This window comes from Mus caroli, unplaced genomic scaffold (genome assembly GCF_978045245.1).
Source record: "Mus caroli unplaced genomic scaffold, Mus_caroli_1 scaffold_18, whole genome shotgun sequence".
NCBI classification, from domain to species: domain Eukaryota; kingdom Metazoa; phylum Chordata; class Mammalia; order Rodentia; family Muridae; genus Mus; species Mus caroli.
In genome coordinates, this window is record NW_028227273.1 from 49,170,740 (window position 1) to 49,304,642 (window position 133,903).

The following is a 133,903-nucleotide window of genomic DNA, read 5'->3' on the forward strand; positions in this document are numbered from 1 at the left end:
GTGCAGCCTCTTTCCCACTTGTTGCACCTTGTGTGTAACCGGCGTGTGACAAGCACACAGACACTCATTCTTTTTTTTTTTTTTTTTTGGTTTTTTGAAACAGGGTTTCTCTGTGTAGCCCTGGCTGTCCTGGCACTCACTTTGTAGATTAGGCTGGCCTCGAATTCAGAAATCCGCCTGCCTCTTCCTCCCAAGTGCTGGGATTAAAGGCGTGGGCCACCACGCCCAGCTCAGACGCTCATTCTTAATACCACGGCCTGATTAACTTAATGCTTGCATATGGAAGGCCGTGAGGGTTTCCAGAATGCCAAATATGGGCATTATTTTTTTTTAAATTGACCTTGAGGAAACAGAAGGTCCTCAAAGCAGCCTGCTCTTTCCTGCCCTCCCCCACCCTCATCCCCACCTCATTTCCTCGAGATTATGGGAAACCCAGGTCTGAAAGTACAAACCGGACCCTTTGTTAGTGGTGGTGTTAGGGTAAGTCTGAGGCCTGGGAGCCCTAACAGGCTGTCCTTAGTCACTGGTCTCCAAGAGGCCAAGTGTAAACATGATCGATTAACAATAAAAAGCTAAGTAAAGAAGGGTGTGTTCAATGTGTCCACATGTTGAAGGAGGGCAAAGAAACCCAGAGGACCAGTTAGCTCCCAAGTCCATGGTCATGGTTCCTGGCATGACTTTAAGTTTAAAACAGAAAGTGTTCTAGCTTGCTTTCTACTGCTATGATAAACACTATGACCAGAAACAATGTTTAGAGGAGTTTACATCATCTTACAGCTTCTAGTTTATCATGGAGGGAAATCAGGACAGGACCTGGAGGCAGAAATTGAAGCAGAGGCCATGGAGGAATATTGCCTAATGGCTCACTCTTTAGGTTGGACTCCAGCTACCTTTCTAGGATACTACTATTTATTATATATATATATATGAGTACTGTCCCTGTCTTCAGACACCCCAGAAGAGGGCATCAGATCCCATTACAGGTGGTTGTGAGCCACCATGTGGTTGCTGGGAATTGAACTCAGGACCTCTGGAAGAGTGACCAGTGCTCTTAACCTCTGAGCCATCTCTCCAGCCCACAGGCATTTTCTTAATTGAGGTTCTCTCTTCCCAGATATGTCTACATTTGTGACAAGTTATCAAAACCAAAGCCACACAGAAGGACAAGAGAATGCACACTTGAGCATCTCTGGCTAAGATCCACCCTAGACCTCTCATTGTCTGAGCTCCGTGCTGTCTTTCTGGTGATCTGAGGAGCTGTCAGAACTGTGTGGAATCTCTTGGGAGATGGGGCAGGGGTGCCTCTTGATAGCCTCAGTCTTTTGTCCCTCCTCGCCTGGTTGGGGGTCCGTTATCGCAATAGTTTGATAGTCAAAGGGAGGGTCTCTTTAGAAGATATTCTCTCCTACCAGGATGATTACACCACTGTGCGAGGCTCAGCCAGGAACTGGAAGAAACTGTTTTCTACCAGCATTTATTTTTTCCAATTTAATTTTTTCTTACTTATTCACTTTACATTCTGCTCACTGTTCCCCTCCTGGTCAGCCCCTCCCACAGTCCTTCCTCCATCCTCCCTCCCCCTTCTCCTCTGAGCTGGTGGAGGCCCTTGGGTAGCCCCTCACCCTGGTACTTCAAGTCTCTGTGAGGCTAGGAGCTTCTTTTCCCACTGAGGCCAGACAAACAGCCCAGCTAGTGGAACATATCCCACACACAAACAATAGCTTTTGGGATAACCCCGATTCCAGTTGTTCGGGACCCAATGAAGACCAAGCTGCACATCTGCTACATATATGCAGGGAGGCCTGGGTCCAGCCCGTACAGGTTCTTTGGTTGTTGGTTCAGTTCCTGAGAGCCTCAAGGGTCCAGATTAGTCGGCTCTGCTGGTCTTCCTATGGAGTTTCTATCCCCTTCAGGGCCCCACAATCCTTTCTCCTATTCTTCCATAAGAGTCCCCAAGCTCCATCCACTGTTTGGCTGTGGTGTCTCTGTCTGTCTGAGTCAGCTGCTGGGCGGAGCCTCTCAGAGGACAACATGCTCCTGGCAACAAGCATAACAGACTATCGTTAATAGTGTCAGGGACTGGTGCTTGCCCGTGGATGGGTCTTAAGGCAGTGTTCTTACCAGCAACGAAAATGCTAGAGGCAGGCTAAGGGGATCCAGTAGGGAAGGTTATTACAGAACAGATGAGAAGGGGGTGCACAGAGAAGTTAAGCCTAGGATGGGGTGGAGAGAGACAGAGGATGAAGATTAAACACATTCCTCGAACACAGTCACTGTCTTTCCTTGCCCCACCCCCCTGCTTGATTTCCTCATTGTTGCCAGACACAATAGCCTGTTTCCTCTCTGGGTCTCCCCAGCCCAGGGACTTGGAGCTACTCCATGGTTGCTCGAGACAGGAATTGGGAAGGAATATATATATATATATATATATATATATATATATATATATATATATTTATACATATAAGGAATATACATATATATGTATATATATAAGGAATATACATATATATGTATATATATATATGAACCCAGCTGTGAAAGCTGAGGCTGGAAAAGGCGAAGTGTGACTTACTGTGTTGTGTACGTGGTCGTGTGGGCGGGGACAGTGTCACAGCATTCATAGGTATTAAGCTTCAGGGCTCTTTGTAGTTTGGGGGTTCCCAGAGGGAGTTTTCCAAGCCTGCTCTTTGTCCGAGTTGACCTGTTACGATTATTAACTGGCACGGCAAAAATGAAGATATTCTAATAAAACACTCGTGTCTCTCAATTTAACAAACTTCTAAAGCAATGGAGACTACAGAAATGAAAGATTTCCCAGCAGCCTGTAAGCCGCCATGTCTAACTTGGATCTTTTTAATTGTCCCGCCCTTTTTTTTTTTTTTTCTTTTTCTTTTTGCCAGTGTCACCCAAACCAGGAGCTTCTCTCCGGAAGCCCTGCAAGCCGAGGCTGGAGGGACCTGATCGCAAATCTGGAGAGATAAGAAAACACACTGCATTGACCTCCTCGGTGCCACGTGGTTCCCAAAGCGTGACCAGAAACAATTTGGGAAACAAGCTTTGAGCCCAGCATTGAGGATCTTCTCAACTAGTCGAGCCCCCTAAACTTAGAAACTCGCTCATCGTGAACTACAGTTTTGTTTTGTTTTGTTTTTTCCTAGACAGGGTTTCTCTGTGTGGCTCTGGCTGTCCTGGAACTCGCTCTGTAGACCAGGCTGACTTGGAATTCACAGAGTTCACCTGTCTCTGCCTCATGACTCCTGGGATAAAAGACTAGCCCCACAACCACCAGGTTTACCCCAGTTTGTTGTTGTTGTTTGTTGTTATTGTTGCTGTTTATTTATTTATTTATTTATTTATTTATTTTGAGACAGGGTTTCTCTGTATAGCCCTGGCTGTCCTGGAACTCACTCTGTAGACCAGGCTGGCCTCAAACTCAGAAATCCGCCTGCCTCTGCCTCCCAAGTGCTGGGATTAAAGGTGTATACCACCATGCCCGGCTGTTTTTATTTTTTATAGGTTGGTGATGTTAATGTTTGAGAACCTTTTAAATTTTTTATTTTTATTTTATTACCCAGGCTGGTCTTGAACTCATGAAATTACCACATGACACCAGCAGCCCTTAAGCCTGATCCTCTGCCTTCAACTCTGGAATGCTGAGATTACAGCCATGCATTGCTACACTTGGTTCTAGCTTTCCTTTCCATAGCCAGAAATGCTTTATCTTGGATTATGGCATAATCTCCAGACCCAGCTTCAGGAATGTGAAACTTTAAAAAAAATTATTATTTTATAAACGTATATATGTACACTGTGTATCTTAATCATAAATATCTCTAACAATTCTCCCTTACTCTCCCAGACACCCCTCAACAATCCTCTTCCATCTTTTTTTTTTGTTTTTGTTTTTTTGTTTTTTTGCGTCATCTCTTGAGTTTGGATAGTGCTGCCTGCTGCAATGTTGACTGATCTCATCAGCTCGAACTGTGCAGGTCTTGTGCAATTGGTGAGTTTAGTTCAAAGCCATGTCGCGAGAGAAGACAGCATTGCACAACGCTCCTTCTCATCCTTTCCACCTCCTGCTCCGTGTGATGTTCTCTGAGTTCCAGGGAATAAATAGGGAGTTCCAGAGTAAATAGCTGATGAGTTAGGAGTCTCTGCTTTGGGCTAGAGAGATGGCTCAGGGGTTAAGAGCACTGGATGATCTTCCAGAGGTCATGAGTTCGATTCCCAGTAACCATCTGTAATGGGATTCGATGCCCTCTCTTCACATTAAATAAATAAATAAAGAGTCTCTGCTTTAACTGTTGTCCATTGAAGAAAGAAAGGTTCAGGTTGGAGAGGTGGCTCAGCAGTTAAGAGCAGTGGCTCTTCCTAGAGGTCCTGAGTTCAATTCCCAGCAGCCACATGGTGGCTTACAACTATCTGTAATGGGATCCGATGCCATCTTCTGGTGTGTCTGAAGACAGGGTACTCGTCTATGTGTATAAACACAAATATTTATAAGGTGGTTTGACAGTTGTAAGTTTCCCACGAAGGCCTATGACCTTCAGAGCTGTCCTACGACCTTCAGAGCTGTGGGCATTTGACCAAGTTTTCAGTACCAAGCATGAGTTTGCTCTGTTGGAAACTCAATCCTCAAATCCAAGGAGAAAGTGGTTGGTTGTTCCTGTAACATTCATACCAGTATTGCACCAATAGGCATACTCTGCCTGTCAGGCTAATATGCAGAGGGAGGGTCATCTCTGAATATGACTATATTACTTTCCTCCTGCAGCAGCCTGCAACGTCTTCCATTGCCGGGAAAGCTAACCAGCAAGGATAAACGGGAATGTGACGCTTTTAGGGGAAAATTTAATTGGGACTCCGGAGGCCAGATTCTGCTACTTCAAAACTTACCTCTTTGTCAGGGTGATTATTTCAACTGGCTATTTTGAGAAACTGTAGACACAGAAGTCTCTCTGTAAAGCTGCCCTTTTGTGAAGGAAAGGAAACGTTCACTTGTAAAGTCTCCTGTACCAGGAAGACAGCTATTCTAAAGTAACTTTTACCACAAAGGTTTCTTTCTTTTCTTGCAATGAGAGCAGTCCAGTGCAAGGTCGCAGCCCAACTCAGGAGACTTTTATCTACATAACAAGACGATCTATTCTCCATAACTTTTTTTGTGTCTCTCAGCCTCGCCTGGTTTGTCTCTGTTACCCCCAGGGAGCCTCATGCGGCTATTCTCAACTTGGAGTTACAGATGGTTATGAGCCATCGTGTGGTCTCAGGATGGTATACAGACATTAATGCTTGCTAACAACCTCACTTTTTTTTTTTAAACTCACATTAGTCCTTATAAAATTAAAATCTGTGTCACTTATTAATGTGTTTTTTGGGACAATTCAATTCATATACTGGTCAAACAACTGAGAAAGGACAGTGGACACAGCAATATTTTTTTCCTCCATGCAAAGCCTTAGACAGAATTTATTATTTTCTGAGACAACAGTTAAGAAACAGTAAGGAGGCCATTTGTGCCTGGAGAGTAAGGGAGGCAAAAAAAAGAGGCTAGGGGCTGGAGAGATGGCTCAGTGGTTCAGAGCCCTTAACTGTTCTTCCAGAGGAACCAGATTGGATTCCCAGCATCCACACGATGGTTCATAGCCGTCTGCAATTTCAGTTCCAGACTAATGCCCCCTTCTCACTTTGGCAAGTGCTGCATGAATGTAGTACATAAATATACATGCAGGGTTTGCTGATGAGATGGCTCAGCGGTTAAGAACACTGACTGTTCTTCTGAAGGTCCTGAGTTCAAATCCCAGCAACCACAGGGTGGCTCACAACCATCCATAATGAGATCTGACGCCTTCTTCTGGTGTGTCTGAGGACAGCTATAGTGTACTTACATATAATAATAATAAATAAATACATCTTAATATATATATATATACATACATGCAGATGAAATGCTCATATACATAAATTAAGAAGAAAGACACGGGGAGAGATGGCTCAGCAGTTAAGGGCACTGTCTGCTCTTCCAGAGAACCTGGGGCTCGTTCCCAGCACCCATGTGGTGGCTCACAGTTGTCCGTAAAATTCCAGTCCCAAGGGATCTGATGCCTTTTTATGGCCACTGTGGACATTCCTGTGGGTTACAAACACACTTGTAGACAAAACACCATATACATAAAATAATCATAACACTTTTTTTTTCCGAGACAGGGTTTCTCTGTGTAGCCCTGGCTGTCCTGGAACTCACTCTGTAGACCAGGCTGGCCTCGAACTCAGAAATTCGCCTGCCTCTGCCTCCCAAGTGCTGGGATTAAAGGCATGTGCCACCACGCCCAGCTTTAACACATATTTTAAGATGTTTTATATGTATAGCTGTTTGTTTACATGTATGTATGTGCACCCTGCACATATTTGGCGCCCATGAAAAACAGCGGGGAGCATCAGATTCCTTGATACAGCAGTTACAGATGATTGTGAATTATCATGTGTGTAGTGGGAACTGAACCCAGGTCCTCTGCAAGGGCATCCAGTGCTCTTAATCCGCCTAGCCCCCATAAGACATTTTTTTAAAGCAAAAGAAATTATGAGCATACTTTAAAAGTACATCAGATATTTATTAAAAAGGAATTAGAAGCTAAATCAGGAAGCCCAAGGAGGTTACATTACCCAGGGCCTTTGCAGGTGAGAAGGAGACCCTTTGTGTGTGTGTGTGTGTGTGTGTGTGTGTGTGTGTGTGTGTTTGTTTTTATGTTTTGGGCTGGGATCTGGGGGTAAAATCTGGGGTCTCAAACCTTGTAGGTTAGAGGCCTGTTCCTGAGCTACACATCCTGAAACTGTAGCCTTAACTGTTAGTTAAGTTGTTAAGATATGAGATTGGGGTGAGGAGTGGGCTGGAGAGATGGCTCAGTGGCTAAGAGCACTGGCTGCTCTTCCAGAGGTCTTGAGTTCAATTCCCAGCAACCACATGGTGGCTCACAACCATCTGTAATGGAATCTGAAGCCCTCTTCTGGTGTGCTTGAAGATAGCAGTAGTATACTTACATATATCAAATCAATCAATCAATCAATCAATTAATCAATCGGTATGTAAATAAATAAATATGAGACGGATAGTAGGAAGAGGAGGAGGGCAGATTCCAATTCATGTTTTCTAAAGGCTGTTCTAGGCATAAACAATAAAGAGGAACATGAGTCTGATGGCCTCCAGGAGCTCCTACATAGAGTAGTCCCAATAGCTCAGGGACGATGGCAGGCTAGATAAGCTGGTCAACAGCTAGGGTTCCTTGTCTGAAGGCATTAGAGGGGTTCTCTTAATGCTCTAGGCCCTAGAATCTAGGGACTTTCACTCTGGGAAAGGCAGTTCTTTGGCTTTGACATAGAAAAGAATTGTAGCCAGGCAGTGGTGGCGCATGCCTTGAATCCCAGCACTTGGGAGGCAGAGGCAGGAGGATTTCTGAGTCTAAGGCCAGCCTGGTCTACAGAGTGAGTTCCAGGACAGCCACCATGGCTACACAGAGAAACCCTGTCTTGGGGAAAAAAAAAAAAGATTTATATATTTACTTTATTTATATGAGTACACTGTCGCTGTCTTCAGACACACCAGAAGAGGGCATCAGATCCCATTATAGATGGTTGTGAGCCACCATGTGATTGCTGGGAATTGAACTCAGGACCTCTGGAAGAGCAGTCAGTGCTCTTAACCACTGAGCCATCTCTCTCCAGCTCCGTGATTTATTTTTTAAAGCTGGGTGTGTGGGGGCACATGCTTTTAGTCCCAGCATTTGGAAGGCTGGGGGCGGGAGGGGCGGGGGAGGGTGTGTGGATCCTTGTGGGATCTACACAGTAAGTTCCAGAACAGCTAGGGCTATATAGAATCATAGGTTTCTGTCTCAGATAATAAGTCTCTTGGCTGATATAATAAACCAAATTGAGCCAAATTTAAAAAGTATAAAAGCAGGTTTATTGGAGACAGCTCTCAAGTGGGTTTACGTCTCAGAGAATCAGAGGAGGCCAGAGAAATCTCCATGCAGACAGGGGTAAAGAGGCAGACACACAGACAGACAACATTGAGAGTACTAGGAGCGAGCTCTGGGCTGGCTGGGGACCCTCTTATCTGCAGCACCCACCTCGAGCACCTCTTGGAGGCAGATGATGATGTAAGCAGCTGCCAGGTCCCTGAGAACAGACCAGTAGCATCACCTGATACTAACATAGGTTTGTTTTTTTTCTCTTTGCAAATTGTATATGTGTGTCTGGGAGTACAGAGCCGGTGCAGGCCAGAAAGATGTTGGATCCCCGGAAGATGGAGGTACAGTGGTTGTGAGACGCCTGACATGGGCACTAGGAACCGTAGTCAGGAACTTCTGGATGTGAGGTTTCACTCTGGAGCCGTCCCACCATCCCCGAAAATTCCAACTGAAAGAAAAGCCATGTAGATTTACTGATGAGCAACACAGCACCAGGAAGCAAGGAATCTAGGAAAATATCCAAATCACTGGAAATATGCAAATTCCAGTTACAGAAGACTGGAAAACCTAGGGAAGGGTCAGCTCTGGGGTGCGGCCTGGCCGTTTATCCAGCATGATCCTGAGGGAGGTATCCTGATTCTTTACCTCAGGCCCCTCATCTTTTAAATAGCTGTCACTGTCGCTTCCCTGCAAGGTGAAGGTGAGAAATTGAGCAAGACCAAGAACTCAAGACTCACCTGTTTTTGCTAGGCATCCACACAGCGGGCGCGGCAGGCCCATGGTGCATGGGGGAGGGGAGTGAGGGGGGTGGGTAGGTTAGGTGGGACAAGCTTGTGGCTACTGAACCACATCTAAGCAAGTGAGAGAAGCATGCTCCCTGTAGATCTACATTCTTGCCTCTCCATGTTTCCATTTTTAATCTTTAATCTTTTCTTCCATCAGAGTCTTTGATACTGATGGGGACAGCTAATGACAGATAAGAAGGAACTATATTCCTACAGCTTTGAAGTTTGCAAAAAACACTTCATGGATACTCTATCAGTTCTCTAGAAGAACAGAACGGATGAAATGAGTAGATCAAAATTAAATAATTTAATTAAACCTACTAGGAGCTAGAGGGAAGGCCAATCCAGCAGAGATCTGAGCATCTGCCTTGGCCACACCCTTTTGATATGGAGAGTCTCCTGTGACAATTAAGGCAATCAGGGCAGTTCTGCAGGAGAGGCTCCCTATGTAGATGATTTTAATTTGTGGCAAGTTGAAATTGAAACCAACCATAATAGCCACCATCTGCACTGGACCCAGCCTGGAATTACAGCTGTTTTCTGAGGCAGGGGTGGGGATGTGGGAGTGTGGGGGATGAGATGATGAAAATCTTAAAGCAAAACACACTGTGTGGCAGAGGCAGAAGGATGTCTGTGAGTTCCAGGTCAGCCAGCGCTACACAGATAAACCCTGTACAAACAAACAAACAAGCAAACACTCCAAAAACCAAATAAAAAACCTAGGCCATACATCCAACCAGATATAGCTGGATATGTATACAAATATATGTGTATGTGTGTACAAATATATGCATACAAATATATGTATATACATGTATATACACATATGTACATGTGTATGTATATATACTTAAAATACATACATAGAAAACATGTGTATGTATATATGTATATATTATACATATATACATATATCCTTTAGAGTGAGGCAGGGAAATGACTGGAGAAGGTCTTGAACTGTATGCTCTTCTGTCCTTGAGTAGGCCTTGATGTATATCCAGCCCTATGTAACTGTGCTCAGTTAAAACAGAAACTGTGCCTCCCATCCTGTACCCTAAAAGGGCCCAGCAAAGACTCCTCAAGTCCTGGCTGGCTTGGCCACTGGGGTGATATAGGTAAGCTGAACACAGCTTAGCTTCATCTGAGGTCACACACACACACACACACACACACACACACACACACACACACACACACGCTGTCCTCTTCTCTGATTCCTCCACTACCAAAGGTAACACCTGAGGTGACTGGATCCCAGAAGAGTCCACATGCTTCAGGTCACAGGGCTAGAAAGTACAGCTCAACGCTGAGGTCTGCCACCATCCCACCCCACCCCACCCCATGGGGAATTCCTGCACATGGCCCCTCTTGTCTTCTCCTCCTAAGATGGCAAGAGGGAGCAGCTGGACAGAATATACCAGGTGCCAGAACACAGCTGTTCCCTCCTTGTCCGCCCCCCTCCACACCCAAGCAAGCTGAGCTGGGTGGAGGCTGAGGGGGGGGTGGGGCTCCCTTGTGATGTCCAGGGGTGCTGAATCCACCGCAGGCAAAAGCATCCTGAAATTGATTCTGAGCAGTTCTGACTGGTGAGAGCTGCCACTGACCGGTTAGAGCTGGTGAGCAGGAGGGCAAGGAGTTCAGGCTTCAGGTCAGAGTATGCAAAGGGAGGGAGGGATTAAAGGAAGTGGGTTCTGGAAAAGGCCCTAGCCTCAGTTCCCACCACCTTCCAGCCCTGGGCTCCCTTCCCATCTGTGCTAACAGTGAGTGAACTCCTTAGCCAGCTTTCATCCCAGAAGAAAGCTGCACTGTAAAACAGTTGAAAGGGAGGACTCCACACCTCCCACCGTGCTTTGCCAGGTGAGGTGGGTGCCTGAGATACAGTCTAGAACCCGGATTCCCTTTGCAGGTCCAGGTCCTGCCATGCCCGTTCCACTGCTCCCGATGGTGCTTCGATCGTTGCTGTCCCGCCTGCTGCTGCCTGTTGCCCGCCTGGCCCGGCAGCACCTCCTGCCCTTGCTGCGCCGGCTGGCCCGCCGACTGAGCTCCCAAGACATGAGAGAGGCTCTGCTGAGCTGTCTGCTCTTTGTCCTCAGCCAGCAACAGCCACCGGATTCTGGAGAGGCCTCCAGAGTGGACCGATCCCAGAGGAAGGAGAGATTGGGCCCCCAGAAGTGAGGCCATGGGTCCTGGAAACAGCAACGCCCATCAAAGTGCTTTTGGAGCCGGTTAGTCCAGGCGTCGGTCCGCACGCACGCACGGGCACGGACCGCAGACTGCCCAGTGGGTGAAGACAGTCCGGGCTGAGTGCAAGAGGGCTCTGACCTGAACAGTTCCCACTCCCCTAGCTCCTAGCAGGCTACAGATTGTGTTGATTGCCCCTTCCTCTCTGCAGCTTCCTCTGCCTTATCTCTGGCCTCCAGGGTGGGCCTGCAAATGCAGGTATCAAGGTCAGTTAAGAGATGATGTTTCACTTAGACGCCAGACAATTTAGCTAAGAGGTGGTATTTAAATCCAAACTGTCCTGTCTACCTTAAAATTATAAGACCTTGCTTCCCGTTAAAGACTGAATACTTTCAAAGCTTGGTACGCAGCAGGTAGTCAATAAACGAGGACAGTGTGTTGTTGTTATTGGTGGTGGTGCCTGTTGGTTTTTGAGACTGTTTTATGTATACCAGTCTGGCCTCAGACTCCTGAAATGATCTTGAACTAATTTCTGTCCTCTAAGACTTTACTTCCAAGGCACTGGCATTACAGACATACACCACATCCAAGCCTAGTTTGGGATTGAACCCAGAACTGTATGCACACTAGGCAAGCGCTCTCTCTACCGGTTGAGCTAATTCCAGGCTCTGTGTTGGATGACTGAGGTGTCTCAGAAAATCTCACCACCCCTACTCTCGCCTACCTCCGGGTTGGTTATCTGTGGGAAGCTGGAGAAGGGGCAGAGGTGAAGGCACTGACTGGTAAGACTTCCTTCGGATAACTTGTTCCATCTGTCTGTCCCTCGGTCCTCACAAGCTACAAGTTTGGAATTGCGTAACTTCATTTAGAATGTCCTACTGAGGCCCGCCCAGCAATGGCTTAGATCTCTGTTGCAGGAAGGCTAGCTGGCTGACAGAGCAGGAAAATGGATCCCCGGTGTGCTTTGGAGACATCTCAGCTAGATAGTGGGATAAAGAAGACTGGCCAGCAGGCAGTGGGCCGGGAAGTGGGGACATGTGTGACCTTTAGGGACATCTTTTTGTTTGCTTGTTTGTTTTTCGAGGCAGGGGTTGTTTTGTTTATTTATTTATTTATTTATTTATTTTTAAAGACAGGGTTTCTCTTTCTCTGTATATCCCTGGCTGTCCTGGAACTCACTCTGTAGACCAGGCTGGCCTCAAGCTCAGAAATCCTGCCTCCCTCTGCCTCCCAAGTGCTGGGATTAAAGGCATGCACCACCACCGCCTGGCACTTTTAGGGACATCTTACTACCCTTGAAGAAATAAATCACCTCAAAATTTCACTTCTAGGGGCTGGAGAGATGACTTGGCAGTTAAGAGCACTAGCTGTTCTTGGAGAGGACTTGAGTTCAATTTCCAGCATCCTCGTGGCGGCTCACAGCCCTCTATAAGCCCAGTTCCACACCTTCCTCTGGCCTCGAAGGCCTCCAGGCATGACCTGGTGCATAGACACACATTCAGGCAAAACACCCATACATATAAAATTTTTTTAATGTACTTTCTCACTCCCCAGATGAGTGAACACTTTTGTGTATGCATGCGTGGGCGGGCATCGTGTACTATGATTCTCTGAATAATTTGATTATGATTGTCACACAATAGTCCCTCCAGCAGTGACTTCTGCTGTAGATTAAAAGGGCATAGTAAGAAACACAGACCCCTACCAGGGGATCCTCAATCAAGTTGGGGATCCCACACAGGTTCCTACAGAAACTTGAGCCTGTGAAAGCGTGACATCTGAGCTGAGCCGCCCCTCCCCCTCCTAGGCCGGGCAGAACTTTTTCCTCCTCCCCGTGACCCAGCTATTCCTACAGAGTCCTCAGAAACTAGAGCATGTGCGACCTGTGCGGACAGGTGGATTAAAAGCAGTCCCACCTTTCCTAACACGTCCTCTTCTCAGCCCCACGGCCCCACCCACTGGACCTCCTTCGGCCACCGGGCGTCCCCAGATCTCCACCCCTCCAGCCGCGCGGGGCGGGGCAGGGCAGGCAGCAGCTGCGGAGCGTGAGGCCAGGGAGCTATCGTCGGTGGGGGCTACTCTCGCGCGCCCCGTGCCAGAGACTGGTCAGCTCTGGCCTTGGCAGCGACCCCCACCCCCCAGGTGAGGAGGTCGGGAGATGGATGGGGTCCCCACGATCTGGGAATTTTCATTCTGTCCAGCCTCCCCACCCCCACCCCCACCTCAGGTCCAGTCTCAGCAGGTGCAATGGGGCGGCCATGGGGACCAAACTGTTCTGATGGTGTCCAACAGGCCCTTTGAAAAGGAGGGTTTGGCTCCTGGAGTACAAATCTGTCACCTCATGAGGAAGGATGGATATATATGTAATTTTATTTATTTATTTATTTATTTATTTATTTATTTATTTTGGAGAGTTTGTAGGCCCACAGTTGGATGGTTGTTTAAACTCTGGGCCACTTAAAATTGTCCCCTGGGTCAGAGGAGACTTACCTGCCAACCAGCGGGTTAGGAGAGTCATCAGAGAAATTTGGCTAGAAGCCAGATTTAGACAAAATGAACCAAGTCAATTCTTCTTGGACCCTGACCTAGTATCCACCCTGTGTACACATCGGTCTTTATTTGAAAATTTGATACTGGGCACAGGGAAGACTCACTCAATTGGTTCAATCCTCTCAGAGCCTATGTATGTATGTATACATATTTTGTATATGTATGTATGTACATATATACATATTTTTCCCAATGCTGTGATGCCACTTATAATCCCAGCACTGGGAAGGCAAGGGAGAGGACAAATGGTTAGAAATTCTATGTTACAAAACAAGGTGGGCCAGGCCAGGTTAGTGGCACAGGCTTTGATTTTAGCCCTCCTAAAGCAGAGGCAGGCAGCTCTGTGTGAGCTACAGGCCAGTCTGGTCGGCCTAGAGAATTCCAGGTCAGGCAGAGTTACAGGGTGAGATCCTGTCTCAAAAAAAAAAAAAAAAAAACAAAACTCAGGGTGGTGGAGAATTGGCTCAGTGGTTAAGAGTGATTACTGTTTTTGAAGAGGACCTGGGTCGGGTGCCAGCACCCACAACAGCCTACGAGTCCAGTTCCAAAGGATCCAAAGTCCCCCAGGCCTCCATGTACACTTGCTCTGTGTGGTGTGAACACACAAATACATAATCTTGAAAAAAAAAATCAATGTGGACGGTCCCTAAGGACTGCAGCCAAAGGTAGTTCTCTGGCTACATACATACGCACACACACACACACGAGAGGGGGAGGAGGAAGAGGGAGACAGTTTGATCTTATATTAATACGGAATCTTTCCACTAACTTATTTTTTTAGCAATGGCATTAGAACTGAAGAACTAGCTCAATGGCTAGAGCACACCCCTAGCATGTTCTGTTCCAAGCCTTGAACTTGACCCCAGTGTCCTCAAACAAACAAGAGTAAAACGACGACAACAAAACCCACATTTCCTTAAAACTCTTCTTCATTGCTGGCTCTTTTTTGTGTCCCCTTAAATTCAGCACAGTGGGCAAGTGTTTCCCCGGGTTTCCCCTAGTTCCTTTTCTGCCACAAGGCCACAAAGATTTAATCACTCACAAGAGAGAACTTGAGACATAGCTTGTGACACACACACACACACACACACACATAGAGCCTGGAGCAAACACTCTTGCAGCCAACACAGATGGTCAGATGGCTGTTGCTAACAGCTGAGAGAACAGGGCCTGGAGAGAGAGAGAGAGAGAGAGAGAGAGAGAGAGAGAGAGAGAGAGAGAGTTAGTTGAGAGAGTTGAGTGTGGTGGCAAGCAAACCTACCTTCTAAAGGGTGAGGGGCAGAAATGATAGAGTTAGCCACAGTCCCAGCTGGGGAGGACAGGACATAAAGGTGAGCATGAGGTCAGGTGGACCAACCCTCCTGACCCAACCTTAGTGACAGGGAATGGGGAGCCATGATATGAGGAGGAAGGTAAAAAGAGAGGCCTGGTAGACCTGCCTAAGGATCTGCCAGGCCCAGGCTTGTGCGAGCTGGGTTCCCAGGGCTGTCCAGCAGAGGGCCCCGGCACCAGCAACTGCCTGAGGCTGCCTGGGGTGTGGGTGCTGGCTGGAGCCCATGCAAGGAGCTTGCCAGATGGGCTGTTCTCCAATAATAACAGGCCTGCCTGTGGCCATCTGCATAGACGGCCAGGTCCCAGTGGGCGTGAGGAAAGGAACCAGCCTTCCCCAGTCTGGCTGGGACCCTTACCACTTCTTCTGTTCACTTCCAGCTCGCTTTGCACATAAGGGCTCCCAGCCTGACCATGGCTAGTCGATCTCTCCCACAGCTGTGCCAGCTATGGTAACAGGGCCAGACCTGGGAAGGGAAAGAGGGGGTCAAGTAGCGGGGGCAACGGAAGAAAGGAGGCAAAGGCAGGGAGAGACAGACCAGACAAACAGGGCAGGGATCTGGCGTTGTGGACAGACATGAGGCTACTCTTAAGCCATGGGATAGTGCCCAGAAAAATACCACCCAAGCCCGACTTCCTGCCCTCTGTTTGCTTAGTGCTAGTGAGGAGATGTGTCATCTCTGTGGGAGCAGGAAGGCTGTATACGCCCCCACCAGAGCAGCTTGAGAGAACCCACTGCCCTACAGAGTCAGCTACCTCCTAAGGGCTCAGTCGTTCTCTGGGGAGACTGAGTGCGCCTTTTCCCTGCGATGTTAGCACTGGTAATTGTTAATTAGCTCCAATGGTTTCTCTGGAGCACAGGTTCCTTAGAGAGGTGGGGTGAGACAGGCAATCTGGATGGGATGTTCTTGCCTCAGGACCCTCCTGCAACTTCTGGGCTACATCAGTAGGGAGTGCTACTGTAGGGGGTCCCTCCTCCTTTGTACCCCAGCCCTGGAGGGGGGGCAGGGAGGGAAGGGGAGGGGTATGAATGGTAGGAGGCTCAGCAAGGCTTCTAGCCCCGAGGGTTATCTTGGGATGGGACAGTGAAATGCTGGCTAGGACAAAGATATGCAGGATGTGAGGCCTTTCTTCCTGGCTTCCCTTTCTCCGGTCTCCAGCTGTGTTTCAGTTTTCTTAGAGGCCTCAGGGCTGTCCCCTTATGCCTTCATAAAGGAGCCTTCAAGGCAACCTGGGGGTGGGGGGAGCGGATGCTGTTTGTGTGGTGTGCAGCGAGTCTGAGGGCAGGAGAGAGAAAACGAAACACCTCCAACGTCCGGGTTCCAGAACGATCAAATCTGAGGTATCCCAGAAAGTCTTCTTGAAGGGAAAAGGAGGAGTGGAAAGGAAAAAGGATGTATTAGAAGGGTGTGTGTGTGTGTGTGAGGGGGTTGCTAGCAGTAAAACGGTAGAGTGGGAATAATGGCGTGGGCGGGGTTCGGAGAGGGATAACGGAACACCTGAGGTGGAGCGTGGCTGTGGGGGCGTCTGGACCTGGGTGAGCAGAGGGCCTGTCTGTGCAAGAGTCCCGCCTTGGAATGTGTAGGAGTTAGGAGCGCAGGGCCAGAGCGGAAATTAGGGGTACCCAGTGGGGGGGCCCTGTCCCCTCCCAGGCTCGCGTGTCCGTGCGACAGTTGGGAAGGGTCCTAAGACGTGCTCCGCCATCGAAGCCAGCAGCCCTGGAGGCCCTAGGCGTAGGGTCCCTGTGACTGGGAGCCGGTGAACTGTTGAGGGGGCGGCGAGGAGCCCGGGGGCGGGGCTGTCGCCGGGAGGAGGTGGCTCCCACGGGCCCGGGGCGGGCCCAGCAGAGGGCGGGTTTGAAAGCGCTCGGGCGGGCGCGGGAAGCGCTGGCCAAGCGCGCAGATTTCGTCGCCGGAGGTGTCCTTCTCCAGCAGGTGCTCGTAGGGCCCGGGTGGGACATGCTGGGGACTCCGGGGTAGAGAGTGGAGTGTCCGGCTTGCCAGGAGGGAAAAGGAGGCCCGGCCTGCTAGCTCCGAGGCCGCGACAGGGACTTTGGGGTGCGGCCCCCACGCGGCGCGTGCGGAGCAGCGCCAGCACGTGGCGCGCATGGGCCTGGCTCTGGGTAGGGGGACTCTCCTTTTGTGGGGACCAGGGCGGAGCTGGGCCCAAGACAGCCTGGCTTCTGGGCCTGGAAGCGACTGTCGCTGTGTTGACTTCCGCAGAGGATCGGCGAGTGGGTAGTTCAATGCTACAGCTGTGTGAACTAGAGAGAGGGGTTGCGTTGCCTTCTGCCCCGAGGCAGGAGGATGGGGAATGCCGGAATACAAATGGACGTGAAGGGAGCTAGCTGGCCATTTACAGACTAAACTCCTGTTCCTGGCCTCCCTTTCCTGGGCGAGTCCTCATTTACTCTACGCGGAGAGTAAACGTGTGACAAGATAAAGGACTGACGCGCACTCCCAGGCTTCCTTTGGATAAAGGCTTACTCCACCCTTGCACCTTATACCCCATTCGGGTCCTCTTTCCAAGCCTGAGCCAGCCCCCTCTTCTCGATTAACCCTCCTCCGTTCTGTTCCTCTTGTCCTGCTTGTGTGAGCTTTGCATACAATAATATATGCGTGGTGGAATGGTTGTGAGGTGTCATGAATCTGAAACTAATGTTATGTGAGAGAATGACCTGAATCTCGCACTTGTTTTAACCCTTTAATTGGAGCACTGTTGCCTTCCTAGAAGCCTACATGAATAGCTGAGGAGCCTTGTCAATTTCGACTTCCCCACTTGAGAAGGAATCTAGAATGATCGGTACATTGAGTATTGATGCTGTCACCCCCATTCACCAGCTCTGCGGGGCTTTCTCAAGTGATGGAGCCTCTTTAAACCTCAATCGCCCTAACTGTTTAGTAGAAGCGGATGCCTGCTACCTTCGGGGCAGCTGGAAGAGGGGCATCCTCAGATTGCAAGCGAAGATTCTGATGTAGCAGAAACTAGGCTGAGAAACTGAGCTGCATGAGAGGACCCTTAGGACGCAGGAAGGCCTCAGATGGGCGATAGCTTTCAGGGCCTCTCCATCTCGGCAGGTCAAGGCATGGCTGAAATGATACCAGAGGCTCTGAACTGCTATCAGATCTCTACCGGGACAAAAGCAAAGAAAGCCCCTAAGCAGCAAATGGAATGTTTGGATGTGGGCGGGACCGGGACCCAAGGGCTGCCTGTGGCTTTAACTGGTGCCCAGAGGGAGGTGGGGTTTTCTGCAAGGGGAGAAGTGATGTGTGTGTGTGTGTGTGTGTGTGTGTGTGTGTGTGTATACTTGTCCAAGCCTAGGCCAGTTTTATGATGGAAGAGTTAGCCTCCCTCTGGCTTGGGGCTATATTCACTTTTGCTGGTGCATGGGAGAGGTGTGGGGTGCTCAGTGGAGAATTAGCTATGTTTTGATGGGGTCCCTTCCCTACTATCTAATGGAAACCTGAGTCCTCAGGCTACCCCCAGCCGCAGCAGAACCCTCTTGTCCTAGATAAATAGCAGTGCTACTGTTTGCTGCCGCTCTGTCCCCAGTGCCTAGGAGGACACCTGGCGGACCCACAGAGACCCTCAGCCAATAGTCCTTGAAACCAGCAGCAGGAGCCTTCTGCCTCCTTCTGGAGGTGTGTGGCTTTGCTGTCCAGGACTGAGGGATTCGGCCAGTCTGGGTTTCACCCACAGCAGAATAGAAAAGCGGCTACAGGGCCTCAGGGTGACCAGCTGTGACGCCTGTCTGGGTGGGCGGGGACTGAAGTTCTAGCTGCACCTGAGAGCTGACCTGGCTGCCACAGGCTTAGCTCCCCTGCTGAGCCGGCAGCTTCGGCTGCTGTCTTATCTCCCAGCTACAGGGTGGCCCTTTATCTCTCCCAGCTTCACTGGTACTTTTAGCTTCTGCAGCTTCTTAGCTTGTGAGACCCCCGCTGAATGGGGGCCCCCTGAGGCCTGAGGGATTCTCTCCTGATAAGCCTTGGCCAACTTTTCCACTCTGGACCCTCACCTAGGACCCAACCTCCTGCCTGAGCCTGAGCCAGGACCCCTTCCTGGGGAACGTCCAGGTACCTTTGGCTCTCACCGTCCTGCCAACATCGAGTCTATAAATTCGGTGAGTGACAAGACGGGGATCTGGAGCTGCTTGCCCTAGACAAAGAAATAGCAGTCTGGGGAGTGGGGTGTCCCTGTGGGGGGGTGTCCCTGTGTCCCTTGAATATGCTGCTTCCTTATGTCGAGGGTGTGGTTAGGAGCTCTGGGAGCAATGATGCTAGCTTTCCAAATTTCCCTTCAAAGCCACTGTCAGACACGGGAAGAGGATAGTTAGTGGCCTTGGACTGAGAAAGGAACTGGGGGGCGGGTGGGGGGAGGAACATTCTGGGACTGGAGGTCAAGGAAAGGAACTTGCTGTGGAGAAGGCTGTGTCCCTCCCACAGTTATGAAATATATTCCTGGAGAACTCAGGAAGCCCCTAGGCAGCGGCTGGAAAGCAGAGGCTGGCTCCAGCAGAGGCTGGCTCCAGCAGAGGCTGGCTCCAGCAGAGGCTGGCTCCAGCAGAGGCTGGCTCCAGCAGAGGCTGGCTCCAGCAGAGGCTGGCTCCAGCAGAGGCTGGCTCCAGCAGAGGCTGGCTCCAGCAGAGGCTGGCTCCAGCAGAGGCTGGCTCCAGCAGAGGCTGGCTCCAGCAGAGGCTGGAGGGAGTTCCGATTACTATAGGAAGCAGTCTGCGAAGGGAAGGCCCTCCCTGCCACAGTCTTGATTGGGTGATGGGGTGGGGGCACCCAGGAGGGGAGAGTGCAGGCTCATGGCAGGCCTCAGGAGACCTGAGTTCCTTACAGGGTCTGTTTGCTCTCTCACTCTTTCTCCCTTTTCCCCCTCTGCTCTGTCTCCTCCCCTTTGCCTGCTCTGTCCACTGTTGTCACTGTCCCTGACCCCTTTTCTCTTTTCTGTCTTCTTTGACTGTCTTTCCCTGTCTCTCAATCATCCGTCCTCCTCCTCCTCCTCCTCCTCGATTGCTCCCCACCCTTCGGTTTCCAAGCTTTTAAACTGCTTCTGCTGCTGGATAAAAATAGCGGTGGCAGCGGCCAGGCTGGCAGCCAGGTGCAGCCCAATCAGGCAGAGAGACGACAGGAAGGCCTTCCTGGGGCCAAAGGCCAGATGGGGCTGAGCTGAGTGGTCCTGTGTCTGCAGAGGCTTCCCTTGCCTACTCTGTGTCCAGCTCTACCCCCTCTCCCACCCCCCAAGAGTCTGAGAAAGGCCCAGGGTAGTGTGGAAGCAGAGCCAGACAGGGCTCGATATTCCTTTACCCCCAGCAAGAGCCAGAGGGAGGGAGCTGCCAGCCAGGCACAGCCGAGAACACTGGAGCCATGACAACCAGTCACCAGCCTCAGGACAGGTACTGGGTGGCCAAGGGGTGTGGCGTAGGGTGGTTGCAGGGAGGGGGGAGCCGGTCTGGAGATCTGGGGAGTGAGTCTCTAGGGTAAGGGTGGGAGGGAGGGAGGTGCGGTGTTTGGGACTTGAGAGAGGGGACCTCAGGACTAAATGTGTTCCCAGCCTGGTGCTTCTGAGTCAGGTCTGCATGGGGTAGGGTGGAGAATATGCATGCCCTGGCTGGGTGCTGGCTGGCATGCCCTCAGGGCTAGGTGGGCAGTAGGTCCCTATTGGAGTGTCTCAGTCTTTCCACTGTTATGCGCAGCTAGACAGCAGCTTCCAGCTCCTCCCACCATCACTGTGGGGAGACACTTGGCTGCTTCCCTCATTCCAGAACACATCTGGCAGGACTACCCCTGTCCCTGGGGGTCGCCCTGGGGCTTTGCCCTTGCATGACCTCAGCCCACGCTGCTCTCTGACCTGACCCTTCCAGCCTACTAGCTCGGGAGCTTGGGATCTTCCTCAAGCTAGTTAAGGTCCAGAATGTGTGCTAGGATGGAAAAGGAGCTCGAGTCGAGTCCTTCAGAGGGGCTGAGGCTTGTGGAAGTTCATGAAGCCATGATACACTCTTTCCAGATGGCCCCTCTGTCCTGTTGGGTCTCTGAACCTCTCACGGTTCCCCTGCCCACCATTTCCCTCTTGTGCTATGTAACTAGGCCCATTCTGACTGGAGAGTTAGCTGCATCTTTCTGGGACCATTTCTCCATTCTGTAAAGTCTGGTGAGAATACCAGCCTTCTGTGAGGGGAAGAATTGTCATTGTAGGTTCCAGCTTCCTGCCTCCTTTCCTTCCCAGGCTGCCTGGTGCCCTGGCCTCGCCTCTTCAACAGTCTACCCATTTCACTGCTGCCTGGCTCGGCAGCTCTTCTCTGACCTCCTGTCCTTGTATAACCTTCCCTCGGAATTTTACCTTCCATCTGAGCCTTTGAACCAAGCCTTGAGCATCTTGACCTCAGAGGGAATGGATGAGGGCTTTGAAGGCTGTGGTGCGGCCATGGCTTAGACTGCTCTTCTGGCTGTCCCATTTCAGGCTTGCAAGAGGCCTGTTCCACTGTGTTGGGTCTCTGCTACTATCTCTGTACAGCCTGTAGATGCCGGGTAAGGGGAAGGTATTTTACTAGGCAACTGTAATGGAAGGGACCAGGATCACTAAGCTTACAGACAAAGACTATCCGAAGTCATGCTCAGAACCAGATGGCAGCCATAAGTCCTAGTCTATCTGCCCTGCCGTAGGTAGTTTGGACTACAAAACTGGTTCTGTCTATCTAATAAGGGAAAAAAAAATCTATAGCTCTCTACTTCCTAGTCCCCACCCGCTACCCCCAGCCACGTGACCCACTGGGTCTAGAATTGCCTGGGTGTTGTTTTTTGACCTCAGAGTTCTTGAGGGAACTGGCGTTCCCACTTAGACAGCTTAACTACTTCCAGCTACTTCCAGCTGGTGTGGTGGGGCTGGGGCTTGTGCCCACTGCCCTTTACCCGCCCACTTTAACAGAGGTTCCAACACCAGCTCTGGAAGTGTGGGTCATCACACTGCTTCCCGGCTCACCCGGCCCCCTGAACCTTCTAGGACTTGGGAACAAAGGTTCTGTCTCCCGTGTCATTCAGAACTGCCACCAGCCCTTTTCCTTCAACCCATCTTACAGCCTGTCCTGTACCCAGGACCTACACATCCCTCACACCTCTGCAGGAGGGCGCCTACTTGTGGATACACACAGCTGGGACCACTGGGAAGACGGGAGGGAGGGAAGGTGGGCTGACCGATCACTTTGCGTTTTTCCTACGCAGGTATAAGGCAGTATGGCTTATCTTCTTTGTGCTGGGCCTGGGGACACTGCTCCCCTGGAATTTTTTTATGACAGCAACCAAGGTGAGGTTGGAGTGGGGGTCAGGTACTAGGCTCCAGAGGACATGTCCCTTAGGCTTTCAAGGCCTGGTTCTGTACCTCTGGGTACAGAGAGGGACAGAGGTTCCCAACACTCAACCTCTGCAAACCCCACAGTATTTCACAAACCGCCTGGACGTGTCCCAGAATGTGTCCTTGGACACTGATCAATCATGCGAAAGCACCAAGGCCTTGGCTGACCCCACAGCGGCCTTGCCAGCCCGGAGTTCTCTCAGTGCCATCTTCAACAATGTCATGACCCTGTGTGCCATGCTGCCCTTGCTGGTCTTCACCTGCCTCAACTCGTTTCTGCATCAGCGGTGAGCCTCCCCGTCCATGATTCCCAGCCAGCTCCTGCTTCCTCAGCCCCAGGCTGACCCTTCCTGACCCCCCCCCCCACTGCCACCCCCCTGCCTCTCCTAGGATCTCTCAGTCTGTTCGGATCTTGGGCAGCCTGGTGGCGATCCTGCTGGTATTCCTTGTCACTGCCGCCCTGGTGAAGGTGGAGATGGATGCTCTGTCCTTCTTTGTCATCACCATGATCAAGATTGTGCTCATCAATTGTAATCGGGGTGGGGGGGGGGACGGGATGGGCAGCCATGGGCCTGGGTTGAGATCAGGGTGGGGGTGGTTCAGGTTAAAGCTCCCTGGGAAGCCAGCCTCTGCTGACAAGCTGTCTTTGCTACTCCCCAGCATTTGGTGCCATTTTGCAAGCCAGCCTTTTCGGTCTGGCAGGCGTCCTGCCAGCCAACTACACAGCCCCCATCATGAGTGGCCAGGGCCTGGCTGGCTTCTTCACCTCTGTCGCCATGATCTGTGCCATTGCCAGTGAGTCCAACTGCGCGCACACTGCCCTGCTTTGCTAGTTGTGGGGAGGCAGGGTAGGGTGATTGGGAAGGGGGGAGCTAATCTAAGCTTGTGCACTGTCTGCGCCAGGTGGTTCTGAGCTGTCAGAAAGCGCCTTTGGCTACTTCATCACAGCCTGTGCAGTTGTCATTTTGGCCATCCTGTGTTACCTGGCTCTGCCTCGGACGGTGAGCAAATGGGGGGGAGCTGGGGAGGCCTCGGGGTTTCAAAGCAAGGGTGTCTTGAAACTAAAGGATGGCAAGCTCGGATGCCTGGAGCTGCCCTGACTCTACTTCTCCCATCTCCCTTGCTGAACAGGAATTCTATCGCCACTACCTGCAGCTCAACCTTGCGGGGCCTGCAGAGCAGGAGACCAAGTTGGATCTCATAAGTAAAGATCTTTTTTTTTTTGGTTTTTTGAGACAGGGTTTCTCTTTATAGCTCTGGTTGTCCTGAAGCTCACTTTGTAGACCAGGCTGGCCTCGAACTCAGAAATCCGCCTGCCTCTGCCTCCCGAGTGCTGGGATTAAAGGCGTGCGCCACCACGCCTATAAGTAAAGATCTTAATTACTAAAGGAAGTCTGGTAGGGTGGTAGGATGGGAGGGGGAGGGTTTCGGGCATGTTGTGTTAACTGGCAGCTGGGAGCCAAAGGAGGACACAGTGGCCATGAGTAGGTAGGGAGAGGGTAAAAGAGGGATGAACCGGGGAAGATAGCACAGACGCCTTGCAGGGGTCTTGGCGTGTTGCTCAGTTGGTAAGAGTGGGTGCACAAAGGCCTGAGTTTGATTCCTGCACTGGGCAAGGTGGTGCACATGTAACCTTAGCATTTGGGAAGGAGAGGCAGGAGGACTGTATTCAAGGTCATCCTTGGCTATACAGTGAGTTCAAGGCCAGCCTGACCTACATGACATCTTGATGAAGAAAGAAGGGAAACTTGGGTCACCCTGAATGTCTCGGGCATTCGGACAGAGGTCAGCGGCTTCAGAGGGAACAGAGAATAACAGGAGCCTCCCGGGGGAAGGGTCAGCCCCCGGGGGCTCGAGTCAAGGGTTATTAGGGTATAACTGTGGACTAGCCAGTTAAGGGAGGTGCCCACCTCCAGCTCATTCTACCTGTTGTTCTGTCCTCCCCAAAACTTAAAAACCCTTTACAACCTCTCACCCGACAGGAGAGGAGCCAAAAGGAAGAAGAGAGGAATTTGGGGTGCCAGGCCCCAACTCTCCACCCACCAACAGAAACCAGTCTATCAAAGCCATACTTAAGAGTGTACGTGGGCCCGGGGTGTCCTGCCTACCCTTCCTCACCCTTCTTTCTCCTTTTGCTGTTTCTACCTTATACCACTTCCCTTTCTGACCTAAGACTGGGCTTTCTCCTGTCTTCCTATGAATGCTGTGGGTGTGTGTGTCTGTCTGTCTGTCTTGAGATTTAAAAAAAAAGATTTATTTATTTATTTATTATACATAAGTACATTGTAGTTGTCTTCAGACACCACAGAAGAGGGCAACAGATCTCATTACGGATGGTTGTGAGCCACCAAGTAGTTGCTGGGAATTGAACTCAGGACCTTCAAAAGTGCAGTCAGTGCTTTTAACTGCTGAGCCATCTCTCCAGCCCCATCTGTGAGATTTATTTATTTGTTTGTTTGTTTGTTTATTGTTTTTTCAAGAACAGGGTTTTGATGTAGCCCTGGTTGTCTTGGAACTCACTCTGTAGACCAGGCTGGCCTTGAACTCAGAGATCAGCCTGCCTCTGCCTCCTGAGTGCTGGGATTAAAAAGGGGTATGGCACCAGTGTCTGGCTCTTTGGTCTTTTGTACACAGAGCCATGACAACCTAGGGCCCTGGATAAATCTCTTCTCTTCTCTTTCTCCAGATCTGTGTCCCGGCTCTGTCTGTCTGCTTCATCTTCACGGTCACCATTGGGTTGTTCCCTGCTGTGGCCGCTGAGGTGGAATCCAGCATCGCAGGCACAAGTCCCTGGAGTAAGTGTGTCCCTGTCCCCCCACGAACACCCCCCCCCCAGCCCCCGCACTTCCCTCCCAGGACGGATTCACCCAGAGTCTAAAGCGGAATCATGGGTGGGGTATGGGCAACCTCTGGGGCTCCCTCTGCCCAGCTGGATCTACACGGGCCTACTAGACACCCTGCCATTGGATGGAAACCTCTGAGGCAGAATGAAGAGGCCCAGACCCAGAGAGGGCCAGGTGCTAAGTCTTAACTCTCTTTCCTAGAAAGCTATTTCATTCCCGTGGCCTGTTTCTTGAATTTCAATGTCTTTGACTGGCTAGGCCGGAGCCTCACTGCTGTCTGCATGTGGGTGAGTACAGCATGGGCGGCAGGGCTGTGGGGTTCAGGTGTCCAGCTGAGGCCAAGAGGGACCCCAAGAAAGTATGGTGGCTGCAGTGTGGCTCTGTGACTAATAGAGGGCTTGCTAGCATGCATCTGGGTCCCATCTGTAAAACTGCAAGAAGGGAAAAAAATGGGGGGAGGGGGGGAAGCAGTGGCTCAACAGGTTAAGAGCACTGACTGCTCTTCCAGAGATCCTGAGTTCAATTCCCTGCAGCCACACGGTGGCTCACAACCATCCGTAATGGGATCCGATGCCCTCTTCTGGTGCATCTGAAGACAGCTACCGGTGTACTCATTTAAAAACAAAAAACCTGCAAGAAGGGAAAAATACCGTGTACTACTCATAACTTATGTGTACAAGTTCATTCGTTTGTTTATCTGTCTATAGAGGCAGGGTCTCTGTGTGTTGCTATCTGGGAATTTACTCTGTAGACCAGGCTGGCCTGGAACTCAGATCTCTTTACTCCCTGCTTCCCAAGTGCATGTGCCACCCTGACCCAGCTAAGACTTTCAAATTCTGTGTGTGTGTGTGTGTGTGTGTGTGTGTGTGTGTGTGTGAATGCAATGCCCACAGAGGCCAGAAGAGGGCACCAGATCCCCTGGAGCTGGAGTTAGAGGAGCTTGTGAGGACTGGAAACTAAACCCGGGTCTCCTACAAGAGCAGGACTCTTAACTATTGAGCCATCCCTGGCCCACGTGTACAGTTCTTTGGCGTGTAGCCCGGCAGAGGCGTGCGTGTCGTGGCTCCCACCTAGATGGAAAGATACATCTCGACATATCATAGGCACCACTGCACCCCTAGCAATCAGCACCCCCAAAGGCACCCAGGCCTAGAGGTTTTATCCAAGTCCCCAGGGGCCCCAGGAGACCGGGAGGACTGACACACGCGCTGAAGCCTTGCCTGTGCTCGCTCGCAGCCTGGCCAGGATAGCCGCTGGCTGCCAGTTCTGGTTGCCTCGAGGATTGTGTTTGTTCCCCTGCTGATGCTCTGCAACGTGAAGGCACGCCATTGTGGCGCGCAGCGGCAGCACTTCACCTTTAAGCATGACGCCTGGTTCATCGTCTTCATGGCCGCCTTTGCCTTCTCCAATGGCTACCTCGCCAGCCTCTGCATGTGCTTCGGGCCCAAGTGAGTCGGGGCATGAGGAGATTTGGTGACATCAGGCAGGACTTACAGGGAGATGGCAGTAGGAGAGTCCCTCCTCACCTCAAAGCTGCCCAGAGTTGGAGCTGCTGGGGGGTTTTGAGGGGCAGTGGCGGTGAGGGCTTGCTAATGTGCTCCTGCTGAGCTGTGTGCGAAGGGATCAAGACTGGGTGGAGGATGGTCCTTAGACACGGTCTCCCAAGAAGTGGGCGGGGATTGGGAGTGTTGGAAGGTATGCGGGGGCAGGGCTGGGCTCAGCTTGCCTAAGATTACCCTGCCTTTCCCTTTAGGAAAGTCAAACCAGCTGAGGCGGAGACAGCAGGAAACATCATGTCCTTCTTTCTGTGTCTGGGCCTGGCTCTGGGAGCTGTGTTGTCCTTCTTATTAAGGGCACTTGTGTGACCCTGTGGGGACAGAAGAACTACACTGCCTGCTTCCTGCTCACTTCCTTCCCTGCCAGGGACGAGCAGGGGTCGAGAGGGGCTGCTCTTCTAGCTGACTTCTGCTTTCCTCTGGACCTCGCTGTGCCCAGCTGTCCAGGAGCCAGCGATGGCCTGCGGGTGGACTTGGAATTCGGGGTCAGAATGGCAAGGGCTCAATGGCCTCTGACTGACAGCTCCGACTGATGCCCGCTTACTCCAAGCACAAGAGACTACAGGGCCAAGAAAGATCTGTCCGCCCTGCCTATCACAGGATGGGGCGGAGGCGGATGGCTGATTGGTGTCGTGTGACCTGATGTCCCTCCCCTCGCCTTTCTTCCTTCTGTGCCTGTTCCATGTCCCCAGCCCTTGTCATTTTACTGCCTTTTTTATACTGACAGAAACCAGGTGCCTTCAGAGGCCATCTGATTAAATAAACATTTTTTTTTCTCCATAGCTCTGTGCATCCTCCCAAGGTTTAACTAACTCCTTGGAGAGGAGAGAAGGCTGGCAGTCTGAATCTAGGTTTCTGCAATGACCCAAGGCTGGGCCTGGGTATAACGGGGAGGATGCAGTCCTTCAGTCTCAGAGGGGCTGCAGCGCCCCCTACTGGGAGCACAGGGAAGAGACAGGCCTGGAGCCAAGACGCCACCCAGACTGTGGCCCAGATTTAGAAAGATGTAGCCCGAGTGGTCTTCACATTCCATAAGTACCTGAAGGTGGCCTTGAACTGCTTCCTGTGTGCTGGTACTGCAGCTGTGTACCACCATGTCCTGGATCTAGGGATCAAGTCCAGGGCTTTGTGCATGTTAGGCAAGCGCTCTGCTAGCCGAGCTATGCCCCAGCCCCTCTTTCTCATTTCAAGGGCCTGGAAATGGAGGCAGCTTTGTCTTCCCCACTACCTTCCCCTCCCCCACCACACTGTCCTCAGCTCCTGGAATGAACTCTGCCAAACTGGCCAGCCCCACCCCCAGCTCCTGGCCAAACTCCCACATCCCTGGGCAGGAAAAGGCTGAGGCCTGGGCTCTCCCTTACCTTGGCTCCAGGCCCTGACACCAAAGCCCAGGCTGCCAGACTTCCTGGAGAACAACGGGCCTATGTGTCCTCATGTTGGCGTTGGACCTCCCAGTTCTTCAGCCATACTGTGGTCTGAGGAAGGGTGCATTGGTATGGGATGTGAGACTCCCTCGATGGAGGGGGCGCTACCGCTGGTGCTCCAGCTCAGGACTGACTGGAACGGAGAGGAACACTCTGGTCCTAAGTGCCCCTCGTCCCCAGCCCTGGGAGACAGAAGCTTTTGCCCCGCCCCCTCCCCCAAGGCTGTATGTTCTCTCATCCTCTACCAGCTGATGGCTACAGAGGTGGCCCTACTGTTGGGACTTCCTTTTTTCACAGAAATTTCATTTAAACTAGTGGTTCTCAAACTTCCTAGTGCTTCAACCCTTTTAACACAGTTCCTCATGGGGTGAGCCCCAACCATAAAATTATTTTCGTTGCTGTTTCATAACTGTAATTCTGCTACTGTTATGAGTCCTTCTATAAATATCTGTTTTCCAATGGCCTTGGGTGACCCCTGTGAAAGGGTCTTTAGACCCACCCCAAAGGGGTCACAATCCACAGGTGGAGAACTGATTTAAACAAAGGCTTCAGACTTTCATGAGTAGTAGTGGGTTTTTTTTTTTTCTTTTTTTTCTTTTTTTTTTATTGAGACAGAGTTTCTCTCTAACCTTGGCTGTCCTGGAACTCTATCCATCATGCTGGCCTTAAACTCAGAGATCCACCTGCCTCTGCTTCCTGAGTGCTGGGATTTAAAGGTGTATACAACCATAGCCTGGGTTGTTTTCAATTCTTTTTCTTCTTTTTTTTTTTTTTAAATTAATGTGCATTGGTGTTTTGCTTACATGTATTGTCTGTGTGAGAGCACCTGACCCTCTGGGACTGGAGTTAAAGACAGTTGTGAGCTGCCACTGGGAATTGAACCCAGGTTTCCTGGAAGAGCAGCCAATGCTCTTAACCACTGAGCCATCCCTCCCTCCATTCCCCAGTTGCTTGTTATCAATCCTTACTAAGGCCAAGCTTGGTGGTGGGTTGGGGGTTAAACGCATCACTGTACCAAGCACGGATGTCCGTGACTAGTTTGTCAAAACTGCATACATGCCTCAGCAGGTGGTAGCTCACACCTTTAATGCTGGCGCTTGGGAGGCAGAGGCAGGCAGATCTGTGAGTTCAAGGCTGTTCTGGTGGTCTACAGTTCAAGTTCCAGGGCAGCAGGGCTATACAGAGAAACCATGTTTCAAACAACCAAACCAATCAACCAACAAACACCCCCAGCATACATGTGTGCTGTTAGAAATGGCCTTCCTGCCAGGCGTGGTGGCACACGCCTTTAATCCCAGCACTCGGGAGGCAGAGGCAGGTGGATTTCTGAGTTCGAGGCCAGCCTGGTCTACAAAGTGAGTTCCAGGATAGCCAGGGCTATACAGAGAAACCCTGTCTCCAAAAACCAAAAAAAAAAAAAGAAAGAAAAAAGAAATGGCCTTCCTATGCTATCTGGTTCAAACTGCCTGTTCCCTAGCTAGGAGGCAAGCTAAAAAATACAAGTCTCTCCTGCTCGCCCTTGAATTCACTGACTTGACTTCCTCCTCGGACTGAAATTCACGAAAGGTTTAGCAGCTTTCTTTTTCAACACTGGTAGCCTCTGGGGAACCCGAATTTTTTTCCCCAAACTCTTTAACTTCCTACCTGCAGTCTGGCTCCTGGGTTCCCTCTAATCCACCCCGTGTGTGGCCACAAGGAACTGGTGAGAGTGTAATTACTCATTTTCCAAAGATTTATTTTATGTATGTGAGTACACTGTAGCTGTCCTCAGACACACCAGAAGAGGGCACCAGACCCCACTACAGATGCTTGTGAGCCACCTTGTGGTTGCTGGGAGTTGAACTCAGGACCTCTGGGAGAGCAGCCAGTGTTCTCACCACTGAGCCATCTCTCCAGCCCTCCCCTTGCCCCGCTCCCCACCCCCCCCCTTTTTTTTTGAGACAGTTTTTCTGTGTAGCCCTGACTGTCCTGGAACGTGCTCTCTAGAGATCCTCCTGCCTCTGCCTCCTGAGCACTAGGATGTGAGGTATGTGCCACTGCTGTCCTGCCTGTAACTCCTTTTTTACTGGTCTTAGCTTTTCAGAAGAGTGTTGAAGATTCAGCAACTGTGCAGCCTGGCTGGCATGGTACTCACTATGGCTACTCTCCCAAGGGCTAGGATTGAGGCATGGCGCCATCACAAGGGAATTTTTGTGCATTGGTTACAAGGGTGTCTCTCCCTTCCCCAAAGTTCCCTGATGTTTGACTCTCTACCATCGGCTTGTGAGTCTGTCCCCCTTCTGCGCCCTAGGCCGTTGGTGATATGACTTATCTCCTGTCACACGTTCTTTGAGCTGAAAGTTCTCCCTGGTTCCTGGGGGTGATCTGAAGATATTCATGAGCATGTGACAGTTTACCCCGTCTCATGTCCCACCCACCTATGTGGTGACATTCATTGCTTGAATGTCCTTGAATGTTAGTAGGCTCTCAACCCCGGCACTGACCTGAATGGGTGTCGGAGGGGGGCATTTATGATTCTGCCACTAGTGTTGAAGAAAATATCTGGAATATAATCGTTTTCTCCCAAAGTCGGTTTTTTTTTTTAGATTTATTTATTTATTATATGTAAGTACACTGTAGCTGTCTTCAGACACTCTAGAAGAAGGCACCAGATCTCGTTGCGGATGGTTGTGAGCCACCATGTGGTTGCTGGGATTTGAACTCTGGACCTTCCGAAGAGCAGTCGGGTGCTCTTACCCACTGAGCCATCTCACCAGCCCCCCGTTTTTTTTAAAAAAACAATTTTATGCACATTGGTGTTTTGCTTGCATATACATCTAGTTGCAGACAGTTGTGAACTACCATGTGGGTCCTGGGAATTGAACCCAGGTGCTCTGGAAGAGGAGCCAGTGCTCTTAACCACTGAGATCTCTCTTCAGCCTTCCCTACCCCAAACTCCTCTAATGCACACAGCCTTGTCCCTGAGTAACTACACTGATGGCTTCTGACCACAAGCGAGCTCTGTAGGCACCACCTTAAAGGTCAAGGACAGTCAGGACCCAGTGCAGGTCACTTCCTCCTCCTGGGAGGGAGGGAGGGAGGCTTGAGCAAGGGACTGCCAGGTATCCTTCCTGCCACAATGTTGTACATTACTTCCTGACGTCTCTGGTCTCTGTTCAAAGCAGTCTACTGAGCTGCCACGGATGTAAAAGTCCTTTACTGTGTCCCTTTACTGTGTGGGTCAATGTGGTGATGATTGCAGAGCACCCCCTTGTGGTCATAATCCACCACTGCAATTGAGCAGACCAGTGACTGCAAGGATGTCTGCTTTTTCCGGTGTTTACATGAGAAGGCTGGTAAATTCTACCTTTGTTTAAAAACCTCTAGGTATAGAAAGGAGGAGATGTGAAAACAGGGGTACAGGGAAGTGGAGAGACAGGAGAACCTCAATTCTCACCTAAAATAAATTGTTCGTAGAATTAAGTTGATAGCAACTGGGAATGGATGCGAGCAGAGAGCTGTACTGTCTGGCCGTGCAAACAGGAAAGCGTGACGGCAGGAGGTTGGCCAGAATGATGTCACAGCCAGACTGGCAGTCCATACAGGTCCCTGGGGACCATCGTGTTCCTAGGGTGGGAATGGCCAGAGTCCTCAACTCCTTAACCCATCGGTGACTGTGTTCTAGCCAGGCTCTGAGCCTTGCAGCCCACACTTACCCTGTTTGTTTTCAGGGTGTGCCCATTCAGCCCTCTACCCTTTCGGTAGTCCTGAGCACACGGCTTTCTGGGTCCTAGCTGTGGGAAAGTGCTAAGTGTGGATCAGCAGGGCCCGAGATAGCAGCACACTCTTCCTTGGCCTTTTCAGGGGCTGGGGCCACTTGGCTTGAATTCAGACCCACAGAGTCATCTGTCTTGGGCCCAGCTGTTCAAACCAGGAGAAGCCATTCTCTGTGGCTCCGGTTTCTCGCCAGGGAATGGGAACATCGGGCAGGCCCGGCTAAGGGAATTAAACCACGTGCCCAGAGTTGGTAAAGGGTAAGAAGATATTATTTATTTATTTATTTACTTATTTATTTATTGGTTTTTTGAGACAGGGTTTCTCTGTGTAGCCCTGGCTGTTCTGAAACTCACTCTGTAGACCAGGCTGGCCTCAAACTCAGAAATCCACCTGCCTCTGCCTCCCAAGTGCTGGGATTAAAGGCGTGCACCACCACTGACTGGCAAGAAGATACTCTTTTTTTTTTTTTTTTTTTTTTTGGTTTTTCGAGACAGGGTTTCTCTGTATAGCTCTGGCTGTCCTGGAACTCACTTTGTAGACCAGGCTGGCCTCGAACTCAGAAATCCGCCTGCCTCTGCCTCCCGAGTGCTGGGATTAAAGGCGTGCACCACCACGCCCGGCAAGAAGATACTCTTAATGCTGCTGTCCCGTAAGGTCCCCTGGTAATCAGGATGAGTCTCCCCATCCTGGGGTGGTCCACCTAAGCTACCTGCTCCCCTCCCCCACACCTCTGGATGCTGGGAGCTTGAGAACCAAGCCATACTTACCTAGTTACCTCTTCCAGTGTGGATTACTGCTTGGGTTCTTGCTGTCAGTCAGTCAGCTAGGAATCCCAAGACTTTGGAGATGGGATGCATGCTGGGTTTGGGGTAGGGGGCTGCTGGAGCTGAGCAAAGTATGTGATGTCACAGGTTCCCTGCCCCCCACCTCAGTGGGAGCACCTTCTCCACTTGCTTGTGAGGAAGTCAGACTGTGGAAGTCGTGCCCAGGTCACCTGACAGCAGGCACTCACAGTCTCTCATGTGTAAAGCAGGGAAGGTAACAGGTGGAGAGCCACAGAGATCGTGAATGACTCAGCTCTCCCATCGCTGCAGACTGGGACTCCTCGCTGCGTGCCCGGTTTACTCTGGAAAACAGAAAGGTTAAAGGATGAAAAAGGATTCTGTAGGCAGGCATGGCAATGCTGTGCATGCCTGTAATCCCAGGACTCAGGAAGCAGAGGCAGGGGGATTTCTGTGAGTTTGAGGCCAGCCTGGTCTAACAGAGTGAGCTCGAGGATAGCCAAGGAAGGCTACACTGTGAAACCCTGACTCAAAACAAAAACAAAACAAAACAAAACAACAAAGAGATTCTGTCAGTAAAGTACAGTGGAATGAAAGCGTGGGTCCTTGATGTGTATCTCTGCCACCCAGTCCCAGAGCTGAGGACACAGGCACAGAGCACAGCAAACAGCTCAGAGATCCAGTCAGCTGAGACCTGTGTGCAGAAAGGGAGTCGCCAGTGCCTGGGGCGGAGCAGGAGGCAGGCAGAACCTGGGACAGGTTGTGTGTATGGCGCCAGCCCACTCCTCCCATGACCAGTCAGGTCCAGAATAAATTCTGTTCAGGCTACACTTTAGTTTCCCTTGAAGGGGCTGGGAGCACTGGAGGTCAAGCCTGAGAGGACTGTGGTAGAAGAGAAGGCAGCACTGGTTAGTTACTTACACACCTTAGAGACACAGGTCTTCAGAACACAGAAAAATGGTCCTGAGTGTGTTAATGGGGCACCCTGATGAGGTCCTATTTACATTTTGAGAATAGGGTCAGTCACACATCCTGTCCCTTTTATAACCATTCTGCCCTTAGCGATTCTGTTCTTGTCCATAACTTTAGCTATCAGCTTGGTTAGGCCTGGGTCTTCAATCCAAATCCAGTCTGGATCGCCCCCTCCCATCCCTCTGCCTGCTGGATAGCTGTTTTTCTCTTGTTTTTATGATTTGCTTATTATGTATACAGTGTTCTGCCTGCATGTACACCTGCAAGTCAGAAGAGGGCGCCAGATCTCATTACAGTTGGTCATGAGCCATCATGTGGTTGTTGGGGATTGAACTCAGGACTTCTGGAAGAGCAGATAGTGCTCTTAACCTCTGAGCCAGCTCTCTAGCCCTGGACAGCTGTCCTCAATGCCCACAGCTGCCTAAAAGAGGTATCTGTCTCCTTCCAATCCAGGAATACCCAGTCCCACAGCCCACAAGGTTTCTCTATGTAGCTTAGTCTAGTTTCGAACTCACTACTGCTGCTTAGGATATCACCTCACAGTTGTAACTTAGGCCGGCCTCCAACTCACTATGTATCCCAGGCTGGTCTGCAATTGAGATCCTCATGCCTCCAGTTCCTGAGGGCCAGGATTACAAGCGCACACCAGGCCCAGCATTCAGACTGTACGCTCTGTCTGTCCTTAGGAAGGGCTCCTTCTCTCCTCCCCTACTGGCTGGCCTCCCTGCCTTCAGCCTTGATCTTCTCTAAGACTCCCCTGTGAAAGCTCCAAGCTGGGTTTGTGTGCTCACAATTTCTGTCTCCTCCCTCCCTCCCTTCCCTTCCTGCCTCTGGTTCCTCCTTGCCTGAGCCTGCTTTATCCTTCCTTCTCTCAGTCTCTAGCGTCCACTCCGGTCCTCACAACTCCACTGTAGCACTTTCCTTGACAGACTTAGTTCATTACCAGTCCTGAAGAATCACTGCCTCCCGTTGGCCAGTGTGAAACATCGCTGGCTCTGCTCTAGCAATGCCTAGCATCAGGGGCTGGCTCACAACCATCTGTAATGGGATGTGACGCCCTCTTCTGGCCTGCCGGTGTACATGCAGCTATTCATATACATAAGAAAAAAAAAACGAGGCAAGGCCTAGCTTCTAATTTGTGGTTGGTATGTTTTTTCTTTTTAGTGGTATTTGTGTACACATGTATGTGTTCATGATTGGGGGAGGGGACGCATACACTGCCAAAGGACAACCTAGGGTGGCATCCTCAGAAAAAGTGCTGGGATTATGAATTGATGAATTGGCCATCTATACTCAATCCTTTTTTTTCCTTTTATGAGACAGGATTTCTTTATATATCTCTGGTTGTCCGGGAACTCTGTGAGTTAGAACTCACAGAGATCTGACTGCCTCTGGCTCCCCAGAAAAGGGATTAAAGATGGCACAACCAACCGGCATGCTCAAAACGTTATGTGCTTCCTGGAGGCCTAAGGTCCTCATGTTTAACTAAGAAGACACCCACTCTGTACATTTTTGTCACACTGCCTTTTTGTTTCTGAGATAGTCTCCTGTAGCTCAAGTTGTCCTTGACTTCACTATGGAGCTGATGGTAACCTTGAACTTCTGACCCTTCTGCCTCCATCTTGTAAGTGCTGGGATTGCTGACTTGTGCAACCACACCAGCATGTTTGTGTGTATATATGTGTGTGTGTTGGGGGGGGTATGTGTGTATGTGTATATGTATATTTGTGTGTGTGTGCATATATATATATATATATATATATATATATATATATATACACATACATATATACACACATACATACAGGTATTTGTATATTGTATGTATGTGTGTATATATCTGTGTGTGTTGGGGGGGTATGTGTTTATGTGATATGTATATTTGTGTGTGTGTATATATATATATATACATACATACATATATACACAAATACATACAGGTATTTGTATATTGTATACATATATGCGCACACATACATATATACATATATGTATATATACACGTATATATTTGCACATATAAATATTAACATGTATATACATATAAACTATAGGGTCTTATGTAGCTAAGGTTGCTCCCAAACACATGTATAGCTGAGATAACCTTGAACTTCTTTCTTTTTTTTTCGAGACAGGGTTTCTTTTTTTTTTTTTGGTTTTTTCGAGACAGGGTTTCTCTGATAGCCCTGGCTGTCCTGGAACTCACTTTGTAGACCAGGCTGGCCTCGAACTCAGAAATCCGCCTGCCTCTGCCTCCCGAGTGCTGGGATTAAAGGCGTGCGCCACCACACCCGGGGAGACAGGGTTTTTCTGTGTAGCCCTGGCTGTCCTTGAACCTGAGTTCTGGAATCTGCCTGCCTTTGCCTCCCAAGTGCTGAGATTAAAGGCGTGTGCCACCACTGCCCAGCCTTTCATGGTATTTCAAGACAGTTATAGCCTTGGCAGTCCTGAAACTCATTCTGTAGACCACACTGGCCTCAAACTCTCAGAAATCCTCCTGTCTCTGCCTCCTGAGTGCTGGGATTATGAGTTTAAAGAAGCCGGGTGGTAGTGGCGCATGCCTTTAATCCCAGCACTTGGGAGGCAGAGACAGGCAGATTTCTGAGTACAAGGCCAGCCTGGAGCTGGCGTCAGTGGCAGTTATGAGCTACGAGATCTGGGTGGTGGAAGTCAAACTTGGGTCCTCTGAAGGGTAGTAATCACTCTCAACTGCTGAGCTGGGTCTCTAGCCCCTAAAATAATACAAGAAAAAGAAAAATAGCTGATCGCCTTAAATCCAGAATTTAGGAGGCAGAGGCAGGTGGATCGCCTTGAGTTTGAGGCCAGTTTGATCTACAGACCAGACAGGTATCATAGTAACACCCTGGGTTTTTCGAGACAGGGTTTCTCTGTGTAGCCCTGGCTGTCCTGGAACTTACTCTGTAGACCAGGCTGGCCTCGAACTCAGAAGTCCGCCTGCTTCTGCCTCCCAAGTGCTGGGATTAAAGGCGTGCACCACCGCTGCCTGGCCCCTGAGCCTTACTTGAGCATACTAAGTGCACAGAACCTTCAGCCCACTTGGTCCCTTAACAACCCAAAGATGAACCTGGGTGGCCTAAGGAAACAAGCTTAGAACCTGTGGAGTCAGGATAGTATACAGCTCTGCTCCCAGAAGATTTAAAAAAAAAAAAAAAAAAAAAAAAGCCAGGTGATTCCTAGTGACCTAGAAAGAAAGCCCTTCAGGAAGGGAGGAACATGGGCACAGAAAGCAGCCCTGCAGGCTGGGGCTGGGTTATAAAAGGCTGCGGGTGCCATGCTGAGTTCTATCCTGAAGAGTGGGGAAGGCCCCTAGAGACAGCCTTAAAACCCCCTAGGCCTCGAGGGGCCTGAGTCCCAGCAGCAGCTGCCACCACCATTGTTCCTAAGATAGGGTTTATACTTGATCAGGCAGAAGCTGTTGGAGAGTGGCCAGCTAACACAGCTCGTAACAGGTCACTACTTGCTGCTGCTGGGCCCCGTGCTTGGTTTTCTACGACCTGTAGGCAAATAATTCTCCTTACAATTGGTAGTGAATTAGGGGTAAAGTCAACTGTACTCCTACTCCTTCACTCTCCACACCTTGCTTTTCTCCTTTGCTTTTAACCATTTTTCCCCAGTGTTGCTTAGACTACTCTGCTTCATCGTCCAGAATGCTGGGACACACAAATGCCACCATTCCTGAGTTAAAGATAGTGGATTGATAAGGGAAAATATTACATTTGAATTTTAGCCCCTATAAAGTTTTGAATGTGCCTTGCCAGCCTGTCTGTGCGCCGTGTACACATAATATCTTTGGGGGCAGGAGAGGTCAATATTTCTCTAGAACTGGAGTTACAGGTAGTTGTGAGCCACACCCCGGCTCTGGGAATCTTACCCCCATCTTCTGCAGGAGCAAGTGTTCTCTTGTTTTGTTTTTTCGAGACAGGGTCTCTGTATAGCCCTGGCTGTCCTGGAACTCACTTTGTAGACCAGGCTGGCCTCAAACTCAGAAATCCATCTGCCTCTGCCTCCCAAGTGCTGGGATTAAAGGCATGCACCACCACGCTTTGCGAGGCAGAGTCTTTCTATGTAGTCCTCGATGTCCTGGAGCTTGCCATGTAAAGGAAGCTGGTCTCACACTCAGAGACCCACCCTCCTCTGCCTCCTGGGTGCCGGCATCAAAGGTGCGTGCAACCATCCCGAGCCTGTCTACAGGTGTCTTGCTTCCATGTGTGTGTGCCATGTGTGCTCCGGAAGGGCAGCCAGTGATTTTAGCCCCTGATTCATCTCTCTGGCCCCATCATCGTTGTTTTAAGTCAGGGTCTCACTCCATAGACAAGGTTAGTCTGCAGAACACTTGCATAGCCCAGGCTGCCCTGGAACTCATGGTAATCCTCTACCCCAAATTCCAAATGCTGGAAAAGTAAATATGAGTCACTAAACCCAGACTCGACTATAAATATTTGTAAATTTCCTGGGTAAGCTTGAGAAGATAAACTATCTAGCCATTGGGTTTACTAAATCAAGCCTGATAAGTGCCTTATTAAAAAAGGCAAACGCAAAGGTGGAGGGACGGCTCAAAAGTTAAGATCACATACTGCTCTTGCAGAGGAACCAGCCTTTATTTTTTTATTTTTTATTTTTGTGGTTTTTTGAGACAGGGTTTCTCTGTATAGCCCTGGCTGTCGTGGAACTCACTCTGTAGACCAGGCTGGCCTCGAACTCAGAAATCTGCCTGCCTCTGCCTCCCGAGTGCTGGGATTTAAGGCATGCGCCACCACGCCTGGCTTGGACTCAGCCTTTAGTTCCCAGCTCCCACATCCACCTGGAACTCCATATCTGACCTTTGGCATCACATGCACATACTCATACAGACACATACATATAATTGAGAATAAAATAAATACTACGGGGCTGGAGAGATGGCTCCGTGGTTAAGAACACTGGCTGCTCTTCCATTGGACCTGGGTTCAATTCCTGGCACTCGCGTGGGAGCTCGGAACCATTTGTAATTTACAGTTCCAGGGGATCTGAAGACCTTCATCTGACCTCTGTGGGTACCAGGTTAGCATACAGGGTGTACTTACATACATGCAGCCAAAATACTACACATAGTGTGTGTGTGTGTGTGTGTGTGTGTGTGTGTGCCTTTAAAATGCAACACAGCTGATATGGTGATATATGTATTGTGATCAGAAATAGGAGGATAAGAGGCAGGCGGATTTCTGAGTTCGAGGTTAGCCTGGTCTACAGAGTGAGTTCCAGGACACAGAGAAACCCTGTAAAAAAAAAAAAAAAAAACGATAAAAACTAGTATTCATTATTAAATGTTCGTGTGTGCGTATTTCCCGGAGCTGGAGTTACAGTGGCTGTGAGCTGGCAGTGGGTGCTGGGGTGGAACCTCAGCCCTCAAGAGCAGTTAGTGCTGGACCTTCTCTCTAACCCCCAGGTCTTTTACAAAAAGGAATCTTATCATCTTATCATTCGGTGTGATGGTGCACGCCTTCAATCCCAGCACTCCCAGGCAGTGACACACCTACTCCAACAAGGCCATACCTCCTAATAGTGCCACTTCCTGGGCCAAGTATATACAAACCATCACCCCTCCCCCCAAAAAAAGAGAACTTATCTTGTATGTGTGTGTGTGTGTGTGTGTGTGTGTGTAGATATGGGCACAAGGACACAATCAATGCACGTGAAGAAGTCCGAGAGCCGGGCGTGGTGGCGCATGCCTTTAATCCCAGCACTTGGGAGGCAGAGGCAGGCGGATTTCTGAGTTCGAGGCCAGCCTGGTCTACAGAGTGAGTTCCAGGACAGCCAGGACTACACAGAGAAACCCTGTCTCGAAAAACCAAAAAAAAAAAAAAAAAAAAAAAAAAAAAAAGAAGTCCGAGGACAACTTGAGGAGTCAGTTTGTCCCTTTCACCATGGGATCTGTCATCAAATTGAGGTCTGGGCTGTCCTGCTTGGAGGACCAGGGTAAATGCTTTTACCCATGGAGTGAGTCACCGTGCTCCCTAGCCCTCCTCCTCCTTGGTTGTTGAGATAGAGTCTGCTAGTATAACCCTTAGCTGGTCTGGTACCATGTACTTGGAATTTCAGGCATCCTCCTGTCTCAACCACTCTAATACTGACACAGACATGTGCCGCCACTGCAAGGTAAAAGGCATCTCTAGGTTGATATAAAATGATTTTTCCGCTTTATACAACAGGATCTCACTCCTAGCCCAAGCTGGCCTGTAACGCGTGCTCCTCTCGTCTCCCTGAGGTGGGATCGTAGCTTTGCTCCCCGCCCCCCATGCCCAGTGCCCGTTCCCCAACTGAGAACGTCCCAGGAAGCTGCTGAGGAGCCTTGGTGCTGTCATTGCTGGGGAACAGCCAAAGGGAAACTCGTGCAGAGGAGAGGTTCCTGGCCTGCTTCGGACTAGGGTTCCAGCAAGAGAGAGTACGCTCCTGTCCCCATTCCACTTTCCGAACAGGAATGACCCTGGGTTTAGTGACCCCATTATTCACAGAGCCCTTCATTTTCCTGTCCATGAAATGTACAGAGTAGCTTTCAACCTTTCAGAGGCCAAGGAGAGGTAGTCAGTGCTGTTTGTGAACTAGGGAATCCAGGTTTGTTGGGTCTTAGGGGAAACACTCTACCCTGGAGCTAAATGTCCAGTCCCGGGATCAGCTAAGCTCCTTTTACTGAGAGGGGTTGAGTGTTGAAGTTTCTGGTTTCAGTTTATGAACCAATGCAACACCCTAGGGCCTTCTGAGCAATCCTACCCAGTGTCTCCTCATATATTGAATTCTTTATGGGCTTCACACACACACACAATTAAGGAGAGGCTAACAGACAGTGCAGGATGGGACAGAGGCAAGGAGAAAGCCAGTACTGTTTAACAATGAATGCGCATTAGACAGACTGCAGGCAAGCACCGGGAACAAAGGTATGGGCGGTGGTGTGGGGACACCAGCCAGCATGAGCTAAGATAGCAGAGCACTGAGTGGCTATCCTCTCCAGGAGGGCTCATCAGTCCAACAAGTTTCCAGATGCGGCCTTGGAAAAAGGCAAGGCTAGATTGCCAGCTGAAGGACATGGCGGACCACCTTTAGAACAGAGGCACTGGCACAACTTGGTTCTGGCTCCTGGAACTGGGCCAATCTGTGACCAGCATCTTCTTGCGGATGCCTAGAACTCCGGCTTCTCTGAAAAGACTGGGACCTGTTCCTCTCTAGGTCCAAAGAGCTGCATGCAGTAGGGAAGAGGCTAGAGAAGCGAAACCAGCTTGAGAAACAGCTTGTGCTCGCATATGGAGGGCGCACGTCCCCGCGCGCTGTGTACGTGGGCGACCGGGGAGGCTGAGGGGTGGGGAGTGTTCTACCCAGTAGCGCTCGCTCGGTTCTCTGTTCACTAGGTGTCCGCAGTCACTCACCCCCACAGCCCCCGTGCCCAGTGACCAATCCAGGTCAGCTATCCCTCCCTCTGCGCTCCACACCCCCACTGTAATGTGGGCCTCTTAGGGCCACGCGTGGAGGGTCGTTCAACCCTCGCCCACGGTAGGCAGACTTGGGGAAAATTTCTTCCCAGGGTAAGATCAAGGTAGACAAAAAAAAAAAAAAAAAAAAACAAAAAACCACCCAGCCAAGCAGCGACGAAGAGAGCCCCCGCCGCAGCGGGGGAGGTGGAGCCTCGGGGGGGAGGGGTGGAGACCGCCGAGACAGGCCTAGAAACTGCTGGAAGAAATCGCAGCACCGCCGCTGCTGATCCTTCCGCCGCAGGCCGCCAAAGAGTCCCTGCCAGCCCAGGCCCGCGCCCCTCCCCTCGGGGAAGCGGCTCCCCGCCTGAAGCTGTGCTGTAACCGGGAGGGTGGGGATGGGGGAATCGGGGGCCTCCTTAAAAGTTGGACAAGGAATTTATCATCCTTTTCTCTTGATGTGCGACTTGTAGGGAACATTCTAGTAAGATCGGGTCTGGAAATGGCAGCAGAGTTGGCCACCTCCATTCTCTTTCAGACGTCCCCTGAGTTCTGGACTCTTGGGGGGTGGGGAGTGGAGGCGCCTACCTTGAGTTTTCTGAGGCAGTCCGTAGGGTATTAGCCCGCAGATACGTCCCTAATTGCATATGCATGCTCCCTGCTCATTTTGAGGGGGGACATGTCCTACTCCTGCAGAAATGGGGTGGTGCAAAACGATATTGAATTGGCCTTGACTCAGGGACCAGGCCCGCTCCTCCCCGCCCCCTCCACGATCTGGGACCATGACGTCAAGGTGGGCGGGCGGCGGCAGGTGCGTGGCCCACAGCCACTCCTTTAAGGCGGAGGGATCCAAGGGCGGGGCCCGGGCTGTGCTTCGCCTTATATAGGGCGGTCGGGGGCGTTCGGGAGCTCTCTTGAGTCACCCTCGCGCAGCCTAGGCTTGCCGTGCGAGTCGGACGTGGTCCGGGCCCACCACCCTGCTCTTTACTACTACTCGGCTTTCCCATCAAGGTAAGGCCGGGGCCTCTCGTCCCCGGCGGCTCCCCCGGGACGTCTACCCGTGGTCCCAGCCTCCATCTCCTCTGTCCCAAAGCCTCCTTCCTCGGCGGGGCGGCCTGTAGAGATAACGTGTCTAGAGGTTCGGGGTGGACCCCGGCGGACTTGCACCGCGAGGCTCCCCGGGGCGGGTGGATTTCCCCCGAGTGTGGGGTGGGGGTGCGGCCCGGCCAGGTGGTGGGCGGCCGCACGTGGTAGTCGCCGACCCGGGACGCTGCCATGTTTGCCCTCCACTTCCGGGCGCGGCTGCAGGGTCCGGTAGGGTCCGCGCGGTGGCGGGCTGCTCTGCGTGACTCAGCAAGGCCTGGGGAGGTTGGCCTGGCTGCCTCCCCCGGAGGCCGCCGGTACCAACGTGCTTGATTTTGGGGAGGGGTGCACAGCTCGGCAGGGACGCCGGAACCCACCGCGCTTTCCCTTTCCAGATCTTTCTGCCCTCCCAGTGGAGGGCGGGGGAGGAGAGACGGGGAGAGAGCAGGCAGGAGAAGATTCCTAGGTCCCTCCCTTGCTCCTCCCCTCCCCGGAGCTCAGATTGTTCTGGAAGCCTGGGCGCCCCGCCCCAGTGCCCGGATGCTGGGGCGGTGGGAGGGTTTCAATGGCGCCCCCTCCTCGTGTGGCTCTTGCCGACGCATGTCCGGCAGTGACGAGGGTCGCTGGACGGCTGGGCCACCATTTTACTTGGGTTCCGGCCTATGCAAGTCTGCACAGTGAGTGGTCACCGTGGAGCTTTTGATTTCTTTGTCCTGATTTAATTGCCCCGTGAGCGCCTCACTACAGCTTCTGGGTTCTCTTGCCCTGCTGGGTGGAATAAAATTAAAAAAGGCTGCTTTTTCTGTTAAAGTTGTTCCTCACCCCAATGAGGAAATTGTAGTTAAGGGGTGTGTGTACCAGGGGTTGCTTGAGCTTTTTTTATGTATTAACTTAGTCTGGATTGTTACCATATCGGCAGGTGTTCTGTTCAGAGTCAGTGAGCTATGCTCTGAACATGCCGCTGTTCAAGAGTTTCACTTTTGGGCATCTGTTCTGAAAACCCCATCTTTTAGGTTTTTTTCATTCTTTGTCTTGGCCACTGTAGCTTCAATGTCCTTTTTAAAAAAAAATGGCTGCTCTTGTCTCTTGGGGTTGGATACTTACCCAGACTAAAGAAGTTTGAGCTGGATATTAAAATGTGTGTCTATAATGGTCCTTAGTAGTAATTCTTTCATTCTTAGATGCCTGAGGAAGTGCACCATGGAGAGGAGGAGGTGGAGACCTTTGCCTTTCAGGCAGAAATTGCCCAGCTCATGTCCCTCATCATCAACACTTTCTATTCAAACAAGGAGATTTTCCTCCGCGAGTTGATCTCTAATGCTTCAGATGTGAGTATTCTGTTGTTGAGTTTCTAAGACTTCACAGAAGTGTGTGTAAAGCAGGCAGTGGGAGTGATTGACATTGATGTTGAAGGGGAAGGGACTGTTTGGACAAATAGAATAATCTGGCTTTTTGTGTTTGTACAGGCCCTGGACAAGATTCGGTATGAGAGCCTGACGGACCCTTCTAAGTTGGACAGCGGGAAAGAGCTGAAAATTGACATCATCCCCAACCCTCAGGAGCGCACGCTGACTTTGGTGGACACAGGCATTGGCATGACCAAGGCTGACCTCATTAATAACCTGGGAACCATTGCTAAGTCTGGCACGAAGGCGTTCATGGAGGCTCTCCAGGTGTGTGGCCTTTCATCCGCACCGTCCTCTAGTTTGTTACTGCTTAAGTTAAAACTTGTCTGTCTAGGGTATTACATATTAGGACACTTATTAGAAAAAAGGACAAGTGGTGCTCAGGTCAGGACAGCTTTGACCCCTAGATCTGTGGACATTGAACTGATTGTTACCTTGCACAGCAAGTGGTTATACTCGCACAAGAACCATGTTGCTGATCCTCTTCACTTCAAACCCTTTGCAGGCTGGTGCAGACATCTCCATGATCGGGCAGTTTGGTGTCGGATTCTACTCGGCCTATCTAGTGGCAGAGAAAGTGGTTGTGATCACAAAGCACAATGATGATGAGCAGTATGCCTGGGAGTCGTCTGCGGGTGGCTCCTTCACCGTCCGGGCAGACCATGGTGAGGCGGCAGGGTACACTGTGGGGAAAGTCAGAAACCTTAAAACGTTGTATTCTATAAAAGTACATTTTAAGGGGTGGTGAGTGCCAGCACTTGGGAAACAGGCAGTTGGGTGAGCTCTTAAGGCAAGCAAAGGCTACACAGGAATCTTAGCTTGCTTGAGACCAGGGACAAAAAAGTGTAGCTCTTCGTTCTTGTAATTTAATTTCAGCTTTTCATGTCTTGATCTATTCTCTGTAGGTGAGCCCATTGGCCGGGGTACCAAAGTGATCCTTCACCTCAAAGAAGACCAGACAGAGTACCTGGAGGAGAGGAGGGTCAAGGAAGTGGTGAAGAAACACTCGCAGTTCATAGGCTATCCCATCACCCTCTATGTGAGTATGGGCGTTTGCGCAGGCTAATGGCATTGGACCTTGCTGGTGCTGCATTCTCCATAATTAATTACATGTGTCATTGGTGATTTAGTTGGAGAAGGAACGGGAGAAGGAGATCAGTGATGACGAGGCAGAGGAAGAGAAAGGTGAGAAAGAGGAGGAAGATAAGGAGGATGAGGAGAAGCCTAAGATTGAAGATGTGGGGTCTGATGAGGAAGATGACAGCGGCAAAGACAAGAAAAAGAAAACAAAGAAGATCAAAGAGAAGTACATTGACCAGGAGGAGCTGAACAAGACAAAGCCTATCTGGACCAGAAACCCGGATGACATCACACAGGAGGAGTATGGGGAATTCTATAAGAGCCTCACCAATGATTGGGAGGACCACTTGGCAGTCAAGGTGAGAAGCCTTCCTTCCTCCGTGTTGTGTAAGGCGGGGTAGGTAGGCAGAAGCTGGAGGTGGTAAGGAATAACTGGCTCGACTGGTTGGTAGCTGGGACCTGAAAGCCACAGAAAGAACCATGTGACAACACTGGAGCTACTCAGAGCTAACAGTGGTTTCACATTCTCTTTCTGGTGGGAATCAGGGTGGCAGCCATATCTGACACTGGATTACTCTTCTCAATCACTCCCACTGTCATGGCCACCACCCTGATTATAGCCGGAGTTCTGCTTGGAGGGATACTTCTTGCTACCAGCATGCTGGGTTTATTTGTGATTAGGGCTGTTTTCCTAATCATAGGTTTCAGCAGTTTGGCACTTACAGTGTGCTGTCAGATGTTTGATACTGGGGCTTGAAGCAGTCCTGTCCTAAAATGTATTATTGGGTTCATTTCAGCACTTCTCGGTAGAAGGTCAGTTGGAATTCAGGGCATTGCTCTTCATTCCCCGGCGAGCTCCCTTTGACCTTTTTGAGAACAAGAAGAAGAAGAACAACATCAAATTGTATGTCCGCCGTGTGTTCATCATGGACAGCTGTGATGAGCTGATACCCGAGTACCTCAACTTTATCCGCGGTGTGGTTGACTCTGAGGACCTGCCCCTGAACATCTCCCGGGAGATGCTGCAGCAGAGCAAGATCCTGAAGGTCATCCGTAAGAACATCGTCAAGAAGTGCCTGGAGCTCTTCTCCGAGCTGGCCGAGGACAAGGAGAACTACAAGAAGTTCTACGAGGCCTTCTCCAAGAATTTAAAGGTAAGATGGACAAGTGTGCTCCAAATTACTTTGTATTTAGAGTGCTGTTTTTTCCAGCTTATTTATTTAGTTGGACTTTTTCTTTTAAAGCTTGGAATTCATGAAGATTCCACTAACCGTCGCCGCCTCTCTGAGCTCCTTCGCTATCACACCTCTCAGTCTGGAGATGAGATGACTTCCTTGTCAGAGTATGTGTCTCGCATGAAGGAGACCCAGAAGTCCATCTACTATATCACTGGTATGTCGGAAATTGGGTCTGAGTAAAGCTGCCTTGTGGACTTGGGAAAGGGGGAGATGGCGGGGTGGAGACCATGTGGCCATTGTTGTATTAATCCTGTAGGTGAGAGCAAAGAGCAAGTGGCCAACTCTGCCTTTGTGGAGCGAGTGCGGAAGCGGGGCTTCGAGGTGGTGTATATGACTGAGCCTATTGACGAGTACTGCGTGCAGCAGCTCAAGGAGTTTGATGGGAAGAGCCTGGTCTCAGTGACTAAGGAGGGCCTGGAGCTACCAGAGGACGAGGAAGAGAAGAAAAAAATGGAAGAGAGCAAGGCAAAGTTTGAGAATCTCTGCAAGCTCATGAAGGAGATCTTGGACAAGAAGGTTGAAAAGGTGACTCTCCCTTAACTAGAAATGTCAGGCAGCACAGACCGGGCACACAGACTAAACAGTAGTTATTCCATCTAATGTATGTAGGCAAGGAAAGGGCCTTCCTGTGTTGCCCAGGTTATCCTTGAATCCCTGTACTCAAGCCACCTTCAGTCTCCAGAGCACGTAGGGGGGTTAGTCCTGCCTGCCATTCTTAGCAACAAAAGTAAGGTTCTTTATACATAGCAGTTCCATTGTGGCCAAGGTACATCTTGTCATTGTTCTTGATTGTCCACAGGTGACAATCTCCAATAGGCTTGTGTCTTCCCCCTGCTGCATTGTGACAAGCACCTACGGCTGGACAGCCAACATGGAGCGGATCATGAAGGCCCAGGCACTGCGAGACAACTCTACGATGGGCTACATGATGGCCAAAAAACACCTGGAGATCAACCCTGACCACCCCATCGTGGAGACCCTGCGGCAGAAGGCTGAGGCAGACAAAAACGACAAAGCTGTCAAGGACCTGGTGGTGCTGCTGTTTGAAACTGCTCTGCTCTCCTCTGGTTTCTCACTTGAGGATCCCCAAACCCACTCCAACCGCATCTACCGCATGATTAAACTAGGCCTGGGTGAGACCTGGCTTTTGAGCTCCTGGTAGCAAGTTGTTGTACTGTCTGGACCTTTGGGCAGACTTAGTGCTGTGTGGCTTAAACTGTGTCTTTCTCTTTTAGGCATCGATGAAGATGAGGTCACTGCAGAGGAGCCCAGTGCTGCTGTTCCTGATGAGATCCCCCCGCTGGAAGGCGATGAGGATGCCTCTCGCATGGAAGAAGTGGATTAAAGCCTCCTGGAAGGAAGCCCTGCCCTCTGTATAGTATCCCCGTGGCTCCCCCAGCAGCCCTGACCCACCTGGCTCTCTGCTCATGTCTACAAGAATCTTCTATCCTGTCCTGTGCCTTAAGGCAGGAAGATCCCCTCCCACAGAATAGCAGGGTTGGGTGTTGTGTATTGTGGTTTTTTTGTTTGTTTTATTTTGTTCTAAAATTAAAAGTATGCAAAATAAAGAAGATGCAGTTTTATACAGTCCTGTTCTCCTTGTAACACTCAGGGCTTCCTGAGTTGTGTTGGAAGGTGATGAAAGGCACTTGTCAGTAGTTATATTAATGCCAACCAAAACACAGGGCCAAAGTCACTGCTGCAGTTTAATCAAATAAGAGCAAAAGGTGACATTTCCAAGTACCAAAACTTGGGCAGGAACACTGGGGCCCCAACTGGGCTGGGGGCCTTTGTCCCTTCTGGCACAGCACCATTCTCACTAGCCCCTAGTGGAACTGCAATACCTGTAAACAATTCTCTTCCCAGCTGGTGCCTGGTAGCCTCAAGGGTGTGTGCTATGAGCAAAGCCCTGGTGCTGGTTTGCTTGGCCACCAGCTAAGCCAAGATTTCGGAGACTGGGGGAGGAGCTCTGGGTCACCTCTAACCAAACACCCACAGCTGTCATTTCCATGAAGTGGGGGCTCTTAAGGCAAAAAGAGGCTGCCTCCAGGGCTCCAATCCTCTGCTGTATGCTGAGCCAGTGCCCCAGAAGATGAGGGTCTTTACTGCACTGCTCACACCTTCTGCACTGGGGGCTCAGTGGGCACAGCCTTCTTTCCCCGCTGCTTCCGGCCCCGGGCATAGACTCTGAGTAGGAGGGCAGTGAAGACCACAGCTACTCCCAGTCCCCCCACCACAGTGACAGTATGGCCATAGAGGAGGCAGGAGAGGAGGATGGCAACAGCCTGGCGCAGAGTCATGATGATGGTGAAGACAGCAGCTCCAAATTGTCCAATGGTGTAGAAGATGAAGAGCTGCCCAAAGGCAGAGCAGACGGAGAGGAGCAGAGCATGGAGGGCAAACTCACTGTGCCGCCCCATGAAGCGTGCCCCCTCCAGTAGGGCCCCCTGTTCCAGTAGTGAGCCTACTGTGAAAAGACAGGAGAATAAATTGACCCCAAACATCATCTGCACCGATGACATCTTATAGGCAAACAGGGCATCCTGCCAATTTGAGGTGAAGCTGTCGAAAGCAATATAGCCTGCCAGTAGGACCAAGCCAGAGAGTGTGGTGGCTGGAGAGCTTCTAGGCTCTGGTCCACTGGACAGAAGAAACATGCTCACTCCAATGGAGATGAGGCCGGCAGTCAGGTATTCCCAGTGTTCATAGCTGCGCCGGGACACCAGCTTTCCCATCATCATGACAGGGATCACCTTGGAGGCCTTCGCCAGCACCTGGGTAGGGAAGCTGACGAACTTAAGTGCTTCATACTGGCACCAGCTGCTAAGCACATTTGACAGACTGGCAAAGGAGTACCGGTACATGGGTGCACCATGACGGGGCTGCTTGCGCAGGACACAGTAGAGGCCTGCCACGACCAGCGCCAGCACTCGGTTCATCAGCACCAGGAACTGGGAGTCTGTGAAATGCTCTCCTGGTGATGTGGATGTGGCCCCGTAGCTGCCGGTCATCACTCTTTCCTGCAGTACGCCCCAAGTCAGATAGGACACCTGGAAGAGGGAGGGCGGAGAAGAGCGACGGTATAGAAGGAAAGGCAGAAGTCTCAGTTTCCCACTTCCTCGGAGTTGGTAGCATATGATGTAACTGACACTATCCTTTTGGTTCCTGAGGGAGGGGCCTTCTTTCCCAAGCTTTAGCTCATTTTATGGGGAATCAAATGGAGTTGCAAACACCATGACATCTGCTTTAAGACCAAACCCTGCCCTCCTTCATGATGCAAATCCATTAGAGCTGGCTCCACATACCATATAGAGTTTTATTTAGTTTGAACTAACTCAAAAAGAAACTGGGATGTTTGGAAGCGGGGGGTGGGGGGTGGGGGGGGCTGGACACTTGCAATTCAACATATATCTAAGGTGAGTTGGCCCCCACTCTGAACGCCCTGTGATAGCCTCACTCACAAAGAAATCCTACTGACAAAATTTTGGAGAAAGCCAAATATGGTGGTACACGCTGTTACCCCAGCTATTTGGAAGGAAGAAGCAGGAGGGTTGAAAGTGGTGGTGGCACATGCCTTTAACCCACTCTGTCCAGCACACTGGAGGCAGAGGCATTTATTTGGATCTCTGAGTTTGAGGCCAGCCTGGTATTGAGAGCAAGTTTCAGGACAGCCAGAGCCACTCGGAGAAAACAGCGAAGAAGAAGAAAAAAAATAAAGTTCAGGGCCTGTCTGAGCCTGTGAAACTGTCAAAACAGCGTGGTGGGTCATCAGTCCTAGCACTTGTAGAGCAGGGGGATCTCTGAGCTGGAGGCCAGCCTGGTCTATGTAGTGAGTTCTGGAGTAACTAGGGCTGCAGGGCGAGACCTTGTCTCAAAATAATAATGTGGGAAGCAGCTCTGGAGATACAAGTTTTGCTGGCGATTCCTCAAACTCACACTCAGATACAACATACAGACAGAGCAGAATATGGGCATAGGGAAAAAAAATACAACAACTCAGGCAGGCCTTCTTCCACACTGTAGAAGACATTGCATGGGTGCGCACGCGTGTGTACAGTGAACTTCCATTTCAATGCAGGTGTTGAAGGAAGCGCTGAAAGTTCACTTTCAGGACTGGGCTGTGTCCTGTAGGGACACAATCCAGACCCAAGCTAACAAACCTTTGGGGTGGGCAGGGCAAATTTGGTTTCATTAAGTCACTGGCTGTCTGTACCCAGCTTGGGAAGAGAAGGGGAGCCTGTCTTCTTACCTGGAGACCCGAGGCACAGAAAGCCAGCTTCAGGACCTGCCAAGACGGGGTGGATTCCACTGTCTCTGTCCGCGGAGCCAGGAGAACCTCATCAGGAGCCTTGGGCTCATTGCCAAACACACAGGCTTTCACCAGGGGGAAGCAGAGACCCCTGCCTGAAGAAGACACAGTCAAGGTCCACAGCCTCTGCAGAGCAGCCAGCCCGACCCGGTGTCTGACTTACTGGCCTCCCTCCCGGCCCAAGTCCCGCTCTGCCAACACCTGCAACCGGACTTCGCTCATCTCTCCACCCTCTGGCCACATTACCTGTCTCCAGGTAGTTCTTCCGTCTTAAGTACTGCACCAGGAGGTAGCCAGGTACCATAAAGCTGGCATAGCCCGCTACATTCAACAAGAAGCGGAAGAGCCACAGCTGTGTCCAGGACTGCGGAGGGGCTTCGGGTGACTCTCCACCTGCTCCCAAGGAAGGGAGTGTGGCGAGTACCACTACTGCCCACCATCTGCTGGGACAGCCGAAGCAACGATTAGGGTTGCAGCTCTTCCGCCTCTCTGCCCTCCGGAGGGGACTGTACCAGGGAAGTGCCCAGTGGCCTCCCCGCCCCCTCCGCTGCAGCCCAGAGGGACGGACAAAGAGCCTCTCTCTCCCTCTCTCTCGGGGGGTCCGGCGCAGGCCAGGCAGAACCTCCTCCCTTCTCGGGGGCGGCCCCGCCTGTCCAGCCACATAGGTCGCCTCTGTTCCCTTCAGCGCGCGGGCAGCTCAGGCCACAGGCAACCCCCACCCCCTTCCCGCTCCGAAGCGCCGCTGTCCCTCATCCCCTCCGCGCGACAATCCCCGAAGCCCCGCGAGGAGCGTAGGCCACAAGCCGCGTGCCCATCCACACGGGGCTCCCGACAGTGCCACGCGGATCTGCGGCTGGGGGACCCCCCCACCCCGCCTCCGGAGCCCTGGGGTCTCGGTCACGTGGCCCCGGGGTCTCGGTCACGTGGGCCATGGCTGCCCGAGCCCCCCACCTGGCGTCCATGGCCCAGCCGCGTGGGGCGGAGGGGGGACCGGGGAATGCGAGTCCCCGGGCCGCGCGCTCCCTCCGCTCCCTCTGCCGCCCGCTCCAGCAGCCAGCCAGTCAGCCAGCCAGCGGAAGTGCCGAGCTCTTCCCGCCTCCTCCCCGCCTCAGCCCCCTTCGCGGCACTCCGGCCACAGCGACCCCGCGCGGCCCGGAGGCAGACCAAGCCCGGTTCCCCTGGGGAACTCCAGTTGGGACTCCCTCCCTTTCCCAGCTTGCTTGGTCTCAGCCATCAACCCAACCCAACCCAATCCACACAGAGTGATGATGACCATTGCCACCTAGTGGACTGGGATTTTGAGTATCTGAGACCCAAATACTTCCTCTACGTTAGGGTTTTTGGGGTTTTGTGTGTGTGTGTGTGGGGGGGGGGGTTCGAGACAGGTTCTCTGTATAGCCCTGGCTGTCCTGGAACTCACTCTGTAGACCAGGCTGGCCTCGATCTCAGAAATTCGCCTGCCTCTGCCTCCCAAGTGCTCGGATTAAAGGCGTGCCCCACCACGCCGGGCAAAATGTGTATCCCAGGCTGGCCTCGAACTCCAGATCCTCCTGCCTCTGCCTCCTTAAGCAAATCCTACCGGCCTGCACAACCAGAACCGCCGTTAGTTTTTAAACAATGATGTCTCCTCCTTTTTTGGCTGCATCAGTAATCACCCCCCTAGTACCTGTGACGGTGACCTTCTAGGCTCTGTATGACCTGGTGCGTCCTCCTCGCCCACTTGCCCGACCTTGTAGAGTCCTGTTGGCCTGTTTTCAGTTCCTTTAATTCACCGGAGGCCTTCCCCAATGCTGTCTTTCCCCTTGCTCATCCTAAATCGCAATTTCAACGACACCCGCTTGAAGCTTCCCAAAGGATGATCCTTCGCCTGCTCCATTGTCCTCCTTCCTGCTAACGGTTTTCTTCCTTCCCAGTCACCCATTGCAACGTATTACCACATATTTAGTTGTTTATGCTTTTAATATCTGTCTCACTCACAGGATGCATTTGCTTAGTGCATATAAGCGCTAAGCATCGGAAACTATGTTGATTTATTTCTTCTCCTTCTTCGTGCGTGACCTAGCAGGGCCCTCAGTGTGTGGAGTCAAGGGGGGGTGGGGGTGGGGGGGAAAGGAAAGTTGCAACTCTCTTGTGATCAATGTCCTCAAGCTTTTCCAGGGACACGCCTGTGTCTCCATATTCTTCCTCCTCACTCTCCAGCCCGGGGCATTTCCACATGAAGATGTGCCTGTGTTGGCAGGAACCGCTTAGGTCTCCTACCATACCCAGCAAGGCCCTGTGCTTGCTCAGGGCTTGTTTCCTTCTCTCTGCCTTTACCCGGGAGTCAGGCCTGCCTATGCATACAACTGTAGAAGGGAAACGTTGTTGTTGTTGTTGTTTTTAAAGCCCCTCTCTTCCATTTTAGTGTCATATTAGAATAACTGCAAAGGTTCAGTTGGGAGCCTTATGTTTGAAGTCTTTAGATAACTTTGTGGTAGCCCGCTGCCACCAGACCTATAATCCCAGCTACTCAGGAGGCTGAGACAGGAAGATCCCAGTTCAAAGATGACTGCCTGGGCTACAGAGTGAGTTCCAGGCCATCTCTGGCAACTCATTGAGATCCCATAATAACATAAAAAATGAAAAGAGGGCTGGGGACACAGCTCCATGATAGTAAGCTTGCCTACCGCTGGGGAGGCTCTAGGTTCACACCCCAGTGCCAAACACACTCACAAAGGTATTTTAGGTCAGTTTGCTCATTCCCATTTTCCTGGTAGCTGGCAATTTCAGCCCATGCCATCTTCAACAGAAGCGAGGAGGCTTCCTTCAGGATACCAGTGGCTTCGAGGGTCTTTCAAGAATCTCCATCCAGGCCACCTGGGAAGTCCTTCCTTCCAGATCGGCTCTTCCTCATCTGCAATCCTTCATCTCATTTTAGGACTATGCTAGCCCCAGGACCAGCATCAACAGACGGGCGATATTGCTTGGGTCCCAACTGCAGCAGCTGCGGATCCAGCTTCCAGGTGGGAAGCGGTGGGGACCCATCCGAGCTTCAGTCAGTACATAGCAGTGGTTTGCCGGAGATTTTCAGGTCATCAAAGGGCAAATAAGAAAGGAGCTGAGTGAGAGAGAGAGAAAACAGAGGGAAGCAGAGTTAATGCCTTAAGTGATGGCAGCAGGGATGGCAGCAGGGACCTGGGCAAGCAGAAGGCCAGGTAGTGAGAGACCTGGGCATGGCAGAGACCCGAAGCTTAGACAAGATCTAAGATAAGCCATGCAGAATATCTGAGCTAGGAGTGACCTTACAGTACAGTATGTCCATTGGCACTATGTCTACACAGTGGCTGTTGCTGGGGTTAGGGTTGGGGTGTGGAAGGGTTTTGGATACTTTAGCTTGTTTTTTTGAGTCAGGATCTTACTCTGTAGACCAGGCTGGCCTTAAACTCACAGAGATCAGCCTGGCTTTGCCTCTCAAGTGCTGGGATTAAAAGCATGTGCCAGCATATCTGGATGAATATTTTTTTTTTGTTTTTGTTTTTGTTTTTTCGAGACAGGGTTTCTCTGTGCAGCCCTGGCTATCCTGGAACTCACTCTGTAGACCAGGCTGGCTTCGAACTCAGAGATCTACCTGTGTCTGCCTCCCAAGTGCTGGGATTAAAGGCGTGCGCCACCACTGCCCGGCAAATATCTTTTTTAAGGTATAGAAAAATGTGAGTTTTGTCTCTTTATAATAAAGGGGGAGGGGCAGGAGAGATGGCTCAGTAGTTAAGAGCACTGGCTGCTCTCCCAGAGGTACTGAGTTCAATTCCCAGCAACCACATAGTAGCTTACAACCATCTGTAATGGGATCCAGTGCCCTCTTCTGGTGTGTCTGAAGACAGTGACAATGTACTCACATACATAAAAATGAGTAAATCTTAAACAAAAAATTAAAAAAAAAAGTCTAAGACCTGAAAACCCTGGGTATCTATTTACATGCTGAAGACATTTGCTTCAAGACACGTGCGACGTGTGGAGGCGTTACTCCTCCTGTCCTCTCTCCCAGGCCTCACTATGGCATTGTCTTCGGTCTGGTTAGCTTCACAGTCACTCCTGTTGGAATCCCATGTTTGGGCTCCTTGGGCTTAACCAGCTTAGGGAACTGGTTGTAGGCTGGAGGGGAGAGGGCGGGCAAATACAGCCCAATATGTCACAGTTGGTAAAAAAAAAAAAAAAGTAGTTCTGTTCCACCCCCAGCAGTTTTAGGGGGTTGAGGGTACTCATGTAGCTTAGGCTGGCCTTGAACTTGCTATGTAGATGAAGACGACCTTCAGTTTTGATCCTTTCCCTCCATTTCCTAAGTGCTTAAATAACAGGCATGCTCCACTATACATGTGGTGCTGGGTGTTGAACCCAGCACCTCTTACATGCTAGGTTAGCACTCTGTCAACCAAGTTAAACCCTCCAGCCTGACTGCGGCACTGTTAACTGGTGAGCATCCTTTGCCTAATGCATGTGCCTAACTCTGTTATGGGTGAGAGGCTCTGCAAGGCAGATGGTGCGGGTGCGTCTCTTACGTCCTCAGCCAGGTCCTGGGGTGTCTCATCTTCTACATTCAGCAGCAGAGAGTCAGCACCGGCCTCACACAGAGTGGATGAGATGCTATTGAGGCCCCGGCCAGCTGCCAGGTGCAAAGGTGTGCACCCGTTAAGCATGCGGGCATCTACCCGGGCACCGGCCTGGAGCAGAAACTGCACCAGGCTGCGCTCCTGGGTTTCCACAGCCAGGTGCAGGGCAGTCTTTCCACTCGTGCCCTCCTGCAATGAACAGAGATGTCAGCTATGCATATGATGAGGTAGCATGCTGAGCATGCGCGCCGGAGATGGCATGTCAACATGTTTGATGCTGCCAGGGGACCTGTAGCTAGACCAGGAGGTGGCAGGTGCTGGACCAGGTGGTGGCAGGTGCTGGACCAGGTGGGGCCCTGATTGGTGGACCAGGTGGACCAGGTGGAACCTCACCTGTACATCAATGTCGGCTCCATTCTGAAGCAACAGTTCTATGAGCGGTTGGTTCCTCTGCAATGTGGCGATGTGGAGACAGGCCAGACCTGGGGTGGAGGAGGGAGGGGACTGCTATTTGGTACCCTGCCCTTCAGCCTCAAGGGACCCCTGCCTACTCAATGCCTCTAATCACAGGACTATTGAAATACCCCTCCCAAAAATCCCCTCAGAGGTCTGAGAGGAAAGGAACTCAAAGTTTCCACTTTTTCGATCATGTTACTGAAACTTTTATGCTTCAAGGGTCAGGCTGCTGAGCGACAGCCCCAATCACAACACGGCCTTCCAGTGCACACACCCACCCCTGCTAACTCTAGACTTTTACCTTCAAGCCCAGGCGAGGTTCTTCAGAGCTATCTGGGGATCCTCATGGCTCCAGTCTCTACCCAGGGGTCACCTCTTCCTTTCTGCCCCAGGGCTTTTATTTTGCTATCCCCCTTCTGGCCTAGACCCTCCTTTGTTTCTCCAACCTTACTTATAATAATAGAGATTTAGATTAAAATATACATCCTCTGTCTCTTTTGAGTCTCTGTTCAAAGGCTCCTGACTCTGACTGTCCCTACAAAAAAATCCCTCCAACCCTGCCACATCCCAGTTCTTCTCCTCCTGGTCCACCACAGCACCCACTTCCTTTACACACACACACACACACACACACACACACACACACACACACTTCACAGTGTGCTGTTTACTATCTGTCTCGCATTTCCGTGGTCCTGCTCACAGGTGTAGGTTCTCCTCCCACCTTGCCAGTTCTTCAGTTGGAGGTCCAGGGGATGAGAAGGCTGTCTGCCTGGCTCTGGCTGCTCCTCCAGCAGACAGCACGCGCAGGCCAGATTCTGGCGCCGACAGGCCACATGCAGGGCCGTGTCACCGTGCTGGTCCTGCAGAATTCGGCTGGCCCCCTTCAGCACCAGCGCCCGGACAACATCTGGCTGATCCAGGTGAACGGCCAGATGCAGTGCTGTCTGTAGGCATAGAGGGGTCACAGGGTCACAGAACCTCTGCAGCTGGCTCCTACCCCTGAGGACATGTGGGAATACAACCACCTCCAACTCCCAGGAGCCTCTCTAAAGGTTACTATAAGGGTCATAGTTGGGTCTTCTGTGAAATTACTCCTGAACCCCTCCCCAAATGCTTGGGACCCCAGTTCTGGAAGTAAGATGAGGGAAACAGGGCCTTGCTCTTAATCCTTCATCCCTGGGGAAGTCTGTATCATCCTCCAGGGTTTCTCTGCAGGGGCTGGGGGAGGGGAGGAAAGACAGAGGAGCCAGGGCCTCTCCCTGACAACTGCCCCCATTCAGGCTCAGCTGTCATCTCTTATATTCAGCCTTTCTTGCCTGTCCCACAAAGACGCCAGACCCCACTGAATCTGGTAAGGTCTTCAATACACTTGTCATCGTGCTGTATAATCAGGTGCCAGTGACGAGTCTGTGGGCACCTTGTGCATGGGCAGACGCTGCTTCCTCCGTATGTATCTTTGTATTGCAGCTTCTGGCGCTGTGTCTGGCAGAGGGTTTGGCCGCTGGGGATGGCAACAGGCACCTGGGCATAGCCTTCTCTCTCTACTCACCTGGTAAAGGTTGTTCTGAATGTCCAGGACTTCCTGGGGCAGGAAAGCCAAGCAACAGAATAGCACTGACGGGGCTTCGTGAATCACTGCCAGGTGGAGCAGCCTGGAGCAGGAGAGGGCTAGGGTCAGAGCCCAGGTCAGAGGCGATAAGCTGGTGTCTTGGGGTTAGAAATGAATACGTCGACCTCTTAACTAGCTACCCACAACCAAGCAGGTGCAGGAAGTGAGAGTTTGGGCCAGGAAGTGAGGGGTTGATACAGGAAGCCAGGATTCTGGAGGTGGGAGCTCCAAGCTCGGATGGCTGGACCCGTGGAGGGCCTTGGCTGGGGGTGGACCTGTGGGCAGGGTGCTGACAGGACAAGGGCCTTCCTGTCCACCATGCCTACACCCAGCTCCCTTCTGCCCCCAGGGCCTTGCCAGGCCAGCTGCAGCTCAAAGCTAAACCGAAAGCTGCCAGAGAAACACAGAGGGGGTTTCCAGGGCTGAGCTACCCACCTCCCCACAACAGGGAGGACAGGAGGAGGCCGATGTGGGGTTCCCCCAGCGACTCAATGTCACACACTCCAAGGAGCCAGCATGGCATTTGGAACTGCTGCCTTACCCATTAGTCAAGCGGGCCATTCCACACAAGCCATCATATGGGGTCTGGTCACAAACCCTTTCCTAGGTACAGCTCCAAGGGGGAATTTGGTGCAGTGCAGAAAATGGGTTTGATGGGGCAGGGGCGGGGGGTGGTGATGGGAGTTGTAAGTTAGGGCCAACAGGGCAGTTGGGATGGGAAGTTCCAGTCTTGGGGTTTCCCCACATCAGGTGGGGAAAATGAAAGCCAGGGTTAGATGGTCTAGACCTGGACAGCTGCCTTGGGGCAACTTGGCTAAAGGCCTGTCTGAGCTAGGGAGGGGGATACTTAGGCAGGAGGGGGGCAAACTTTTGCTGTAGGCAGGCAGTAGAGGAGGCCAGGAGAGAGTGACGGAGGGAGGGAGGAACCACTGTGGAAATCCCCTCGGCCAGGGCCTGCTCTCTGGGTCACATTCCTGCAGCCACCTCCCTCTCTCCCTCAGTCTCCCCTCCTCCTGCCCACTTCCTTTTCCCACTTCCATACTTCCCACAGTCCAGCCACCTCCAAAGGAGGGAAGATGTCTGCTGGGGGCTGGGAGTGGGGGGCTGATGCTTCTCCCCATACACACTGGACCTGTCTCTAAGCAGAGCGTGTCAAGGCTGCATGCAGCTCAGGGGCTAACTGTGGAGGGCGCGGTGGCCCGAGAAGCTGTGCACAAAGCTCCCAGAACTCTGAGGTCCTGGCCTAAGGGTTGTGACTGGCACCTGAAATACAAAAGGCCTCTCTCCCGCTCACAGGATGGAGACTATCTTTGCTAGTGCCCACCCAAGACCCCTACATCTCCAACAAGCAGGTCAGGACAGGTACCCCCTGCATCCCAGCGTCTCTCTCATCTAGCTAGCACTCCAGCTGCCCCTGCTCTAACACCCACAAAGCCCAGTCACCTCTTCTGCACTTGACACCTACACACTTGATAGCCTCACAGTCCAGCTGCACCTGATTCCAGCTGGGCCTAAGGGAGAAAAGGGAGATCAAGAAACTGGACAGCAAGAAGAATTTGGGGGAGCTCAGGAGGTAGCTGCTGGGGAGGCTGAGGCCAAGCCATTACTTCCCTTTTCTCAGCAGAGGAGGAAGTGAGCTGGGGCAGCCAGCTGGCTATTCTGTTTGTTGGGGGCAAAAATTCTCAGTCTAGTCCCTCTTTTGGAACCACTTTCAAATGGGCATCCAGGTAGCACCGTTAAGCCAGGCTTCCTGAGCTCAGATAACAACCTGTAATCCTGGTGTAGTCTTTTTTCCCCCCTCTGGTTAGGGTGTTCTGAAGTTAGGCACTGGTATCCCAAATATTGAGCAAACAGGGACATCCCTTCCCCCAACAAGAAAAACAAAAACTGAATTGGTTGCGGGGGAATTCCTCTTCCCAGGAGTGGGTCACTAGTAGATTTTCAAGACTGTGGCTGGTGTTCTAGGTTACAAGGGCCCTGCTATCCTGTCCACTCCCAAAAGGGGTGATGATGTCTGGTTTTTGGTCTGAACCTGGCTACAGCTTAAAAGCAAGCTGCAAGTTAAGTTTGGAGTTTGGAGAAGGGGGCTGGCCCTTCCAGGGCAGGTGCTGTGAGGGTCTGTCCTCTCGGGTGATGAAGTGGTAGTGGTAGCCCAGCCAGTTGCAGCTCGGAGGGAGGCTCTGACTGAGCATCCTGTCTCAGCCTAGCCAGTTTACTCACGTGTCTCCATCCTCAGAGATGTATGTGAGTGCCTCGAGTTGTTGAGGGCTCAGCACCCCCGCGGGGGGCAGCAGCGATCCTGGGGCGGGAGGGCTTGGATCCTTGGCTTCGGGTTTCTCCAGTAAGGGGAAAGACTCAGTGAGAGAGGAGGAGGCATAGGTGGAGTCCGCTCGCTCTCCATCCACATCTTCTTTCTCTGGTTCCTTGTGGGTCCCCGGAGCATGGCTCCAAGGCTGTGGGCAGCCGCTTTGCGATGATCCGGAGCTTGGGGCCGCAGTAGGTTCAGGCAGGGAGCGCAGAGAGCGCAGCGACTCTATGCCGGAGTCACACTGGCTATCGTCCGCCTCGTCCGGCCCCTTCCGCGCATCCGACATGCCGGCCGCGCCAGCCCGGGGTCCAGGGTCCAGCGGGATCTAACTCTGAGGTGTGCCGCGCGCTTTTCCGGGTTTGTGTGTCCGCCTAACAGAACCAGGGTCACTCTCCGAGCGGCTTCATTACCTGGCTGTGCAGGCGCGGGGAGCGGATGAGAAAAGCGAGAGGTCCAGGGCGCCGGCCAGGTCCACCGCAGCGGGTGCTTTGGGCAGCTGAACGGTCCCTAGTTAGGTCTTCTCTGTCGCCCCGCCCCCGGACCCAAGAAGTGGCCCGCAGCCACTGCCACGCCCACAGCCCCGCCCTCAAAGGAGCTTCCGGGTAGAGCCCCGCCCCTCCGGAATCCCCCTGTTTGCTGCTTGCGTAGGCAGGGAGTCTCTGGTTACCAGTCTTGACTCACTCCTGCGTGGATTGTTTCGCCCATTCATTCATTCATTCACTCATTCTTCCCCTTCCCTTTTATTTCATTCACTAATTCCGTGCATTTGTTTGTTCCTTCTTTTTAGTTCCGTGGTGTCTTCATTCATTTATTCATTCAATTGTTTAAAAAGTGTATTTTTTAAAATTTTCTGCCTAAACTGGCTACTTTGTGGGGAGTTTGTGTAGGTTGGTTGGGGGTGTCTTAGCGTTTCTATTGCTGCAATGAAATACCCTGACCAGAAAGCAAGTTGGGGAGAGAAGGGTTTATTCGGCTTATACTTCAAGATCATAATCCATTATCAAAGGAAGTCAGGTCGAAACTGAAACAGGACATGATCCTGGAGGCAGAAGCTGATGCAGAGGCCATGGGGAGCGTCTTGCACACTGGCTTGCTCCCCATGGCTTGTTCAGCCTGCTTTCTTATAGAACCTAGGATTACCAACCCAGGGATGGCAACATGCACAATGGGATGGTGTGGGCCTTCCCCATCAGTCACTAATTAAGAAAGAGGCTTACAGCTGGATCTTATGGAGGCATTTTAACCGAGGTTCCCTCTTTTCAGATGACGCTGGCTCCCATCAAGTTGCCTGACCAGCCAGCACAGATGGGGAAGGGGTGGTGGTGGTGGTGGCTCTGCTTGCTACCCTCTGCCTATTTTTTTCTCAACTTCTCTTGCCTTTTCACTTACTTTCAATCAGTGCTCAGGGGGATTGGTAAGAGAGAGTGCATCTATTACCTTTGGGGGAGCAGATTTTCCCTGGGAAACCTTCACAGACGGTTCTGGGTCAACTCCCCTGATGATAGATCTGGCAGGAGGATGTGATTTGGGGAAGTGGGTTTTCTAGGGAGGACTTATCTAACAAGCCTTGGTGGTCATGGGGTTTCTTCTTCCTTGCAGGGTGTGCACTGGCCTTTGGTAGGTACAGGAGATGGCTGCCCCCAGTAGTCAAAGAAGTTTAGTTCCTCACAGTGGAGCCAGGGTGGGGAGGCCCCTGACCCTACTGAAGTTTCCACCCTAGCCCTGAAGTCTTTCCCCTCCCTTCTTGCTTTTCTTCAACATAACTAGGGTTTGAGAGAACACCACCCACAGGCGATCCCTGAGATGGAGCTTCTTGCTGCTCTTTTCTTGGGGCTAGCAATGCCCTTAGAAGACCATTGCCAACCATGGGAACAGCTTCATTGCATCCTTGGTACTGGGGGATGGGGGAGCTAGCAGAGATAGTTATTATGAGCCATTCTCTTCTGCCTTTCCCCCCTAAACCTTATTTTCTTCATCCATTCATTTGTTTGCAAACATATGGAGCCACTCTTGAAAATGACCCAGGTTCAGTTCCCAGCATCCACAGGTGGGCTAACAACCATCTGAGATCTAATATGATGCCCTTTTCTGACCTCCACAGACACTAGATATGAACAGATGCAGGCAAGACACTTATACACATAAAATAAAAATAAATAACTCTTATTTATTTACCTTAGTTTGTCAAGACAGGGTTTCTCTGTGCAGCTCTGGCTGTCCTGGAACTCACTCTGTATGTAGACCAGGCTGGTCTCGAACTCAGAAATCCACCTGCCTCTGCCTTCTGAGTGCTGGGACTAAAGGTGTATACCACTACTCCTTTAATAATAAAATTCCTTTAAATAAAATGTTTGAAAGTTTCTGGCAATCACAATGTAGAATGTTTGTCACATAGTAGGGCCAACTACTTATTCAGTGGGGAAAGAGACAGAGTTGGTTCAACTTGAGCTGAAGATGGCGAGGGAAAGAGTTGAGGAGAGCCTCCTCTCCTCCCAGGAGTCAATGCTGTGACCTTAGCCGAGATGTGTAACAGTGAGGACATGGAACCCGAGGAGACCACCCCCTGGAGCCAGGCAGGAGCCCCAGTGGAGGGAACAGGACACCAACCCAACTGCAAAACTTTCGACCTAAAATTTGGCCTGTCTAAAAGAATTGTAGGGACAAAGATGGAGCAAAGACTGAGGGAATGACTAACCAATAACTGACCCAACTTGAAACCTATCCCATGGGCAAACACCAATCCCGAACACTATTAATGACATTCTGTTATGCTTGCAGACAGGAGCCTAGCATAACTGTCCTCTGAGAAGCTCCACCCAGCAGCTGACTCAGACAGAAGCAGACACCCACAGCCAAACATTGGACTGGTCAGGGACTCTTATAGAAGAGTTGGAGGAAGGAGTGAGGGCCCCCAAGGCATTGGCAATCCCACAGGAAGACCAACAGTCAACTAACCTGGACCCTCGGGAGCTCTCAGAGTCTGAACCACCAATCGAAGAGCATACATGAGCTGGACTGAGCCCTCACCCCTCCCCCGCACATATGTAGCATATGTACAGCTCAGTCTCCATGTGCATCCCCCAACACCTGGAACAGAGGCTGTCCCTAAAGCTGTTGTCTGTCTGTGGAGTCAATTTCCCAATAGTGGGAGAGATGTGCCTAACCCTCTCAGAGGAGAAGGGGATGGGGGAGGACTCTGTGGAGGTGGGACCTGGAGGGAGGCAGCAATTGGGATATAAAATTAATTGATTAATTAATTAATTAATTAAAAAAGAAGAGCGTCTTCTCGCTCGCTCACTGCTCTAAGTCCCACTGGAGGACTAGCAAGATGTGCTGGGCATAAGGCTGGCTGGAGTCATGACAGGACAGCTAGGGAACTGAGGCAGCCATTAGGAATGTAGCTCTGGGATAGATGCTGCTTACCCGGTGAATGTATTTTGGCTTTGATCCTTAGTTCTAACCCCCCCCAAATCAACACCCTGAGCAAAACAAAGAATAACTGGACAGACAGACACTCCTTTGGGGTTAATGTGACCTCAGAAGTTTTCAATGTCCTCTCCTGTATGCACCCCTTCCATTCTCAAAATCTAGAGCAAATCTATAAACTACAGGTTAAAAAAAACAAAAACTGCCTGGGGCCCAGAGAGGTTAGCTGGCTTGCCCAAGAACCCATAGTTAGAAAAACAGAACTTGCTTTTTTTGACCTAATCCTATAAGTTTTCTTCATTGAAACTCTTACTAAGGTCTAAATAGCATCGATGGGGGAACCCGACTTATGAGAGTGCAAGGGACCACTTTACTAATTCACAAAGAAGCCACATTTAAGGATAACTATTTCAACCCGACTGGGTGTATGGGCCTGAGCCCTAACAGGTGTGTGGCAATACCTGCATTGACCATATGAGGTCAGCATTGAGCCACCGACAGCCTCAACCAAAGTGCCTATACTCTGACAGGGAGCCTTTCTGTCACTCCAAGAGTTGGGAGAAGGACCCAGTGGCAGTGTTACCTCAAAAAATGGTCATTACCTTTGACTCAAGCTGCAATGTGACTTTTATTAACATCAGCCTTCTGCCAGTGGCGCTATCCAGACCCTCCCTCTGTGCTGGTGTCTTCTGCCTCTCTTTGGATAGCCCTACTTCCCACCCCTGCCCACTGCACTAGGCTTATCTTCAGGGAAACAGGCCCAGTTTCCATGGTGACCAGGCGGTCAACTTCTTTCACTGCCCCCTCCTTTCAATCCCCCATTCCCTGGCGCTTCCAAGGAAAGATATTGTCTATGATCAGAGAAGATGGGAATAGTCTCTTGGGAGTTCTGAAGTTGACCAAAGGGAATTGTCCCCCCCCTTTTTTTAAATAATTATTTATTTGTTTTATGTATATGAGGACAGTGTGGCTGTTTTCAGACACACCAGAAGAGGGCATTAGATGGTTGTGAGCCACCATGTGGTTGCTGGAAATTGAACTTGGGACCTGTGAAAGAGCAGTCAGTGCTCTTAAGAGCTGAGCCATCTCTCCAGCCCCAGGAATTGTCCCTTTTACAACTGTCCTCAATTCCGAGGTTGAATCCCCTGAGATAGAGACAGTAATGGGCATCAGGGGGAAGGCAATAGCCAAATGGAAAGTATGAGTCGTTCATGTAGGTTAGGAGACAGCATATAGTCCTGTGTTGGGACTTCTGTCTGTGCAGGGAAGACAGAATGTGGTGAGACAGGCTGAAACCAGAGTGAGGGGCTAGAGTTGGCTGCGAAGCAGTGGGCTGGAGTCACTAGAACGCGGTATCAAGATTTCTCTTGTGTCATGGGTGGGAAGGAGAAGTTTTCCCTTCTGGAGACTCCACACGTCCTGTTCAGGGAAAGAACGGACTTTTTGATCTAAAGAGGTCATTCAGGCTGACACTTCAAAGCAGTAGGTGGATAGAAGACCATCTGTTCTCTCTTGGGAGGGAGGAATAGGAAATGGGGCGTGGAAGCAGAAGTGCTGGGGTGGGGGGAGCAGGCAGAGGTGGGGGCATACAAGGAGTGGCTTTCCTGATCCAGAAGAGGCGAGGGAGCACCTGGCACCTCAGTATGCTTATTTCCTAACCCCAGAGATCAGATATGATATCAACACTGCCTCAAGGTCACCTCCTGCTCCAAAGGAACTTCCGGAATTGGGAATTGAAGCTAGCTCTTCCCGAACGCTAGACAATAGCGTTCTGTCACTGAGCTATAACCCCAACCTACTATCTAACACGTTTTTTGTTTGTTTGTTTGTTTGTTTGTTTGTTTTTGACAGTGTTCTGGTATCTAGTCTAGGCCTTAAGTATTGATCCTCTTGTCTCAGATGTGTGTCACTTCCCTTCACAAAGAGAAAGCTCTGAAGTCTAGGAGTCATCCTGTGGGTGCTGGCAGGTGGTTCCATAAGCACTCACTTGCCCTCCTCATGCCTTGGTCTCCTCCGGGTAGGGGTAAGGAAGAACAGTTACTGTCTGACAAAGACCCCAGGAACACAGTGGGTTGGCACAGTGACTATTAACACCCAGAACGACCATTGCCCGGTCTTTATCACAATCTATTATAATGACTGGTTTGCATGTCTTCTCCTCAACGGGGCTGTGCTTTTTGAAGGTAGGAAATTGCATTTTATTTCTATACATGACATACAGTAGGTGCCGGGTACTTGTTTACTTATGGATAGACCAGGAATGCACGCAGGCAGAACACTGCCAGTCTCTTGCGTGTCTTGGTCAACGCAGGGAAAAGCAGCAGTGGGTGGGCAGCGCACAGGGCCTGGCTACTGGCAGTCACTCAGCTTGCTGTGGTCTGTGACTTGACCTCCCTACCTCGGCAGACTAGTGGACTTTTTCATTGTACCCGGGAGGAACAGAACAAGGGCTTAGAGAGAGAAGGATTTTGTCTAAGGCCACACAACTTATGGCAGGGCCAGAATTAAGAGTTAGGACTCAGGTGTCCTTTACCTCCCCCCCCCCCTTCTAGAGAACTGGATGCACTTGATCGCTTTTCTGGGGCTGCTCTTGGGAAGGAGGGAGAACCTCCCTGCGGCTCCTCTCTCTGCCCTCCAGTAGTCCTTTCTTGGATTTAGCTTCAGCGCCTCTAGAGTCCGGCTTCTGCCTTAACCCTTTACCATACAAATTAGGAATAAGGGTCTTCCCTAAGATGCCCAGACTCATTCTCTTCTCCCCAGCCTTCAGCCTCAAGGACTCGTGGGACCAGAGATGGGAGACGGACGCTGCTTGATCCTCCCGCTCACCAGGGCCCTTCTAAGAGGGAGGGCAGCTGGAGAGGAGTTGAGGCTGAGATCTTCCCAGAATGGGCAGGCGGAAGGAAGATGCGGTGAACAGGGCCGAGAGACAGAAGGGGTGCGGGGAGCCCCTGTTGCTTCTCCCCTTTAGCGGTGTGGTGGTGGTGGTGGTTATTAGGAAGGCTTGGGGGAGGCGGAGTTTGGGGGGGCTGGGGGCGGGGCTCTGATGCACTGGGAGGAAGAGGGGGGGCGCGCTGGCTCCAGCTCGGCTCAGACAAAAGGCGGCGGCGGGAGCGGGCGGGAGGCGGAGCGGCGCCGCGAGGGCCTCAAGGTGACACCCGCCCCCGGCCCCGGCCCCCCCAGCCCGGCCCCTTCAGTCCGCCCTCCCACCCATCCCCCCATCTCCAGCCTCCCCCGTGCCCTTTCTAGGCCCCCTCCCCCCGGCGGGGGGTGGGGAGCAGAGAGGGCCCCGCCCCTCGCGCCCCCTCCTCAGGACCAGCGCAGGATGCCCCCGGCCCCTGGCAGCCCCCCGGGAGGTCCTGAGCTCGACGCGCCCCCTCTACGCCATGTCCCCCCCTGGCTCGGCCGCGGGAGAGAGCGCCGGCGGCGGCGGCGGCGGTGGCGGCTCCGGGGTCCCGGAGGAGCCCATGGCAGCGGCGGACGAGGGCCCCGCCCGAGAGGAGGTGAGAGCCGGCGGTCCCCGGTTCCCCCGCACAACCGCGACCTGGCCCCCATCCCCCGCACCTCGCGCGGTCCCCGCCGGTTCCGCCGCAGAGCGGCCGGCGCCCCGCACCCCGAGCCGGGCGCTGCAGCCGCAGTCCAGCAGCACTGCCCCGACCTGGCTGCCCGCGCAGTCCGCTGTGGCGAGGAAGGGGCCGTGTCGGGGGCGGGGCTCACGGGGGTCCGGGGCAGGGGGAGGGGCCCTGGGCGGAGCCTCGCAGACCCCTGGCTTAACAGAGAAGGGCTAGGCCAGCCCCCGGGTGAGGATGGTGGGCGGCATCCCACCTTGAAGGCCGGGAGGGAGGACTGGGAGTGCTCGGAGGCAAGAAGAGTGCCTTGGGGGAAGTGATGTTGTCACCCTAGCTGGGATCATAGGAAGATCAGAGGGGTACAAAGGCCATACCCCCTGGTGTCACTGAGAGTGTGTGTGTGTGTGTGTGTGTGTGTGTGTGTGTGTGTGTGTAAGGGGGCTGCTGCTCACCTCTCTCTCTTAATGCCTGATGCTCCCCCTAGGGGGCACTAAGCTTAAGAATTTCTGAGTCAGTACTGTGCGGGTACCTTGCTAGGGTCCTACTTTTAGTCTTTTGAAACCAGGAGACAAAGAAACTAAGGGAAGTAGAAGCCCTCAGTTCCAGCCTTGCATCCACACTGGTGCACACCGTGCATATTGCACGGGGGCAGGAGGAGAGTGGGGAAGGACGTGTGGGTAATCCCTTTCGGTTGTACTTACATTGGGACAAGCACATGACCAGGCGTGCACACAGGTGCACCTATAACACTCTGCTTCCAGAGGCACAGCTCCTGAAAGGCTGTCCTCTTACTGCCTTGCAGGTACCTGCTCTGTGTTGTTTCCTGTTCTTCTTAACTATGCCCAGAAATCTAGGGCCTCTGCTGTTAACTGTACACTTGGTTTCTACTGCCTTATCTCTCTCTCTTTCTGACTGGTCCCAAGGCCAGGCATGAAGAATTAAAGGGGCCAGTCAGCACTGCATCAGAAGGTTGTGTGTGTGTGTCTTTCTGTGTGTGTGTCTTTGTGTGTGCGTGTATACACACATGTGTGCAACAATGCAGAAAGAGTGGAAGATAGGTTATTTGAGCAATCAAACTCAACCTTTATTGATTATGTGCCTGCTGGGTGTCACTTAGGCAAAGAGAATGAGACATGAGCCCTGCCCTCAGGAGCGCTCCATCTGGTGGAGAACTAGACATGTAAACAACTCAGAAGGTCCCAAGTGCTTTTAACAGAACGGCCCTGGGAGAGGATCAAACATTTGTGACAAATGCCTGAGCTTCCAATGTCTTCCTTACCTATGGTTCATACCCAAATCTTCTCTGCCAAGGGGCCCCATTCCCTCTTTCCCATCCTAGAACAGAGAGGAAGAATGTGTGCTCACTGGGAAGGGGGGGTGTGTGAATAGTAGGGAGACTCACAGAAGGACACAGAGGAGGTGGGATGGATGAGACTGACCTGGAAGCGTTAGATTGTCTGTGAGGGAGAGAGAGGTGCGTGAGCTAACGGAGAATGGCTCCTCTGCAACCCAGGACTGGCAATATCTACAAGAGGTCAGGGCCCCACCTGTTAAGAGGGGAGATGATGTCAGTGAGTCCCTCCTTACTCTCCTGGGACCTCTGGAAAGGGTCTGGGCTGAGGACTTACCTTCGCTAATGCCTGTTTGTCTATTCCTTTTTTCCCCATCCACCCTTTCTCTTGTTTCATCGCCATCTTTGTGTCTGCCTTTGGAACTCTTTCTGGATACCATTCTATCCATCTGGGCCTCCACGTCTGATCTCTCTCTGCCTCTTGTGGTGTCTCTCTCTGTACTTTCCCGTGTTGGCATTCTGGTTACCTTTTTCTCGTGGTTCTGTCTGGGACCCTTCTGTGTTTATCTCGGGTTGCTGGTTCCCGTCTCTGGCTCTTCCCGCTACATTCCTGTCTGCCACCCCGGTGCTGGTCTACTGTCTCTCCATCTCTGTTCATCACCTCTGTGCTGGCTCCTGCCTCCTCACCTTGGCATGCCCTCCCTTCTCATCCGAGCAGCAGCGTCCCATCCAGCCCTCTTTCACCAAATCTCTCTGCCGGGAGTCTCACTGGAAGTGCCTCCTGCTCTCCCTGCTCATGTATGGCTGCCTGGGGGCAGTGGCCTGGTGCCACGTCACCACAGTGACGCGCCTCACCTTCAGCAGCGCCTACCAGGGCAATAGCCTCATGTACCATGACAGCCCCTGCTCCAACGGCTACGTCTACATCCCCCTGGCCTTCCTGCTAATGCTCTACGCGGTCTACCTGGTGGAGTGTTGGCACTGCCAAGCCCGCCACGAGCTGCAGCACCGTGTGGATGTGAGTAGCGTTCAGGAGCGCGTGGGCCGCATGCAGCAGGCCACCCCCTGCATCTGGTGGAAGGCCATCAGTTATCACTACGTCCGACGAACTCGACAGGTCACCCGATACCGCAATGGAGATGCCTATACTACTACCCAGGTGAGGGGCTGTGGGGGAGCACAGGCTGTTCAAGATGAAGGGGGTTGCTCCGATTGCCTGCCTTTCTCTCTGCCTGTGAGGGAGCAGGAGACAGCAGTGAGCCCCCGTGGGTATCCAATAATAACAACGAACACCAACAGAACCTAGCTTCAGGCACATACAGTCTTAAAACGGTTTAATTCGCCCGGTGTTGGTGGCGCACGCCTTTAATCCCAGCACTCGGGGGGCAGAGGCAGGCGGATTCGAGGCCAGCCTGGTCTACAGAGTGAGTTCCAGGACAGCCAGGGCTACACAGAGGAACCCTGTCTCGAAAAACCAAAAAAAAACAAAAAAAAAAAACAAAAAAAAACCGGTTTAATTCTTACAGCAAACCTATGAAGTAGGTGTATCCCCCCATTTTATTTTAAGGAGCAAACGAGTGTGTAGTGGTAAAAACCAACCAACCAACCAACCAAACAAACAAAAAACAAAATACAAAACCACCCAAAACCTGTCCAAGGTCAAATAGTAGGTAAGGAGATGGGACTTGAACTCAGCTGGCTGGCTCCTGGATGGAGTCTGTTTAGTGTTTTGTGTCTGCAGATGACTTCATCTGTTTATGCTCACCTGTTCAGTAAAGTCATTATTACCAAGTACTTATTCTCAGCTAAGGAGACCTCAGCTCAGACTTGCCTGAGGGTACTTCTACTTGGCAGAGGTAGACTTAAAGTCAGGTTTCTGGGTCTCAGGCCAAGACTCTTAGAGGAGGTGGTTGTGCGTGGTACAGGGTTTTCAGGGCAATCATCACCTACGGGCTTAATAAACCCACTGGGGCTGGGAGAGGGAGGGGGTGGAGATGATGATGATGATGATGGAGAAAGTGATCTCAGTTATAAGGACTTCTGTCTGTGTTGGGATGGGTAGACAAAAGCCGCAGTTGGCTCCCCTTGTGACTCCAACTTCCTCCTGCAGGTCTACCACGAGCGGGTCAACACACACGTGGCGGAGGCCGAGTTCGACTATGCGCGCTGTGGCGTCCGGGATGTGTCCAAGACTCTGGTGGGGCTGGAGGGCGCTCCGGCCACGCGGCTGCGCTTCACCAAGTGCTTCAGCTTCGCCAGCGTGGAGGCTGAGAACGCGTACCTGTGCCAGCGAGCGCGCTTCTTCGCCGAGAACGAGGGCTTGGATGACTACATGGAGGCGCGAGAGGGCATGCATCTCAAGAACGTGGACTTTCGAGAGTTCATGGTGGCTTTTCCCGACCCGGCTCGGCCGCCCTGGTACGCCTGCTCATCGGCCTTCTGGGCGGCAGCCCTGCTCACGCTGTCCTGGCCGCTGCGCGTGCTGGCCGAGTACCGCACGGCGTATGCGCACTACCACGTGGAAAAGCTCTTCGGTCTGGAGGGACCGGGCTCGGCCAGTAGCGCGGGCGGTGGCCTGAGTCCCAGCGATGAGCTGCTGCCCCCGCTCACACATCGCCTGCCGCGGGTCAACACGGTGGACAGCACGGAACTCGAGTGGCACATCCGTTCTAATCAGCAGCTGGTACCCAGCTACTCGGAGGTGTTGCTCATGGACCTGGTCGAGCTGGGCTCACGCTGCGGCGGGCCAGGGGGCAGCTACGTGCCTAGGTGTCGCTACGGAGGGGTTGGTGGCCCGGGCGCGGCGGGCGTGACCCCGCACTGGCGGAGCTGCGAGCACTGTCAGCGAGCGGTCAGCAGCTCGTCCATCTTCTCGCGCAGCGCGCTGAGTATCTGCGCCAGCCCGCGGGCCGCCCAGGGCCCCGGAGCGAGCGCGGGGTGCGGGGGCAGCCGCTTCTCGCTCAGCCGCCTCTACGGCTCCCGGCGCAGCTGCCTGTGGCGCAGCCGGAGCGGGAGTGTCAATGAGGCGAGCTGCCCCACGGAGCAGACGCGTCTGTCGAGCCAGGCCAGCATGCGGGACAACGAGGAGGATGAGGACGAGGAGGAGGCCGGGCCACCGCCGCCCTACCAGGACGCCCTCTGCTTCCCTGTCCTCATCGTCCATCGGCAGGAGGGGTGTCTGGGCCACAGCCACCGGTCACTGCACCGCCATGGCTCCTGCGTGGAGACCTCACTGTGACCTCCCGCCTTTGGAGGGAGCCTGCGCCGCCGTTCTCCTTCCTGCCTCTCCTTGTGTTGTGCTCCCTGTGTGTAGCAGGGGAAGGCAGGATGGTGGCTAAGGCCAGGCAGGGTATGAGGGAAGGCAGGAGGTGAGGGGCACGCTCAGACAAGACCTCAGTGATCTGAGACTGCTTCCCTGTACACAGACAGAGGCTGGGAGATTGGCAGCTCTCTAAGAATCCCATCCACCTGAGCAGAGGTGGTTCTCTTCCAGTCCCCACCGAGTTCCTGCAAGGGGGTACACCCCCTTTTCCATGCACACTCGAGATTTCCCTTCCAGGCTTTCATCGAGTCTTGACTGTTAGTATGTTGTGGGACCCGTTTCTGGCCTCCCAACCAAGGGAGCCATCATGGTGGGTACCAAGAAAGGCAAAGCACTTGGGGCTTTTTTTTTTTTTTTTCTTTTTCTTTTTTTGGTTTTTCGAGACAGGGTTTCTCTGTGTAGCCCTGGCTATCCTGGAACTCACTTTGTAGACCAGGCTGGCCTCGAACTCAGAAATCTGCCTGCCTCTGCCTCCCAAGTGCTGGGATTAAAGGCGTGCGCCACCACGCCTGGCTTTTCTTTTTCTTTTTGCCCCGGCGGTGGTTTGGTGAAGAGCAGCAGAGTTGGCTTCCAACCAGCTACTGTGTTCCCGGGTCTGAGGGTGGGGCCAGATGACAGCCCAGTATTCATCTCCATACCTTGAAAGAGTTCTGGCCTCTCCCGCCGCCCGCCTGGGAAAGCCACACTCATCACTGTTGTTTGTTTCACTTGAGCCCCAGAGGTCGGGTCCTGGAGGGACTTTTCCTCACACCAATGACATCACTCACCTCGGGACTTGCGGGCTCTGAAGAGCTGTTGTCAGGGTGCAGGGCAAGGGAAGGGAGGCTGAGAGGGCACGGCAGGCCTTTTCTGGAAAAGACTCAGCCTCCTGTCCATCAGCTGCTTCCTCCCCTGGGTTCTGGGTAGGTGCTTCCTTCATGGAGGCCATCCTGGAGGTCCTCATTAAAGCCGGCCAGGGGTGAGTGAGTGAGCAAGTGGACAGAGCCTGAGACACACCTCGATGTCGAGAGACCTCAGGAGCAGAGTTAGTAATGGCTGGTAGACTGGGACGAGCCCTGGAGGGATGGCGATGGGCTGGCTGTGCTGTAGCTTTTCCTCAGCGGGCAGCGGCTCGGATGCTTAAGAAGGATGTCCCTCACACATGCCTCCATAGAGCCGAGTCCATCCCAAGCCCTAGCTAGAGAGATACCCATTTCCAGTGGCAGGAGATCTGTTCTCGCCAGACCCTCCACTTCTTCCTGTCCTGCGAGTTGAAGCTCTAGGTCTTCAGAGGGGCTCCATGACAGAGCCCCAAGGCCTTTGTCCTGTCCCTTCAAAGCTCTGACACCAACTTTGCTCTCCCCTATACCCTCTTACCCGCTCCACCCCAGTGTGCATGTCTGTGTTTGGCCCCTTGCTCTCCCAGCTGCCCTGGCTGACGTTTTCCCAGCAGACTTATTACCCAGGGATTGGGCTCACATCCATCCAATCTTGCTCCCTCTGCTTCTTGCTTTGCCTTCACCAGCAGAACTCCATCTTTTTGGCTTTCCCTCTTCCTCCTGGCTGTGCCAGGCCTATGCCAACCAATGGGAGTGGCCCCTACCTATGCAAAAATCTCCTCTGGCTCCCTGTCCCCTTTTGCCCTGGGGAATGTGGGAAGCCCTGTTGTGGGGATGCCATGGTCTAGGGCTCAAATGGGGGCTGAGCTTTCTGGTTATACAGAGATGCTTGGGTGAGGAGGGAGGGGTGTCAGAGAAGGATAGGTTTGGGCAGAAGGGAGCAAGCACAGCTGCCCACTGGGTTTCCTGGGCAACAGTGTCCTCTGGCCACCTAGCACAGAACCCTCCAGGACCCTGAGTTTGAGGTGTGTGTGTGTGTGTGGTGTTGTCTATCGGAGCACAGGTACTGAGTGAGCTGTGGCCTCAGGCCTCAGTTCTTGGCCAGCTGGCACCTGAATGTCTTGTTCTCATTTAGGGGCAGCTTGGCCATCTTACAGCTCCAAGGAGGGAAGGACTTGGCTCATCCTCTTTCATTCTGGGTCCAGAAACCGAGCTTGGCCTTGGGAGAGGAGGGGGTGGGGAAGCCCCGTTATTATTTTTGCCTGACCATTTCCGCCTAGGTCTCCTTGCACAGACAGCCTCACCTCCCACACACACATACACGCACAGACTTAGAGAGAAAGCAATTCTTTGGTCTCTTTTCTTGGTAGCTTTATTGATTGCCAGGGAAAATGAAAACCAGAAAATTAATTAATCTCTAAAATTAAACTTTACACTGAATGTTCTTGTTTCTCTAATTAGAACCTCTGCTAGCAGCTGTGGCTACACACACACACACACACACACACACACAGAGATACAGATACACACACACACACCCTCACACCTACATGTTTGCACTCTGGAACTGTCAGAGGGTGTCAGGCACAGAGGACTCTAGGCTGCCCCGACAGGCACACACACAGTCACTCCCAAGCCCCCTCTGGTGCTCTGCTCAGCACCTGCTTCTTGCAAGGAGTCCCTGGAGTGCAAGGAGCCCTCCTGGATTGCAGCTGCGGTCGCCCATCTTTGAGGTAGACGGGCACTGGGCCACTCAGCCCGAGGAGAGTTGGGAGATGATAAGAGGTTGAATTAGTCAGTCAAGATCCTCTCATGAATCCATAGGTGTAGCCCCATGGTGGGCAGTCACAGCGTGCCAGGGACTCAAGGAGAGGGTACCTGGAAGACTGTATGTCCTGAGGATAAGGGCTTGTGGGGTGGGCTAGGCCTGGCTCGGGAGAAGACAGGTCTCTGTCAAATTGGGTGCATCACACTGTGGCCTTTCTGTCATGGAATTCCAAGCGCAAAGATTGTACAAATCACACTGATGGATAATAAAAGTGTGGATGACTCACTGGTCTGCTCCCTCAGAGTGACACGTGTTCCCCATCCTTCTGTCCCCCCCCATTCCCGGTTTGAGGGTTAGTGAGGGCGCGATCTGTACAAGCAGACAACGTCAGGGGCCTTCCAGGCAAGTAGCATCTCCAGGGAGGGTGGGAGGGAGAGGGAGACAGGCATAGTTCTGTTCTGTGTGTACACATGTGTGTGTGTGTACACGTGTGTGTACACGTGTGTGTGTACACATGTGTGTGTGTACACGTGTGTGTGTGTACACGTGTGTGTGTGTGTGTGTGTAGACTGAGATCAGGGCTCAACTATCTGCTTAGTAAAAAGGGAAAGGGGTGGGGTGAGTCAAGAGGTAGATGGTGCTCATGAAGAGTTTGAGCAGGGGTGCTCTTTTAGAGTCCTTTGCCTTCCTTGTTCCTGTTAAGGGTCTAGTAATGGCCATTTTCTAGGTGGGGGAGCTAGCGCACACATTTCATCCTTAGGCGCCCCTTCTATACCCCAGCATCTTCACATATACAAATCTGGCCGCTCATTCCAAGGAGATTCGTGATCCCTTCTTCTCGCTACCTCAGAACCAGGGGCAGACATATCAAGGGTGTGAAATGAAGGTGTGGTTGCCGGGGTAACCCATCAGATCACCGTCTATCCCCATTCCACATCTTAGCCTACAGAATTCTCAGTACAGTTGTTAGTGGGTGAGGAGAAGTGGCCAGGATTCAGGGTCCGCTGGCGGGTAGCCTCTCGGTTGGCATGCAGAACCTGGCCAATGAGGTACTCGCTCTCCTGGGATACATCTGACAGTCGCAGGTCGAACTCTAGAATGGTCTTGTTGTCTGATATGCCTTCCAGGAGTTGCTTCCCACCATCCTGGGGAGAAGTGAGGCAGGGGGTCACTTCATATCACATCGCAGGGTCACATGAGCAGACTTCCATACAGATGGGATACCTTTAAAAGCCACGTGTAACCTATCTGTTCGGGCCATGGACAAAAATGCCATTCTACTTGAAAAACTGTGGTTAAGGCTGACTAAGGTTAGGCTCAACCTAAGTGTTTTGGAAAACGTGGATTCATGGTGGTGATGTAGTTCTGTTCCTTCACTTCCGTCTTGGGGACCTGAGAATAGTCGGTCTAGTGAGATGTGAGGGGAAGTTTGGAGGGAATGGAAGAAGGAAAGACAAAGTATGACTACAATCCCAGCAGCCGGGAGACGGAAGCAGGTGGATCTCAGAGTTTGAGGTCAGCCTGGTCTACATAGTGAGTTCTAGGACAGCCAGAACTGCATGGTGAGACCTTGCTTCAATCAATCAATCAATCAATCATCAACCAATCAATCAAACCACTGTACTTTCCCTCCCAGAAACTAAGAGCTAAAGGAAAACGAGGAGCCTGGAAGTGACCCTGAGGCAGGAGCTTGAGCACAAGCATCAGGACCAGCGTTAGGATCTCCAGAGCCCATGGGAAGAAGGTAGAGCGGCCCACTGGGGGTTGGGGAGACAGAGGATTTGCAGAGCAAGCTGGCTGGCCAGATGGGTCATTTCAGAGGGCGCCTCTGGGTTTCACTGAGAGACCCTGCCTTAGCAAATACGGCGGAAGAGCCATTGAGGATGATGGCAGACATCCACTTAGGGTCTCCACATGCATGCACACACACGTGTTCACGCTCATACAGGTACACCCTCACACATGCGTGTATAGCACAGACACATGAACAATGAAAGGAAAGAGATTGGGCCCTGGAGCGCACACAGGAGAAGAGAACACTCTTTCTGTGCCGCACACCACACAGTCTGCTCCTAGCATTTTGCTCCCCTCGCCCCGCCCCTGCAAAAGGTCTATGGTAGTTGGATTCTACCACCCGTGGCCACCCGCCCCAGAAGCCATGACTCACCTGCCCAATGTGGTTGCAGGATAGGTTGAGGCTGACGAGCGTAGTGTTGACAGTGAGCATCTGGGAGAGGAGTGTGGCTGTGGGCTCAGACAGCTTGTTGCCACCGAGGTGCAGCACGGAGAGGCACTTGTTGGTCTCCAGGGCGTGGGCGATTGCTTGGCCACCCTCGTCCTCGATACAGTTGAGGCGGAGGTTGAGGAAGACCAGGTTGGTGTTGTGTGCCAGTGCGTGAGCCAGTGATTGTGCGCCAGGCGCCTGCAGTTGATTGTTGGCCAGGTTGAGCACTCTCAGGCGACTGTGGCTCAGCAGCTTGGCTGCTGCTCGTGCACCGCGGTCTCCGATGAGGTTGTGGGATAAGTCTAGCTCCTCCAGGGCTGGGTGGTCCAGCAGGCTACGGATTAGGATGCGCGCCTTATCGTCGTCCACCTTACTTCGGGTCAGCTTGAAGATCTGTGGGTAGGTAGGAGTTTTACAGCACCTGCCGGTCTGGGATAGCCTGCGCTACCTAACTGCCCTGGGCTGGTACAGAAAGAAAATACAAGGTGGCTGGAGGCTCAACACCTGGTGTTAGCCACCTGCCTGGCTTTCAGGTGGGAGGTGGGTTCACTGGATGATACAGAATCACTGGCGGGTGGCAGAGGGAAAGGCTATCGCCATGCCCAGCTCATTCTCGATTTTCTGGATTCTTTTGACCAAGAAACTGACAGTGGAAAAATTCACCTACGTCACTGTCACTGTCACAGAACCTTCCAGTACAGTGTGCCAATCCAATTGTACTTCTCTGGACCACAAACTCTCTCATCATCTGTGGCAATGTCTGCTTCTCCAGTTTCCAGTCTACTCACACGCCAGGGTACCTATGAGCTCCCTATCCACGGATGGCTGCTCTTCTGTTTTATTTTTTCCCCCTGGCCACTGAATAGGCCCCTCTACTGTTTTCATGATACCAACACAGATCTCCATATCTATCACATGCCAACTGCCCTGCTTCAGGTCTCAGCCCCAGCAAGCACTGACCCTGGTCCCTGAGCCTCTCCTCTCTGTATAACAAATGCTTTTCTTGGGGGGACCAATTCAGCTTGAAATTGGTGCAATTTCCTCTTCGGAGACCCAGAAGCCCTCCTCTCTTCCAGTTCTGCTCTCCACTTTGCATGCAGCCAAAGCTCTTAACACAGCCTCCCCCTCCCCTCCACTTTTCCTCACTTCCCACTCTCTCCATATCCACAGCTGCCCAGCTTCTGTTTCTGGTATCCACTGAAGTAACCCCACCCCCAGGGACCTCCCAGGCCCCCTATGCCAGTCCCGGGCTCTATCCTACCCTGTGACTCGCTCCTTCTATTTGAAACATGTCCCTATCTGGGATCTGTGACAAAATGCCATGTCCTCTTGTCTACTCTTTCTTGGCAAGCTCTTCCTTCTCCAGCACTGTGTGTCACGCTTCTTTCTGCCTCCCTTTGGATCTTCCTCCTTCTCAGACTCCATCCAAATGTGAGGCCACACACAAAGCTCAGCTTAGGCTCCTCCCAGCATCAGACCCTCCCTAGCTGTAGAGAGGATCTCTACAACCTCAAGTTAACAACCTCAAGCTGGAACTCCTTCAAAACCGCCCCCCCCCTTCCATTCGCTGGCTGCCTACAGCATCTGGTCTTATGAGAAGAGCCTGTGGCACCTCTGCCTCCTCCTTCCTCTCTGCATCCTCCTTACGTCACAGCAGCAGGTGACCTGAGTGTGTTTCTCTCCAGATTCTCCGCTTCATCCATCTTTGCAGACATGGATGTGGTTTCAACTACCCGCATAGTGCTTGCTTGTTTCTTGGTTTGTTTTGGTAGTGGGGCGGGGGAGGGACACAGCTGAGAAGAGAGGCTCACTTGAGGACCGAGATCAGATGAACTAGGAGCATAGCCCACTGTGGGCAGCATGATCCCTAGGCAGATGGTTTTGAACTGTACGAGAAAGCTAGTTAAGGGGCTGGAGAGATAGCTAAGTGGATTTTAACCTGTACAGCTCTTGTGGTGCAGGAGTTCAGTTTCTAGTATCAGGTGGCTCACAACAGCCAATAACTCCAGGGAATCTGACACCCTCTATTGGTCTCAGTGGGCATCTGAACTCATGAGCATGTACCATCCTGTACGTATAATTTATAATAATGAAAATAAATCTAAAAAGGAAAGAGAAAGCAAGCCAGCTGAGTAAGAGCTGTCTGCAAGCCAGCAGCAGCATTACTTCATAACTTCATGCTGGACCTCTTCGGCTGTGCGTGAGTTCCTTGGTTCAAGGCTGTGTGGGATAACAAGCAGGCTTGCCTTCAATCAAGTTCCTGCCTTCACTTCCTTCACTAATGGACTGTGGCCTGGAAGTGTGAGCCAGACAACCCACTTTTCCCCAAGTTGTTTTTGTCAGACTGGACACGAGAACACTAGCTTCATGTGCTAACGCTTGCCCCCTCTGTGAACCTGAGAGATGTGAGGCCTTTAAGAGGTGAGGTGGAATGTAGCTAGGTCGTTAGGGATACCACTCTTGGAAGAGACTGGCTAGGTTCTCCTGGGACCCAAGTTAGTTCTTGCAAGAGGTGTCTGCTTGCTCTCTTCTGTGCATGCCCTTTCCTTTTTTTTTTTTTTTTTTGAGACAGGGTTTCTCTGTGTAGCCCTGGCTGTCCTGAAACTCACTTTGTAGACCAGGCTGGCCTCGAACTCAGAAATCCGCCTGCCTCTGCCTCCCGAGTGCTGGGATTAAAGGCATGCGCCACCATCACCCGGTGCACACCCTTTCCTTCTGGCTTTTCTGCTGTTAGTGCTGGTGTCTGTGAGTCCCTCCAGCCACCAGGAGCTAAGGCAACTTTGCTTCCCCTGCTCTCTCTCTCTCTTTCTCCCTCCCTCCCTCCTTCATGTTTTCTCTCTCTTTAGAAAAGATCCTTAAGTATGCTGTGCCTGTGTGCCTGTGTGTAGGTATGTGGGAGGCTAGAAGAGGCCAGATACCCTGGGGCTGGAGTTGATGAAGGTGCTGGGAACTGAATTAGTGTTTTGTGCAAGAGCAGTCAGTATGTGATCCTAACCATTAAACCAACTTTTCCCTTTCTCTGGGACAGAGTTTCCTGTAGCCCAGGCTAGCCATGAAACCAACTTTTCCCTTTCTCTGGGACAGAGTTTCCTGTAGCCCAGGCTAGCCATGAAACCAACTTTTCCCTTTCTCTGGGACAGAGTTTCCTGTAGCCCAGGCTAGTCTCCAGCTCACCATGTAGTAAGGCATGATCCTGACCTTTCAATGCCCCTGCCTCCAACTCCAGACATGTAACACGACACTTGGTTCACACCGTGCTGCTGATCCAACCCAGAACTGTGTGCATGAGAGGCAAATTCTCTAGTGACTGAGTCCTCCCAATCCTTTTTTTTGTTTTGTATGTCTTGGTGCCTGGAACTGAATCCATGTGTATCAGTGTCTTGTCTTGTTGCTGTGACAAAATACTGACAGATTCAAGTTAAGGAGGGAGGAGGGTCTTTGGATTTCAGTCTTGAGGGCATGGTTCATCATGGCGGGGGTGCGGGGGGAGCAGCATCAAGCTGCTAGGCTCTGTTAAGAGAGAAAGGAAAGAAATGCTGTGTCCTCTGTTCACCGGCTTTGCAGCCAGCCATCCAACTGACAGAGTCGGGCCCTGTCCCAGGTGCTGAAGTTGCAGGGTGGTGGGGAGGGGGGGTGGGGAGCGCAAAATTACACTGTTTGAGCCCTGTGGAACGAGCAGTCTGATGGGATGAAAGGCACTAATGAGCAGCCATGGAAATGTGAAATTGCAGCTAGGCGGTGGCTGCCAGATTTCACAAATAGAAACATGAAAAGTCCAGTTAAATTTGAATTTCAGATAAAACCCTCAATGTTTGGATGCATAGCCCAAATATTCCATGGGGCATACTTGTCTGAAAATTTCAATATAACCAGTGTGATGGTTAATATAGACAAGTTGACAAGCTTTGGAATAGCCCAGAGATGAGTCTCTGGGTGTGTCTTTGGAGGATTATCTAGTTAAATAGCTAGCTAAATTATCTAGCTAAATCTTTCTTCCCGCCTTGAGACAGGGTTGCTCTGTGTAGCTCTGGCTGTCCTGTAGACCAGGCTGGCCTCAAACTCAGAGATCTGCCTACCTCTGCCTCCCAAGTGCTGGGATTGAAGGTGTGTGCCACCACTGCCTGGTTTATCTAGTTAAACTTTAACTGTGTGTATGGGGGTATCAGTGTGTGTTTGTGTGTGGGGGTCTTGGGCTGGATAAAAAGGAGAAAACCAAGTTCCACCATTTGACGCTCTCTGCTTGACCAGCTCCGTAGGCTCCTGCCAACATGGCCCTCCCTCCATGATGAACCCATGCCCTCCCTCCATGATGAACCATGTCCTGAAAACTGGAGCCAAATAACCCCCACCTCCCTCCTCAGTTGCTTCTGTCAGGGATTTTAATCACAGCAAGAAGACAAGTTAAGTGGTGCAGTAGATTTGCTGTAGAGTGCTTTTTAGCTTTTCCCAGAGGCAGGGGCCAGACTCACAGCCTCACACATGCCACAGACACTCTGCTTCTAAGCTGCACCCTCAGCCTGGGAGTTCTTCATTTGGATTAATCCTTAGTATGACTTAGACTGGGCGTAGTGGTGTCATACATGTCATACACATGTGATCCCAGCACTTGGTCATGTTTGTGCATGTAAGGTGGAGGCAGGAGGTCAGAAATTCAAGGTCGTTTCCAGCTACACATTGAATTCCAGGCCTGCCTAAGGTATGAGACCCTGCCTCAACAAAGTTTCAAAACAAAACAAAACAAAAACCCAACCAAATATCTAAACAATCCCTTCCTCTACTCATGAATGCAAAGGAAATGAGAGAAGATGGTAGAAGGAGAGGAAGAGGCAGGAGAAGCAATCCCAGAGACAATGAGAAAGGAGGCAAGTGAGTTGGGGAGCTGTGGGGGTGGGGGTAGTACCTTGAGGGTGTGGCAAGCTTTGATGGTGGCTGCCAGAGAGTAGCAGTCTCGGTAGGTGAAGAGAAAGAGGTTCCACTCAAAATTCATGCCACAGTCTTTGACGCCGTACACCAGGTCCAGCTCTTCCAGGTGTTTGAGGCCACCCACCAGCGTCTGCAGCTGGTAGTGGTCCTTCTCAGGCTCGTTCCCCTCGCCCTCACTGCCAGAGTCCGACTGTTCCTCTCCTTGGAGCGGGGTCGGCATCCGCACAGGTGGGAGGAACTGGTCCACGTGAATGCGGCGCACGTAGTTCCTGCAGAGGGGCAGCAGGTCCAGGATCACGTTGGGGTCCGTGGTCCCCGGGATGAATAGTTTCAGCAGGTTCTCCAGGTGTCTCTCGAAGAACATACGCTTCCAGCTGCCGCCGTGCCTGGACACGTGGCACACGGACCAGCGCTTGATGCAGCAGCGGTGCCAATAATTCTCATCGTCAATCAAGTTAGCGGTCACCGTCAAAGGCAGCTCGGGGGGCAGGTTGCTCAAGACCTTCTTTTGGTGCTCTAGCGGCAGCTGCTTCAGGATAGGGTTGTCTTTGAGAAGGGAGGAAGGAAAACAGGGTTCAGCCGCCATGCTGGGAACATTGCAACTCAGCATCCTGGACTGTCTTGGGAGACCCTTTGTGGCCTCGGGAACTTTATTTTGAGAGGACAAACAGTCTTCTAAAGAGACACTCTTTGGGGGTGCTCTTGCCTGCAACTAACTGGCAATTGCACTGGGCGGTATCTGGTGTCAAGCTGACCTACCTGGAGCAGGACAGAATCTCAGGGCCAGTTCTCTTTTATATATATATATATATATATATATATATATTGGTTTTCGAGACAGGGTTTCTCTGTATAGCCTTGGCTGTCCTGGAACTCACTTTGTAGACCAGGCTGGCCTCAAACTCAGAAATCCGCCTGCCTCTGCCTCCCAAGTGCTAGGATTAAAGGCATGCGTCACCACGCCCGGCTTCAGGGCCAGTTCTCAATGTACAATCTAGTCTGACTTCTGATACTCCCAGTCAGACTTTACTCATTCATTTCAGAATAACTATATGTATTTTAACACCTGTGTGCAAGATCTTGCTGGGGGCAGGGGGGTGGAAGTGAAGAAAACATGGGGCCAGAAAGATGGATCAGGGTGTAAAAAAAAAAATGCCTACTGAGCAGAACTGGTGGCCTGAGGTGAGAGGAAGGAGAGCTGACGGCATGAGGTTGTCTTCTGATCTCTGTATGTGTACTGTGTTCTGTGGTGAGTGTTCCCCCCACCCTCAATACATTCTTAAAACGAAGAAATCAGACATGGCCCTGGCCTCCTCTAGTTCGGCTAAGCTTGCTGTGGCACACAGTCAGTAAGCGACAGAGGAATGTGATGTGTTAAATGACCCAGTTCTCGGGAAGCCCTTGTCCCATAGAGTAGGAGAGGACAGCTAGTTCTCTTTGGAAGGGGCTGGAGTACAGAAGAAACCAGGAAGCCATTTGCATCCCGGAGGACTCTGTCAGATGGGGGAAGCTCTGTCAGAGCTTCTGGGAGGAGGGAGAGAAGGATGTGGCTAAGGCTCAGCTTGATGGAGAGAGCAGACATGATCAGAGAAGGGCAAAATCATGGAGGGCACAATGTGTGTGTGTGTGTATGTGTGTGTGTTCATGCACGTTCGTGCATGCACATGTGTGTGTGCGTGCTCGAGTGTGTGTGTGTGTGTGAGAGAGAGTGTGCATGTGTGTGTGTATGTGCGGGTGAGTGCTTGAGTGTGTGTGTATTCATGCACGTGCATGCATGTACATATGTGTGTGTGTGTATGTGTGTGTGTGCGTGCGCACGTGTGTACGGCAGGAGACACCACTGATCCTGAGTGGGAGTAGATTAGAGAATGCTTCCAGGCCTGGGTGCGGTGGTCCCCACCTCCTCTGGCCCACATCACATGGACGACTTACTCTGGAAGTTCTTGACGATATGTTGAATGCAGAGCTCTGTAAGGAGAGGTACGATGGCCAGTGACCACTCTGCATCCTCGGAGATGATCCTGCGCATGCGACGGACATTTGGGACCTTGGTCTTCAGCTGGCCTGGGGTAGGGGTGCTGCCGGTCTTCAAGGACGTGGGTCCTGTGCTGGAGCTGCCCAAGGCAGAGACCTGGCGTTGGATGGTGAGAACCGACTGGCTGTGAGACGAAGAGTTGGACGGTGCTGATGGTGTTTCCTGCATGTTGCCGGCCAGCGGGGAGGCAGGGGTCGGAATCCTGGCAGCCTTGCAGTAGGAAGCTTCTTACAGCAGGCAGGATACAGGATGGGGGCGAGGTTGTAGCTTGAGCAAGAGGAAGGGGACAGCGTTACTGGGGGGGGGTTAGGTGGCACAGAGTGGTGCTGAAGGATCAGTCTCTGGGGGGAGAGTAGACCTAGATGACACTCTCAGAGACTGGCTGTGTGGCTTTGGGCAAGGCACATCTCTGCATCTCAGATGCTGCCTCTGAAGTGAGGGCAGTAGCTACCAACAGGATTATTAGAGGAGTTGATAAAACAACGTATCCAAAGGGACACAGGGTGTGTACAAGGAGAGCCCCAAAGTTTAGACATTAGCTGTTCAGTAATTATAATCATTGCTACATACCAGGTATTCATTTTGGATAGTAACTCATCTGTCATTAAGGGGGAAAAAGGCCTTTTGGAGACAAGAGCTCATTTTCATTTTTTTTTTGGAAAGGAAATGAAGTACAGAGGGGTTGCTGGCTTGCTCGGTGATGCACAGCTGACACTGAATGAGAGGGAACTTATATTTTAAAGATTGTGTGTTTGCATGCGTGCATGAGTGTGTGTGTGTGCACATGCACGTGCGCGAGTGTGCATGCGCACACACAGAGGCTAGAAGAGGGTAGTTGTGAGCAGCCTGATATGGGTGCTGGGAACTGAACTCAGTCCTTCAGCAAGAACAGAATATTAAGTGCTCAAAACCTCTGAGCCATCTCTCCAGCCGTCCATAACAGTGCATTTAAACTCAATTTCTCAAGTCAGATTCTGGACTGCCCACTCTAAGGGTGAGTGTGGGGGTATCAAATGCCAAGGGAGGGCGCTACCATGAACAACTATTCAACTCAGAAGCTCCCAGCTCCCAGGGCATCCTGACGGCACGACTGAGATCACTGGCTAACAGAGTGGGGTACAGGCTTACACACTATCTTAATTTCTGTCTCTATCAATTTTGAGACAAGTTCTCAGGTATCCCAGGCTGGCCTCCAAGTTGCTATGACCTTCAAGTGCTGAGTCTCTTGTTTGTATCTCCTGAGCACGGGAGTTACAATTTTGTTTCACCTCAGCCAGTGAATCTGGGGTTTCATGCTCCTGTCAGCTTTTCTGGCCTCCAAGTGTACTTCATGAGCACGGGGCATCGACAACAAGCAGGGCTACACAGAGAAACCCGACTTGTAAAACAAAACAAAAATGAGAGGACTGGAGAGAATGGCTCAGCAGTTAAGAGCGCTCACTGTTCTCCCAGAGGTCCTGAGTTCAAATCCCAGCAACCACCTGGTGGCTTACAACTATCTGTAACGGGATCTGATACCCTCTTCTCATGTGTCTGACAGCTGCAGTGTACTCATATAAATAAAATAAATAAATCTTAAAAAAACAAATAAGCAGGAGGTGGGGGGAAGTGGGGAATAAAATACTATTTTTACTGCCAAAAACAAAAACCAACTAACCAACCAAAGAAACAAAAACGGGGGAAAAATCATTTTATGTATAGCTCTGGCTATCTTGTCATTCACTCCATAGACCAGGCTGGCCTCGAACTCAGAGATCCTCCTGGCTCTGCTTCCTGAGCTCTGGGATCAAAGGTGTGCACCACTAGTGCCAGGCAAATAAATATAAATAAATAAATAAGGGGGGGAAGAGGCTTAAGTAGAGAGGAGTGTGGCTCATTGGCAGGGCTCTTTGCCTAGCTCAGTTAAAAACAAAACAAAAGGAAATCTCAAACAAACAAAAAAACCCTACAGGAAAACCAAAATGAACAGAACAACAAAATCCTGAAACAGGTTCGAGGCCAGCCTGGTCTACAGAGTGAGTTCCAGGGTGGCCAGGACTACACAGAGAAACCCCGGCTCAAAAAACAAAACAAAACAAAACAAAACAAAACAAAAAACCAAAACCCTAAAACAGATGAAACTAGTTGTATACTCAATCCAGTGTGCCCAAACATTATTGTTGAAATGTATAATCTGCATACAGATTAAAATTAAAACAGAAAACAATAAAAACCAAAAGAGTTGACACAATTAATGCACTGTACTCAGGATACTGTCGCTCAAATGTATGATCCGTATAGTTTATGTCTATATTTTGAGTTGTCATTTAAATATACATCTGTACATACTTACACCCTGCATACGAGGGTGTGAGCACCTGTGCAGGTCCTTGGAGCCAGAAGAGCCAGCCCCTGGAGTTGGGAGTGAAATGTGAGCCGACATGGGTCCTCTTCAAACCTCTGCGGAAAGGCTTTGAGTGGAAAGAATAGGTCCGTCCCTGTCAAACCTGCGCCTGTGGCCTCCATTCAGGGCATGCGCAGTTGGGAGGGACCAGACAGCCTCCTGACCAGAGTGCGAATGCCTCTCCTCCCTTCAGTTCCCACCTGGCTCCCACTTCGAAGTTTCCCATCATACCAGACGGTGGCGAGCAGGCGTGGGAGGTGAGAAGGCAGCTAAATATGGGGCTGAAGACAGAAGACTGAGGATGCTGTCTGGGTCTGGGGGAACCTCTTTGCCCTCCTGTTGCAGGCACCCTGCCAGTGACCTGAAGGCAGAACAGCAGTGCCTGGGCCCTCTGCCTGTGGCTGGGTAGCTTCCCTTTGTGCTATACTGTGGTGTGACCAGTGAGAAGGAGCGCCCGGCTCCAGCAACGACATCCTTGGCAGAGGGAGGAACCAGATGGTACTCTCTAGCCTGCCAGGCAGCTCAAGGAGGAAAAGTCTTGGGCGAGGGCTACTGTCGGCAAGATATTTATGTATTGTGTCACCACTGTATGCAAATCAAATGCAAATTCACAGACCCTGTCCATCTTTACATAATGCCTTTAATCCCGGCACTTGGAAGGCAGAGGCAGGTAGATCTCTGTGAGTTTGAGGCCAGTCTGGTCTATATGGTGAGTTCAGGAGGGTACCATTTAGATAGAGGCATCAGCTGGTTTTGTATTTCTGGCTAGCTGGTGATATTAGGCAAGTTGCATAACCTATCTGAACTTCAACTTCTTCCCTTCCCTTATCTGTAAAACGGGATAATAATGTCTTCCTATGTGGCATCTGTGGAGATTCCTGTCTAGAGAGCTGAGAGATGTCTTCAAGTGAATGCTAGGTTGGTTTCTAAGCCTTGTCCCTGTCTCTCCAGGAGAGGTAAAGGGCAAGGGGTCATTGGCAACTTGAAGATCTGTTGCACCGTGGTTAGAGGCTACCTGCCCCACTAGCCTGGGTGTGACTCTGCTCTCTCCTCCTAGGGGGCTTCAACCCAGCTGAGGCCAGTTGGGAACCCCTCTGTGCTGCTTACTGTCTTTCTTGGTACCAGGCAGTTCTTCCTAAGGTCTAGTTCTAGTTGTTTTTGCTGCTTCTTCATAGTATGCCTCTGGCAGAGATCATAGAGCCATCTATGGCCCTAACAAACCTCATAAGGGGAACCCCAGTCCCCATGGGTGCCACAGTACAGTTGACATAACAAGAGCCCAGTGCCAGCCTTCCATGACAGAAACACCCATCCCCTTGGTCTGATGTTTCTTGGCTTTAGTTTTTGTCTTTTGTTTTGAGACAGGGTCTTACTTTGTAGCTCTGGCTGCCTTGGAACTCACTATGTGAAACCAGGCTAGCCTTGAACTCACACAGCTCTGCCTGCCTTTGCCTCCTTGGGTGCTGGGATTAAAGGCATCCACCATGCCCATCCTGATGTCAATTTTAAGGCTAATATTGAAATCAATTACATCATAAGGTCAGAGTTGACTATTTTAATATACTGTATATATGAAATATACATTTCATGTATATGTATATAATATATTTTTTGTGGTATTGAGATTAAGTCCAGGATCTTGCAGATGACAGCCAAACATTCTACCCCTGAGCCACACCCTATCCCACCTATTTTTTATTTGTTTTTTTAAAAAAGATTTATTTATTTTATGTATATGAGTGCTCTATCTGCATGTACACCTGTGTGCCAGAAGAGGGCATCAGATCCCATTACAGGTGGTTTTGAGTCACCATGTGGTTGCTGGGACTTGAACTCAGGATCTTTGGAAGAGCGGTGCTCTTAATCGCTGAGGCATCTCTCCAACCCCTTGTTTTTCATTCTTGAGCTCACTCTGTAGCTGAGGCAGACTGTGACCTTCCTATCTCCCTGGAGCAGCCTTCCTAGCAGTTGGAATTACAAGCCTGCAGGACCAGGCTTGGCTCTAAAGATATTTTTGACAGGAAGAATATTTATTACCAGGCACAGCTGGGCCTGGTGACACAGACCTGCCTGTAACCCTGGCTACAAGGAGTTTGAGGTACAAAGACTGAAAGTTTAAGGTCTGCCTGGGCAACTTAGTAGGACTTCGTCTTTTTCTTTTTCTTTCCTATTTCTTTTTTTTTTTTTTTAGTTTCTTCTCCTCTTCCTCTTTTTCTTCCTCCTCTTCCTCTTTGTTTTTCTTCAAGACAGTGTTTCTCTGGGTAGCCCTGGCTATCTGGGAACTCACTCTGTAGACCAGGCTGGCTTTAGAATCAGAAGTCTGCCTGTGTCTGTCTCCAGCGTGCTGGGATTTAAGGTGTGCATTACCACTGCCTGGCTAAGACTCTGCCTTATTTCTCAAAATAAAAACTAGCAAGAGAACTGGGCATATATACAGTTTTTAGTGCTAGAACACTTGCCTAACATGCATGCAGCCATAGGGTCAAACCTTAGTACTGCCAAAAGTAAAATAACAACTAGAGGCTATCTCTAGAGATTCCAGTTCCATGTGATTTTTAAACACATATTTTGATGAGGGGTGGTGTGCAGCTGAGAGTACCTGCCTGGCATTTTGGAAGTCTTGGGTTTGCTCCTGCATAAGCTGGCTTCCTGGTACACATCTGTAATCCCAGCACTTGGGAGGTAGAGGCAGGAGGATCCAAATTCAAAGCCATCCTTGGCTACATAATGAGTATGAGGCAGCAGGGGCTACATCTCAAACAAACCACCGACAAGAAAATGTGTTTTGAGGAACTGATGTATGAGGGATGGAGAGACGCCTCAGCTGTTGAGAGTGTCTGCTGCTCTTGAAGAGGACTTGCATTCAGGTCCTGGGACCCACATCAGACAGCTTGCCACCAACTCCAGCTCCTGGAGGATCCAACACATTTAGCTTTGGAGGGTACATGCCCTCAAGTGCACATACCCACAGAAAGATGCTCAATTGAAAAAAAAAAACAAAGTGTAAAGGAAAAGAAAAAAATCTACCGATAGTATATCAGTAGACTTAATAGGAAGTGAGTTACGCAAGTCCCTTGGGTCTGTTACTTCTGGCTCTTCTCCTGCCTCTCTTGCCACTTCTGGTTTTGTTTTTATATATATATATATATATATATATATATATATATATATATATATATATATATATATATGAGTGTTTGCCTGAATGTATGTGTGGGCGCCACATACATGCCTGGTGCCTGAGAAGGCCGGAAGAAGACATTGGGTCCTCTGCAACTGGCGTTATAGGCAGTTGTGTCCTGGGAACCAAACCCAGGTCCTCTAGAAGAGCAGCCAGTGCTCTTAACGTCTGAGTCGTCTCTCCAGCCTCCCTGGCTGTTGAGTTTACAGGATGTTGGCATGGCAGACTTTGGGCACTCTGTCCAGCCCCACCCCCCATCCCCACCCCCGCCCCATCTCCCAGGTTCTGTCTACCTTGCTCCTGTCATGGGACCCAGCTCTCCACACTCTTGAGTTTTACACTCAGGTCCTGAGGTTTCTGTCCAAGTCCCTCAGATTCAATCTACACAGAAAGCTGAAAGCAGGGACTCAGCTCCTTTGGCAGGTCACACAGAAGCTAACCTGTCCCTTCCTTGCGGCTCAGCGTAGGGCTTCTGGGTCTGTCACACACAGCTCCACTTGGCCCCTGGTCTCTTGTCTGGTCCTCTCCAGCCAGCCCTGCACAGCCAATGAGGCAGGTCTCTACATAAACCCTTAAGCGGCTCAGCACTGCCTGAGGGCAAAAGTCAGCTCCCTCAGCACCTCAGAGGACAAGGGCCTTCTATCGCGACTAGTGGCTCTCCGAAATAAAGTCTGCTTTCATCCAGGTCATTGCAGACTACTCCGGGCCTTTACTGAGCCACTTCTTAAACTTGGGATGCTTTTCTTACCATCTCCTCCTGGGAAAGAGACAAGCATCCATCCACTGACTAGTTCAATCACACCCTCCCCGCTATCCCCCCAAAACACCTTTGCCGGAGCCCTAGTTCTCCAGGACTCGTGCCACCTCCCCCCTGTGCCAAAATCCACAGCAGAGGGAGCTCACTGGATGTGCATGCCCAAACCCAGTGCCAGGTCTGCCTTAGGCAGGTAGCTAGTTTGGGTCTGTCCTATTTGCTGCTAATAATAGATTCTAGAGAGTATCCCTATTGGCTACTGGGACTAATGGGCGTGGCTTTATAATGTCAGCCAATCAGAGACTTTTTTAGGGTTGGTCCAAGTAGAGGCTGATGGAAGGAAGGACAGCTGTGTGTCCTTGAAGGAGCAGGAGCCCCACTGCTGAGAGTCACTTTCCCGGACTTAGAGCCTATCTGCAGCAGCAGAGGACAGAACCTAGTTGGGGGGGGGGGGGAGGGGAAGAGAACAGCAACCAGGAAAGTCAGGGTGACAAAGCCCCTGATCTGCCCGTCTTGCAGGTCCTGTCCTCCTCCTTTGTGACCACAGGGTGTTGAACATTGCGAGGCTCGCTGGGGAGTGAAATGGAGAATTCCTAAATCAAGGAAGTTTGAAGTTAACCTGACCTTATATGAAACCCTGTCGAAAGAAAAAAAGAGAAAGGAAGGAAGGAAGAAGGGAAGAGAGGAGGGAGGGAGGGAGGGAGGAAGAAAGGAAGGAAGGAAGGAAGGAAGGAAGGAAGGAAGGAAGGAAGGAAGAAGGGAAGGGGGAAGGGAGGAAGGGAGGGAGGAAGGAAAGGAGGCTACCCCAGTTTGATTGAGGAGAAAGATGGGAGGAACCAGGGGAAAGAGAGAGACAGGCATAGCTGCTTACAGCATCTGCTGGTAGGCCTGAGCCTGGCTGGCTAACTCCAGGCTGCCCTGAGGATTCTGCAGGGATGGACAGAAACCTAGATGACCAGATACTCCAAAAGACCCACTGAAGGAAGATAGCTCCAGAAGGGACAGGGCCCAGTGCGGGCTGGGGCAGTGGTTGTCAACCTATGGGTCTTGACCCCCAGAGGGTCCCATAGCAGATATCCTCATGTCCTGTATTTACAATCCATAACAGCAGCAAAGTTACAGTTATGAAGTGGCAACGGGATAATCTTATGCTTTGGGGTTTTTACCACAACAAGAGAAAATGTTCTAAAGGGTCAGCAGCATTAGGAAGGTCGAGACCCACAGATCTACAGACTCATCTTCCTTGAGAGCCTGCAGGGTGGGGAGAGAAATGGAGTTTAGTACTCCAAGGTCCCACTCCTTTCTTCATCGGGGATTCTCTTTGGCATGTCAGACAAGCTGGGGCCACCAGAAATGCATGTGTCTTGGGATGCTGTGTGATATCCCCACTCAGGGCAGTCTCTGCCCTCAGAGCGTGGAAGTGGGAGGTGCGTCGTGACTTTAATCTTGGGGTCCGTCTCAAGGACCTGTAGGCTTTACATAGCTGCGTCTCTAGCATCAAGTGCAGCCAACCAGGACCACTACTGGCAGGGAAAGGCCATTCTTTCTCTACGTGTCCCTGTCCTCGGGACCAGGACAGGGGTATAAAAACACAGGACACAATGAGTCACAGCATGAAGGGTTGGGAATGTCTGGGCCTTGGTACAAGTAATAAAATGGTGTCCCACTTTGGCCGGGGCTGTCCTCATTTTGTACGGCTTTGTATATGGTGGACAGGTGGTCTAGGATCATCACCTTGGCTCTGTGTAGCTGTGATTTATTGCATTCTAGACGTGCAATGGCAGATGCCCACAGGGGGCCGGCCCTACAGCTGCTGGCTGAGCGTTCGGGCCTTGGACTGTCTCCAGACACCCCCCACCCCTTGCCTCTCACACCTCAACAGATTTCAGGGGCATCGCCTGTCAAATGGGGACAGTCATTAATATTACCTTCATCACCTATCATCCACTGTAGGTGATTTAGGAGCTAAACTGTGTGACATTTCACACAGGCTTGGCCTGGAGCTGGCACTCGTTAGCAGCCTCCCCTATACGAAGCTCACTAAGCCCTCATGTCCATTATTGACATTTGTCACCATGACACCATTGCCCGCACCTTACAAAAGAGGAAACTGAGGCTTAGAAAACTGAAGAGACTCGCTGTCACCAAGCCAGCAAGCCAGACGGACTGCTTATCTGCCCCATGGGCCCTCTTGCTTCTCTAAGGCGCCCCTTTCTCACCTCATCTCAGTTCCAGAAAGGTTTCTGGAACTCCCTCCCACCCGTGGGTTCTCTGATCACCACTGTGGAGCCCCAGCCTTCACCTACTTTGCTGCCGAGACACTTCCCTAAGGCTGGATTGTGGCTGACTTTGGCTTGAGGTCTCCACAAGGGCCCAAGAGAATGTTGCAGGTTTGCTCTTCTGCCCTGCTCACGCTGGGAGCGCATGTTGCTCACAGAGTGGGTCAAGCTTGGATCTCTCCCTCATATTCCTTCCCTTTTCATCCTTCTTCAAGCCCCAGTAAAATCTGGCCACGTCAGGGAGGTTCCTGCCACTACTCAAATGTGAAAGCTACTCAAATGGGCCTGTCACGCCCCATGTTTCTCTGCAAGTGTAGCTGTGGTGGTCTGCTGCAGGGGCAGGTTGGGGTCTCCATCCACCTCTCTGCCAGCTTCCCACCCACGCGTACCCCATGTTCCCCACAAAGAGAGCCCTCCTTGGGCCTCAGGTTCCTGTATTCAGAGCCCTGGGCTTTTGTTTACATCTTCCCTGCCCTCTATTGCCCAAAGTCCTGTTGTGAAGTCCCAGTTTATGGGCTGAAGGAAGAAAGAATTTAAAACAAACAAGCAAACAAACAAGCAAACAAACAAACAAACAAACAAACCACTGTTTTTCTGAGAGCCCGGGTTTGGTCTCTGGCTCAGGGAGATAGCTTGTTCATAGCTTGTGGGCCCTCCCCATCCCAGCTCAGGCATCTGTAGTCAGCTCTATGGAAAGGGACACTTGTGGTAGCTCTACCCAGGACTCCAGCTGCCTCTTCTCAGACACCCCAGGGGGGAAGCTCAGCTTCAAAGATTAGCATGGTCCTCCTCCTCCTCCTCCCCTTGGTAACCCAGAGAGACCAGGTCCATGGGGGAGGTGCAGAACCTACAGGGCCTGTAGCATTGTCCTCAGCTGAGGATTGGGGACTCTCCTCTTCTCAGGTCTCCCCATTTCTTTACTTGAATTCTAGACCTCTAGACCAGCTTACAGATAGTCACTGTGTGGCATGCAGAGCCTGGATCCCACCTTTAGAAGACAGGCATGATGAGTTGGGGGTTTCATGTAACTGCAGAATGGGTTCTCCCATTACTGGACATAAGAAGCTAAGATGACGGCTGCGGGGCCACAGACCTGCGTGGGTTGCAGGAGCTGGCAGGGCTTTGAGCTTAAGCAGCATGGTCTGATTGGGGAGATCAGAGTTGGACGTCCCTTTCCCGGAGGTCACCTCACCTGCTCTGGGGACCCAGGAGACTGCTCTCTCAGGCGGTTGGCTTGGCGGAAGTTGGTTGTTAGGGACGCCTGAGTCGCCAGGGGGCGGACCCTGAGCCCTCCGTCCTGGGCGTTGGCGCCCTCCTCCTCGGTTGCCCCTAGTGCGCGTGCTCAGAGAACGACCCTATGCTCTCGGCCTCCGCTCGCGCTTTCTGGCTGCATGTTTCGGGGTGCATTAAGGTTTTCGCGTGGCTCTAGAGGATGTACTTCTGATAAGGAGTGGGGGGCGGGAGGAGAAGAAGGCCCAAGAACAACAAAGGAGACAGGGGGAAGCGAGGGACTTTCTACAGTTACTTAAGCCTCTGGAATTCCCCTGTGGTCGAGCTGTGGACCCCAACTCTGCTGGGGAGCCCCTTCGGTTCTCTCTAATGTGAACCAAGTATCAGAGGCAGGAAGGGCCTGGGCCCCCAGAGCGCTCCTTCGCTCAGCCTGGCGGAAGCTCTCAGCACTGGCTTGACAGGTTAGGGTTACTGTCCTTATGTCTTTCTTGGTAGGCAGGAGAGACGACTCCGGGGATCAGGCTATATGGAATAGAAGAACTCATTCTCCAAAGCAGAGGGACAGCAGACTGTGAGTGTGTGTGTGTGTCCGTCTCTGTCCGTCCTAGGAAAGCAAAGTTTAGCTTTAAGCTAGCTTCTCTGGTTAGATTGCCTCTGTTGAAGCCTCAGCTTGGTGGCCTCGGAAGAGCTGGGCCCGCGGTAAAACCTAGTAGACCAACCTACTGCCAAGGTCCAGCGGTCAAGCCATGCAGTGAGGAGCCATGCTTCTGTCCCCATGTCCCTTCACACTCTCACAAGAGGCTTGCAAACCATCGCGTGTATAGTCGGTGGATGATCTTGACTCTGCTGCGCATGCCTTGCTTCTCCAGAGCTGGGATTACAGGGAGTGAAATCGGGTTTCTGCAGTGCTGGGGAATTGAACCCAGGGCTCAGTCCATGCTTGGTACTGGGCCACCCGGAGCTACATCCTCACTCCAAATGCTTACATGTTAGTCAGTGTGCACTCTGGCACCGTGTAGCCCCACGCTTCGTCGGTAATACTGTGTCAGGGAATCCTTGCTATGAAAATGTGCACTCCCACTGCTGTACCCACCCCTCACTCCTGTGTCTAGGTAGAGCTCTGCCTGGCAGCTTTGTTCTGATAGAGGAGGGTCTTCCCTACATTCCTTGGCTCCACTGTGCTTCAAATGCTGGGCTTCGGTCTCAGCTGCTCTATTTGCGCATGCGTCTGTGTGCATAGATAGGTGCACAGGTATGTACATGCATGTGGCGGGTAGGCGGCTGACCTCAGGTGCTGTCCTCCTTGAGAAAAGGTCTTTTGCTGCCCTGGAGCTCAAAGAATAGGCTAAGCTAGATGGCTTGTGGAATTGGGGGAATCCCCCTGTCTCTGTGCACTCTTACCTGACTGCACAGCTGGGATTATGAAGGTGTGCCACCAAGGCTGGCTTTTGTGGCTTCTGCCACTTGAACTTGGGTCCCCATGCTCAAAGTTGTTTTCTGCTTCAGCTTCATCTTGGGGCACGTGCTGTGTTAACTTTTTTTTTTTTTAAATACTTATTTACTTATTATATGTAAGTACACTGTAGCTGTCTTCAGACACTCCAGAAGAGGGCATCAGATTTCATTATGGATGGTTGTGAGCCACCATGTGGTTGCTGGGGTTTGAACTCAGGACCTTTGGAAGAGCAGTTGGCACTCTTAACCACTGAGCCATCTCACCAGCCCCCTGTGCTAACTTTTAAAAGCCTGTTGCTGATGAGGCCTGGTGGTGTATGCTTTCAATCCCAGCACTTGGAAGGCAGAGACAAGTGTGTATCTCTGTTAAGAGATCAGCCTGGCCCACACAGGGGGTTCCAGGCCAACCAAACAGAGCTATACATGGAGAGCCTATCTCAGCAAGAAAAGCCCATCACTGGTTTGACTGCCCGTGGCCTCACCCGCTGTTCGTTCCTTCAGCTCAAACACCTCCCTTAGATTTCCTCAAGGCTCACACCCGTACCTTAGACACTCTTCCCAGAGATAGTGATACCAACGGTGTCTTCTTGTTCCCATTCTTTCCATTCCTCATTTTTGATGCCCCCCCCCAATTCTGTGGCTTCCCCTGGAAGCAGGTTCCATAAGGGGAAAGCTGTTACATCTGGTCCTCATCACTTGTCAGTGGACCAGGCCGTTTCTCAGAGCATTAGTGAGCTGTCTTGGCTTTACTTTAGTCGTTTGTTAGTAACAAATGGCACCAGGGGTGTGTGCCCCACTGGTCTGATTTTCACATGACATCTCTGGGTCTTGATAGCCAAGAGACTTTTCTTGGTATCCAGCCAATCCTGACCCTCTGAACATGTGTGCTTGGATGGCCCAGGTTGAGGTACCAGGCGCTTTTCTACTAGGGAGAGTGGTCAGATTACAGATGGGGTACTCATGCCACGTGGAGGAGGGGCACTTTTTCCTCTGTGTATGCCACATATTTGCAGGGGTCGCAGATCCAGAAAAAGGCAATGGATGCGCTGCTGCTGGAGTTTGAAGTGACTGTGAGTCAAACGTGGGTCCTAGGAGCTGAACCTGGGCCTCTGGAAGCACACAGGGCACTTTAAATGGCTGAACAGGCCACTCTTTTTCCAAAGACAGAATCCTCTAGAACTTCCGATCCTTTGTGAAACACTTAAACACACACACACACACACACACACACCAAATTATTGTATTATTGTGTATAGGTGTCTGTGTACCACATGTATTTCTGGTGTGTGAGGAGGTAGGGAGCCTCCATGTGGATGCTGGGAACGGAACCTGGGTCCTTTCTACGAACAACAAGTGCTCTTAACCACTGAGCCAAGTCTCCAGTCCTGTGGAAGACTTTTATTAGCTGCTCCCGGCTCCAGCAGCCCGGGTCTTCACATCTGTTGAGGTTGCTGCCTCTCAGTTGGCTTTTGTTTCCTACAGTCTCCTGGTGGCCCGGGTGGCCTTCTTTGGCTCAGATTCCTGGCTCCCGGCTGCTGGTCCTCTGCCTCAGCCTCCAGGAAAGCTCTGTGGTTCCATGAGGGCTCCAGATGCTTGCCTGCCTCTTGTTTCTCTGTGTCCTGGGTGGGCCTCGTCAGAGCTGGCTGAGTGCGTAAGCTCGGGCTGTCCCGAGGGCGGCCTCCAGGTCAGCCGTGTGTCCAGTCCCCTGAGCTACCACTCTGGAGCCCCATGCCTTGCCTCCCATGTGGCTGCACACAGCCAGTGCCCAGGCTTCAGCTGTGAAGGTGGGCGTGGCACCCTGGGGGTGGGGGAGAGAATCACAAGGGGAAGAAGCTATGTGGAATAGTCCTCACTGCCTTTACCCATTCGATGGACCCTCAAGGATGCAGCCACCAGCCATGAGTACCCTCTCCCGGGCTGGGCCCAGGGAAGGGGCATTTGGTGAGGCAATTAGGAGCGAGCTGGACTGGGAATACGTATGGAAGTGATGAGCGTCTGAGACTTGTTTGCAAGGAACTGGGGCCTTGAGGCAGGTGACTAAGGAATTTCACAATGCCTTCTGGGAAAGGGAAGGGGGCATCTTTAGGGATGAGGAGAGACTGCCTCTATTCCTGTCATAGGTTATCTCCCTGTACCCTATATCTCCTGTCTGGAAGAATAAAAGAGGTGGAAACAGCTAGGCATGGGCCACTTCAGGTGGGTTCTTGGGACCCTCTTACCTGGGCCACCTGGCAGGCACACAGGACACTGCCAGTGGGCTGGGGGCTGAGCAGCAGCACGGATATGCTGGGGGCCTGTTTGCACAGCTGCCGCACGACCTTTACCAGCACCTGTATGAGGGTGACACAGTGACCCACCACTCCCCAGAGGCCCGGGACCTCCCAAGGCAGGATTTGACCTTCTGCAGGCCCCAGGCAGGTCACTGCATGGGCACTCACTGAGAGGGACTCGGCAGAGACAGTGTCCACAATCAGAGGCCCCTCCGAGTGTCGTTTCAACAGCTCCTGGGATTTCTCTGTAGCCTGTGGGGCAGAGGGGCCAGGGATGAATGCTCCATGTGTGAGCTGAGACCCAAACAGCCCCTCCCTCTCTCCCTCCCCTGCTCTCTCTATAAATGCCATTAACTCTGAGGAGATGTGGCAGGGGCTCTGCCTGGCATGGCCTGTTTTCTTGGGTCCCATCTGTGACCTTCTGTGACTGCCTTGGCTCTTCTATTCTGTCACAGGGCCCTATAACAGTTGCTGAAGGTGAGAGGAGGAAGACCAGATGGCGCAGATGGCCGGGGAGGGGACCAGGAACTAGCAGTCAAGGAGCAATTAAGACTGAACAACATTTGAATCAGGAGGCTGCCTAATGGGAATGGTGGCAGGTGGGGTGGTGGTGGTGGAGGGGTAGGAGCTGTGGCCAGGCAGAGGTGGGGAGTGGCTTGGTGATAAGGGACATGGGAGCACACCAAGTAGGATCCTGCAGCTGACTTCTATCCCAGTTCTGGAAGCTTCCTAGGGTGAGCGAGGTGATGTCCACAAGTACTGGGCATGGCTGACCTCCTCTTACCTGGCCCTTCTCCAGTTTCCGGATGGCAGTGTTGGCACGGCGCTGTAGCATCTTTAGTGTGGTCTGCAGCTCCTGCCGTTGCCACTGAGGTATCACAGCAGACTCTACTACCTATGGTCAGAGCCGTGTGTCACCCTTGCCCTTCTCCTGACTGACAGTGCCAGGGCGGACACTATACCTACCCTGAAGACAAACATCTAGACCGGCTGGAAGGCTGGGAGGGACAGGAAGGGTCCAGGAAGGGACAGAGGAGGGGACACGGCCAGTGGAGGGTAGGGACTGGAGTGGTGAGGGTGGCCCCTGACCTCGGTGAGACGTCCTATGTCCTTAGATAGCCGGTGAGCTTCTGGCAGGTCTCGGCTGCCCCGACTTAGTCGCTCGCTGGCTGCTTCCACCTCCTGAGACAGGCTCTGGCCTACCTCTCGGGCCTATGGGAGGGGACAAGAACGTGAAGGCATACAGTCACTCTCCTAGGACAGGGTCTCACACCTCACTACAGTCTGGGTAGTATTAGAAATGTTTGCTGGTTGGGGCCAGTCAAGGAACCAGGCCTAAATTAGCTGCTGCTAGCTGCCGGCAGATGCTACATCCCAGCAGTGTGTGTTACCACTGGGCATTGCTGAGCCTGGGTGTCAGCTGTGTGCTCCCCTCACCCCTCCACCCCCAACCCTCCATTCAGAAGTCTCCAGGGCTTCTAGTATTCTAACCTGTTGGGCCTGCTCCCCAGTAATGGCCAGTAGGCGAGTGATGCCCTTGACCAGCTGCCGATCCCCAATGATCACCAAGTCCCCCACGGCCCCAGTACTTAGCAGGTGCCTAGAGGAAGGCAGGGGAAGGGGTGATAAGGGAGAAGTCCGAGCCCAAAGCAAGGGATGGTGGCTGCCAAGGTTAAGGGAGGACGAGGATCCAGGGCTCAGGGGCAGGGTGACCCAAGAGTGACTCACGTCCCACAGCACAGCTCCACGGAGGTGTGCATTGCAGCCTGGGAGGCTGGCCCCAGTGCGTGGGCAACAGGAACCCCAACGGACACCACCCGGACGGGGTCTGGGTACACCTGAGAGGAAGGCGGGGCAAGGGCCATCAGCTGCCTGCAACGGACAAGGGAAGCCTTCCGGGATTACCGTCTACGACTCACCTCATCCAGTGAGCGAAGGCCGGGGATGCGGGCAGTGTGTGCCAGGGGCACTTCCTCCATGAACACAGGCTTATCCTGCCCCACGACTTCCTGCACGTAGCTCTCTACCGTCCGTAGCTGCTCTGTGGTCAGTGGGGTCTGGGAGGGTGGGGACACAGAGCGACAGGTTTGGTAACTGCTTCTGCCCACAAGGTGAGGAGTAGCTGGAGGTGAAAGTACTGTCCTGAATAGGGTGGCCTTGCTGAGATGAGGGTCCAAGGAACAGTACCGTGGTACTGACCCATAGCCCCGGGTCCTTGACACTGGTCGATCCTAGTCTGTCTTGGAGCATGTCACTTCCCATAAAGTCCGTCCGTCTTTCTGTGTCCAGCTCACCTGGGTGGCCACGTCAAAGCGCAGCCGCTCGGGGTTGAGATGGGAGCCCCGCTGCTCGGTGGTCGGTCCGAGGGTCTGCCGAAGGGCCCAGCTCAGCAGGTGGGTGGCCGTGTGCTTCACCATGCAACCCATTCGCCAGGCCTGGAACACTTTTGTTACCCAGGGTCCTGGGGGAGGGCCGGGGAGGGGTGGGGGTGGGGCTACAAGACATCAAGAGCGGCCGGAGTAGGCGCCTTACCGTATCTACATACAGCTGCACTTGATCCCCCACCTGTAGGTGCTCGGGAGCCATGGCCTCATGCAGGATAAAACCCCCACAGAGCTGAGCCCCGGCCACAGGGAACAACACATCCTGGGGAGAGAGGAGGTAGTCAGACAACTGCTTGTGGTCATGTCTCGCCACTGGTGTGGCCTCACATCTGCCTCCCACGGGAGCCATCCCCGGGGTGTCTGACGCTCACCTGCTGCCCTGTACGGACAAGGTAGCCTCGGTCTGAAGCCTGACCCCCTTGTTCAGCGTAGAAGTTGGTTCTGTCTAATAGGAGGCCACAGCGCTGGCCTGCTCCCACGGAGGCCACGGCCGTCCCAGTCTCTGAATACAGCTGTAACACCCGGGCCTCACAGAGGCCAAACTCTGCCGGAAGCAGAAGGATTTATCAGTGTTAGGGCCCCAGGGATGTGATGATGGGTTTGGGATGAGGCTTTAGAGGGTGAAGGAGAAGGCATTTCCAGATGAAGGAGGTAGAGACCCCTGCTGGATACTTTGGGCAATGCAAGAGGCTGGTGGCTATCATTTCTCTCCTTCCCAGTCAAGGTCAGGTAAGCTTGTGCCTACCAGCCTGGGTCTAGGTTCTCACCGTAATCCCCGTTGGGGTGAAGAGAATAGTTATACTTGGGGCTGTCATCAGTTGGGGGTATGCCTTGACGGTGCAGCTCCTCCAGTGCGTGGACATCAAGACACAATCGGTCCTCCTGATCTGCCTCTGCCTGCTGGGCCCGGTGCTGCAATACAATCGTGTGTGGGTGTGTCAGGGAGGTGTTGAGGGGGTGCCAGGTGCACAGAGAACTCCATGGGATAGGACTTGAGCCTTTGAAAGCCCTGTCTCTGTGGACCCTGCAGCTTGCGTGGAATGAGACCTTAAGGGGGTTTGCTGACCTCTAGAGAGCTATCTTAGGTGACTAGTAATTTAGACAGGCCAGGGGCCTCAGGGTCAGGTCTCTGCCCACAAGCACCCCTGGCCCTTTCTTCTGCTTCTGTTTGGTCACTGGAGCTGATGCTCCTCTCTATAGACCGAGCAGGGCCCGTGGTTCTGTCTCCTTACCTCTAAGGGCTGAGGGAGGAATGGCCGGGTCACTGCCGAGCCTGGCGGCCTGTACCTGAGCCTCCTTCTTGGCTAGCTGCTCCACTCCTGCTGTGTCCAGCTTCACCTCCTTCTCCTCCAGCATCAGCTCCACCAGGTCCAGGGGAATCCCCAGATTCCCAGACAGCGACAATGACCAGGCCACTTCGGCTGAGGAAACAGAGCAGAGGGTTGAGGGTGGGAGTGGCAGATCAAAGGGAAGAGAAGGAAGTAAGCCAGCTTAGGGTTTTTTTCAGCCACACGAACCCCTCTAGTGTGTGAGGAGCCATCTTGAAACTTTGAAACTTCAGGTTCCAAGGTCGGATAAAGATGAGAACTCAATGCATTTTGGTGGTCTCAGTTTAAGCATGAAGCTGACTTTGGTAAGAAGGGCTGGGGGGGGTGGGTGGTTGGGAGAGGGGGTGGCAGGGCAGGGTTCCTGTGGTGCTCAGGTTTAAAGCAACTGGGAGAAACTTCTGGCAGAAGCTGGGACTGGGACTGGGGGCGGGGTGTGTGAGTCTGAAGTCCCTGGTAGGCCAAAAGCTCTGGGCCTCCGCTCACCCTGGCGAGCCTGAGAATCCCTTTGCTTTGGCCAGGTTCCCAACTCACCAGGGAACAAATCAGAAGGGCCCAGGCGCTTGACGGTGCGATCGATGATCCGCCGGCCTCGCTGCAGGGAGGCCAGGAAGGCTGCCTCATCCTCTGACACCAGGCTGGCTATCTGAACGGAGGCAGGGCAGGGAGTGGATCTGGGTTACCTTGGAGACGATGGGGCTTCTCCCTACAACTCTCGGGCAGCCTCCCCGCCCCCACCCACCCTCCCCACCTAGATCAATACCTTGACTGAGTTCTTCTCAAGTTCGGGATAAGCAGATCCCTAGGGGTGTGGGAGAGAAGAGATAAACAGCCCACCCTTCCTCCGTACTGGCATCAAGGGACACCTGCCCAGGGGGCTCAGATGCTTTGAGAACTGGGGAGGGACTCAAATAAGGAAGTGACTTCCCAGTGGGGTAGGCATATAAGTGGAAGGGAACTCTGAGGTCAAAGGTCCAGCACCCTGAATGAATGTCCTTCCAAGGTCCCCCTGCTTTTTTTGAGCAAGACCAGCTCTCTCAGCCTCCTTGATGGGGTGCAGGACTGGACAGTGAGGGTGGGCACAGCTGGGGCTCAGTGGTAGGCTCCCAAGGGCTCAGAGGGCCTGCAGAAAGGAGAAGGTTCTCTACTTACCAGTGTCTCTACCACCACTGGCACCAGGCTGCCTAGAAAACCAGGTGGTGCCTGCAAGACCTCTGTGGAATAGCGCACAGCTCGGCGGAGAATCCGACGGAGAACGAGCCTGGAGGGTTTCAGAGCACAGACGTGACCGCCTAGCATCATCCAGCCAGCAATACGGGGAGTGGGATGCTTGCCTATTCCCTCTGAGCTCTTGACCTGACTTCACCTCCCCATTTCCTCCCCTCCCAGCCCTGCCCTTACTCACGGGGCACCTGACATCCCCGGGGAGACACCGTCAGCAATGCAGACACTGAGTGTGCGGATGTGATCGGCTACCACTCGGTACGCTGTGTCTATCCGGCCCTCATCTGCTGCCCCTACCCGGCCAGAGTAAGGGGGAGCCCCGCAGCTCTGTAAAGCAGGAGAGTAGCCACAGGTGTTGGGTCTGCCTGACCTGGCCCAGGTACATGCTTGTCCTCAGCCATAAAACTGACCACCACATCCTGTAGGAACGAACGCTGCACTCGTGAGAAAACTCCAAGAAATCAAGACAAATGTGACCCTAGTTTCTTCAAAACACAAGAGCTGTTCTTGGAACGTGTTTTCATGCTCCTCAAGGGGTAGTGGATAGGAGTGAGTTTACTCCCACTGTTATTCATACTCCTCTATAGAAAAAATGGTTTGGTCACATGTGGGTTGCACACTTGCGACTGTGACCCCCTACTCTTGCAAGAAGGTGATTCGTTTTATCAATAAATTGTCTGATACTCTGAATAAAGTTGGTTATTGCATCTGTCTGCCTCATTTTTAGGTTCCACTCTCCCAGGTTCTCGCCACAACCAGAGTAGTAAGCAATGCCTAGAATGGTCTTCCCAGCACTGGAGAGGCAGAGGCAGGCAGATCTCTGAGTTTGAGACCAACCTAGTATACAGAGCAAATTAGAGCATGGCCAGAGCTATACAGAGAGGCCCTGTCTTGAAAAAAATCAAATACAAAAACCAACAAAACAAAACAAAACAAAATGAACAACAACAACAAAAACAACTTAAAAAACCCAAACAAATCCAACCCCCAAAGCAACAGGATGGCCTTTTGGAAAAGCCAACGGTGGCATAGGACTCCCTGGACCTTGTGGGGCTAGTGCTGAGTATTAAAAGGCCCACAGTGGCCATCACCTGCTCAGTTTCCATGGTCAGAGCATCCCTGAAGCACACCCCATCTCTGCTGGCTGGGTTTGTGTCAACGTGACACAAGCTAGTGTCATCTTGGAAAAAGGAATCCCCACTGAGAAACTGTCTCACCGTACTGTCCTGTGGGCAAGCCTGCGGTGTTATTTACTTGATTAATGATGGATGTGGGAGGACCCAGCCCACTGTGGGCAGAGCAATTCCTAGGCTGCTGGTGGTGGTCCTGGGTCCTATAAGAAACAGGCTGAATGCAGGGCGTGGTGACGCACGCCTTTAATCCCAGCACTCGGGAGGCAGAGGCAGGCGGATTTCTAGTCCGAGGCCAGCCTGGTCTACAAAGTGAGTTCCAGGGCAGCCAGGGCTACACAGAGAAACCTGTCTCGAAAAACAAGAAACAGGCTGAACAAGTCACAGTGAGCAAGCTTGTAAGCAGCTCTCCACCATAGCCTTTGCTTCAGTTCCTGCCCTGACTTCCATTGAAGTGACTATGATATAGAAATGTAACTGAAATAAATCCTTTTCTCACCAACTTGCTTAAGTCATGGTGTTTATTATGGCTATAGAAGTCCTAAAACACCACCCATCCCTAAAACAACTTCTCTAGAAGGTGCTATCACTGTTGCTTACTTTATTTTTTATTGATTTATTAAGACAGGGTCTTATGACATACCCCTAGCTGACCTAGAACTTGCTATGCAGACCAAGCAGGCCTTGAACTCAGAGACTGGCTTGCACATGCCTGGCCTCACACTTGCTTTAAAGAAGAAGAAAAGGGTTTGGGAATGTGACTCAGTTGACAGAATGCTTACTTTACATGCATGTAGCCCTGTGTTTAACCCCCTAGCACTGCATAAAACTGGGCACAGAGATCTAGTCCAGTAACCCCAGAACTTGGAAGGAAAAGGTGGGAGGCTCAGGAGTTCAAAGCCATCCTTGGCTACCTGGCAAGTTCAAGGGCAGCTTAGAATACATGAGACTGTTTAATTAAAAAACAAACAAACAAACCCAAACATCTATCTATATCTATCTATCTATCTATCTATCTATCTATCTATCTATCTATCTATCTATCTGGAGCAGATGTGAAGTCTGGGGGCAGGCTGGTATGACTCCCCCCCCCCCCCCGCCCTGCGCTGTTTGCCTCTCTGATCTTCCTAGAGGTGACGGTCAGGGGTCAGGGAGTGGGAATAGAGGAAGCTGGTATACACTCAAACATGCCACAGCATGCTACTTAATCTGCCACTCCCTATGCTGCTTAAGCCATTCCCCCAGACCCACCCATTGATGGATCACTTCGGTGAGATATCTTGTTTCTTTGATAGTGTCCACTCTTCAGCCACCATCTAACCTGCACCCTGCGCTGGTTTCCTCCTGGATTAATAACTTGGAGCAGTGGCTCTCTGGCTTTTGTTGGGATCTGGCTCTGGCTCATCCTCCCTGTGGGAGGATGCTTGACAGCTCCTGCATCCCCTCCACCCGAGCCTTTCTCCCCGGGCACAGAATAAAAGCCTCACTTTGGACTTCAAGACCCCATAAGATGTGACTCCGGCTATCTTCTTTGCAGGAGACTATCTGTAAAACTGTCCTTTCCCCCCAGCACAGGCCACTTAGCCATAGGATTTTAAAGCTGCTTTCCATCAACAGGTAACATCTATTTCCCTATCTCTTGAGCCTGAACTTTCCCTATCTCTGGGCCAGTGACTTTTTCTGGCTAGCAGAATACAGGAGAAAGGAATCTGAGTGTGGTGTTGCAGGCCTGTTATACCAGAATTTATGATCTGGAAGCAAGAGTATCGAGGTCACCCCTGGCTATTCAGCAAGTCTGAGGCCAGTCTGGGATCCAAGAAGGCCTATCTCAAAAAAGAAAAAGAAATATAACGGAAGGATACCTCACTTCTGTCTTCCTTCTTGGATCCTTGCTGAGCTGGGATGAGGACAGGCCTGAGCTGGAGCCAGCTAGCCAGAGGATAGCACATAGCTTAGCTACCCATGCTGTCCCAGGCTGACAGTCAACCAATGCCTAGAGGTAGAACTGCCTCATACCCAACCGTGGATGTTTGGATGAGCTCATGGGATACTAAGAAAATGACCCAGGAAAGGTGGCCTGGCCTGTGCCACGGCCCACAGACTCCTGAACCGGATGTCAGGAGCCTTACTACACTGGTGTGCTACCCAGGAAAAGAGCTCTTGGGGCATGGGCTCCACCCGCATCTCATAGGATTCGACCTCAGCTACCTGGCTGTCTTCCCCCAAAAGCAGGAATTACTAGAAGGGCCCAGAAAGGAAAAGGAGGTCCCTAGCTTAGGATCTAATTTACACTTCCTGTTGGCTGAGAGCCAAGAAACTTCAGGACAATTGATAAAACTGAAGCCACCTAGAGATAGAACTTGTGTTTGTAAAGACTTTTCAAACAGTGCTGTTAAAAGCAACACATTAGGTAGGAGCCGGAGAGATGAAGAATGCTTGCTGCTTTTCCCGAGGGCCTGAGTTTGGTTCCTAGCACCCACACTGGGTGGCTCACAACCACCTGTGACTCCAGCTGCAGGTGGTCTGATGCCTTCTTCTGGTCTCTGTGGGTATACACAGACACACACAGAGACACACATGACACTTACATGCTCACAGACACACATACAGACAGACATATACACATGACATACACAGACAGATAAATATACACACAGACACATACACGCGATATAGACAGACAGACAGACAGATACACACACACACACAGATATCTCCATATCTTTTCTATTTGAGCCTCTGTACCAAGCATAAAGGTTTTGGATGAGGGAAGCAAGTTAAGCCACACCCACCTGCAGCAACCTCTTTCTTATTGCCACCTTAAAGAAAATGGTAGGCCCTCTACCAAAAGCCCTATTCTATCTCCCCTAACACACTAGACTCCTCATGTGCCTAGATGCCAGGAGAGTGGCAGCTGTTACTCTTAATTTCCCGAGTCGGTCTACAGGCTCAGGACACCAGACTCCAGGACACTAGAGGGCTAACAGTATAGTGGATGCAGTCAAACAGATGTGCCTTTTTCATGATGTCCTGACATTCTCTGAGAAGCATATTCCTCCTCTGGGATACAGGACTATGCTGTGGATTACTTATCAACTACGTGGGATGAAGGCCTTTGCCTTCCTCTAAGACCTCTTAAGAAAGGACCCTCACTCAGCCTTGGAGAATGGTGTTGGGGCCTGAACTCTCTTCAGAGTCCTGCCATGCTCCTGACTGTGAAGTTAATAAATCTTTTAATAACTTTTTTACCCAAATAGACGATCTGCCTCAGTGTCCACTTGAGCCCCACGCCCAGAACCTTTCATAAAGGACACATGCACATTTTGAATGGATGAGGGGAAGAGTGAGGGCATCAGGCAGCAGTAGACTTGATACCCTGGGGTCCTTGGTCTGTACTGTCCACCACATGTTGGGAATACTCTTAAGTTCTCAACAATACCAGGGGAGGAGGGGCTGGGGAGATGGCTCGGCTAGTAGAGTGTTTACCTCACAAGCACCAGGACCCAACTTTGACCTCTACAACCCATGTACAATTGCTGGCACAGTGGCATATGCTTATAATGCCAATACCGGGGACACACACACCTGGAAAACTATAAAAAAAAACAACGGGGCTGAGGCAGAAGGGGGCTCACCTGGTGTATGGCGTCGAGCAGTGGAGAGAAGAGGTCAGTGTCGTAGGTGGAACGTTTGCCCTGCAGGATGGCCACCAGCCTTTCCAGGCCCATTCCTGTGTCTACATGTCGCTGCGGCAGCAGCTGCAGGCTTCCATCTGCCTCTCTGGCCAGGAAAAGTGTGAAAGGTGAGGCCAACTGAGTCTGGTAGGTCTGAGGCTGGTGCTCGAGTTCAGCAGAAACCTGATAACCCACGGCGTGAGAGTAGCAGGGACCTGAGGGCAGATGGACCTAGACATGCCCGCTAAGACAGAGTCTTTGTCTTTAGAGAGACCTGCCAAGCAAGATACGTTAGAAGAAATCCATAGGATTCCCCAAGCTTAACTCCATTGTATGACAGGAGGCCAGAGAGCATCAGTAACTAACTAGTCCAGGCTAACTAGTCCAGGTTGTCATGGACAAGGACAAAAATTAGATCAGTTTTTCTTTTAAAAAAGCGTTTAAATTCAGCCAACAACTAATGGTAGCCATGGCCACCATTACCTGTAATGTTGCATGAAGACCAGATTCCAAAGCTCTACCAGCTGGGGGCTTCCCACGTCCCCAGCCAGGTCATAGTGGATCTCAGTACAAGGCCCACAAGGCCCAGTGTCTCCCATCTCCCAGAAGTTCTCTTGTGGTCCGAAGGAGAGCACACGGCTGGCAGGCACTCTGGGGGAGAGAGCCATATAAGTGGTGGGAGACTGGCATGCTCAGAAGCTGGCAACCTCACCCTCCCTGCCTCCCGCTATGACAACCTCTCACCCAAGTCCAGCTCAGGAAGAAGGGTCCTAGGGCTGAGCGACATACAGCATGCTGGCACATGCCGAACTCATGAGGGTTTATACTGACCGTCTGCTTTCCACTCTTCCCATTGCCAGTGGGGGACAGAAGAAGGGGCCTGACTTACCCCAAGCTTAGCCAGATGTCTCTGGTCTCCAGGTCTGGGTCCAGTCCTGTCTGGGAGTCACCACTGAAGTAGGAGACCCACAACCTGTCCTCAGGGATCCCGTAGACTTGAGTCAGAAGTTCCCAGGCCATGCTACAAGCTTCCTCCTGTAGGCAAAACCACCGCGGGGGTGGAGAGATGTGACATTGGGGCCACCCAAGGTCATGAGACCAAGACAAAAACCATTCCCACTACCCACCCTAGTTTCAGATCAGGCCACGTCCATTTCTGCCTTGAGTTTTTCCTGTCCCCATTCTTACAAGCCTACCTTCTTTCCAGACCCAGATGAATTCCATCTTCTCCTTAAGCCTCTCAACCCACACACCCTGGGGACTTTATGTCCAATGACAATCTCAATACAGCTGCCTGCCTCAGCTAACTTTTAAACAGCCATTAAGCAGGAGACAGCCCCTTCCTTCAATCAGGGAAGTGAGGCATATTCTTTCCTAATGGATGTCGTGTGTGTGTGTGTGTGTATGTGTGTGCCCGTGTATGTGTGGTATACACACCTGTAACATGTGGACATGTGCTTGTGAATGCCAGAGGACAACTATGGGTGACTTACTTAGGAGCTAATTTTTGTTTACAACAGGGTCTCTCATTAGCTTGGGACTTTGATGTAGGCCAGACTAGCTTGTCTGTGAACTTCTTCAGGGATCTGTTTCCATCTCCCATCTGGCCATTCCAGCATCATAGGCACACACCGTTAGCCTGCACTTTAAATGCGAGTTCTGGGGGATCCACAAGCACTTTACCAACTGAGTCATCTTTCTGTCTCCCCTATAACACACTGTGTTTAGCTCTTGGTCACAACATCCAGCACTCAGGGTTCAAAGACTTTAACTCTAGAGCTCCCTGGAAACTCGCCTTAAAATATTCACCCCCGAAAGCCCAGTTGCCAAGCATCTCGAAAAACGTATGATGAGAGAGATCACGGCCCACATCCTCCAGGTCGTTATGGCGTCCTCCAGCCCTGACACACTTCTGGCTATTAGCAACACGTCGGAAGCCTGCCATCTCGCTTCGTGGATCCACTGTGCCCAGGAAGATGGGCTTGAACTAGAAGCACATAAAAGCCGGGAAGGGTAGAGTAAGAGGTAAATGAACTTAAACAAGAGACTCTGCCTAGTACAAAGTAGTAAAATTTACAGATAAGGAAGTGGTTGGACAGAATCAAAGCTTCAAGAATATTACCAAGCACCTAGCAGGAGTGCAATAAATGTCTACTTAATGGATGAATTTTATTTATTTAAATAGTCTTCCACTCGGAGCCTGCCCCTCAGGGCTTCACAGCTGCTATCCAGAGATAATAAACTTAATTTCTCTCCACAAGTTTCCAAACTAATTCCCCAAGACCTAACCAGGCCCCCACCCCATTTTACCCAGCCCCTCTTCCACTCAGAGTTCCGCCCCTCACTTTTTTGGTCCAATCCTGAAGCGCTTTTCTCAGGCTGACTCCCGAGCTCCGCCCCCGATCAATGTGGCCCCGCCCCCACCTGGTTCATGCCTGCATTGACGAAAAGCAGGCTGGGGTCGCCGCGCGGCCTCACGGTAGCGGAGGGCACGAGCCGGTGGCCGTGGCGATCTCGGAAGAAGCTCAGGAAGGCGTCCCGCACGGCCGCTCCGTGGGGTGGACCGGGTTCGGTTGAGAAAGGCTGCCATGGGCACGACCTCCCAATGGCTCGCCGCAGCTTACCGGCTGCGGCAGCCAACGCCACCGCCATCTTAGCTCCGGGCAACGGCTTCGCGCGGTCCAAGAGTGACGTTCGAAAGGACGCCTAGTGTTTCCTACAGCGGCCCCTGGCGGGTGGAAGACTTAGGGGGCAAGTCTCAGCTTCTAGTGAAAGTGGTTCCCCAAGAAGGGGACTTCTTTCCCTAGCGAGCGGCTCAGCATACCACTTTGCACAAAGTAGGCCCTTAATTCATCCAGGATTGAACAGATAATTATAAAAAGATCATTACATGCTAGGCTGTATTTTGAACGTTAGTAGCAATATTAACACAATGCCTCTGCTTCCAAAATCTGTATTCTGGCAGTAATGGTTGTTGTGCTATTGATTTTGTGGAGTTGCAAATGAACAGGTGTGGGTGCAGTTCGGTGCGTGGGCCGTGTGGTTTGTACTGATCCAGGCTGAAGAGTGCCAAGGGCTCATGAGTATTCAAGAGGTGGTCAAGAACCCTGCGTAAGTGCCAGGCACTGCTCTAAGACCTTGCCAGGTCCTCTTCTGCCCTCGGTTTGCAGAGCCACTTTGTCCTTAGGGACTGAAGCAGGTTCTTTGGAGCAGGAGTCTGGTGGAGACACAGAAGCCAGACTGCATCTGCTCCATTATTAATTGCTTAATGACATTTGGTCTTTTAATTTGCTTGGGGATGAGAGAATCCAGGTCGACAGGTCAGGACAAAGCTGTTGGCTGAGAGCTGTGGCGATGGCTTTCCATGAGCCTCCCAGGGCCCTGAGGCTTTGAATTTTGCTGAGAGAAAAGAGATACCTGTCCTGGCAGGCCCAGTTCCCTTGACTTCCTTTCCATGGTAACAGACCTTGTGGGTGCAGCTGGACAGCTCACGGGTTTCTCGTGATGACCTTGCTTGACCTTTAGTCTGGGAAAGTTAGCAGATCTAGGAAGAGAAAGGGATTTGCCAAGTTTAAGACCCAACCGAGCAGTGGTTCTCACCCTGTGGGTTGCAACCACGTAGGGTTGCATATCATTCATTTACATTACGATGTGTAACAATAGCAAAATTACAGTTATGAAGTAGCAATGAAATAATTCTATGGTTAGGGGCCACCACAACATGAGGAACTGTTTTAAAAGGGTTGAAGCACTAGGAAGGTTGAGAACCACTGCACTAGAGGTTACAGGACCGAGGTCTTTGTGGTCAGAAGGACAGCCTTGGCCAGGGGTTCTTTTGACCGCCAGTCTTTGTGTGTTATTTGGGTCTTTTGAACTTTTAAAGCACAGCTTCTTTTCAGGGAACACATAGTCTATTTTGGACTTGAGTTTCTATAGCAATAGTGAATTCTGACAAGCCTGTCTATCTATCCCGTGATCCTCTGTCTTCTCTTTTCCATGCAGGTTAAAGGTGTTGCTCTGCCTCTTTTGGTTTCCTCCAGGGTGTTTGGAGCAGAAACCTGAAGCCAGATGGGGATTTCTGAAATTGGCGACCTCGAGAAAACACTGAAATTCTTTAACTAACTGCGATGAGCCCGTTTTCCCAGCTAGAGGGGAAGGAGATCCTCTGCTCTTGTGTTATAGTGGCGAATCTGTACTCTAGACTAACTCAAAAGCAGCACATAGTGGCTTTCACACTTACGCCCAGCACTTGGGAAGGAGAGGCAGGTGGCTCTCTGTGAATTTGAGGGCAGCCTGAGCTACAGAGTGCAAGACAGCCAGGCCTACTCAGAGACCCTGTCTCAAAAAATGTAGCTTTTATTGGTTAATTAAAGAAGAAGAAGAAGAAGAAGAAGAAGAAGAAGAAAATGAAATTAAAAAGAGGCCATGACTGCTCCTAGGTATGGTGGGTCTTTATTTGTAGATATGAGGGAAAGGCAGGAGACCAAGAGGCCAGGAGGGTAAAGGGCAGACAAAAGGACTGGGTAACAGAAATGGCTGGGTTATATAGGGAAGGGTAGTTGGGGGAAGGGTAGCCCAGCCCCTGGGCTGGAGAAGTTTAGGATAGGGGCCAGGATATGCTGGCCATATCCTGTAACAAATAGGGACTAAGGGATGCTGGGAGAACCTGCTGGTCAGGCCCACTTTGATCCATTAAATAGGCACCTTAGTTAGTTCTCTGTCCTGGATTGGAGAGCTAACAGTTGGGCTTTGCCTAGCATCTGTGAGGCCCTGCGTTCATCCACCAGAACTACATAAGCTGGACGTTGTGAAGAGCACCTGTAACCCCGGCACTCCAGAGGTAGATGCGGGAGGATGGGAGGAAGTCCAAGGTCATCCTGAGCTAGATAGAGAGCTTGAGGCCAGCCTGGGAGAACTAGCCTCTTTCAAGAAGCAGCAAAAAGTCATTTTATTGAAATAAGACAAGACTAGAGTGTCAGTGGAGTGGGCAAAGTGCTCCTCATACAACTGTGAAGATTCGAGTTCAAATCCCCAGGCAGGCCTATTCACCTTTTCAATGTTCCTACAGTGAGGCAGGAGGTATTTCCAGAAAGAAAGAAGCACGTGGGCCAACCAGGGTGGCGATTGCAGCGAATTGTAGTGATGACCAGCAAATTACCATGTTTCAGAGGTGGGAGGCGAGGACCAGCACCCTAGGATGTCCTCACACCCCACACTTGTGCCTGTACATCCATCACATACACAAGAAAAGCACACCCACAGCAAGTGGACAAAGCTTTTAGCATATTCACCGCCATTTCTAAAATCCCCCCCCCCCAGAACACTGGGACTACCTTAGAAAACAATCTTGCATTCTTTGATCCTTATTCCCCAGTCCTTTGGTCCTTCCTAGCCTCAGGAAACCATTAATCAGTTTTTTGTTTTTATATAGATTTGCCTATTGTGGACATTTCCACCAATAGCTTCAACTGTATGTTGTCTTTTGTGAATGGCTTCTTTAATATTTTAAAAATTATGGGCACACACACACACACACACACACGTAGGGAGAGGCAGAGAGAGAGGAGAGACAGAGACAGAGAGAGGCAGAGAGAGACAGAGAGAGACAGAGAATTTGTTCAGGTGCCTGGTGAGGTCAGAGGTGTTGAATTCCCCTGGAGCTGGAGGAGGTACAGGCAGTCGTGAGCCACCTGATGTGGGTGCTGGCAACAGAATTCTGGTCTTCCTGAAAAAGCACGTGTAAGGGCTAAAGTTAACCTGGAAGCCCCACTTGCCCAAGGACAGATAGCTTCCTGAAATGCTGGGGCCTGTCTGTTGTTCATGTGAGATAACAAGTCACAGTTTTTACTTCATTAAACAAGACTGGTTGTCACAACTGCAAGGTCGTGCTTAATTCCATGTAGTCAGGGAGCAGCCTAGGCAGGAAGTACATCAGGATGTGTGCTTACCCCTGACTGGACAAAAGCAGGAAGTACCAAAGGCTGTGGGTTCCTACCTTTAGAGGCATCTGACTGATCTAATTTGGCACCGTTTCTTTGGGAATCCCAGATACAGAAACAACCAGTGTCCACCTTCCTGGCCAGTATTCAATAAAGCTTGCTTTAATCGGATCATTGTGGAACTGGTCTTTCTCTTCTCAGTACTCAGATTTAACACACATTCCTAATTGCTGAGCCATCTCGCAGCCCCTGAAGCTGGCCTCTTTCATTTAATATTTTGAAGATTCATTCATGGGAGAGAGAGGGGGGGGGGGAGAGAGAGAGAGAGAGAGAGAGAGAGAGAGAGAGAGAGAGAGAGAGAGAGAGAGAGAGAGAGAGAAAGAGAGAGAGAGAGAAAGACATAAAAAAGAAAGGAAAGGCCATGATTGCTCCTAGGTATGATGGAGGAGAGAGTTTATTGTAGATATGTGGGGGAGAGCACAGCCAGAGGCAGACACATCTGGGAAGTGGTCCTGACCCTCAACCATGTGGGGAGATGGGGAGGGGAAGGGAGTGAGGGGAACCAAGTACAGCAGCCAGGAGGCCAAAGGTACAGAAGGGGCAGCTAACCAAAATGTCTGCATTCTGTAGGGAGGAGCATCTGTCGGATGGACAGCCCAGCCCCTGGGCTGGTGGGTTCAGGGTGGAGGGCAGGATATGCCAGCTATACTCAGTAACAGGTAAGAATTGAGGGATGCCGGGAGGACCCGGAGGCCAGGTCCACTCTGAATAAATAGGCACCTCCGCTGCTTGTCCCGGGCTGTTTAAAACTGAACCTGGGGACCATGTCTCGTGGATCTTAGAAATGCATTTCTTTTTTTAGTTGTTTTTATTAGAAGTAAGGTTTCCCCTCTTATTATTTGCCCTTGCTGTTAAAAAGTGATCATTTTCTTTGCATGTGATGTTCTACATGAAGCAAAGAGGTTTGGGCTGGGGCTCGGAATGCAATAGTTTTGATGTGGCACAGTCACCTGATGAAGAAATTAACCTGAAGGTCTGTACATTCCCAAGATAGCCAGAGGTGGAAAGAGCTTGTCAGACAGGAAGTTACCAACCTGGGATGGTCTTTCAGGAGAACTGCTTCGCTGCCTTGGTATTTGGAGGAATTTCACCTTGTGGTTTAAAATGCAAATGCTGACAGTTTTTTGCTTATTCCTCTGCAGGGCTTTGGTGAGCACTGCCCTAGGGCTGCCTACATGATTGGTAAAGAATGGGGTTTTCTCTTCTCAAGGGGATTCTCTTCTGTCTCCACCTGACCTACTTATCTCGGAAGGTACAAAGCAGCTGTCTTTGACACCTTCACTTTCTGTTTGGCTTGTTTAAAAGAAGTGACACCCTATGACACCCTATGGAACAGGCTCTTTCTGGTTTCCCCTTTTGCTTTGAGAGCAGGAACTCAAGGTCAATAAATTCTACCCTGGACTGATGGACAAAGACAGAGAGGGACTTTTCACCTTTACAATGCAGGGAACCCAGCTCCGCAAACTTCCTCTTAGCAAGGCCGTAGCCTAGACATTGAAAGTTCAGTCTCTGAGAGGCCTGTCTGGGTGATATAGTTATTATGGGGTTGTCTCACCTGGGATATAAAAAATGGGCCTCCTAAGCTCTGGCTATGGGTGCAGATACTAGAGGCCGACGATTTATCTCAGTCAGTGAAGCTTGGCATGTAAGCTTGATCAAGGACCTGGGTTTGATTCCCTGGCCCCCTCATAAAGATCTAGTCATGGTGGCAAGTGCCTGTCATTCCAGTGCTGGAAAGTGGGACGGGGGCTCCCTAGGGTTGGTTGGCCAGCCAGACTTAGCCTATTTGAGTGATCTTAGTCTAAGTCCTAGAGTCTCACAAAGTGAGTGTTTCCTGAGAAATAATACCCAAGGTTAACCTCTAGGTCCAGACAGATGCATATATATATATGGAACTAAAAAGGAGCCCGGGGGAAGGGAGGATAGCCCACATCCAGCCAGCCAGAGTTCCACCTATGCTCTGGACAGGCAGACATAGGGTTGCCAGACGCTTCCACTCAGCCCTGGGTGGGCACCCAAGACTCTGACCAACTCGACAGGGGGTGGACAAGGGTCAGCCCCCAAAACCAAAAGGGGCCCTGGGGTACACCCTGTAGCCTGGGGTTGTGGGAGAGAGGGCTGAGGGAAGAGAGGTTCCCACACCGGCGAGAGTGAGCACAGCCTTGATGAGCAGAGACAGTCTGTGGTTTTAGAGCTTTATTATAGAAAGGCAAGGGGAAAGAGAGAAGGTAGAAGGAGAGAGAGAGAGAGAGAGAAGGCTAGAGAGAAAGAGGGAGAGAGGAGAGGAGAAAACAAAGAGAGAGGAGTGAGAGAAGTGAGAGGTAAGAGAACAAAGGAATGAGAGAAGTGAGAGAGAGAGAAGAAAGACTAGAGGGAAAGAGAGAGTAAGAGAGTGAGAGTGAGGGGAGAGGAGAGTAAGAGCAAGAGAACAAAGGAGTGAGAGAAGTGAGGAGTGAGAGGAGGAAGAGAGAGTGAGGAGGGGCCAAACAGCCCCCTTTAAAGTATGCTGCTATCTTTTCTGTTGCTAGGTAACTGGGGAGGAGTTTAGCCTAAAGGTCAGAAGCTTGGGCCATTGCCTATGTGACTGCTAGCCATGCTTCTCTTGTGGGGGGGTGTGGGGGGGCAGTAACTTAGGCAGAAGCCAGAGTTCCAGGAGCATGAGGGAACGCCTACCGTGTCACATAGGTGAATTATCACCATTCTGGGGTTTAGACCTCAGCTCAACTGGAGACTAGCCTGTCTGTGCATAGCCCAATGCCCAACTCACTCTCTCTCACACAGGTATATATATATATACCTGTGCACACACATACACAGACACAGATGCAGACACTGGCTGGTTAGGTAGATCTGGGATGGGGTTCTAGAGGGAAGAAAAGTCATTGCTGTCTGGTTCTAGCAGGATCTTGCCTTTTTTTTTTTTTCTTTGCTAAATGTCCATCTATCATCTGTCTGTCTGCCTATCATCTATCTATCATATGAATGTGGGCGTACACATGCCACAGAGTGTGTTTAGAATCAATGGACAACTTGCAGGAGTCAGTCCTCTCTTCCCAGTATGTGGGCTCCAGGGCCCAGAGTGTCAGACTGAGCAGCAAGCATGCTTCCCTACCTAACCATCTCAGCAGCCCAGCATCTTGTATTTCTAAGCAGGTTTCCAGGGATGCTGTTGCTAGTCTTCTAGATGGTACCTTGAATGGCAAAGGTAAAGTAGAGGGCTTGAGTCTAGACACAGGTCTATTCAGGGCCTAATGTCCGGGTATACCTCTGGTTCTCCTCTCTCCAGAGGAGTCCAGAGCTGGTCCTGTGCTTGTGCCTACCTGCCAACACCTCTTCTCCTGTTGCTTAGAGACAGAAAGATGTTGCTTGCAGCCCAGCAGAGGAGGGAGAAAGTGCACTCAGGGGTGGGACACAGTGCAGATGGCAGGGTGGGAGTTACCAGGGATTGGGAATTCAAGGAGTAGTGGACACCCGAAGGTCTAGAGACTAATGTTACAAACATATCTTTAGTGTTAAAGAAAAGTTGTTGTATTTTAAATGGTTATATAACTGCATGTATAATGTCCTCAGTTTGACTACCACTTGCCCTGCCAAACCTGGCCCTTTAAAAAGCTTCTCAGTCTCTGCATGAAAGATTGTTGAAAGAAAGATCACGACTGCACCCTTATAGCCTCTAATCTTGGCACTAGAGAGCAGAAGGGTCTCTAAGTTCCTGGCCAGCCTGGTTTACAAAGTGAGTTCCAGGTTAGAACTACAAAGCAACACCCTGTCTCAAACACAAAACCAAATCAAAGCAAACCAACCAACCAAAACAACTTACATTATCACAATAAAACACAAATGGGGCTGGAGAGATGGCTCAGCAGTTAAGAGGACTGACTGCTCTTCCAGAGGTCCTGAGTTCAAATCCAAGCAACCACATGGTGGCTCACAATGATCTGTAATGGGATCCAGTGCCCTCTTCGAGTATGTCTGAAGACAGCTAGGGTGTACTCATCATATATATAAAATAATACAATCTTAAAATAAATAAAATACAAATGTAGGAACTCAAACAAAATGAATGTATAGCTTAATAGAAAGCCAGCATCTTGGGCTGGGACATAGCACACAGGGAGAGTGCTTGCCCAGTCTGTGTGGGGCCTTGGATTTGACTCTCCAGCATACAATTTATCTCTCCCTACTACCTTGGATGTGGACTAGAGCCCAGCAGTTTCCCTGGGGCCCTCTATGGCTTCTGCCTCAACTTGACCTGCCTTTTTCCTCCCAGAGGCACCCAGCACCTGGACGCTCTTACTTATTACCAGTTTCTTTGATTTCTTGTCCCCTTACAGCATATATATATTTTAAAAGATTTATTTATTATTATCCATTAGTACACTGTAGCTGTCTTCAGATGCACCAGAAGAGGGTGCCAGATCTCATTGTGGGTGGTTGTGAGCCACCATGTGGTTGCTGGGATTTGAACTCAGGACCTTTGGAAGAGCAGTCAATGCTCTTAACCACTGAGCCATCTCACCAGCCCCTTAGAGCATATATTAATTGTCCAAAATATTATGCTTCATTATGATACATTTATACATGTAAACAGTGGGCCTTAATAATATTCACACTCAATTTGCATTTTTCTAAACACAAGGTTTCAGGTAGTGTAGACTTGCCCCCAACTTGCTTTGTAACTATGAGCTTTTATTTTTCAAAACCTACCTTTGATGATGGTTCTTAAATGCTTTAACCTCCCTTCTAGCCCATCATCCACCGGAGGTAGGTGGAAAAGAGAGGTTATTAGGATACCGGGGGGACTGTTTAGAAATTGTTCTTTGGAGCAAATCCTATCTGTGTTGTCAGGAAATCATCAGTGAAGTTCACAGGATTCAGCAGCTTGCTCCACTCACAAAACTTCACGGATATACGAGCAGGTCAGGTTGGTAGAGTTGGGATAGCAAATATGAATCAGCAGCGGTGGCCCGACCTAGCAGAGACAGCCAGGCTTCAGCCCAATTGGCTGGAGTTAGCAGGAGGAATTAGGACCACCAGGGATTCCAGGAGAAGTTCTCAACTGTGTCGCTCTCAACAAATCGAAGGTCAGTGAAGACGCGAGACCAAGAGGCACTGCAAAGCTAGTTATGCAAGCAAGCCCAGCCTCCATCACCATCCGTTGAGTCCTATTTATACTGCCTCAAAACATCAAGTGTCCTCTACAGGTCTTGCCTTACCACGTGTCTTGCCTCAGCACGTGAGTCTGTCTTAGCAAAACTCCATGTGAGTCTATGAATATCAGCTGACTTCACTCTGCTAGTTGGCCCGAGTCCACGGAATCCACAAGAAGCTGTGGGAACCTCCTAGAGAAGCTTTTCGGCATGTTTCTCTCTATGGAGTCATGGCAAATGCAATTCAACAAAGCATGTAAGGCAAACCAATACATCATGTCATTATCAAAGAATCCTGCATCATACGCCCTTTCAAGTGCTTGCTTTAGCAAAGCATCCTTTGACCTGTGACTGCTTCAGCAAAATGTTCCTTCATGAACAACCTTTTACCTGTGGCCACTCTCCTTCACACATTTGCAGCAGCAAAACACCCTTCGACATAACTGCCTTTTCTTTTTTCTTTCTGTTTTTTTTTTTTTTTTTTTTTTTTTTTTTTTTTTGAGACAGAGTTTCTCTGTGTAGCCCTGGCTGTCCTGGAACTCACTCTGTAGACCAAGCTGGCCTTGAACTCAGAAATCCACCTGTCTCTGCCTCCCAAGTGCTGGGATTAAAGGTGTGTGCCACCACTGCCCAGTCTGACTTTTCAAAGAAACCATGTTTCCACTTCATAACTGGGTACAACTTTGACTTACTGACCCTGCTTTGTCTCCTGAGTGCTGGGATTATAGGCATGGGGCTCCAAGCCTGGTTTATGTGAGTCTGGGGATGGACTAGGCCCTGGTGCATACTAGGCAAGTACTTTACCAAAGGAGCTATGACTCCAGCCCTTGTGTTTTTTTTACCAGTCAAATATGGATTTTTAACTCTTATACTATCCCAATATTCTCATATTTCTAAACAGGGTATCAGTTATGCCCAAGCTGTTCTCAAATTCTTGTCATTTTAATTATATACGGTTTGTCTGCCTGTATGTCTGTCCACCATGTGCATGTCTGGTGTCTGTGGAGGCCAGAAGAGGTTGTTGGATCTCCTGGACCCGATCTTGAGTTACCAGGCAGGGACTGGGAGAAATCAAACCTGGGTCCTCTGCAAGACCATTGAGTGCTCTTAACCACTGAATTACCTCTCCAGTCCCAGATCTCAATCTCTTAAGCTGAAGTGGTTCTCACAGCTCATCTAATCCAGTGCTATTGGGATTGTAGACCTGTGTTAATACAGCCGGCCTGATGACATGGTGTGTGCCACATCTTTCTGTCCTTGGAATTCTGCTCCACCCTCTTCCCTTCCAGCACGCCTGCTGTGGAGCCAGGTACATTTGACCTATAGTGTTTCTTGAAGTCTGGGTGTTTGTTGACCCCTTATTTAACATTCTGTCTTCTCTGTTTCGTGCAAATTAGCACCTAGCTATAGAGACCTGTTGGGCACAGGGTTGGTGTTGAGGTTTGGTCAGTTGCTGTGTATTGTAATGCTAAATTCTATACCCAGCCATCTAGGCCAACGAGTGACTTCTCAGGTTTACAGGCTTATGTTGTACAAACCTTGTTCCTGGATTTATCATTGTTGGCTAAATAAAATTGGGCACAGCCAATTACTGGAGGGATGAGAGGTAGGTATGTTTGGAGTGACTTAGTTGAAAGAGGAGACCAGGGGAGAAGGAGGAAGAAGGAGGGGAGAGGAGGAAGCCACCTTGTGGGGAGATGGACCATGAGCACACGGCCAGGAGAAACAGCAAGTATCTGGGGAGGTAGCCAGGCCAGCAGTTAGAAAAGTAGTTAAGGGTAATCCCCCACAGTAATTATCAAGGCCAAATAAAATAACCTTAGTCTGAGTCTCATTTATTTGTAAGCTAGTTGGAGATGAGCTTCATTTGATTGTCCTACAAGTTGGGTCCCTTTGGGAAGACTATAGCTGCTCTCTTGTTTGTGCATGTGTACTGTGCATCTGTGTGGGTTAACCTTGCTTGTACCCTTATATGGGGGCTTGAGGCTGATCTCAGGAATCTATCTCTAATGCCCTCTACTCTATGCTATGAGGCAGGGTTTCTCTGAAACCCAGGGCTCACTGACATGGTTAGTCCAGCTAGCCAGCTTGCTGGGGAACTCTACCCTCTGAGTACCAGGATTTCAGATGAGTGACTGCCCCTGCCTGGGATTTCTGTGGGCAATGGAGTTTTAACTCTTGTCCTCACACTTGCTTAGTATGCACTTTACTGGCCACATCTCCCCAGTCTTCTGCAGATGCTCTTATCCGGAACGGTGCATGCACACTCGGATGTCTGTCCTTCTGTCCCCTTATCAATTTAGATAGCATCATGTTGGTGTCTATTAGCTCACTAGAAGATACAACATGACCAACTCTTGTTCCATCTTCTCACTTTCTTTACTTGGAGTCTTGCTGTGAGGAGACATGTCCCCTGACCTGTTGGTTGCCAGTGGCATACATAGTTAGTGAGGAAAAGGGCAGATATCTCATTTCCCTCCACGTGGAGGTCAGACGACCACGTCACCTGTTGGATCTCACCATTTACTGTACTGCAGCAGGGTCTTTTGTCTACTGCCACTCACACCAAGCTAGCTGGCCCACCAAAGGGGATGCCCCTGTCTCTGTCTTCCATTGCCGCCATGTAAGAGTGTTGGGATTACAGATGTGATCAACTGCTTCTGGATAATGTGGGTTCTTGGGGGCTGAGTGCCAGTCCCACACTCATGTGGCAAGCGCTTTATCCATTGGGCAATTTCCCCAACCCCCTAGGTCCTTATGAATGAGTAGTAGTCTAGTCATATTGTTTTTACTGTTAGTTTCAACTAGTAGTAGTAGCTTATTTTTTTTTATTTTAGTTATACTTATGACTTATCTGCTATATTTTGTGTGTGGTGTTTCGTTGTTTTGCTTTCTTTTCTTTATTTGTTTTCTTTTGAGATGGGTCTCTTGTTGCTCAGGTTGGCCTCCAAGTGACTATGTAGCTGAGGCTGTCCTTGAACTCCTGATTCTCATACCTCTGCGTCTAAAGTACTAGAACTACTGGAGTGAGTCACCATGCCTAAGTATTTCATACGTTTCTTGTATTAGACTTGCAATCAGCCATATCTAAAAGCAAAGCCCCAGGTTCAAAATGCTATATGAAAACTATAATCTAAACTGGGCATAGTGATACACCCTTAATCCTGGTTAGTGCTCAGGAGGTCAAGATCAGAAGATGGCCTCAATCAGGAGGCAGAGGCAGGTGGATGTCTGAGTTTGAGGCCAGCCTGGTCTACAGAGTGAGTTCCAGGACAGCCAGGGCTACACAGAGAAACCCTGTCTCGAAACAAACAAACAAACAAACAAACAAACAAGATGGCCTCAACTTAAGGCCAGTCTGGCTACCTATGAGTTCCACACTAGTCTGGGCTATATAGCCAGAATTCAATCTCCATCAACCACCATCTATAGTGAGCTCTGGTACCCTCTTCTGACATGCAGGCATACATATAGGCAGAACACTGTATACATAATAAATAAATATTTTTAAAAAGGATAAAATTTAGGGGCTGGAGAGATGGCTCAGTGGTTAAGAGCACTGGCTGCTCTTCCAGAGGTCCTGAGTTCAATTCCCATCAACCACATGGTGGCTCACAAGCATCTGTAATGAGATCTGATGCCCTCTTCTGGGTGTGTCTGAAGACAGCTACAGTGTACTCATATACATAAAATAAATCTTTAAAAAAAGGGAGAATTTTAAATGTTCAAAAAAAGTAATGAGTATGTGAAGAGAATGACAGGTTAATCTACTTGCTTTGATTGTACAAATTTCATTTATAGTACACTATCAAATATATACCTATATAATTATAGTTAATTAAAAATACATGAAAAGAACCCCAGAAAGTTGCTGTACACAAGTTCATGGAAAAAATCACTGTTTATTCACTGATTAAAAAAACAAACTTCATCCATCCTCCTTCCTTGTCTTCTCTCCCTCCTCCTCCTCCTCCTCTCCCTCCTCCTTCTCCTCTCCTCCTCCTCCTCTTCTTCCTCCTCCTTTCCTCTTTGGCAGAAGCAGCAAAGGAACTCAGGGCACACCTGGGAAGTACTCCCCTGAGCTACATCCCGAATCTCTTACTCTTAACTTCTTGGTAGCACAGGTGTGTGTGTGTGTGTGTGTGTGTGTGTGTGTGTGTGTGTGTGTGTGTGTGTTTTGAAAAAGCTGACAACGAAAACAGGCATTGGTGGCACTGGAGAGGCCGAGGCAGGAGGATTGCCACAAGCTTGAGACCTAATCTAGGTAGGAGGTCCAGCCAACGTAGGGCTGCCGAGGGCAGCGTGAAGTGCGTAATAAGACCATATTATGAACAACCACACCATCAGTCCTCAGCAGTTTGAACAGCTCTAAGTATGGGGTGAGTGTGGCTTGCACCACTCTGCACTGGTGGGCTGGCGAAGGACAGGGGGTTTCAGAGGGCAAAGGCCTGCCTTGGAGCCCAGCTCCCAGCCTGGCAGTGTATTCAGTTGCTGACAGCTCATGAGGGGAAGCGGCATGATGATCCTTAAGGGCTTCACAATTGAGAACTCGTCCTTCACTAGAACTGACCAAAGTGCGGGCTTCTGGGTAGTGTTTGCATCTTCCTGGGGGGGGGGAGCCCGAAAGGAAGTGATTCTTTTGGAGTGTTATGAACAGACCAGCAAAAAGGTGAAAGGAAAGCCCGCACGCAGAAGGGTGAGGCCGGGTGTGGCCCCTGTGCAAGAGCAAGCTTCTTTGTATCTGCTTGTGTAGCTCTGCAGAGGTAGATGACCTCGAACAAGGAGGGAGGTGGGGCTAGGTGGGCAGGGATTGTGGAGGTTTCTCTTGGATGCTTTTTTGTATTTTTTTTCCCACTGGGGCGTGGGATAGTCTTTGTGTGTCTGTGTTTATGGATATGTGTGTGGGTGTGCATGCACGTGGAGGCCAGAGGTTGGCATCTGTGTCTTTCTTGGCTGCTTTTCCACCGTATGTTTTGCAGACAGTGTCTCTCGATGAACCTGGAGTTGTCCGTTTGGCTACACTGGTTCAGAGGGCCCCAGGATCTCCGTCTTCCCACCCTAGCGCTTACAGCACTGGTTTTTTGTTGTATTGTTGTTTGTTTGTTTGTTTTAAAAAAACAAACCCTGGATCTGGCATGGCAAACATTTTGCAAGCTGAACCATTTCTCCAGTTTTTGTCTTTTGTGTGTGTGTGTGTGTGTGTGTGTGTGTGTGTGTGTGTGTTTGTAAGTTATTTCATTGCTTCCTTGTTCCAAAATAGATGAAGGACAAGATCAAAGCCTCTGAAGCAACATTTGTTTATTTTCCAGGGAAATTTATCATCAAATCCTCTCCATTTACAAAGGAAGGCTGTGTCCCTTCCCCCAAAAGTTGAATTTGAGGAACAAAAAGAGAGTTACCTCTGGGAATACATGCTACAGTGGAAGGTGGGTGGCTGAGGCTCCTGACACTCAGATGGGCTCGTTTACCCAGCTGCTTGATGTCCCCACAGCTTCCTTTGTCACCTGCTGTCAGGGGTGAGGCTGCCTCTCTCTCTCTCTCTCTCTCTCTCTCTCTCTCTCTCTCTCTCTCTCTCTCTCTGACACACACACACACTAATAAATCAGAACTCAGAGTTCCATTATCCATCTTGAAATAGGGCCTCTGTCTGTTAGGATGTCTGGGGAGAGCAGAGATGTAAACACAGAACTGGAGCTCTACCATTAGCGCCGATTTCATTTGCTATCAGCTTACCCATTACCCTTTGAGATGCCATTAAAAATGCATTCAGGATGCGAGGGAGATGGGGGCCTATCAAAATACAAGTTGATTGTAATTGATGACGACAATCCTCCTCCTCCACCCCTCTTTCCCTCGCCTGCCCTTCAGCTTCCAGTGGCTTTAAGCCATCTGGGACAGAACCCAGAGCAGAAAAGAGAGGAGGGAAGAGGGCCTCCAGGCCATGGTAAGTGCTGCCAGAGGCCAGGGAGCCAAACTCCTCCAGGATGGCAGATCCTTGCTTGGGACCTGGGACTTAGCAGAGTACTTATGCTTCTAACAGCAGCTACCTAGTACTGAGCACCCGGTATGTGTCAGGTGCTGTGTTAGGGCTCCAACCCTACCTCCTGCATGTTAGGTAAGCTCTCTAGCACCGACCCTCCATACCCAGGCTCCAGTGACACGCTTTATATGTAGTGACATTCAGTTTTCATATTAAGCTGTTATGAACCTTATTTTACACACGAGGAGGCTGAGAGTGGTTCAGTGGTATGTTTATAACATGCAGGCAATAATCAGTAGAATGGGGATTTGAACCTGACAGCCTGCCTTTAGAACCAACCCTGTTAACTTAGTGTTTGTGTATACCCATGTGTGTGTGCACTTAAGTTTTTTTTTTTAATATTTATTTACTTATATTATGTATGTGAGTACACCGTTGCTCTCTTTTGACACACCAGAAGAGGACATTGGATCCCATTACAGATGGTTGTGAGTCACCGTGTGATTGCTGGGAGTTGAACTCAGGACCTCTGGAAGAGCAGTCTTAACCACTGAGTCATCTCTCCAGCCCCATGTATGTGTGTTTTATACACACAATTCCGGAAGTCCATGTATCTGCGATCCCGATTCTCAGTCAGTTAGGAAACAGGATCACTAGAAAGCCCATTCTCCGCAGGGAAGCTTCTTGCTGCCAGGCACAGGCAGGGAGCTCAGAACTCTCCCTGGATGGGGGCAGAAGCAATCTGCTCCATGCTGTACAAACTACCCTTCTCTCCTTCCCAGGCGGAGACATAGACTTATAGCTTGGGTTGATGGGAAAGCCCACATCTGGCCAGGACAAAGAAAAAGGATGAAAAGACCCTTGTCTCTGGCCTTACACAGTCACAGGGGAACGTGGTCTACATTGTTACAGGCAAGAAGAATAACTTTTTTTCGTTTGTATCACTGAAGTCTGTAGATGAGTAGCCAGATTTGCAAGCTGATGGAAGAAAATAAAAAGCCGATGCGTGGGACAAGATGGGTTATGGTGTATGTGATTTATGTTTGCACCATTTTGGTAGCAAGCCAAGGAAATATTGAAAGCGTGTTAGAGTAAATTCAGGAGCACATGGAGCCCTGAAGATCATCAGCAGGGGCACTTTAATGATTCAGAAAGGCCACTGGAAAATTCCTCAATGGCCCAGAAAAAGGAGGGGTTGTACAATTTGGTTAATGGAATTAAGAGTATACATACATCCTGCTCAGTTCTGCAAATGTGGGGAGTGACTACCTTGTGCCCAGCGAGGTTGATGCACTCCGTGCTCTTAGGGAGCATTCTGAGCAGGGAGCGCACATGCATGTGTGTGCGTGTGCGTGTGTGTGTGTGTGTGTGTGTGTGTACCAGGAAAACGAGCTGCAGAATGACTATCTCCAAAGATGCTACGAGACTGAAGACAGACAGATCCATGGTTGAAAAGAACAATTTATTGGGGACCAGCTAGCAGAAGCATGGTCAAGGGTAGCAGCGGGATAGCTGGATCCATTTGGGTCAGAAAGAAGGGGTGTCTACTGTGGTCTGGACAGAAGTGACTTTCCTCTTGGCTACAATGTATCTGGTGTATCTCAAGATCGCATCAAAAATGATGCCACACATATTCTTGGCTCTGAGAGCACCAGTGTGCAGTCACGGAGCTCTGCATAATGACCCCCATGGTTTTGTCTGACTGTCTGTCTGTCTGTCTGTCTGTCTGTCTAGTGCTGGGAAATAGGTGGAGAAACAGGCCGGGGGTGGGGGTCAGTGTTGTGGTTCAAGATGGCTGTACTCATGTCCAGCGAACTTTCTGTGTAGCCAAGCTAGACCCTTCCTGTGGTTGTTGAGGGTACACAGAAGACTGTGCAGAGATGAGAAAGAGCTAGCTGTTAGGGAGCACACAGTGTGACTGATTTGGGGAATGGGGTTCAGCTTGCTAGAGCGCTTGCCTAGAATGCAAGGCACCTAAAGTCCCAGAATCCCATAGAACAGATGTGACAGTATATACCTGTAATTCAGAGGTAAGAGGATCCACAGTTCAAAGTTATTCTCAGCTTTATAGTTACAGTGAGTTCTGGCCAGGCTGGGATATATTAGACACTGTTTTGAAGGAAAAGGAGACTCTAAGCAGAATTCTGTGCTGGATTCCAAGGAGCCTCTTTGCTAAGTGATATGGAAATTCCCTTAAACAAAGGCTACGAATGGGGAGGTCTACAATGAGGTCCCAGAGGGCTTCTCTACCTAGAGGTCCTTATATGTGACCACAGAAACTTACATTTTGAGTTCCCAGTTTCCCTTTTCATCCGTGTGGCTCTTGGACTGTGGCTCAGCACTACGTGCTACCTCCAGCTGTCAATTGGGTGTCAGAGGATATTCTTTTTTTTTTTTTCTTGGCAAGGTTTCTCTGTGTAGCCTAGGCTGTGCTGAAACTAGCTATGTAGACCAGGCTGACCTATAGATCTCTGCTTGTACCTGTCTCCCTAGGGCTGGGATTAAAGGCATGTGCCACCATATCCAGGGACTTTGAACTCTGGATCCTTCCTGCCTCCCCCTCTTCAAGTGCTAGGATTATAGCATGTATTCTCATATCCAGTTTCTTCCTTTATCCTTTGGAAGTGGTAAGAGCAGAGGGGACGGTGGGGCTTCAGGATGGAGACAGCACTCCCAGGCATATAGACACCAAGTTAAAGACCCTGGCTGTCAGTTCTGGATGATGATGTCACCCTTCCGCAAGCAGGGAGCCAGAGGGAGTGATAGATTGAAGGTATTAAATGGCACTTGGGAAGCTGAGAAGAAACAAATGAATTTACTTTGGAGCCGTCTTGCAGAAATATCGATGCCTGCAAGATACTTGACTTTTTTTTTTTTCTTCAGACACTGAACTCAGGAAGAGTTGGATGATGACAGCTGGGGAGAGGAAGGTGAAACCAAGAAAAAGGCAAGAAGCAGTAGCAGGCTCAGCCGTGAGGGTGGCTTTTCCTCAAAGCTGCCTTCCCTGGGGTCTCAGCCTCGGTTTTACGTCTCTAGTCTGCAGAGACAAGATTTGGGCTGATTTGGTCTGGGCCCCGAGTCAAAGCCAAAATCCAGCAGCAGATGGCCATGAGCTTAACAAATTGTCTATAATTTTATTTTTGGGAAAATGGCTTTCTTTCATATAAATTAACGTAAATACATATGGATATGCACACACATATGCATGTACATATGTATGCACACAGTGAGATACATACACACACATCTGAACATATGCATCTGGATTTCAAGTGGTAAGAGCAGAGACGGTTGTGGGGATAAAATGGAGGATGGAACCTGAACTTTGAGTTGCTAAGGAAGCAGTCTTACGCCAAGCTACATCCCCAGACCTTTGTTTGACTTCATTTATGTTTACACCTTAAAACATTTATTTGTTTGTTTGTTTGTTTGTTTATATGTGTGTATCTGGAATTTGTGGAGGTCAGAGGACAACCCGAAGGGGTCAATTCTTTCCTTTTACCATGAATGCTGGGATGGTATGTGTGCCCTCTAGCTGGGTGGCAGGTGTCTTTATCTGCTGAGCCATCTTGTAGGCCCCAATTTCACTTTCAATAAAAAGATTTATCAGAGTTGTTTCTCACACAAAACTTGGTGAGCAGATTTAAAAATTTATACCATGACACAGTAAATAACATACTGAGATGCAAACCCTCAAATATGGCCAAAGTAAAATTTAATTTCTATGCACGGGAAATGCTCCATTTTACCCCCAGTGAATTGACATTGTCCTCTTTGGCATAATAGGTGAGTATATTGAACTATCAATATTTAGTATATTTTACCCAGCACCTGAACTTTTATCTACTTTTTGTCCCCCCACCTCTCTCTCTCTCTCACACACACACAAAAGGTATAAAATGGCCTCCCGATGTTGATAGGACAATTAAATCTATAACATAGTCCACCCTGCCCTAAGGGTGCCAAGGCAAGTCCAGTGCCCACAAAGAAACCAGAGCATCTATGTGTACCCATGATTCACTGTCTAGCTGGAAGAAGAAAAATGGCGGGGCCCAGGGAGATGGGTCAGTGGATAAATCACTTGTCATGAATGTGTGAGGACCAGAGTTTAGATCTGCAGAACCCACTTAAAAGTCAGGCGGTGCGGATCCACCTGCAATCCCAGCAGTCAGAGGCAGATGGAAGTTTCCTGGGACAAGCTGGTTAGCAAGACGAACAGGGTCTGCGAGAGACTCTGTGTCAATAAAATGAGAGCAGTGAGAAGGCATGGGACGTCATTCAGGTCTCCACACGCGCGCACACACACACACACAGGTAGCACAGCAAGTGTGCACACACAACACACAGTGATGGCCATGTCTCAAAGGAATAAGACAGATATTGAAAAAGGAAGGCAGCCATAGTCCTCTGGCTTCTGCATACCCATGGCACCCCTACCTACCATAGTTGCCACCAAATAACAATTTAATATATAATGTAATGGGAAAGGTGCCTAGATGAATTCTTGGGTGGATTTCCCAGCGATTATGAACCTTTAAAACAAAAATTATGTATACAATTAATTTTGTAATTGTACAAGAATCTAAACCACAGAATATGTACTAGTTACTAGTTTAACTTTCTTTTTCTTTCTTTTCTTTTGAGCCTCAGGTAGCTCTCGCTGGCCTACGTCTGACAACTACACAGACTAGGCTGGCCTTGAACTTTACTGATCCTCCTGCTCCTGCCTTTTGAGCCCTGGGATCACAAGCAGGTGCCATCATCCCCGACATCAGCATCAGCATCAATTTTGAGACTTATTTTAAGGCAGGGTCTCAAATAGGCCAAGCTGACTGCAAACTTTCTATGTAGCCGAGGTTGAGTGGTACTGAGCTTCTGAACATCCTGTATGTGTGTTTATGTGTCTGTGTGTATGCACACATGAATACTGGGGCTCAAGCCAGAAGAGGATGTCTGATCCCGAGACAGGAGTCAGAAGCTGTGGTTACAGCTGTGAGCTACCTCGCTCATGCGCTGGGAACCAAATGTAGCTCTCTACGAGAGCAGCAGGTGCTCTTCCTGGCTGAGCCATCTTTGCAGCCCTTGTTTCAATGGCTTTAAAATGTCCACTCATATTACTGTGCCACAGTCAACCACTACCCATCTCCATACTGAAGCACTGTGTCCTCTGAACACCTGCCAGTCCCTGGCAACCACTGATCCACTTCCTGTCTCTGTGACTGCGGCCCTTCCAGGTGTGGACATTTGATGTGGTGCAGACTGGCTGTTACCCTGAACACCACGTGTGACACCGATCTGGTTTCTTTATACATTAGTGCTCACCTGCGTGATGGCTGGCCATGCACAGCCAACCGTGGTGCTGTTAGGACTGTCCCTGTGGCTTTTGCTCTTATTAACTGTCACCACTGGGGAAAGCTGCCATTCAGCTGATGTTCTGACTCCCACCGTGGTCCCTGGCATAGGTACGAGGAACTGCCAAGTGCATAGCTAACTTTCTGTGGTCGCAGGAGTAAGTGGATGAGGGTGTGGGTGTGGGTGTGGGTAGTGGTGATAAGGCCTCCATGCAGTGAGCGCAGTCTTTCAGGCTCTGTCTGAAGCAGCTGCCTCTGTTGTGATGGTTTTGGAATCTTTCTTCATTATTTCATCTGCTCTGAAAGATACTCCTCTCTCTGTCTCTGTCTTTCTCTGTGTCTCTCTCTAACTCTCTTTGTTTCTCTCTCCCTCTGTATACCTCTCATTCTGACTCTTTCTCTGTGTCTCTCTCTCCGTGTGTGTGTGTGTGTGTGTGTGTGTGTGTGTGTGTGTGAGAGAGAGAGAGAGAGAGAGAGAGAGAGAGAGATCACAACCATCTAGAACTCCAGCTCCTTATGATCTGGTACTCTCTTCTGGCATAACCACACAACACACACACACACACACACACACACACACACACACACACACACCTTATCTTAAAAATACACTTCGAGAGCTGGGCGTGGTGGTACACGTGAGGCCAGCCTGGTCTACAATGTAAGTTCCAGGACAGCCAGGGCTATACAGAGAAACCCTGTCTTGAACCCCCACCCCCCAAAATTCACTTCGAGCAGGTAGACCTGTTTCTTTTCTGTCATCACCTTTACCTGAAATCTGAAGTGCGTTTTGCTGGCCAGAATGAACACCGGGCTGTTTATGGGCTCATTTCATCTTCTGGAGAAAGATGCATCTTGTCCTGAGCTTTTCTGGAAAATGAAGAAGCAGAATAAAGTCTGAGAGGACTGCAGTCTTTTAGCAGAATATGTTCCAGTCTATTCCAGGGCACAGGAATCTTGAAGACATTTTCTCTGATTCCCCGCCTCCCCAAAGGTGGTGGAGGGAGCTGTCCAGCAGCCCTGACTGTGCACCACAAGCTCTTTCCTGGGAGCTGAAGAAGACAGAAGAGGAACAAGGGATGTGTTGGGGCACTGTTGAGAAAGGGTAAATTTCACTGGGTTTTACAGCTGGAAACTCAGCACTGTTAGAGCTGAACAGCTGCGCCCTCCACCCTTGTGTGGATGTGCCCCGGCCATGGAGACAGAGATGCTGACCCAATTGTTGCCCTCAGCAACCTGAAGAGTTCCCTTTAGAGATCCACTGAGGGAAAGCTGGATCCTTTGCAGAATGAATTTCAAGGCGAGCCAATATGACTCAGGATTAGACTTTATTAAGAGACCTCTGGAAACAGATTTAAGCACAGGGCTTAATAGAGAGAGGCCCTTGGGGACAGAGGGAGCACGCCTGAGCGGCTGGGGGAGGGGGGCGGGGTGAGCCTCCACAGTCTTGACAGTAACAGCATATACAGTTTTGGTGAATTCCCAGAGGATTTCCTAGAAATCTGTGTACACGGGATGGTTCCTGTCAGAGTAGGATGGTTAAGGGGACACCCTAGATAGAGACGCAGGAAATGAAGATATTTTCACTCTGCTCCAAAGTTGATAGTCTTGTTTGTGAGATGTACAGAGAGTGTCTGGAGAGGAGGAAGGCCATATGTGAGGTAGTATACACTTGCTTTAACTCCTGATTCATTGTTATTCTCTTTCTTTCTTTCTTTTCCTTTTCCTTTTCCTTTTTCATTTTCCGAGACAGGATTTCTCTGTAGCCCTGGCTGTCCTGGAACTCACTCTGTAGACCAGGCTGGCCTTGAACTCAGAAATCTGCCTGCCTCTGCCTCCCAAGTGCTGTGTTATTCTTTTTTAAAAAAATTATTTATTTCCTGTATATGAGTACACTATAGCTGTCTTCAGACACACCAGAAGACACACATCATATCCCCATGGTGGTTGTGAGCCACTACGTGGTTGCTGGGAATTGAACTCAGGACCTCTGGAAGAGCAGTCAGTGCTCTAAACCATTAAGCCATCTCTCCAGCTCCCTCATTGTTATTCTTATAGTCTTAAAAGAAATACTGTCTCTATGACTGGGAAGATGGCTCAGTGGTTATAAGTGCTTGCTGTTCTTCTGGAAGGCAGGAGTTCTATTCCCAGCATCCATGTGGGGATGGAGGGGGTGTGTGTTAAAAGATGGCTCACAATTGCCTGTAACTCCAGTTGCAGAGGATCGGGTATCCTCTCCTGATTACTAAGGGTGTAGGCACTCACATGTATGTGCATGCATACATAATGATGATGATGATGAAATACTATCTCTATGTCAGCGACCTTCACAGCAAATGTTTATTATATTGGAGTTGATTCTCAGCTTGTGAGAGGTCCCAGCCAGACTCCTTCCATCTCCCTAAATTCCCTTAATTTTCTTCTTTCTACTTACCCTCAAATGGGACATATGTTCTCAACTCCCCAATTTGGGCTTTTCCCATGTGACTCTGAGTAACAGCACAGAGGGCATGACAATGTGACATTTTCAGAGAGTTGAATCAGTAGGGATCTTGTTCTCACTCACCTCCTGCCTTTGCCATCTGACATGAGAACACCCATTCTTGCTGTTTTCAGGAGAACGGAACAAATTGGGGGTGCGAGCCTGAGCCTGGCTGCATCCATCATCACCTTTAGCTGGAAGCTGATTGGGAGTCACCGACTCATCCAGACTCATGAACAAGAAAACAAGAACATCTCATGCTTGTTCTTGCAGGCAGCTGGTTTGGGGGCTGTTTGTTATGCAGCATTATTATGGCCAGCGTTGACTAACGCACAGAACAAATGACAGAAGCCAAAGTCAAAGGATAAGGGAAGGAGAGGCTAGTGTGCGACACAAACAGCAAGTGGTGGTTGATGGTGCAGTTCACTCACAGGCTGGAAGAACAGCTGGAAAAGGAATCTCCTTCACATACAGACAGACACACAGACACATAAACACAGACATATACAGACACACAAACACATAAACACAGACACACATACACACAGACACATTCACAGACACACACATATACACATATACACACACAGACACATAGACACAGACACACACATACACACAGAGACACAAACACACAGACATACAAACACAGATACACAGACACACACACACAGTCATATAGACACATAGATACACACACACACACACACACACACACACACACACACACACACACACGCAGAGTGATGTTTAGCCCAGGAAGTGGCACTACCTTGTTGGAGTAGGTGTGTCATGTGGGCATGGGCTTAAGACCTTTGTCCTAGCTGCCTGGAAACATGTCTTCTCCTAGTGACTTTCAGTTGCAGATGTAGAACTCTCAGCTCCTCCTGCACTGTGCCTGCCTGGATGCTGTCATGCCCTCACCTTGATGATAATGGACTGAACCTCTGATACTGTAAGCCAGCCCCAATTAAATGTTGTCCTTATAAGACTTGCCTTGGGGGCTGGAGAGATGGCTCAGCGGTTAAGAGCACTGACTGCTCTTCCAAAGGTCCTGAGTTCAAATCCCAGCAACCACATGGTGGCTCACAACCATCCGTAATGAGATCTGATGCCCTCTTCTGGAGTGTTTGAAGACAGCTACAGTGTACTTAGATATATTAATAAATAAACCAAAAAAAAAAAAAAAGAAAGAAAGAAAAGATTTGCCTTGGTCATGGTGTCAGTTCACAGCAGTAAAACCCTAACTAACACACACACACACACACACACACACACACACACTCATTTGTGAACACTGCCTGTCTGGTGTCTTTGCCAGTATTGCTGATGTCTGAGAGGTTTCCAAAGAGTGAGAGTTTGATTTCTTTTGTGCAGATTTCTCTTTAAAAAGAACAGAAAGAGCCAGCGGTGGTGGCACACACCTTTAATCCTAGCAGGTGGGAGGCAAAGGTGGTCGGATCTACCTGAGTTGGAAGCCAGTCTGGTCTATAGAGTGAGTTCCAAGACAGCCAGGACGGCACCATGGTCTGAGCTCTCATTGGCTAAAGTCAGTGTCCCTTCAGCTTGTTTTCTCAGCTCTGTCAGCCAACCTGCTGGCCTTCCTTCTTCTTCCTCTCTCAGGGGAATCTGCATATACTTCTGCTTGTTGTAGGAAGAGGTGGACAGGCCCTGGGGAAGCAGACAGCAGTGCTCAGTAGGCCATTCCATGCTACCACCAGCTTGGGCTGTGGACCCACTCTCTTCTGGTCACTCTGTGGGTGGCTGGGTGACCACTCCGCTGCACCTTTAGTCACAGCATGAGGTGGACCATGTTTAGCTGGACAATGCCTTTACACTAATATATTGCTTTTCCCCTTCTGTTCTGGCTCAGCTTTACACACGTGGTGAGGATATCCTACACTGGTGAGGTCGAGGATATCCTACACTGGTGAGGTGGAGGATATCCCACACTGGTGAGGTGGAGGATAGCCCCCATGCTGGTGAGGTGGAGGATCTCCCATGCTGGTGAGGCCTTTGCCCAACCAGCTTTACAATTTTTCTTAGTTTGTGTGGAGAACACTGTCTGTCCCAAGAAAGAATCTTTTCCCATCTCTTTCCTAAAGTCATCTCTTCTCAGGGGTTTTTGGTCCCTGGTTCTGGTTCAAAGGTCAGCAGAGAGGCAAACTGTTGCCCTGCTAATGAAGGTTAAAGTCTACCATTATCGGGACAGCCTTCTGACCTCTGTGCAACATGGAGGACTCCCTTCATTGACAGGGCTTCTCCTTCTCTGACCTTGTCTGGAGAGTTCAATGCGTACCCCCACACCCCACCCCATGCCTCTACCTAAGGAATATCACATAGCCTGGGCTAAGATTAAAGGTTCAGTTTTCCTTTTCCTGGTAAGAACCCTTCAGCTAGCACCCAAGATTCCCGAAATGCTTCCCCATGCTAATGATGCATGCTCAGATCCCAAACCTTCAGCCAAGGACCTTTGCCCAGCCTGGATGTTTCTACCTATGACTCAAGCGACGACTTAAAGGAGATTTGTTTTAGAGTCAGGTTGAAGGGATGTCACCCACTGTGGCAGAGGAAGGTGTGCTATCAGTGTGAGGGGGCAAGACAGCACAGGTTCCTCCATCTTGGTCTTGCAGAGGCCATTTTAGGTTTAACTGGAGTTTGATTTCATTGTGTTAGTCCCACGTCTCACACTAATTAGATGGAACTACTGACCCAAATCATCGTGGCTAAATTAATTCAAGCAAGCAATTTACTAAAGCAAGTTTTAAAATTCATGTACATGGGTTTCAGACCTCAGCATTGGATGTGAAGAAGACAAGGTTTTTATAGCTCAGGGGTAGAGGTTGCCAAATGGGGGACCTGGAGGCTAAATAGGCGGGGTTAGAGGAGCCATCCATAAACATCACAAGTTCATCATAACAACTTCCGGAAACAAAGATATAAAGGCAAGGTGGTTGTAACAGCTGGGAGTGAATGGTTTTGTAGGGGAAAGGGCACTTTGGTGATCAGCAGACAAGGACCACCACAAGGTGACACCAAGCAGCAAACCTCACACAAGAGATTTACTGAGGATAAGGGGATACAAAATGGCCGGCTCTGAGCAAGGTTGGAGAGAGTGGCAGGCAGGCCAGGTCAAGATGGCTGGCTTTGCCGGGCGTGGTGGCGCATGCCTTTAATCCCAGCACTCGGGAGGCAGAGGCAGGCGGATTTCTGAGTTCGAGGCCAGCCTGGTCTACAAAGTGAGTTCCA

General features: G+C 50.8%; 8 protein-coding genes across 13 annotated transcripts; 4 read left to right on the top strand and 4 right to left on the bottom strand.

The window, feature by feature from the left end:
- The first annotated feature begins 10,596 nt into the window (after window positions 1–10,596).
- Window positions 10,597–10,924, top strand: Mymx (myomixer, myoblast fusion factor). The gene has a single exon (XM_021150134.2). The coding sequence runs from the start codon at window positions 10,670–10,672 to the stop codon at window positions 10,922–10,924; it is 255 nt and encodes an 84-aa protein (XP_021005793.1). The 5' UTR covers window positions 10,597–10,669.
- Window positions 10,925–12,947: 2,023 nt separating this feature from the next.
- On the top strand, window positions 12,948–27,340 carry Slc29a1 (solute carrier family 29 member 1 (Augustine blood group)). 5 transcript variants are annotated; one of them, XM_021186098.3, is made up of 14 exons: window positions 12,948–13,072; window positions 18,829–18,929; window positions 20,125–20,207; window positions 22,030–22,111; window positions 22,244–22,446; window positions 22,550–22,689; window positions 22,820–22,954; window positions 23,063–23,160; window positions 23,291–23,363; window positions 24,142–24,239; window positions 24,846–24,954; window positions 25,204–25,289; window positions 26,239–26,450; window positions 26,756–27,340. In XM_021186098.3, the coding sequence occupies exons 3-14, from the start codon at window positions 20,179–20,181 to the stop codon at window positions 26,865–26,867; spliced, it is 1,377 nt and encodes a 458-aa protein (XP_021041757.1). In that variant the 5' UTR covers window positions 12,948–13,072; window positions 18,829–18,929; window positions 20,125–20,178; the 3' UTR covers window positions 26,868–27,340. The 5 variants fall into 5 exon arrangements, with proteins under 5 accessions (XP_021041757.1, XP_021041755.1, XP_029327334.1 ...); XM_021186096.3 differs by lacking the exon at window positions 12,948–13,072 and adding an exon at window positions 16,659–16,743; XM_029471474.2 differs by lacking the exon at window positions 12,948–13,072 and adding an exon at window positions 18,429–18,450.
- Window positions 27,341–41,808: 14,468 nt separating this feature from the next.
- Hsp90ab1 (heat shock protein 90 alpha family class B member 1) lies at window positions 41,809–47,342 on the top strand. Its single transcript, XM_021149054.3, has 11 exons — window positions 41,809–41,963; window positions 43,217–43,363; window positions 43,502–43,708; window positions 43,947–44,106; window positions 44,347–44,480; window positions 44,572–44,880; window positions 45,319–45,675; window positions 45,766–45,913; window positions 46,016–46,284; window positions 46,559–46,892; window positions 46,995–47,342. Exons 2-11 carry the CDS (start codon window positions 43,217–43,219, stop codon window positions 47,102–47,104), a joined length of 2,175 nt encoding a protein of 724 aa, XP_021004713.1. The 5' UTR covers window positions 41,809–41,963; the 3' UTR covers window positions 47,105–47,342.
- A 105-nt stretch (window positions 47,343–47,447) lies between these two features.
- On the bottom strand, window positions 47,448–51,140 carry Slc35b2 (solute carrier family 35 member B2). Its single transcript, XM_021149055.2, has 4 exons — window positions 51,020–51,140; window positions 50,315–50,508; window positions 50,009–50,163; window positions 47,448–48,809 (listed from the first exon to the last, which is right to left on the bottom strand). The coding sequence occupies exons 1-4, from the start codon at window positions 51,028–51,030 to the stop codon at window positions 47,874–47,876; spliced, it is 1,296 nt and encodes a 431-aa protein (XP_021004714.1). The 5' UTR covers window positions 51,031–51,140; the 3' UTR covers window positions 47,448–47,873.
- Window positions 51,141–52,029: 889 nt separating this feature from the next.
- Window positions 52,030–59,564, bottom strand: Nfkbie (NFKB inhibitor epsilon). 2 transcript variants are annotated; one of them, XM_021149222.3, is made up of 6 exons: window positions 58,943–59,564; window positions 56,663–56,765; window positions 55,835–56,057; window positions 55,048–55,136; window positions 54,604–54,843; window positions 52,030–53,097 (listed from the first exon to the last, which is right to left on the bottom strand). In XM_021149222.3, the coding sequence occupies exons 1-6, from the start codon at window positions 59,314–59,316 to the stop codon at window positions 53,011–53,013; spliced, it is 1,116 nt and encodes a 371-aa protein (XP_021004881.1). In that variant the 5' UTR covers window positions 59,317–59,564; the 3' UTR covers window positions 52,030–53,010. The 2 variants fall into 2 exon arrangements, with proteins under 2 accessions (XP_021004881.1, XP_021004880.1); XM_021149221.2 differs by having other exon boundaries at window positions 52,030–53,165.
- Window positions 59,565–65,682: 6,118 nt separating this feature from the next.
- Tmem151b (transmembrane protein 151B) lies at window positions 65,683–72,956 on the top strand. The gene is made up of 3 exons (XM_021150143.3): window positions 65,683–65,956; window positions 68,032–68,472; window positions 69,424–72,956. Exons 1-3 carry the CDS (start codon window positions 65,840–65,842, stop codon window positions 70,549–70,551), a joined length of 1,686 nt encoding a protein of 561 aa, XP_021005802.1. The 5' UTR covers window positions 65,683–65,839; the 3' UTR covers window positions 70,552–72,956.
- Window positions 72,957–73,226: 270 nt separating this feature from the next.
- Window positions 73,227–92,316, bottom strand: Drc5 (dynein regulatory complex subunit 5). Its single transcript, XM_021149151.3, has 5 exons — window positions 92,193–92,316; window positions 82,301–82,670; window positions 80,346–80,914; window positions 75,389–75,838; window positions 73,227–74,366 (listed from the first exon to the last, which is right to left on the bottom strand). Exons 2-5 carry the CDS (start codon window positions 82,569–82,571, stop codon window positions 74,160–74,162), a joined length of 1,497 nt encoding a protein of 498 aa, XP_021004810.1. The 5' UTR covers window positions 82,572–82,670; window positions 92,193–92,316; the 3' UTR covers window positions 73,227–74,159.
- A 2,747-nt stretch (window positions 92,317–95,063) lies between these two features.
- Window positions 95,064–108,380, bottom strand: Aars2 (alanyl-tRNA synthetase 2, mitochondrial). The gene is made up of 22 exons (XM_021149720.3): window positions 108,117–108,380; window positions 107,488–107,679; window positions 106,582–106,727; window positions 106,176–106,343; window positions 105,654–105,798; window positions 101,070–101,215; window positions 100,817–100,925; window positions 100,428–100,466; window positions 100,199–100,310; window positions 99,627–99,760; window positions 99,107–99,251; window positions 98,711–98,883; window positions 98,488–98,601; window positions 98,250–98,390; window positions 97,875–98,012; window positions 97,684–97,793; window positions 97,447–97,555; window positions 97,045–97,167; window positions 96,740–96,850; window positions 96,124–96,207; window positions 95,905–96,015; window positions 95,064–95,483 (listed from the first exon to the last, which is right to left on the bottom strand). Exons 1-22 carry the CDS (start codon window positions 108,342–108,344, stop codon window positions 95,319–95,321), a joined length of 2,943 nt encoding a protein of 980 aa, XP_021005379.1. The 5' UTR covers window positions 108,345–108,380; the 3' UTR covers window positions 95,064–95,318.
- Window positions 108,381–133,903: the final 25,523 nt, after the last annotated feature.

Bases quoted from the DNA above. Each gene is read 5' to 3' on its own strand.
- Mymx (XM_021150134.2), top strand. From the start codon at position 10,670: ATGCCCGTTCCACTGCTCCCGATGGTGCTTCGATCGTTGCTGTCCCGC.
- Slc29a1 (XM_021186098.3), top strand. From the start codon at position 20,179: ATGACAACCAGTCACCAGCCTCAGGACAG. The intron at 22,112-22,243 runs GTGAGGTTGGAG...CAAACCCCACAG, and splicing joins TTTTTATGACAGCAACCAAG to TATTTCACAAACCGCCTGGA. The intron at 24,955-25,203 runs GTAAGTGTGTCC...TCTCTTTCCTAG, and splicing joins CGCAGGCACAAGTCCCTGGA to AAAGCTATTTCATTCCCGTG.
- Hsp90ab1 (XM_021149054.3), top strand. From the start codon at position 43,217: ATGCCTGAGGAAGTGCACCATGGAGAGGAGGAGGTGGAGACCTTTGCC. The intron at 44,107-44,346 runs GTGAGGCGGCAG...TATTCTCTGTAG, and splicing joins CACCGTCCGGGCAGACCATG to GTGAGCCCATTGGCCGGGGT. The intron at 45,914-46,015 runs GTATGTCGGAAA...TTAATCCTGTAG, and splicing joins GTCCATCTACTATATCACTG to GTGAGAGCAAAGAGCAAGTG.
- Slc35b2 (XM_021149055.2), bottom strand. The intron at 50,164-50,314 runs GTAATGTGGCCA...TGTCTTCTTCAG, and splicing joins GAAGAACTACCTGGAGACAG to GCAGGGGTCTCTGCTTCCCC. The intron at 48,810-50,008 runs GTAAGAAGACAG...TCCCTCTTCCAG, and splicing joins TCTGTGCCTCGGGTCTCCAG to GTGTCCTATCTGACTTGGGG.
- Nfkbie (XM_021149222.3), bottom strand. From the start codon at position 59,316: ATGTCGGATGCGCGGAAGGGGCCGGACGAGGCGGACGATAGCCAGTGT. The intron at 56,766-58,942 runs GTGAGTAAACTG...CTCCTGCTCCAG, and splicing joins ATCTCTGAGGATGGAGACAC to GCTGCTCCACCTGGCAGTGA. The intron at 56,058-56,662 runs GTGAGTAGAGAG...CTATGCCTACAG, and splicing joins TTCAGAACAACCTTTACCAG to ACAGCACTGCATCTGGCCGT.
- Tmem151b (XM_021150143.3), top strand. From the start codon at position 65,840: ATGTCCCCCCCTGGCTCGGCCGCGGGAGAGAGCGCCGGCGGCGGCGGC. The intron at 65,957-68,031 runs GTGAGAGCCGGC...TCATCCGAGCAG, and splicing joins AGGGCCCCGCCCGAGAGGAG to CAGCGTCCCATCCAGCCCTC. The intron at 68,473-69,423 runs GTGAGGGGCTGT...TTCCTCCTGCAG, and splicing joins ATGCCTATACTACTACCCAG to GTCTACCACGAGCGGGTCAA.
- Drc5 (XM_021149151.3), bottom strand. From the start codon at position 82,571: ATGCAGGAAACACCATCAGCACCGTCCAACTCTTCGTCTCACAGCCAG. The intron at 75,839-80,345 runs GTACTACCCCCA...ACCTACCCACAG, and splicing joins AAGCTTGCCACACCCTCAAG to ATCTTCAAGCTGACCCGAAG. The intron at 74,367-75,388 runs GTGAGTCATGGC...ACTTCTCCCCAG, and splicing joins CCTGCAACCACATTGGGCAG to GATGGTGGGAAGCAACTCCT.
- Aars2 (XM_021149720.3), bottom strand. From the start codon at position 108,344: ATGGCGGTGGCGTTGGCTGCCGCAGCCGGTAAGCTGCGGCGAGCCATT. The intron at 100,311-100,427 runs GTATTGATCTAG...GCCTCCGTTCAG, and splicing joins TTGAGAAGAACTCAGTCAAG to ATAGCCAGCCTGGTGTCAGA. The intron at 98,884-99,106 runs GTGAGAACCTAG...TGCTTCCGGCAG, and splicing joins TCACCCCAACGGGGATTACG to AGTTTGGCCTCTGTGAGGCC.